The sequence below is a fragment of the Podarcis filfolensis genome (assembly GCF_964270895.1).
Source record: "Podarcis filfolensis genome assembly, chromosome: 8".
Taxonomy (NCBI): domain Eukaryota; kingdom Metazoa; phylum Chordata; class Lepidosauria; order Squamata; family Lacertidae; genus Podarcis; species Podarcis filfolensis.
In genome coordinates this window covers 21,894,712-22,037,939 of record NC_139611.1, presented here as the reverse complement: position 1 = coordinate 22,037,939, position 143,228 = coordinate 21,894,712, and the positions used below count along the sequence as shown (strand labels likewise).

The 143,228-nt window shown below is 45.4% G+C and overlaps 4 protein-coding genes across 11 annotated transcripts in view; 2 read left to right on the top strand and 2 right to left on the bottom strand.

Moving 5' to 3' along the window:
* Window positions 1–29,119: 29,119 nt before the first annotated feature.
* Window positions 29,120–51,850, top strand: TTC34 (tetratricopeptide repeat domain 34). Of its 3 annotated transcripts, XR_014551617.1 has the most exons (10): window positions 29,132–29,299; window positions 30,640–32,265; window positions 33,444–33,669; window positions 36,950–37,142; window positions 39,223–39,389; window positions 41,379–41,649; window positions 42,781–42,992; window positions 46,170–46,329; window positions 50,802–51,401; window positions 51,590–51,850. XR_014551617.1 is itself a non-coding variant. In XM_083628547.1 (9 exons), exons 2-9 carry the CDS (start codon window positions 30,466–30,468, stop codon window positions 51,321–51,323), a joined length of 3,234 nt encoding a protein of 1,077 aa, XP_083484673.1. In that variant the 5' UTR covers window positions 29,132–29,299; window positions 30,368–30,465; the 3' UTR covers window positions 51,324–51,403. The 3 variants fall into 3 exon arrangements, 1 of the variants encoding a protein (XP_083484673.1); XR_014551616.1 differs by lacking the exon at window positions 46,170–46,329 and having other exon boundaries at window positions 29,120–29,299; XM_083628547.1 differs by lacking the exons at window positions 46,170–46,329; window positions 51,590–51,850 and adding an exon at window positions 30,368–30,482 and having other exon boundaries at window positions 50,802–51,403.
* A 13,835-nt stretch (window positions 51,851–65,685) lies between these two features.
* On the top strand, window positions 65,686–109,006 carry MMEL1 (membrane metalloendopeptidase like 1). Of its 4 annotated transcripts, none has more exons than XM_083628645.1 (23): window positions 65,686–65,879; window positions 71,952–72,115; window positions 81,542–81,601; window positions 83,362–83,523; window positions 84,491–84,571; window positions 85,902–85,997; window positions 87,439–87,557; window positions 88,770–88,835; window positions 89,598–89,732; window positions 90,187–90,276; window positions 91,657–91,793; window positions 93,366–93,459; window positions 95,248–95,376; window positions 96,533–96,631; window positions 97,982–98,065; window positions 98,927–99,030; window positions 100,189–100,247; window positions 100,871–100,990; window positions 102,803–102,936; window positions 103,483–103,548; window positions 105,244–105,339; window positions 105,830–105,906; window positions 107,265–109,006. In XM_083628645.1, exons 2-23 carry the CDS (start codon window positions 71,962–71,964, stop codon window positions 107,362–107,364), a joined length of 2,262 nt encoding a protein of 753 aa, XP_083484771.1. In that variant the 5' UTR covers window positions 65,686–65,879; window positions 71,952–71,961; the 3' UTR covers window positions 107,365–109,006. The 4 variants fall into 4 exon arrangements, with proteins under 4 accessions (XP_083484771.1, XP_083484772.1, XP_083484770.1 ...); XM_083628646.1 differs by lacking the exon at window positions 65,686–65,879 and adding an exon at window positions 70,751–70,889; XM_083628644.1 differs by lacking the exon at window positions 65,686–65,879 and adding an exon at window positions 71,272–71,741.
* A 1,559-nt stretch (window positions 109,007–110,565) lies between these two features.
* Window positions 110,566–126,602, bottom strand: PRXL2B (peroxiredoxin like 2B). Its single transcript, XM_083629012.1, has 7 exons — window positions 126,451–126,602; window positions 121,775–121,979; window positions 119,916–119,967; window positions 116,871–116,934; window positions 116,137–116,212; window positions 113,522–113,640; window positions 110,566–110,763 (listed from the first exon to the last, which is right to left on the bottom strand). The coding sequence occupies exons 1-7, from the start codon at window positions 126,508–126,510 to the stop codon at window positions 110,737–110,739; spliced, it is 603 nt and encodes a 200-aa protein (XP_083485138.1). The 5' UTR covers window positions 126,511–126,602; the 3' UTR covers window positions 110,566–110,736.
* Window positions 126,603–140,112: 13,510 nt separating this feature from the next.
* The window catches only part of TNFRSF14 (TNF receptor superfamily member 14), a 19,064-nt gene continuing 15,948 nt past the window's right edge, over window positions 140,113–143,228 (bottom strand). The window contains exons 7-8 of one of the 3 annotated variants that reach the window (XR_014551666.1): window positions 141,916–142,453; window positions 140,113–141,869 (exon numbers count right to left, since the gene is read on the bottom strand). Coding sequence is in view for 1 of the 3 variants with exons in the window: in XM_083628962.1 (XP_083485088.1) it covers window positions 140,641–140,751; window positions 142,437–142,453 (128 nt within the window). In the remaining 2 variants the exon portion in view is untranslated. The remainder of the gene's footprint in view (window positions 141,870–141,915; window positions 142,454–143,228) is intronic. The other 2 variants (XR_014551667.1, XM_083628962.1) reach the window with 2 other exon arrangements.

Below are 143,228 nucleotides of genomic sequence, written 5' to 3'. Positions count from 1 at the left end.
CCTACCCCTGCTAAATGTACACTTACTTGGGAGTGAGACCCACTGAACTAAACAAGAGTGTCTTCTGAATAGACATGTTTAAGACTGAGGCAAGAGATTGAGTCCAGCAACATCTGGAGGGCCATAGACCCCCATCCCTGCTGTAGGGCATAAGGGCATTTTGCAGTCTCTTCTACTTTTCTCCTCCTGGATGCAAATACCTCAGATAAGCAGATCACCTTGACTGCCTCTGTAGGTAGCTGGGAAGAGGTCTGAATCTCCTAGCATGGCGTTACTTCCCCGGGCAAGCTGAGCTGAGGCCTTCCCTTGATTTATGTGAACTTGGTGAATGATTAACTGACAGGGATAAGGGAAATGAATCTGTCCAGCGTATGAGAGGTTGGATTCTCCAAACCAAACAAATGGCCCTCATTTCAGATTTATGCTCTTCATGAATTTCCACAATGGTGAGCGATGACCTATCTCTGGGTTATTACGACAACTTATCACCAAAGTAACATAACAAGACCAAGGGTGTGTGGGAGGAGATCTGGAATGAAAAGTGGAGAAACTATCTTTTATTTCTTCAGGAACTTTCCCCAAATCCATTTTTTAAAAAAGTATCTGTATCTTCGGGTTCTCAAGTGGTAGCACTGAGCTACCCATAGTAAAAGGAAATTGATATGTGAGAGAATGAGGAATTGTAAATCCGGGGAAGGGATAATTCAGTGGCAGAACATCTGCTTTGCATACAGAAGGTCCCAGGTTCAATCCCTGGCATCTTCAGGTAAGAGTAGGCTAGGAGGCACTCCTGTCTTCAGAAACCTGGACAGCCACTGCCACTCATTGCAGACAATACTGAGCTAGATGAACTAATGGTCTGACTCAGTATAATGATCTAAACAAAGCAAATCAAGAACGGAGCAATCTGTGTGTTCCTGTGTTTGAGTGCTTCTGCCCATGGAGAGGGAACAGATCAGCACATCCTGACCCGGTGTAAGTCCAACTGTGCCAGAGCAGGGGGAACGTCAACAACAAAACTGTCTTGGGTAGGGACAGAGGTCTGAAACAATACATGAACCTAAACGCGACCATCCTCTGAAATTCACATGTCTCCAAACTTTTGGGTGCAGTTATCCAGCTAAACAGTAGTGCATATAATAGGGGAAAGTGTGCATTTAAAAAGTCCATAGATTAGTGCAGATAACATGCAAGAATGCATTATCTTAAGGAAAATCACTTGCAAAAAAAATGTGTACATTAGGCAAAATTGTTTCCAAGGAGTACACTAAAAGGCAGACCTTTTTTTGTGTGTGAGGTCTTAACAGGCAAGCGAGGCATGGGGCCATCAGTGGGGCAGCAGTGAGTGAGGGTGGCACAGTCCCATTTTGCCTCCAGTGGACAAATGAGACGTGCCACCCCTGCTCAATAGCACTCTTCCTTTCAAGAGGGCTTGCCACCCTTTGAGCTGATTAGGTCTTACACTAACTCAGAATCATAGAACTGCTGAAGAATTGTTGCTTTTGAATTATGGTGCTGGAGGAGACTCTTGAGAGTCCCATGGACTGCAAGAAGATCAAACCTATCCATTCTTAAGGAAATCAGCCCTGAGTGCTCACTGGAAGGACAGATCCTGAAGCTGAGGCTCCAATACTTTGGCCACCTCATGAGAAGAGAAGACTTCCTGGAAAAGACCCTGATGCTGGGAAAGATTGAGGGCACAAGGAGAAGGGGACGACAGAGGACGAGATGGCTGGACAGGCTTCTCAAAGCTATGAACATGAGTTTGACCAAACTGCGGGAGGCAGTAGAAGACAGGAGTGCCTGGCGTGCTCTGGTCCATGGGGTCACAAAGAGTCGGACACGACTAAATTACTAAAGAAAACCAACAAAGAGTTGGAAGGAACCCCAAAGGTAATCTAGTCCACCACCCCTGCAATGCAGGAATCTCAGCTAAAGCATCAATGACAGATAGCCATCCAACCTCTGTTTATAAACCTCCAAGGAGGGGAAATCCACCACCTTCCAAGGGAGTCCATTCCACTGTCAAACAGCTCTTACCATCAGAAAGTTTTTCCTAATGATTAGTTGGAATATCATTTCTTGTAATCTGAATCCCTTGGTTCTATCCTCCATCCATGCAAGCAAGTAGCATTACCGGGGTCCAAGATAGAGAGACCCAGATGATGACATTCAGCCTCCCAAGCATGAGTTTCCCTATCCGTAATATGGGAATGGAGCATGATTGAATGGCATTAGCCCTCCCAATGCTGCTGGACTACATTTCCCATAATCCTTCACCATTGGCCCATGCTGACTGGGGCTGATGGGTGTTGTGTATGGAGAGAGTCAGAACTTACAGGGTTAAGAAGTTCTGAGTGACGTCTCACATTCTGAGGTGTGGTTTAGAACACTGAGGGGAGTGTTCAACTGTGTCTCTCAGAGAGTGTGTGTGTTGCTCCGTACCGGGAGAGGAGCAAGAATGTGTGCTCTGTCACCAGGAAAGTTATGAACTGTTGTTTTTGCTACGAGAATAAAGCTATTTGTAAGATAAGGAAGGCACCGTGCGTCACGCCTGATTTCCTACGCACACACGGCAACAGCTTCTGTTTCTACGCTGCGTATGCACTCTGCTGAAGCTGTGAGGAGCCCTTTGGAGCAGAGCACCGCAGGGGAAGCGTGTGGACTCCGGGGGCAAGCAAAGCTACTAATCAATCATCCCATAGGTTATGGAGTTGTCAGCAACGCTGTGAAGCAAGCTGTGTTCGTGCCGGTGTGTGTGCTGCGGCCAGCTGAAGAGACGCTGGAGAAAAGGCTGAAGCCAGCTAGAGCTGTGCCTAAGTTTGAGGCAGGGAGCTCGCTGGGAAGATCTGCGCTTGAACCGGGTGCGAGAGGAAGCTACTACTGTTCGTAAGTAAGCTGGGCCCCGGGGAAGAAGATGGCAGACAGCCATGAATCGTACTTAGTCCCTTTTGAAAAGGTGGACGGGAAGGAGCCCTGGGTCGCGTGGCAGGCACTGAAGACGGCATGTCAGGCCGCAGTGGGAGCCAGACCAGAGGGGGCTAGAAGCTGCCCAGAGGGAGCACCAAGCCCAGAAGGGGCTGAAGGACGCCCAGAAAGCCCAGTGGGGGCTGGGACTGTGTTTGGAAGCTGTGCACCCGGGAGTGGTGGTGCAGGCCAGATAGGCCATTCCAAGGGTCTTGAGAGTGCCCAGGCTGTTCGGCAGGAGCTGGAGAGGATTTGCAGAGAATCCACAGCGGAAGCCAAAAGCCACGTCCCCAGTTGCAGTAAAGCCTCGAGGAGAGCTGCTGGCAAGGTTGGGGGGGCAGAGAAGACCAAAGGCAAGTTTGCAAAGTTTTCCGTTGGTCGTTGCTTTGTTTGCAATTCCCCTGACCATCTGCGCCGCTGCTGCCCACAGAGAGCAAGGGAGACAGGGCAGGATGTTTCCAAGGTCGCTTCCCATGGGAACCAGCCGGGTTTCCATGGCAACCAGTCCAGCAGAGGAGGCAGGCGTGGGAAGACGCAGAGACGACCAGAGGGGGAAGACGGCGTTTATCAGCTATCTGCTTCGATGGCAGTTTTAGAGAACACCTGCAAAGGCCCCAAGGACGGGGGCAGCGAGAAGTCTGTTGCTAAGGCAACATCGAAGGACAGCGCCAGTGAGGACAGAGTGCTGCGTTGGGTTGTAGACTCTGCTGCAAATAAACATCTCGTGACTGAGACACCTGGTGTCAAGATAAGGAACTGCAGGGCTGTTTCAGCTGGGAAATCAGTGTGTTTTGCTGATGGGTCACAGAGACGTGTAACCAATGTGGGAAATGTGTTTGTTTCTGTTTTACAGGCGCAGCTGGAAGTCTACGTGTCGCCAGGGATAAAACATTGTCTTTTATCTGTACCTTGTCTCTTACAGGAGGGGTATATGGTTTGCTTTGAGAAGAATGTCTGTACAATTTCCAGAGGGGGGAAGCAGCTAGTACGTGTTGAGAGAAATCAGAACAACCTCTTTGTTCTGGAAACATCTCTGGAGGGTGAGGGGAATGCTGGCAAGGCCACCATTCACACTCATGTTTCATGTGCTTGCGTGTGGCACAAGAGAATGTCACGTGGCCCCTGTGAAGACATTCAGATGTTATCAGAGTGCACCAAAGGGTGCAAGGTAAGAGAATGTGGTGAACTTCTAAATTGCAGGGCTTGCAGGAAAGCCAAGAATAAGGGATACAGTTATCCCAGGGTGGAGAGAGTAACCACAAAGCCTTTTGAGCTTGTGCACGCAGACCTTTTTGGTCCTATGCCACAGCCAAGTCTGGGCAAGGCCAGGTTTCTGCTGACGCTGACAGATGATTTTACGCAGAACTCATGGGCGTTCACGCTGAGAACGAAGGAGGACGCAACGCAACTGATTAAGGATTGGGTTGCAGAGGTGGAACTAAGGTTCAAGTGTGACCGAGGTTCAGAGGTCACTGGGTCTGCTCTAAAGAGGTTCTTTCGCCAGAGAGGGATACGTCACAAGGTGACTTCTCCTCAGGAGAGTGGCGTGGCAGAGCTGAGAAGTAAAGCTCTGGTTCAAGCATCAGAGATTCTACTGTGTGACTCTGGTTTGCCTCAAAGTTTTTGGGGGGAGGCGGTAAAGACGGCCAATTTCACGATGAACAGGTGCTACAATTCAGTGGTAGGTGACACCCCGTATTTCTTGCTCAACGAACAGAGACCGCAGGTGCATTTCTTCCGTTCGTTTGGTTGCAGAGCCTTGATGCCTGTACCAAAGTTTCAGCAGCAAGAGGGTGGCCCAAGGTACCAGGAAATGATCTTCTGTGGGTATGAGCCTGCGACAAAGGGGTGGAGATTTGCATGGCCAGAAGGTGATCAGACCAAGCTTCTGATCAGTAAACATGCTGAATTCTATGAGCAGCAGGATAGTAGGGCAAGGCGCAAAGCGAGCCCAGACGTTCACTCAGATTGTCTGTCTGAATCTGAGGAGGAGGGAGAGCCAGGTGATGGAGACCAGATCTACGATCAGGGTTAGCACCAGGGTAGGGCATCTCCACAGGTTGTTAAAAGAGTGTCTAAGAGTGAGCCCTCATCTCCTGTTAGCATAAAGGAGAAAGCTCACAGACGGTTCAAGTCAGAGGGGGAGTCGTCTGATGAAGAAGACGCACTTGCTGGCCCCAGTGGGTCAGAAAAAGCATCCCAGTTTGTGCCCAGGCGGTCATCTCAGGCAACAAAGGGAATTCCACCTGAGAGGTTTCAGGTCACAAATGCGTGGGTTGGTCTCGCACAGTGCGAACCTGAGATTTGTGAGGAGGTTCAACAGGTGCCTGACAATGCTGCCAGGAAGGAGCGAAAGGCAGTGGAGAAGGTGTTGAACACTCAGAAGTCCTCTCAGAATATGATACGAGAGGGGGTATGGAGAGAGTCAGAACTTACAGGGTTAAGAAGTTCTGAGTGACGTCTCACATTCTGAGGCGTGGTTTAGAACACTGAGGGGAGTGTTCAACTGTGTCTCTCAGAGAGTGTGTGTGTTGCTCCGTACCGGGAGAGGAGCAAGAATGTGTGCTCTGTCACCAGGAAAGTTATGAACTGTTGTTTTTGCTACGAGAATAAAGCTATTTGTAAGATAAGGAAGGCACCGTACGTCACGCCTGATTTCCTACGCACACGGCAACAGCTTCTGTTTCTACGCTGCGTATGCACTCTGCTGAAGCTGTGAGGAGCCCTTTGGAGCAGAGCACCGCAGGGGAAGCGTGTGGACTCCGGGGGCAAGCAAAGCTACTAATCAATCATATTGTGTCCTCTCCAACTTCTGGAGGGTCACAGGTTCCCCATCCCTCTCTTGGTTCAACACATCAGGATTTTGGAGCACTGTCAGCACTGATCACAACTCCAGGGTGTTGTTTGATGTTTTCAACATAGTACTTTAGACAGTCACTTTTCTCAGGACAAGATGTAATTTCCCCCCTAATAAACGTATCTAAGAAAAGTAGCACTTCTGGACATTTTTTTTCTTCTTTCCAGCATTCAAAAGGGTTTTGGCTACAGGGGTTAAATTATGGACTACAAAATCCCCTGCTCTTCTGTTGCTCTTGCTCAGGGGTCAGCAAACTTTTTCAGCAGGGGGCCGGTCCACTGTCCCTTAGACTTTGGGGGGGGGGGCTGGACTATATTTTGGAGGGGGGGAATGAACGAATTCCTATGCCCCATAAATAACCCAGAGATGCATTTTAAATAAAAGGACACATCCTACCCATGTAAAAACACGCTGATTCCCGGACCGTACGCAGGCCGGATTTGGAAGGCAATTGGGCCTTAGTTTGCCTACCCATGCTCTAGCTCCATGCTTTCAAGAGTTCCCCCCCCTTGCTAAACCAAGGACAGTACTGTATTCAAATGCGAGCCCCAGCTTTTGTTCACTGCTCAAAGAGCAGGCAGGAAAAAGAAGTCGGGTGACTGTAACTTCTTCAGCTTGCTGCTGGAACCTCTGCATCTTGCTGAGAGCAGCTGCACTTAGGAGCTGGGCTGGCTCTGGCGTTGACTAATGAGAAGGCATCTTAAAAGGAATTTGAAAAGGGTCAGGGGTATATCAGAAAGTGCACATCCCTTGAGGGCTCTGCATAGCCCATGGGGGCGGATGGAGTTTCCCAAAAGTTGGACTCTGCAACCTGCATAACGTATGCAAACTAGTGAGCTGAATTTGCATCATTATGTTTGCATTTGTAAAGGAAAACAGTTAAGAATTAAAGCCACCTCTTTTCCCAATCCTTCTGTTGCTCCACTATGCAGTGTCCACAGATTTTTAAGTAAGAAGAGCCCTGCTGGGTCAAGCCAGAGGCCCATCTAGTCCAGCACCTAGTTCTCATAGTGGCCAAGCAAATGTAGGAAGCTGACTGACATGACATCCATCTAGCTCAGTATTAGGAGCAGGCAGTGGTTCTCCTGGCTCTCCCTACCTGGAGATGTTTGAGACTGAACCTGGGACCTTCTGCATACAAAGGAGAAGCTCTACCACTGTGCTTTCCATACCTGCTATTCCCAGTATTATTGCCTCCAGCTGTCAGGGTACAGCATAGCCGCGGTGGCTAGCAGCCATTGATGGACTTCTCCCCCATGAATTTGCCCAATCCTCTTGTAAAGCCACCCTAGTCAGTGGCCATCACTACATGGAGGGAACTTGACAGAAAGTTACTCTGCAGAAAATGCTCTGCAACAAAGCTTCGTGGAGTTTTTACATCAAGAAACCAATTAAGAAAGTAAGATGGGCTTGGCTGCTGGATTAGGCCAGTGGCCCACCGGGTCCAGCACACCCTCTTCTCATAGTGGCCAAGCCACTGAGAAGCCCACCAGCAAGAACTGAGTGCAATAGCCCTCTTCTCTTTTCTCTCTTCTCTCTTCTTTTATATAATTTTTATTAAATTTTCTCTTTCACAATTTAAAATATTCATTTAAACAACCTTAAAATATCAATGACTTCCCTTCTTCTCTTTCCATGGTTCATTTTGCACAGCATAAATCCCTGCATATTTTATATAAACTAAACCATTCCATATTCCATTATTACTTCCTTCAAAACTTATTTACACTGTTGAATTTATCTTAATGCTGCCAACATTTTCAAGTGTACACAATCCCCCCCATATATTCAATAAACATTTTCCAATCTTCTTTAAACAAATGTTCTTCTTGTTCTCTTATTCTATAAATTAGATCCGCAAGCTGCACATATTCTATCGGCTTAAGTTGCCATTCTTCTTTGGTTGGGACCTTGCTCGTTTTCCATTTTTGGGCTAAAAAAACACAGGCCGCCGTCGTGGCATACATAAATAACCTTTTTTTTTTTGACACCTGGGAATTTCCATCTGAATTATTCCCAACAAAAAGGACTCTGTTTTGGAGTTGCTGTTTTTTTAATAGAAAAGTGCTTTTAAATATATATTTTTTTCAATTCATTATAAATTATTTCCCAATACTCTTTTACCCTTTTACAGATCCACCACATATGAAAGAATATACCCTTGACCTCATTGCATCTCCAGCACTTATCTGATTCAGTCTTATACATCTTCGCAAGCCTACTCAAACAGCCCTCTTCTCTCTTGCAGTTTCCAGCAAGTGGTATCGTTCCTTGGCTTGCTCCAGCAGGGCTCTTCTTACATTCAGAGGCATTCTTGGGAAATTAAGGTGGCAAAGACTGCAGCTACCTCACCCTGTGTTTTCAGAGGTCTGGGCTGCTTGCTGCTGCTTGACCCCACTGGTGCTGAATCACTCTGGTGCCAGCCACTGCCCACCCAGCTGTCCTGCCCTCTAGCAAGCACAGCCCTAACCCTTCCAATCAAACACCAGCTCTGCTCTCCCCGAACAAGCTCTTTCTGCTGCAAAGGAAGCTACTCTACTTCTGAGCTGCAGACCCCCCCTCTAGGATAAAGTAAATTTCCAGTCCTCGTGGTTCTAAATGAACAGCTGTTTAAATGGGCTCCATTCATGAGACACAAACACAGCCATAAGAGCATAAGAAGGGTCCTCCTCGATCAGGCTTATAGGTCCAGTGTCCCCCAAACTTAGGTCTCCAGCCATCTTTGGACTATAATTCCCATCATCTCTGACCACTGGCTTTGCTAGCTAGGGATGATCGGAGTTGTAGTCTAAAAACAACTGGGGACCCAAGTTTGGGAAACACTGATCTGGTCCAATCAAAGTTGGAGCAAATCCTATAGTTATATCTATACACTATGTAAAGATGTACTTCCCATGGTCTGTTCTAAACCTTCCAACGTGCAACCATATCTGTCTCTATAAGGACTAGAAACTTGTGAAGGAAATCAACAGCTGAAAGCTGAGATTCTCAAGAGAATATATTGGGTTCTGTGTCTGAATTACTTTTGATAATGGGACTTGACCGTTGCATCTATCAGCTGATAACAGGAAATGACAGTTATTATCTATATATTCAAGGGCACGGCATGAAACTGCAGGGGGGTGCGGGAGTCATAGGAGATGAGCAAATACTGGAGATGGAAAGTGGGGATTTTGCAGATGCCCAGATGCCCTCCCTCAAACCTGGGCTGGGCATCCTTTATGAAAACGTTTTGGCAATGTAGCATCAACAATGCATCTCATTGTCCTTTTTTTAAAAAAAAAAAACCCCTCCTGCCCTGCCCAGACAATAGGTTTGTTGTAGTGCTGATAAACCTGAGCATATCTCCTCCATGTTGTGCAGGGGATGAATAAGGTTAGGCTAAGGGTAAAAATAATTTGGCCTTCCCTGGTGCTGAAAGCCCTTTCACTGGGGCCTAATTTAAGGAGGGGTGTGTGTGTGTGTGTGTGTGTGTGTGTGTGATCCATCACCTGGTTGGCAATGGAGATATAGTTACACCATTGTGGTGTATGCATGCTTGTGTCATTGGACCCACATCTCTGCAAGGGAGCTTGATGCATGCAGCTGACTGCAGGAGGAGTTAAAGGAAGCCTTTCCAAAGAGAGGTGAGATTATCCTTGATCTGCAGCTACAATCAGCAGCACAGAGGGGGCCCAAGACAGCCATCCATGGTGGCCCTGTGCCAGGCAGCCTGCTCTTCCGCACGCACAGAGAGCGCCTCAGGTGGAGAGCACCGTAGCGGCTTGGCAGTGACCCTCCGTTCACCTTGGCCACTGGGACAGGAACACAGGGTTGGTTTTGTTCTGGCCTAAGAGTGGAGACGGGCTCTGACAGCCAACGTTTGCTGAGGGCAGAAAGAGCCTTTGAAGCAAATTCTTGGGGAAAGAACTGGAAATTTGCTTAACTTACCATGTCTCCTGCTCTCCCCCCCCCCACCCCAATCCTCCTATAAACTTCTTCCTTCTCTCTCTCTCTCTCTCCTCTGCCAAAATTGGGCTTTCTCTCCTTTCTGTCTCTCCTGCTCAAAATGTGATCCCTCCACGTTCTATGAGGTGATTCATGGCGAACAGTCTTCTTCAACCTGGTGCCCACCAGCTGTCTTCGACTACAACTCCCATTAGTCCCTTCTGATGTGTGCCCAAGAATCCTCTATGTTGGTGTGGGTGTAAACATGCCCATGTTGAAAAGTACTTCCTAAAGATAGGGAGTTTGCAGAACGTGGATTGGATGGTAGGCATGTGCCAGCCTTCCCCAATCTAATGCCTTCCAGAGGTTTTAAACAATAAGCAGACAAGACTGATCTAGATTGGCTCAAACCTCTCACTCTGTAGATGGTAGTTTCCTCTGTTCCTAGAGCAGCAGACCCTCCAAGTGTCCCTGTTTTTCATGGACAGTCCCAGATACACAGACTCCATCTCAGTTTCTGATTTGATCCCAGAATGTCTCACTTTTCCTTAGGCTGTCCCTATTTTCATTGGAGAAATGTTGGAAGGTATGGTAGGACATTTCTATTTTCATTGGGTGGAATGATGTGACCCCCCACCCAAGCCAAGGAGATAAGTAACTACACAGTGGTACCTCGGGTTAAGAACTTAATTCGTTCCAGAGGTCTGTTCTTAACCTGAAACGGTTCTTAACCTGAGGTGTGCTTTCGCTCATAGGGCCTCCTGCTGCCGCTGCACCGCTGGCGCACGATTTTCGTTCTTATCCTAGGACAAAGTTCTTAACCTGGAGCAACCACTTCCTGGTTAACGGAGTTTGTAACCCGAAGCGTCTGTAACCCGAAGCATCTGTAACCCAAGGTACCACTGTACAACCTTTGGAAGACAATTGAAAGCACCCTTGTATAGGGAAGTTGTGTTTTAATATATAATCATTTTTTATATATGTTAGAAGCCACCCAGAGTGGCTGCCGCAACACAGTCCGGTGTGCAGGGTATAAATATTATTATTATTATTATTGAATAAGATGTCTCTATTTTCATTGGAGGAATGTTGCAGCAGGAATGGGGAACCTTCAACCCATCAATTCCCATCTATCTGCAGATGACTTCCATCAGCCCCATCTGGAGGGCACAAACAGCATCTTGATCAGTGGTTCTCAACCTGTGGGTCCCCAGATGTTGTTGGACTACAACTCCCATAATCCCTGAGCTCTGGTCTTGCTAGCTAGGGGTGATAGGAGTTGTAGTTCAACAACATCTGGGGACCCACAGGTTGAGAAAGGCTGATCTAGATGGACTAGTTAATGCTTAGTGCCCCTTCCAACTCTACAATTCTGTGATTCAATCAGAGGCAGAGGAAGTGGGGTGTGGTGGGGGTGGAATGCCCCGAGTGTATTCACTGAAGGGAGTGACATTTGGCGCACCGCCTGCCCACGACTCCCAAGCCTACCCCAAGCCGTCAGGGGAAGGGGGAGCTGCGCCTCTTTGCCGGCGGCATTCACCCCTTCCCCCTTTGTTTTGACAGCTTGGGGGAGGCTTGGGAGTTGCAGGCGGACGGAGTGCCAAATGTTCGCCATTGGTGGCCCGCTCCACCCCTGTGGGTGGGTTGCTCTGCCCCAGCACCCTCCACATCCTGCACCCCCCCGGAGCACCCCCCGCCTGGAAAGCGTGGGCATATACTCAGCCACTGCATACAATGATACTTTAAATGCTCTGGAAAACATTGTTTGTCAGTACAGATCAGTAGGCTCCCTCTGATGGCCACCATTTTGCAGCCGCCGTTCCCAGAATCCCCTGGAGCAGCATTGCAGTTAAAGTCCCACCACACTGCAAAGTGTTTGCTCCCCAATAACTCTCACTGGGGTACACCCCCATTGTCCCTTTTCACCTAGCACCCCAAGATTGCAGCTGAAAGTATTCTTCAGAGAATGCCGAGTTCTACCTTAGACAAAGCATACCTGCATCCTAATACTGCTTGCCTCTGTACACTATTTTCTGATTTCTATTTATTGATGTTTGGTTCAACTTTGACTCCGAAGCTCACTCTGGGCAAAATCTTAGTAGCAGCTAGAGATGGACAGATCCATTTATTCCAATTGTGTACATGTTTGTCCATAAATCCATTTCAACATTGACCTGAATTTTTTTAAAAAGAGAAATCTGCACACAAAAAACTTCATTCTGTATTGATTTTATCACAAAATATTTGCCTTGATTTTTCATAGCATCTTTTTTTCCTAATGTATGGAGGCTCCAACCCATTTTGATCCTCCTTTTTGAGCTGCAGACTATATCTAACAGTTCGGAGACGTGCGAAATCTGAACAACCATTACCTTCCAATCTGCTCATTGGCCTGGGAAGAACAGATTGTGTCTGTGTGCTTTGGAATTCGCAGATATTAAATTCCTCAGACATCCCTAGTAACATGTCAGTGATCTGCAGATGATCCCCCAGAAATGTCACCGGTCATTTAGTGGAGGGCGGAGCCCACATTTAAAGACAAATCTACCTATTTTTGCACTTCCTGAAATTGTACGTGAACTGAAAGCACAGCTACCCTTCAAAATCTGCACTTCTCCAAATTTTGTGATGTGGTTCTCCAACCAAATAGTGTGTAAAGAAATGTAAACATCAGGCTAAAGTATTATTGAAAATAACATACAAAAGATGCAATGCGAAATATGTATATTAGGCAAAATTGCATACAGAAATGTGTGTACTATGCACTAAATTTCTGACAAATATTCATAAGGACTTAAATAAATAAAACTGAAGCTGATGTAGAAATGTGGAGACCTAAAGTCAAAATGGGGGGGGGGGAAGGAAAATTGAAATTGACAGATTCCGCCATCTATTCCGGTCATAATATAATCTTGATTTTGTTTCTTACTTAAGAATTGCTTTGGGTTGCAGCCAATGCATGTTCTACTCAGAATAGACTCACTGGAGTTAATGAACTTGGGTTTATTGATTCCAATGGGTCTACTCTGAGTAAGAATAGAGGAGAATTTCAGTATGCATTTAAAACTGAATCTATCATTATCTTCAATTTCTGAAACAATCTATGAACCAAAAAACAGCTACCATTAAAATTATGCACTTATCAAAACATTTCAGTGATCTGCAGATGTTCAACCTATGTTTACAAAGAAATGCACACATGAAGATATTAGTGAAAATAACATATAAAAATGCATCATACTAAGGGAAATTGATTGCACAGATGGGTACATTTGTCAAAACTGTGTAAAAAAAATGAGTTTATTAGGAAAAAAATCACACCAAAATGCTAATGAATCTTCATGCGGAGTTTTTAAAAAAATCAAAGCATTGCAAATGGCTGCGAATTCTGGAGAACAGAATTTAAGATCGGAGAAATGAGAAACTGAGAGAATGGAAATTAGCAGATCCTTCCGTCCCTTGCTCTGAGAAAGGACTTAGCCACATGCAGCCCTGCCATGCCATACATTTGAAGCAGGATCATGCCACTTCAAACAGTCATGGCTCCCTCCTGAAGAATCCTGAAAGCTGTCATTTGTGAAGGGTGCTGAGAGTGGTTAGGTAACCCCTCTTCCCTTCTCCCACACCTACAATTCCCAGAGGAGTTTAGCAGGTAACTTGGGAAATTGTAACCCTGGGAGCAGTGGGGACAGGGATCTTCTAACATCGTCGGACACCCTTAACTACATTTTGCAAAATTATTTGTGGGGGATTCATGACTGCTTAAAGCAGCACCCTAGCTCTTTAAAGACATGGTTTACATGTGGCCCTGTTCTCCTCCGGTTTCGCTACTGGCGAAATACTGGCGTGAATCCTGGGAAGAGAGGCGAGGTTGGAGTTGGCCAAGGGAGGTCGGGTCCTCTGCCCCCCCCACCCCAATCTGGCGTTTTAACGACATCTTGTTAAAGTGAAAAGGGAATGTGCATCACCTCCTGCCTTGCTCCACCTGTGCCTGCCTGTCATTATGTCAAACTTTTCTGGAGCTGCGCCGTGTTTCTTTTTATTATTATTATTTAATTTTCCAGCCAGCACGCTCTTTTATCATCCGGAACCGTGAAAGTAAATTAAGAAGAAATGGTTTTCTTTCAATTAGGCCTGCAGTTGCTTTGAGTAACTGCCTATAATTCTATTTAATGAAAAAATAAAATCATTATTTCAGTCTCGCTTCCCGCGACTCCTTTCCACCCAGCGCAACACCCGCGTGCACCCCCCCTCACCCGGTTGCAGGCTCACAAGGCTGGCTGCTGCTAATGTGGGTACCATACATTTATTTAATTAGAAAAATATTTTGTGCTCTCTCCTCTCTCTCTCTCAGAGTTAGTGGTGGGGCAGGGAGAAAGAGCAGGGTGTGCGTGTGAAGCAGGTGAAGAGAAAAACCTCCAGGCATGAAATTGATCAGTCTGTTACCTGGTGATGAATAACTTATCAGCTGCCAACATACATCACTCCAATGGTGTGGTTTCCCCTTGAACTATATACATGTCAGCGTTGTGATTCTGTCAACGGACTCTTGTCTTTAACATTCTAATTTTCCTCCACGGTTCTAACCGGTGGCTTTTCTGGTGGTGGGAGAAGCAGCAGTTGCTGAAGTTCTCTCTTCTGGCTCCTGCAGGAGGAGGAACTCAAAACCAGGTTGCAATTTCTACAGAAATCTTTAACATTCGAATCAGCTCAGCCGGCTGTCAACATTGTAACAACAACCCAGGGTTTCCCACCTAAATTAACTGACATATGAATGAATGAATTTATTAATACGGTCACAGACCAGCGTCAACAGACTGACATAGACCTGAGTGAAAACTATACAGTGGTACCTCGGGTCAAGAACTTAATTCGTTCTGGAGGACCGTTCTAAACCTGAAACTGTTCTTAACCTGAGGTACCACTTTAGCTAATGGGGCCTCCCACTGCCACCATGCGATTTCTGTTCTCATCCTGAAGCAAAGTTCTTAACCCAAGGTACTATTTCTGGGTTAGCAGAGTCTGTAACCTGAAGAGTCTGTAACCCGAGGTACCACTGCACATAACAGAAATGTATCACTTTGGGGTGCCTCATGGGAAGTGACGCATAAATCAAATCAATAACTATACGACCATCAGAGGAAATATCCCTATGAATGCCAGCAACTGGCATTCAGAAGTGGCGAGAGATGCTGTTGCACCCGGGTCCTGCTTGTAGGCTTCCCTAGGGGCTTCTGGTTGGCCACTGTGAAAACAGGATGCTGGACTTGATAGGTCTTTCCCCTTCTCCAGTAGGACAACTTCTTATGTTCTTAAACTTGAGGGAATTGTAGGGCAGGCTGGGCTTGCAAGGGGGTTGAGTCTTGCAAACTGTTGCCTGATGAGAGGGTCGAAAGTGCAGTTTAGCATTTCTTACACTCTGCATATGCTCTCATTAGGATTCTATACCTGGAATTTCTACAGTGCCGGGGGTTGGACTAGATGATCCTTTCAAGTCTACAGTTCTATGATTCTATTTTTTTAAAAAGCCCCACAAGAATAATCTGGGGAGAAAGAAGGACTTCTTAGAGCAGAATCCTATTGTGTGTTTACTTTGAAGCAAGCATCACTTTGCTCCATGGGGTTTACTCCCAGGTAATTGTGCAGAGGACCCATACCCTTAAGATGGCTGAGATCTGTAGTGAAAATACTAATGCCCTCTGTTAACACTTCAAGGTTTTCCATCCTTTTTCCTTCTTCCTACAGACAAGGGGTTTCTTGAAATGATGCACTGAATGGTCTCCCTCTTCTCTCCCTTCCCCATCACAATCCACCCGTTCCTCCCCTCCCCTCCCCTTGCTTTCTGCTTCTGGTTTCTGTTCAGCCCGAAAGAAGAGGAAGTTTAAATTAGGATGCTGAAATCCTGGGCTGTAATTTCTACGGCTTTACATTAACATATAGCAACTTGCTCCAGGTACTGTAACAAAGTCAATGTTCAGCAAGTCTGTCTCAGATTACCCAGGCTGATAAGAGATCTACTGACTATAGAGCAAAGGAAGTCTGCTTTCTCCTGTTCTCCCAATTTAAAATTGGATGCTGGACTAGAGGGCAGGCTGAGACTGTGAGAAAGCGTTTGGAGCCACTGAAATGGGAAGGGGTGGATGTATTTTCGTTTAAAACGAAAACTGCTCGTATTGCATTGAACAAGCGCACCGTTAATTTTACAGGCTAAGGCAAGAATAACCAACACAATGCCCTCCAGCTGTTTCTGGACTGCAGCTCCCATCAGTCCTAGCAGCATGGACAATGGTCAGAGGATGATGGGAGTTGTAGTACAGCAACATGTGGAAGCCACTGCATGGCTTAGCCTTGGGCTAAGAGCCATGGGGAGCAGGTTCAAGCCACGGAAGATTTGTAGCAGTTTCAAAGCTTCCAGTGGGTTGTGGCCAGAGTTAGCCCTACTCAGAGTAGACCCGTTGGAATTGATGGAGTAGACCCGTTGGAATTGATGTTAATGGCTAACTCAGAGCCAATCATTTCAATGGGCCTCCTCTGTGTAGAGCTTAGCTGCAGACAAGCTGCCACTTCTAGAGCCCTGCTTGCCGGCTTAGCCAAACAAGTGCAAAAGTGTTCCTCATAGACCTGAAGCTGGTTCACGCACTCCTTCATCACATGATAGCTTCAATGTCAAGTGATGGCTTTGATTTAATTCTATGTGTTGGAATATATACACCCCAACAAAAATCAGTATTTAGAAAACACAGTGCAAATTTCACAGTTGATACCGTTGCAGCTGATGATGGTAATTATTGCCACAACAATAGATTCTGCATTTTTAAGTAACACAACTAAGCAACAATCGATATTTCCAGACAATATGCCTAGGTACACAAATAAGTAAAATAGATAATAATAATAAAATTATAGACAGAACATCAGCATGTAAAATAATTGCAGCATATATCTAGAAAATCTAATAAATATTACCCAACAATTGCTACTACTACAAATAAAAATAATACTTGAATTTTTATCCTTCCCTTCCTTCCCAAGGAGCCCAGGGCAGCAACCAGATACATAATTTAAAAATGAATGCAGAGAAAAAATTTTTTGAAAGAGTTAAAGCATTCTAAAAACTGTTACAGTTAAAAAAAAAAAAAAAAAACCTTTGTCCATCCAGGATCTCAGGATTGTCAGAAACAGTATTCTCCAGTCATCAAGTGCCTGGGTAAACAGGAATGTTTTCAAATCCCTCCTGAAAGTTATGAATGATGGAGACAGGCATGCCTCATGGGCAGGGCATCCCACAACTGGGGAACCACCACAGAAAAGGCCCTTACGTGTAATACAATCAGTGTGGTGTCAAAATTCTTTTCTGATATGTGTTTGATTCAGCTCTGTGGTGAAGGAGCCAAATGTAAGACCACAAATGCAATATTCATCTCCCCTTAAATGCATACTGTTCAGTCAGCAATTCACACATTGGCTTGGTTTCATGCAGTTTCATGTGGGCCTCTGGGTGTTGCTGAATTACACCCACCACCATCCCCAGCCATTGTTTGTGCTGACTGTGGTTGGTGGGAGGAGGATTTCAAGAACATCTAAGGGGCCATGGGTTCCCTATCTTCAGTTTAGTGGGATGTGAATTCAACACTCCCTTCTGCCTTTGCCTGGCAGACCCACAATGAAAGCTTCCACTTCCTAGTTTAAACTAACCACAGTTTGTTGTTATTTCGAAATCAGAAACCATGGCTAGTTTAAACGCTTTCTGAAACATTGGAAAGCACAGCTTCCATCTTGGCTTGTTTTAATAAACCATACTTTAATCAGTTTTCAGTTTGAACGTAACAACAAACTGTTGTTCGGATTACAGTGGGAAGAGCATGCTAGAAAGCTCCTCTACATAGTTTTGTGGAGGGAGGAAGAGGAGAAGAGAGAAGGAAGTGTTTAAACTTGAGGCCTGTTGCTTCTTGTTCCCATTGTGCTAAACTACAGGCCGCTGAGTTGCTAGTCTTCAAGGTCATTGTGGAATAGTAGATTAAGTAAACAAATTAACCCCTGGAGAAGGCATTTGGGATGACATTGCTAGCTCAACCCTTGACCTTTGCAGCTGGTCAATAGCTTTTTTTCCAGCGCAAAGGGTCCAGAGTTAGTTTCTTGGGGAGAAGCCACACCACTGCCTCTCTCAAGGTAGCAGGCAGCATTAACCACATGTTAGACCCAACCAATCAAACCCCACTCTACTAGATTTAATAAGACAGGGGGGACAAGGGTCAAGAGGGCATATAGTCACTGTATAGCTGCAAGCACCTTGTCCACATCAGCTGACTACATCAGCTGAAACTGATCCCACAACACACCACCAACTCTGGCATTGGATACATCACCTGGAACTACAATAACTGAAGAGTCAAGGTCACTCCAAAGTCAAGTGACTTTATCCTCAAAATGTGTGTGTGGGTGGTTGCAGCAAGTTCCTCCCCTTCAGTTGGAGTCAGTAACGTCCGGACTGTCTGAGATAACACAGCTGGCCAGCTACTAGAGGAGGTAATGCAAGCTGTGGAATGGGCCTTCTTTGTAGCCTGCACTGCCACACGGAAGGCATGATTAGGTGCACTAACCAGTCGTCTGAGCGGAACTTGCACCACTTGCAGTCTAGTCTTCATCCGGCTTGCTATGTAGACCAAAGCTTCCCAGAATACCAAGGACCCACTTGGGCCAAAGAGGACACTTGGGAGCAATTGTTTCAACAACCCCTTTCATATTGTCATTCCATAGCGAAACCAGGACTTTGACAGGATTCTCCACTGGAAAATCCCACCTACCATTCAGGAACCCTATCACCCTCTGGTGTGGTCCTTCCATATGGGCCCACCAGCCTTACAGGAGCAAATTGTCCATTCCTCATATTGCTTGGTTTAAGGCTACATCAAGGGTGTACCCTTTCCCGATGCATTGGACTGATGACTGTTTGAGACAGCCCCATGGTTGTCATGGTGGCCATGAAAAATGCGAAGAAGGAAGGAAGGAAGGAAGGAAGGAAGGAAGGAAGGAATGTTCCAGTGCCAGCACAGAGGCAGCCTCCATGTGGATACTGAAGTCTTCTAACACAACACCAGAGACCCAAGTTTGGTCAGAGATGGTACTGGGCTACAGGGTCCCCTGCATTCCCCTCAGCCCATCAAAACCCAGTATTTTGTGCCCCACTGATCTCTTTAAGCTATTCCCACCCTAGCTTTTTTCTAAAGCTGTTTAACACTTAAGCAAACCTTAGAGTCCTCACGATCCCACCACCAAGCATACAGGAGACAAGTTCTCAGCCTATGTAAATAGGAGTCTTTATGTTGGTTTAATTTTTTGAACACTTTAGATTATTGTTCTTAATTGTTTTGTCAATCATTTTATTGTTTTACCTTTTTTTATAAATTGCTTTGAGGGCTTTCCCCCCCACAATCAAGCAGTGTATACATTTTATGAAATAATAACAATAATAAGGGAGAAATGATCAGAACCATAAATACGAATGAATATTTCAATAACAAGGTTGATGAATTTGATTGCTGTTGTAGTTCTTAAACTATTTTTTGTTTTCTTCCCTATAAACTAGCCTAAAACAGGTGAATAAGTGCAAAGGTGAGTGGAGACCCTGAGGCTGAAGTGACATTTTAGAAAAGGATGGATATGCTTTGCTTCAAACAGTTCTTTTTGAGACCGGTCCAAGGAGCCCCTTAGATTTTTTCTTCTTGCTCTAAGCCACCCATTCAATGCAGATTTCTGGTTGCAGAAAAAGTAGCCAAGATCCCCTCCATCACACTTTCCTCTCATTAATTCTGCTTTTTCCAGCTCAAACAGGCTTCCTATGTTTGTTTGGAACGTTTAAGAACTACATACAGAATGCTGGCACCCTCTAATGGCTTTTCTTGAAATGACAAGGGGGGGAATGATTTTGCATCTACAGTTTGCCCAGCTAAAAAACCAGTGTTTCTCCCAAAGGCCAATGGTCAGAAGTAAGCATGGTGGAGAAACTTGATTCAGTTCACTTTCTGAAACAACGTGCAAAGCGAAACACAGCCACCCTTTGAAATTTGAAGACAAATGCATATATTACTGAAAATAGCATACAAACGTAGAATCATGGAATCATGGGACTGTGGAGCTGGAATGAACTTCCAAAGGTCACCTAGTGCAGGAACCTCAGCTAGAGTCCCTGACAGATGGCCACCCAACTCTGTTTGAAAACCTCCAATGCATTCTGTTAGGCAAGATTACATATAAATTTCACTAAATTTTCACTAAATTGATAGTGAATTTTCACGAGGACTTAAAAGAAACAACAACCATGAACTGATGTGTAAAGTGGAAAGCTGAGCTTCAGATTGGGAAAATCAGGTTGCATTCTATCCAGCTAAACCCTACTTACCATAGATCCATTGGAATCAATGAACCCAAGTTAGTGATGTCCATTAATTTCAATGGATCTACTCTGAGTCAGACTATCATTGTATGCAAGTCATTATCTTTGTTTTAAAATATATATGTATTATGGGTGGGTGGATTCTCAATCAGATCAGATCCACAGTGAACAGAGAAGGGGAGGTTAACACTTCCAAAACCACCCTTGCCAAGAAAAATCCCCTCTGAACCAGATGTTTGCCATAGAAGAGTCTTCCTTCTGCAGAAAATCACTGAATCATGGAGACATAGACTTGCAGAGTTAGAAAGGACCCCGAGGGTCATCTAGTCCAACCCCCGGCAATGCAGGAATTGCAACTCCATGGATTTTCAGCAAGTGAGCCACTTGTGATGCAAGAGATCTGATTGCAGAACTCCTGGGTGCAAGGGGATCCAATATCCATTGCAACAACAAGGCAAGGACAAGGACAAGGAGTGTTAAGCCATTTCTCCCTGTGCTGTTTTCTGGATATAAATCTCACCTACCACAGCTTGCTACCAGCTCTTCAGGAGAGGGCCTTATAAACACCTGTCTCAAATGCTGCCGCCACAGCCACCAACCCAGCCAGGTAAAAAGGAGTGAAAGGAAAGCAGGAGGGGATTCGGTGGATGTGATGGGGTGGGTGAATGTGAAATCGTTCAGGGGGTGATGCCCTTTGGGGTTGGTAGGGCAGAAGGCAGGGAACCCAACAGCAGGTGGAGCCAGAGCCAATGACAAAGTTGTTCCAACTAAGTTTTGTCCCCATCTTCTTCCTTGCTGAGCTCTACAAGGGCAGCACAAAGACGAATGAGGAGGAATCTTCACAGCCGATGCTGCTCCCCTTTAGAGTGGGGGTAAGGAAGAAGGCAGGCAGGTGAGGTTCAGCAAAGGTTGGATGGATTTCTGTCATGGATGCTTTAGCTGAGATTCCTGCATTGAGTGGGGTTGGACTGGATGACCCTGTTAGAATATTCCGTTCCACCTTAAAAGGAACAGGCATGATTGTTGTGTGTCACATGCCTGTTTACACTCCAGCACAGCACAGCTTGCTAGGAACTTCCGTTTGTGTATAGCTTTTGCTTATTGCTGTTTGCTTGGTCATGAAGGGGAGAAGACATGTTTTTCCCTTTGGCCTGATGCTAAATAACATGCCTGTAAATACATATTACACAGCCTCTCTCTGCCCTTCTGTTGCAAAAAGTTATTTTCTCTGCTGGCTTGCGTGCTCAGCCTCTGAAGGTTTCTGAGGCTTGAGTCGCAGATTACTTGCTGATCCAAGGATCGGAGATTGCCCGGCTGCCAGCTGGTGGGCTGGAGCCAGCTGGGGGCCTGCCAATTGCCCCTGTTCCCTTGGACACATCCCAACAGACCCTGGGGTCCCTTCCAGCTCTATGATTCAATGAGCACTGAGAGGGGGGAAGTGGAAGCTGACATTCTCATTACCCATTTACCTGCATGGACCAGCTTCCACAGGGCTTGAAGGATGAAAGGGCTACCAAATTTGGCTGCGTTCTATAATAAACCAGACTATTTTCTGATTCTGGGTGGGTGGGTGAGGGAGGGAGACTGGGAAAGTGATGCCACCAAGTGTCTGGGATTGTTTCCTTAAAGCAAGGCTGAGGGACCTGTTGCTGGACTACAGCTTCCATCCTCTCTGACTATTGACCATGCTGACCAGGGCTGATAGGCATTGAAGAACAGCAATACCTTAATCAGTTGAGGAACAACAACACCTTAACCAGTTGAAGAACAGTTGAAGAACCTTATCCAGCATAGGATGAGAAGATGTTCTCAAGACGTACATGATGAAGGAGACTATGGTTCTTTGTCTCCAGCATCTGGTTCCCCACCTCCGAACATGGATGCTCCGAATGTGGATGCTCAGTTCTTATTACAGTAGATAACATATTTATGTATTTAACAAAATTTATATGCCTCTTGATTGTAGCAAAACCTCTAAGCATCCTACAAAAAATTATAAAACTATCAAGTTAATGTGTGGAGGGGAGAATGAAGCAAGCTCTTCTGTTACAGATGTGAATTTGGTGGGGTTCTGGCTATTTCCAAATATTTCATAGTATTGTGGGGGGGCAGCTTATAAGATGTCTATGATAATAGTTCACAGATGGGGTTGGACCCAACTTGGATGGCTTTAAAAGAGGATTAGTCAAATCATAGATGATAAAGCTAAGAATGGCTATGAGCCCCAATGACTATGTTCATCCCGCTCTGTTGAAGACAGTAGGTTGTCTCCAGCTCAATCCTACTCAGAGAAGACACATTTTAATCAATGGATCAAAATGAGTTATGTCCACCAGCGTCTGAGCAGGAGTAGCAATGGATACAGCCCAATGTTCTGAGCCTCCACATTCAGAAACAATACACTTCTTATTACTGAGCATTGCGGAATAACTGTCTGGATTTATCATGCTTCTAAAGGTACTGGCGTCATCAATTCCATGCCTGTGAGTGCAGTGGTGCCCTTGGGGTCTTTTCCTGGTGCCAATGAAGTCTCTGAAACCCACCCACACTGGTCACAAGGTGGAAAGTGAACAGTGAGCTGGAGGAGGAACTTGGAAGAGTAATACTCTTCCGCACTTCATCCTCCAGCTCCATGTCCTTCTCAAGGTTCAGATTACTGGACGTGACCAGAGCAGGGGTGGCTGGCACCCATGGCATTCACTCAAAGATCCATATGTGGTGATGGGCCCAGAAAGGTTGGTGACTTAGCAAATGTTGCAGACTGAATGCTGGAATGGATTAAACATTTGTCTCAATCAGCCAGGTGGTTCTTATATGCACCAGAGCTGCTGGATTGAACTTCTACCCCTTTCTGTGATGGCCTGGGATTTGGACTCGGAGGCTGAACCTGAGGAATCCCAGCCTGCACAGGATTCCCTGCCTCCAGAACCAGCTGAGCCGGGGCTGGGGCTTGAGCCTGAAGGGTCCTCACCTGTGCTGGATCCTCAGGTGCAGGCACCAGCTGAGTCTGCTCTGGCTCCTGAGATGATGGAGGACCCATTGCCTGCAGGTGCTCCACTCTCAGCCCCGTCAGGGGAAGCTGAGGTTACCTCTGGGTCCGGTAACCCTCCAGCCTCTCCTGAGCTGCAGAGGCTCAGGGCAGAGAGGCGGAGGGAACTAAGTTCCTGCAGGAGGAGTGCTCGCCTCCAGGCCAGGAGAGGCGAGTCACCTGTGGACCGGGGCTGCCCTATGCCTTGGGGCAGATAAAAGCCAGCCAGCCCCAGCCCCAAGTTGTAGGAGCAACATTGTTGGTAGCCAGTTCCTGTCTGCACCCTGTCCTGCCGGATCTCCTGAACTCACCTGACTCCCTGCCTTGGACCCAGCTTCAGTTTTGATGGACGTCTTCAATACAGCACCCTCGACCTCAGACTGGACTCTGACCTCACCTCTTGGTTAGCCCCTGGAACCAGCACACTTTCCCTTTAGCAATGAACTCAGGTGGTGTGTGCCAAAAGTATTGGAGCAAAATGAGGGCCTTGAGGAAGGAGAGAGTGAGATCAGCATGCCTGGAGAAATTCTGCCAATTTTCAGAAATACCTATATATATATTTAATAACCTATACCTCCCAAAGCCTAATGATGGCTGGCTAAGCATGCATAGTAGCCATAGAATACTGGGTGCCATGGTTTTTTTGGGGGGTGGGGTGGAAAATGGAGATTGTAGAACGGAGTGTCCTGGATGAGGACATGGAGAGCAGGAACCATGAAATGGAGCATTCCTGGTATGAGGAAGGATAGATTGCAGCATTTTGATTCAGGTCTCACCTGCTCGTTACTGCAATTGGGCTGCCAATTTTCCCTGCAAGTTCCTCTCCTCCCTACTTTTAAATCAAGAACAGAGAAAGCAGCATATTATTGTTAAACGATAAGTTATTTGGTTACACTAGCGTACCCAACTTATATTGGTTTTTGAACTAAGTTTATCAGCCAAGCATAAAGACATTAATCACCTGGGGTTGGGGCTGGGGGGGGGGGAGAGAAACACAGAGCGAAAATGACTTTTCAAAATGTCGCTGGCATAATTATCAGCTTGCCCATTACATTAAATGCCACCATTTATAACTGTAATGTTTAAGTATGCAAACAGTAATTAACTTCGTAATGAACTGAGGACCCCTGCGCCTCTCTTCCCTCAGCTAATTTGCATGTTAATTATCATTAGCAACCAGGGAAACAAGTTATAAACAGCTTAATTAGCAGCTTAATCATTTTTACAAGGAAATGCGCTACACTTTGATATATGAGCAAGAATTAGATTAATGAAGTCAGAAGGGAATGGAGGGTGTTTTTCCCTCCTAAGCACTCCTAAGTATTAAGAAATGGAAAACTTGTTTTTTCACACTTATGTTTGTGCCCCCTATTTCACAAAAAAAGACATTTTCTCCAACAGTTTTCTTCCAAATTCAGACGAGCTGACATTTAGCTTTAAGTAAAATGAAGTGAAAAACGTAAGTCAGTGGTGGCCATACTCAGCCCTGTAGCTGTTTTGGGACTACATTTCCCATCATCCCTGACCACTGGTTCTGTTAGCTAGGGATGGTGAGAGTTGTAGTCCCAAAACAGCTGGAGGGCCAAGATTGGCCACCACTGACATAAGCCAGTCTTTCTAAACTTGGTTCCTTCTAGCTGCTCTGGACTACAACCTTCATGAGCCCCAACCAGCATGGCTATCCAGGCAGGGACTGATGGGAATTGTAGTCCAAAACAGCTGGATGAACCCAGGTTGCGGAAAGGCTGGCTTAAGTGCCAGCACTGTTTGATTAGAAAGTTTTCCCTCTTTCCAGAATATTGCTTCTAATGACAGCCAAGCATATACCTTTGGGAGCTTGGTATCAATAGATGTTGATGATTGCCCACCCCTGTTCATTCCCCTTAGTGTCTCATATTTAGTGCTATACTGCTGCAGTGCATGCAGGTTCTATTTAGTTCAAAAGTAATAGTAGTTAATAAGTCTGTCCTCCATACATCCCCCCCCCCCGATATCTTTTGTTAAGAGCTATAAAAGCTACAGGATGGAGGAGAATTTCATCCAGGAAGCATTTTTAAGCGAATTGGCCTGATTTTCAGCTCTCAGAATAATGCATGGGTTGGAACCCAGTGACCATTTAGACTCTGTACTTCCCCAATATTTTTGATGCAGTTTTGTTTCAAAAACGAAGATTACCAGATATTTTTCAATGAATGCGGGGACACCTTTCAACTTCAATGGGTTTTGTATGGGGACTGATTTGTAAATCCGGGGACTGTCCCCAGGAAACGGGGACGTCTCGTAACCTTATGCAAAACATGAGTATTTTTTATGGAGATGTGTACATTTTTGCATATTTTAGCAGGGTGAAAGCATACAAAAATGTGTGTATTTGAGGGTGTGGGAGGGGTGCCATAATTGCTCCAGACCAGGAATCCTTGAAGCTAGAGTCCTCTGGCAGTCCCGAAGTAGAGATGAACCCACTTCCTGGTTCATCCCATATGGAGTCATGGTCACTGGAACTGCATCTCCTTCCTTGAACCCTGAAGAAGCATCTCTGCTACCAGACTCCAATGACTGGTCCACAGATTCCCTTGGAGGATCAGGAGAGCCCAGAAGAAACAGCCATATGAAAGGGGCTGAAAGAAGTCATTGGCTGCAGAAGAAGGCAGCGGCCCTTTAATTGGCCAGATGCGGCATTCAGAGGGGTGGGGGCTCTAGTTCAGTTGATATTTGCCATACCCTGTAAAAATCTGCCAGTTTCACCAGGTCACTGCTGAAACAACTTGCATGTTCTGGCTCAGCAGCAGGAACACAAAAAGTGGTCCTGAAACCTGCATCCAAGTCCCTCTCCAAGGTGCTGATCCTACTTGACTTGCCTTCCTGAAACTACTGACCTTCCCTTTCCTTGGATTGTCATCTACCTGCAGTGGTGGGCATCTCTATATAGTAAGACACATACAAAAATATGCTATTGTAGAGGAAAATGCACAAGACCATATACAAATGTGTGTCTTAGGGGCAAAGTCACACCCAATTCTAAGGTCCAGGTAGGTAGCAGTGTTGGTCTGATGCAGTCAAAATAAATAAAATAAATAAAAAATTGTCCAGTAGTGTGCATGCACACGAAAGCTTATACCCAGAACAAACTTAGTTGGTCTCTAAGGTGCTACTGGACAATTTTTTTAATTTATTTCAAATTCTAAGGGGAAATGTATACAAAGATCTGTATTTTATGTGAAAATGCACTCGGTTTCATCCTAAATATAATATATATTTAAATCCACAGAGAATGTGTTGAAACAAATTTATGTTAGAACACAAGCAAAACTGGCCTTGGGGCAACTGGTTTACCACTTTGAGCACAGGATGCTAGATTAGATGAGCTAGTGGTCTGATTCAGCAAGGATGTTATTATGTTCTTTATGTATTTAATGGGAAGAAGAAGAAGAGTAGTTTGGATTTGATATCCCACTTTATCACTACCCTAAGGAGTCTCAAAGCAGCTAACAATCTCCTTTCCCTTCCTCCCCCACAACAAACACTCTGTGAGGTGAGTGGGGCTGAGAGACTTCAGGGAAGTGTGACTAGCTCAAGGTCACCCAGCAGCTGCACGTGGAGGAGTGGAGACGTGAACCCGGTTCCCCAAATTACGAGTCTACTGCTCTTAACCACTACACCATGCTGGGTAGGGAAAGATTAGGAAGTTCCATTTCTACTTTCTGACTGTTCAGTGCCCCCAGAGGAAGGCTTCCTTAAAAAAGGACATTTGAGTGGTCAGGTGCCAGATACTGCTATGATGAAAGAGGAAGGTGTCACAGGCATGTGCAGAAATGAATTGAGATGGAACAGCTTATTTGGTCCTTGATCTCTGATTGTGTTTCTTTCTTGCCCAGATGGAGGACAGAGAGGGATGAGCACACATGAATTGCTGTACTTGTGCCCACTGTACGCAAGGTAAAATTCACATGCCTTGCCCTGTCCACTTTTGCTTCTGGCCATGCCTACCACTTGCAGGTAGCCCTGGCAGATAACCTGGAAGTCCACCCCTAGGATACACCACTTCTGCTTCCATTGAAGGGCGAAAGCTCTCTTTCCTCTGCGGGACAATGATCATACCACCTGGGTGCCTCCTCCTTTTAAAAAATTCATGGTCTGCGCAGTGACAAAAGAATACCTTGTAGCATGCTTTAATATTTAACCAGGGTTCTGGAGAACTGTATTCTCTTCCTCTCCCTCCCTCTCTCATTCTATTTCTGATACAGTTTTGGAGATATTCTGAATGCAAGAATCTCAAGCCATGTGGGAGAAGCACCTCACCACAATTATCTGACCATGGAGGATCGTGTAGGAAATTCTGGTAAGTTGCATGCCTGATGTTGCTGTCGTTCCTCTGTCTCCATACAGTAGACCCACCGAAAGTAACTTACATCATTTATTTGAATGGGTCTGCTCATTTCCACGCTATCTGCTTCCATTTGCAAATAATACAGAAATGATTGCCAAAACTTGAACTATATTCCGCTATAGTTCAGAACCGGCTGCTGCATCGCATGAAAGAGCAAATATAACTTGGAACTTAACAGTTGGAGAAACATTAGGAAAATAGAATAAACTGCCACATGAATCCAGCTTTAGCTGTAGACAACCTTTCACTTTCTGTATTTAATAATAATAATAATAATAATAATAATCCCAGCCACTCTGGGTGGTTTACATCATGATTTAATCCTCTTTTAGGCCTCAGCGCTCTCATCAGGCTCAGGTCAATGGGGATGTTTTCAAGATGGGAAGAAGTCAGCAACTTGACCCTTCACCCACCCACCATTTTTCCCCGACCTAGAAAATGAACCCCTCTTAAGTCGTTTGAAATTAACTCTCCCCCTACCCCACCACTCCCAGTCAAGTGGGAAAACCAGACACAAACTCAGCTAAGTGGGAGTAGTCGTTTGGGGCAGGAATTATAAGAAAATTGTCATGTTGGCTCTGCCACTAAGTGCTCCCCATTCTGCATTCACATTCAAGGCAAGCACAGTTTTTGGAACATACCATTTGCCAAGAGAACATGTTGGTAATTTGTTTGAATTGTACACTGAGCTCACATATATGGATGGACATAACTGTTAGGCATGGTTTTTCTGTTTGTTTGCTTTTTATCTGAAGCATAGGTGCTAACTCCCTGGGGCCCTTGGTGCCCAAGCACCCACAAAATTCCCCATGAAGAGGCTGGGCACCCACAAATTTCAATGCCAGGGGCATGCATGCTGCATGGCATCCACGGCCCTGGGCATCCACAGTTGTGGAGCTAAGCTGGCACTCCTGATCTGAAGTGCAGTTTTCTGCATTTCTGCCATAATTTGGGGGGGGGTATTTAAATTCTCATGAAACTTTATCAGTGTCTCTGTGCAGATTTCTAATATACACCTTTTTGTATGCAGCCTTGATTAATTTGGGGCATTTTCTGTGTGTTGTTTTAACTAAAATACACACTTTCCTCTGATGTATTTTTGTACAAATTGCTTGAAGAACGAAATTGCAAAATTCAAAGAATAATTGTGTCCTGGTTTGTATATTGATTCATCAGAATTAATGGACCAGAGGCAGCATGTCCATTAGTGTTGAGGGGTCCATTCTGAGTAGCACCAACATTAGATACAACCCATTATCTGTGTACATGGATCAGCATAGGAAGGCTGTCTTATACCAAATCAGACTATTGAATCCATGTAGCTCAGTACTGTCTACACTGACTGGGCTTTCAGACAAGGGGACATTTCCAGCCCTAAGTGGAGATGCTGGGGATTGAACCAGGTACCTTCTGCATGCAAAACATGTTCTCTGCCACTCAGCTACCGCCCACAGACACAAATTGCTTCTCTGGCTGAAGTCCCAGGGCCTTTCATGCTCTCTCTCTCTCTCCCCACTGGGTCTGAGGCAGTGTTTACTGTCTCCTGGGAAACAGCTGAGCATGTGGTTGCCTGAGCTGCTCCTGCTTCGTTCCCCCCCCCCCCATGCCTTCCTGCTTATGGGAGACAAGTTCTACGGTGGAGACACAGCCTGAAACAGGTATCCATTCTCTCCAGTGAAAGCAAGATGGGGGCCACCAGGAACCCCCAGCCAAGAATTCACGCAACCGCTTTTCTTAAATGTGAGTCCCCACCCCTTTGACAGACTCTTGCTTTCTCTGTTCTGATTTTTTTCCACTGCCATCAGCAGATGGGGAAGGTGCCAGATAAATGGGAAGAGGATTCCCCCTCCCATTATAAAAACCCACACTTGCCCATTAGGGCTCAGAGAATATACGAGTCCCTGCTTACAACCCCCACCCCAAAGTAGAAAATTAGGGGAGGTGCATGGGTGCATTATTCTAGCATAATATCATGGAACTGGGTGCTCTTCCTCATAAACAAAAGCAGGAGAGAGAGTTGTGCGTCCCTCTACCAATATTATCTTTAGATCTGTTGGCAACTGGGCCCTCAAAACTCTCCCATTTGTGGTAGAGGAATTGAATTTCTCCAAGGGAGGGACAAATTATCCAAAGATTCCTCAGAGCTGAAGCTCCGGCAAGAGCACAGCTTATGTCTTCTTCTTTTCTCATGTGGTGCAATGGGTTGGAGTGCCTGGCTGCTAACCAGAAGGTTGGTGGTTTGAGCCCACCCAGCGATGACTGTGGGCAGGATCCTGCTTTGCAGGGTTTGGACTAGATGGCTGTTGAGGTCCTTTCCAACTTTACAATTCTATGCTTCTAGACAGTGCTTTTTTCTGGGGGGATGCAGGGGTACGCATAACCCTAAACATATTGTGAATCTAACGGAAGAAGAAACTTTTTAAAAAATTATATTTTTTGTTTCTTCTCTAGCACTGTGAATCATCAGTTCCGTTGCTACCCCCAATGGCCGCCTCATTTCCTGTCATGTTTCCTAAGTCTCAGACAGAAGCAAGAGTTTAATGTGTGGGGTAGGAGTTGGAATCTAGCTCGGTGATTGGCCAGTTTCGTTGTTGCCACCTCCGATGGCAGCTTCTAAACCTTATTTTTAAGAAAAAAAAACACACTTCTTCTAGGAACCTCCAGCCTGTGGGTCAAATGTGACTCTCCAGACCTATCTGTGAACTGCCCTCAGACTTTTCTGTGAACTGCCCTGAGACCTCTGGGTATAGGGCAGTATATAAATTCTAATAATAATAATATCTGTCTGCCCCTTGGAATTCTCCTCAGGCCACACCCTTCACCAACCTTGCTTCACACCCTCTTTGAGTATTTTTGCCTGGCTGGGATGTGTCCCTGAACTCTGATAATGCCTTTTGCTTGCTGGGATGGAGGATGGAAACAGGTGAGAGAGAGTGTTGTAGAAAAAAGCCAGCAGTGCTTTTCTTATGACCCCTTGAGAGCCCTTCAGAAGTATTTTGATGGATTGCAGCCACGTAAACAAGGTAAGTCTTGACATTTTTCTATCTGTTTTTCTAAAAACATATATATTTAAAAACCAGGCCTGGAAGTGGAGTAAACATGGTTGCTGACAACAGAGAGGGCACCATGTCCTCTAAGGACAAGGCGTTGCAGCTCTGTGATGTGGCGGAGCAACAATTGGCTGCAGATGACCCTTCACTTGCCACTGCCTTCTACACAGCTGCATTCAGCTGCAGCGTCCCAACAGCTGTCGAAAAAGTGGCTTCCCTGGGAGAAGAGTCACGTGCCAAAGTGACGGTCACTTTATCAAAGTGGTGTCGGGATGGCGGCCCCATACCAAAGATTCAGTATGGTGGCCTGAATTACACGTCTCTCAGCGTCGAAATGGCAGCCATTTTTCTCTCGACCCTCAACCCCAACAACATGGCCGCCTCTCTCTGCAAGATGGAGGCCCTGCTCAAACTGGGCCGCTACGAGGAAGTGCTGCGGCGATGCGACTCTCTGCTGGACACCCAGCCTTGTGTGGAGCTGGCCCTCACCAGGGCATTGGCCCAGGTGCTGTCACGGACCCACTTCCAAAATGGCGTCACAGGTTATCTGCATGCTTTTGCAGAATGCCGGGATGAGACGGTGAAGTTTGTGCGCAGTCGGCAAAAGGAGCATCTTCAGCAGATAATCCAGGCGTTTTTTGACTTCGTCTCACTTCAGGAGAAGACTCGCTGCGGGAAAGGGGGCTTGGAAAACTGGCAGAGCGACTGCTATGACTTCCTGGTTGCCATTTCACCAGAAGACATCCACACCTGCAAGCCCCAGGCAGCCCACCTCTTGGAGAAGCACAAAGGCAAGGAAGGCGTCTCTGTCTACAGTGAGGCAGCCAGTGGTGCATTGTGGGACAAAAGAGCATCTGGACTCCTTATGGACAGGGCTGCTGCGTACTTCTCTCAGGGCGGGAGGGTGGCAGAGATGATGCAGGACATGACAGCTGCCTTTGAGGCAAACCCCAGCCTGGCAGCGAGGCGCTTTGAGGCCCTTTTCACCACCGGGGATGCTGAGAGGATAGAAAAACATGCCAGAGCAGCTCTAGATCTGGAGTTTGCTGCTTACAGAGAAGCTGTGCGTGCTAGACCTGAAGTCCGGAGTGACAGTGGCAAGGAGCTTCTCTCCCCAGTGATCCGAACCCTTCGCTTCCTCATTCAGATTTCTCCGGGCGCCCGGCGCGAACTAAATGTCCGCTTGGCAGACTGCTCCCTCCTGGAGGGCAGTGTCCAGAGTGCCTTGGAAATCTGCAACCACCTTCTAGATTCTGAGCAGGAGACCTATTACAACACCCTTCTTGCCCTCCGGGGGTTCTGCTACCTCCATGACAAACGCTGTGCAGAAGCCCTTCAGGATTTCCAGAAGATCATAGAGTACAGCTCTCCACACCCCAGCAGTTGCATCAAGGCTCTCTGTGGCCGTGGCTTAATCCGAGCTTGGGGCAGTAGTCCTTACCTGACTGCCCTGGATTATATCACTGCCTGTAGGTTTAGATTTGAGGAGACCAGCTTTGTCATCAAGTCCTACATACCGTGGAACCAGAGGGGCTTCCTGTTGATCATTCTACAAGAGGAAGCAAGGAAGATACTGGAAAGGAACCGAGACCCCAGGGGCACAGCTCCCCATCAGAACAAACCAAGAGGGCTGGATCGATTCCAGGTGAAAGAAGGGTAAGCAAATCTCACTGGGCAAATGCTTTAAAAGACAGATGAGTGCAGGGCTGGGGAACCTCTGCCCTGTGGGCCAAATTAGACTCAGCAGGCCTCCCCAAATTGGAAACGGAGGCCATTTCTGCTCTGCCACACTCAACCAGATACCCATCTGGCACCATTATACCTGTAGGGCAGGTTAAGATGCGGCTAGGCCTGGAAAAGTGTTTCAGGCACCTTTCAACAGATTGGTGGCACCTGCAATGTCCTGTGTTGGGGTGGGGAAGCTTTTTGGCCCATTGGGTCAAATCTTTATCTCCCCACCCACCCACCCACCAGCCGACTTTGACAGGTGGGTGGGGCCAATCACCTCTCATGAGCACTTCTCCATTGCACGTGTGAAGCTCTCCTTGACTTTTTTTAATTAAAAAAATATTTTATTTTAACAAAGTAATAACCATAAATAAATAAGAATAAAATGTGCACCCCACCACCGAGATCATTCCATTGTAACTATCCAACCTCTCAAAATTTCAACACCTCTTGAGATGGTTTGACCCCTTTCCGTTTATTATTATTTCTACCCCGCCTAACAGTACAAATTCTACAAACACCTTCCATATCTCCTCAAAATCACCTCTCCTGCATATTCCCCGTCTTACCTTAATGGCACATGTTAATTTATCATTAATAGCTATATCCCACACCTGTTTATACCATTCTTCCATTTTACATTCTGCTTGCCCCTTCCACTTTCATGCAGCTATCAATAAATTTGTGAGCAAGTCCTTCATAGCCTGCGAACCTTCCACCCCATCATAAATTGATAATAATACTACCTCTGGACCTTCGGTCAGCTTTAACTCAGTGATTTCTGTTATCTCCTTAAACACCCTTTGCCGGAAAAATAGTACATATTTACACCCCCACCACATGTGAATATAATTCCCTGTTTCCTGGCATCCCCTCCAACATAACATTGAATATCCCTTGTTTTCCTTGACTTTTAAGCCTCTCCATGGGCTGAGCTTTGCACACCCTGCAGAGACCTAAATAACGCTGTCCATCTTTCTTGGGCTGCCTTCAGGGCTACTGTAGACATGTTGCTTGGATACTGGAAAGACCTAATATACAAGTGTTAGAGAACAAGAGAGAGATAACCTGTGGGAACACCCCTACTTCCCCCCTCTTTTTTTCAGCGATGCATCTGGAGCTCACCAGCTGGCTTCTCTCCTGTTGGACCTGGATGCTTCAGATGAGACATCTCAGCTCCTCAGTGCTGATGCTCTGTACCAAATGGATCGATTAGATGAAGCTCACAAGGTCCTGTTGGTGGCTCTCTCCAAAACCTCCCAGAGATCTGCCTTCTTGGCCAGGCTGGCTCTGCTTCAGTTGAAGAAAGGCTTTCTATACGATTGCAACCAGGTAAGAGCAGCCAAAAGAAGGGAAAATCATCACTAAGGAAGCAACAAGGTAAAATGATAAAGGGTAACAAAGTGAAATGAATTTTTTCAGTCACTATATATATAGAGAAAACCTAATGACTTTGATACCCATAGATATGTTAACAACATTTATTACATGAAAATGAGGTTGAATCTTAGAGTAAAACACACACACACACACACACACACACACACACACGAAGAGACAAACGTCCAGAAAACAAAAGCCAGTGGGCAATCTTTCACTGGAGGTTTTTAAACAGAGGCTGGATGGCTGCAAGTTAGGGATTCTTTAGCTGTAATTATCAGGGATTGTACTAGATGACACTTGGGATTCCTTCGAATTCTATGATTTTATGAGAATACCGCAACTGAAATAGATAAACATGTATGTCAAAATAAGATATACATAGTGTGTGAACAACCATGGAATAATCTAAGTGAAAAAGAAACCCTCTAAGCTGTGTATGATATGTTCTTGTAGTTCCTCAGTCATATTCTTTAGATATGCTGAAATGCCACCAGAATATGTTCTTGGTCAGGTTTTCCAGTCCAGCCCACAACTGCTTCTTACCCTAGAGAGACGCGTTCACTATTTGAGTGACTGTACTCCAAACGATGCTGCGCTATAATAACTAGCTTTTAACACACAACCATTGCATGGTAGCTGAAATAATCCACAATGGTAGTTCTACTCTGCATAGGCCCATTGAAGTTAATGAGTGTGACCAACTTAGCCCCATTCATTTCAATGGGTCTACTCTGTGCAAGACTCAGTTGAATACAACCCATTGCCTTTACGCTATCAGTTAAGACCATGGGAGAGTGGGGCAGAACATCTGCATTGCATTCAGTGGGTCCCTGTTCAGTCCCTGACTTTGCCACGTAAACGGGTCAAGTAGCAGGCAAGGAAAAAGTCTTCATCCTGAGACCTTGGAGAGGGGCTGCCAGTCAGAGCAGACCAGAAGTAGCCAGTGTGATACCCTACAGATGCTATGAACTCCAATTCCCCATTCCTGCTGTGTCCTAAATCCCCATTCTGAAATCCAGGTGTGCCGTGAACCATTGGCAGGGCAGGAATTTTTGCAAGGGTCACCCACGAATTGCTTGTAGGCATAGTAAGCATTTTTATGTTTAAACAAAATCAAAAATCAAATGCACGTCCTTTGGCCATGAATTAAGATTGTTGACTTTTGGAAAGCTAGTTCAGAACAACCTATAACTTAACAGCAGAGGGCACTCTTATCTTTGCTTAGGATCCACAGAAACTCACAGTGTCCGCATAGGAACCTATTTTAGCTGCTTTTTTTACTTACTTACTTATTTACTTATTTATTTACTTATTTTACTTCCTTTTTTAAAGATGCTCAAGACATATAGCCCTGGCTTACATGCAAGGGCATGGCTGTCTAGGCTTTGGAGAGCTAACAAAAACATCTTAATCCTGTGCTATTTTAACACATCACAACTCTGAAAAAAGATCCTGTAATCTGTAAGGAATTTGCTTGATTGGATCTGCTTCTTCCAGGCATATTGGGAAAGGGAAAGGAGTTAGATGGGGCAATGAAATCTCTGCCCCCAGCTGCTGGAAATCTTACTCTATCTACCCCGCTTCCCAGAAACTATCTGCGTGAACCCGATTTGCTCTTTCCAAAACAATACCTGAACTGAAACACAGCCATCCTTCAGAATTCACCCTTGTCCACATTTTGCAATGCCTTTCTCCAATCCAGAAATGTGTATATTGGGGGAAAGTGTGAATAATAAATGTAGTGCATCTAAATATGTGATGTTGGGAGAAATTGCTTGCAAAAGTTGTAGTTAGGAGAAATTTGCACTAAAATGCTGACACATTTTGATGGAATTTTTTTTTAATTGCAAACTGACAGGCAAATGTGGAGAACCAAACCTAAGACAGGAGGCGAGGGGAGGGGGGCCACTAGGGGGCGCATCGGAAGATGACTGACAATAACATCTCTCCGACCCACATGAGGTAACTTGGAGGCTATGATGGGAGTAATTAGCCTCCGTAACCCCCCCAGGATGGTGGGGGGGACTGCCCTTGCCTGCTGTGCCCTATACCACCCCCAAATTTGTGGGGATGGGGGCACTAGGCACAAAGCCCTCCTGTGGGATTTCGGCACTCCTGGACGCCGTCCCTGATTCGCGCCACTAGCTGCAAGAACTTCAAAAGAAACAATTTGGATGAAGGAATGCACATATTTCAAGGAAGGAGGGGAGTAAAGACTGCTAACAGAAGAGATCTCTGATAAAACAAGACAAGAATAAAACATGAGAAGATACGCCAAGACACGGTATGGCAAATGACTGATGGGGGAGGGGGGGAAACTTTCCTTTCTTTCCTTATGTGATTAAATAAGAATCCCCTCCCCTCACGAGTTAGAAATGTCGTTTTAAGGACTTAAGCTGTGGATTTAAGGCTGTGTGGAGATAAACTTTCGAACCATAGCATGTTTTAAGAAGAGCGTGAAATGTATAAGAGCTTTAGAATGACGCAGTTAAAAATGCCGTCGCCATATTGGGAAGTTCTGTCGGAGGTCTTGAGTCTGGGAGGAGAAAGAGAGAAATAGAGCTGTTTATATATTGTGGGTTAAACTCCTCAGAGGGACTTAAGAGCGACAGTTTTGTGAGATTATGATGGAAAGAGCGATGTTATCTATGAAGGAGATGATATATGGAAACCATCTCGATTTGAGGATTGGAAGAACGGAAAATTCACACAGGATTATTATTATTATTGGTGTTTATCGGCTTAAGGAGACTATCAGAAGAGATCATAAAGAAAAAAGAGAAAATATATGAACAAGATGTGATGTGGAAACAGCAAGATAAGATTGGATAGAATTATGAACTCTGTTTGGACTGATTTGGACTGATTTGGACATTAACGCAGCAGCAAGAAGATGATCAGAATCCCCCTTTGGATCTTGAAATATGGGTTCCCCCAACAAAATTTAAAATTTGGCTTTGTAATTCGGAATTTATGTGATGTGATTTAATTTGATGTGATTGGCCGGTTAATAAAAATTATTTTTTTAAAAAAAAAAAGACAGGAGGCGAGGGAATGAAAAATGTCCGAAACCCAAAATGGACAGATCCACCCATCTGCCCGGGTTTCTTTAGTTGTGATTGCTGCACTATAGATGGCCCTTGGGGTTCCCTTCCTACTCGACAGTTCTATGAGTCATCCCTAAATCTTGGTGCTGATTCCTCGTTTCTCTGTGTTTCCTTTACTGAAGCTGCTCAAGAAAATGACCCAAACTGGGGAAAGCTCCTGCCTCCTGACGGTCGTGAAGATTTTAAAAGAGGAAGATAGAGCATTGTTGCAAAGCCACTGTCACTCCAGGGCCATGACGATCCTAAAGAACAAGCAAGGGGGAGGTTATATCAAAGAAGCCATCATCTACCTCTCCTTTGCCATCACCGCAGCAGGTGAGACACCCCACTGTAGTCAACTTTGCGCAAAACCAGGCACACAGGTCAATACTAATGGGCAAAACCTATCCCTCCTCCTTTATTTCTACAGGTTTTTTTTTAATTCCCCACACTCTTGAATATATATGGGGACTGGACTACTTCAATGCACTCTTTGTGGGGCTGCCCTTGAAGATAATAATAATAATAATAAAATAATAATAAAAAAATTATATCCCCCCTCCCCAGCCGAAGCCGGCCTCAGAGCGGCTAACAACAGTAAAATAATACAGCATACTAAAATCAATTCAAGATGGCAAGGGAACTTCAATGGCTTCCAGATCATAGCAGCCACATTACTGCCTGGGGTTGCATTCAGATCTCATATATGTCAGTTTGCATTTCTTAGTACAGAAAGCATTGATCTGATAGCGTAGCGATGTTTCCTATTCTACTTAATTCAAGAGGGTTCTGGGAGCTTCTCTACATGAAAGAAACAAGCAGAAGGTTCATGATGTTTGGGTTATTCCTTCAGAGAAGCTGAGTTCAGCTGGTTTAAACTGGTTGTGTTATCTCTTTCTGTCAAGGTCATGCTGACTATAATAGTGAGGCCAGAATTAGCTTGGGTTTCATTCTCTCTCTCTCTTTCCCTTTTGGTGTGGTGTTCCATTTATAGTGTTAAGGTTTAGTCTTCTTATAAGTACAGTATTGTAAGTTTAAAGTTAAGTCTGCTGCCACTGGATTTTTTACGGACAGTGCCAATCCTGAATGTATTGGATTTGTGACTATTATGCTCATTTGCCTTCAGTAGCAATAAAGCTCTACTGGATGGAATGCCTCTGGCCAATTTGGGGGGAAATCCTGCAATGTGTTTAAGTTGTTACTCTGCTAACCATACATTGGAATCTACTCAGGATCAATACTGAGTAGGATTTAAATGTCAATGTAACCCCCCACCCCTACCCCCATTTTAAAACAGTTGCATTTGTCAGTTTTTTCTGGGCCCAGTTCAAGATACTCACATTAGTGCTTAAAGTCCTAAATGACTTGGGCCCCAAATATCTGAAAGATCTGCCTGCTATCTTTGCATATTTGAAAAGTCTGCCTGTTATTTCTCCAGATGCCAGGTTCAGAATTGGTTGTTTTCTGGGCCCTGGGCACATGGCACGAGTTCCTGCAAAAGAATAAAGCTCCATTTTGTTCAGGGAGATAAAAGGCACCCCTGTCTACCCGTATTGCTTGCAGCTAGAGCATATCATGGAAGAGACTTGTTGTACCTCGCAGGGAGGATTGCTGAGGCAACAAGTCTTTTCAAACTGGGTCGTGTGATAGTCAGTTGACAGTCACTGAGAAGCAGTCAAGAGCCCAGCGGAGGAACCAATGGGTGTTAGGTCTAGTTTCTACCAAACTGGTGAACCTGTGCCTAAGTTGGGGCTCAGCAGAGCCAGGACACCTCTAATAATAATAATAATAATAATAATAATAATAATAATAATAATAATCCTGTCCATGCAGCAGTTAAAGCCTTGGGACTAGAACCTAGGAGACCAGGGTTGCAAATCCCCACTCAGCCAAGAAGCTCACTGGGTGACCTTGGGCCAGTCACTGCTTCTCTCAGCCTCATCTCCCTCACAGGGTTGTTGTGAAGATATAATGGAGAAAGGGAGAGAAGCCATGCACACCACCTTGAACTGCTTGGAGGAACGGTGGGACCAAAATGCAAAATTAATAACACTAACAGAAAAAAGCAGCTATTAAATACTAATCTTAGATAGATCCTAACAAGTACTAATCAAAATTAATTAGGATGATGGAAAAGGTTCTATCTCAAATTAGGCATGTAAGGCTCTGTCAAATTCACTTCTCCAATCACTAATTTCCCCAATCTTAAATTCACTTCTACACATTTAGCAGCAATTTGCAAAAAGCAAAAACAAAACAAAAAAACCTACGATCCTCATGAAAATTCATAAGGATTTTGGTGCAAATTTCTCCTAATATGCAGCATTTTGACTGATGTAACATTTGTGCAAGCAATTTTCATTAATGTTTCACTGATAATGTTTCATTTTCATGCACGCTTTCTGTTTTGCTCCAGGAGGTTATGCTGTCGATTCGCTTCTTAGCCGGGCCCGCTGTTACGGGCATCTTGGGCTGAAGAAAACTGCCATATTTGATTTCAATGCCATCCTAAAAGAAGACCCCACAAATGCCCAGGCACTGAGTGGGAAAGGATTTGTTCATCTAGCTCTGAACCAGAAAAAGGTAACAACGGGGTGGTTTTATTTTTCTGTTTACTTACTTACTTACTAAACAAGACTTTGAGCCAGAGGAAGAATCATAGCTCAGTTGGTTAGAGCATGGTGCTGATATTGCAAGGTTGCAAGTTGGACCTCCGCATATTCCTGCAGAGGCTTGGATTAGATGATCTTCACCTGAAGTTAGGGGAAAGTGGGTGGAGCAAGGAGTGTAAATCAGCATTCAATGACATAGTCCAGCCAGGCAAAAACATTCAAGGAGGGTGCAGAACAAGGCTAGTGAGGCACATGGCTCAGAGGGGTGTGTGACCTAGGGAAAGTATGAAGGGCAAAACAGAGAGGCAAAAAGGGCTGTGTTTGGTCCATGGGCCTGAGGTTTTCCCCATCCTGGCCTAGTGGATACAAGGACAGTCCAAGACGAACCATAGGGACCCCAAGGGTTATCAATCCCAACCCCTGCTATTGCTGGCTGAGGCAAAGGACAAGACAATGCTCTCAGTCAGAGTCTGGGAGTCAGCTGGGCTGGTGGGGCTGACAGATCTCTGCCCTCCAACAGGATCCCAACCTCCGTTGCCCAATTATCCCAATTGGTGGTGCCAACTCTAATTTTTTTGGGGGGGAGGGGGAGTTGTGCAGGGCTGCTCTAACCACTGCACCACTTGCTGGCTCTCAGGTCATGTCAGGATAATGATGTGAAGAAAGAGGAGGGGAAGAATGAGAGGCCCCAGGGACAGCAAGAGAGGGAAGATCTGACTGAGCTATAAAGGTTTTCCTTTCTCTCTCTGCTAAATCCTGTAAAGGCCTGGAAGGGGACAAAAAGGGATATTTTGATAAAGGTTAAACAGGATTAACATTTTGAAAACCCTCCCCCCCCCACTTCTCTCCCCCCCCCCTCAACCATTAAATGCAAACTGTGTCTGTATCAGCAGCCCCCAAGTGGCCTGTCTTAATGGGGAAGGTTGTGATGGCTAGCTTATCTGCCTTCCGAGATAGCAGGCGCATGACAGTGAAGAGGCTTTAATGTTCCCTGTTGCATGCATCTTGCATGCATCTTTAATACCTCGGGATTGAAAAGAAAGCCCTTTGTTTACCAAACTAATAGAAAAGGCAGATAATTAAATGTCATTTTGGCTTTGAGCAGGGCAGGCGGGCAGGGGAAGCATAGAAATTAGCTCACAATACTTTTGCTCCGGCTAATTAAACTCTTTTAGCGCCTCCTTTGATTTTGAAGGGCACACAGGAGTGTCTTATAACACCTGGTACAGGGCAGAAGCCAATCTAGGGGAGAGTGACTGGTCTGTGTGCTGAGCCAAGAGGGTGTTGCAACAATGACTTAGAACGGAAGGCAAGAGGTGACCTTGAGCGAGTCGCTGACTCTCAGCCTGACGTACCTCACAGAGTCGTTGTGAGGTCCTTGAAGAAAATGGTGGAATATAAATGCAAATAATGCTGTTGTTGATAATGATCATCAGGGCTTTTTTCCCCAGCCAGAGTGTTCTGGAGCACAGTTCCAGCACCTTTTTTCTGGAGCCTCCAAACAACAACTCATGGTGCTGAGCCCTGGCATAAACCAATGACTCTTCCTCCTTCCCCCTCACACACACAACCAATGCTGACACGACTGTGCTATTGCTCCTCCCCACAGGCAGAGGCCGCTGTGAGGCCTACCCGCAGGCTACCGAGCCATCCCTTCTTCCTCCTCACTCTGGCTGCTCTAGCAGGAGGCAGCGGGGAAGCCCATGGTGCTGGAGGAAGCAAGCGAGGAGAGAGAGGGGAGGGGAAGCCAGGCTGTGGTGTGAGCGGATCACTGCAAGGAGGAGGAGGAGGAAGAAGAAGAGGCAGCCTCCCCATTGTCCTGGCCCAGGTGCCCAGGGATTACCACAAGCCTGTGGATGGGAGACAACTGATAATCATCACAACAGATGATATAAACCAACCAGAGCTGTGCAAACAATTAGCAGGCTTTTCAAAAACTACTCTTGTTTTATCCACATAGGAGGCTGTGCATGATCTGACCTCAGCCCTAAGAGCCAACACAGCTGTAGCAGTTCAAGAAATTATTTCATTAAAGGAGGAGGCCCAGTTGTTGATCCATCAGTGGTTGTATGACCACTGCAGGACTAGGCTGTCGGAGTTCATTGCTACCAAAGAGCCACACGTAGGAGATACACTGAAGGACCTCACTGTAGCTGGGGCATTGCTTGTGAAAATAAAGAGCAAGGACACAGAGAGTCACATGCTTTATGTGGACCTTTTAGCCGCTGATGGTAAGAGAACTTTCAAATATCTTGGAGTACCGTCTCATTATTTGGCATTACTGTCACCCACTGTTTCTTAGCAACAAATGGAACCTGGTTAGTCTTGCCAAGGTGTGATGATTATCAGCTTATGATAGGGCAGAAGCCCCGGTGTTGCAGGATGCGCTCCCTGCTGAAACATGGAAGAGGCCCCATCAGCAATGGCATTCTGCTGGCTTTCGATAATGCAGCTGTTTACCCAGGTGTTCCCTTGATCTCTTCACCTGAGTCTCCTGTTTGAACTGCTGTGTCATTATTGTGCATTTTAATTGTGGTTGTTTAGATTGTAATGTTTCTGTAGCTTGTTTTTATACTTCGTAAATAGCTTAGAAGTCTATTCTGACATTAAGCAGAATGATGATGATGATGATCTAGGGTTGCCATATTTCAAAAAGTAGAAACCAGGACACACCAACATTTTAACAAAAACGCACACACAAAAAAGTGATTTTTCGATTGACTTGCCTAAAATCCAGGACAAAGCGCCACATGGAACACCATCAAAATAAGCTCCAGGTGAGCTTCCCTGATGGGCAGGGAGAGACTGAGGAAATAACTTTCCCATTTTGCTTCTTCTTGTTGTTCTGATCACGAAGGGGTTCCAAAAGCTTCCTTATTTTATCAACAGCAGTTATGAACTGGTTTTCTAATGGAAAAATCCCTTGTGTCAGTGCATGGAATATTAAAATCACAGTTTGAAATGCCGGCACACATTTCAATTTACTATGTTCAGAGTATGTTGCATGTGGATGTCTCATGTCAGTCACCTTTACAACAGTTTTGTAAGGTAGGCTGATACCAATATTCCCTTGGAGCCCTTCAGAGATCCATTGGGCAGGCAGCTGCCATTTACTGCATCAACAGAAGCATAGTGACCAGATCAAGGAAAGTAATAACACCACTCTGTTCTGCTTTGGTTGTACAAAAATGTCCATGTTAGGAGAAAGTCATGCTAAGATTCTGATGAATATTCGTGAGAATGTCATCTTCTTCCTTTTAAGTTCAAATTGATGTGGAAATTTAAGAAGGAAACATTAGAAACTGAGAGAAGCAAGAACTATATTAGCCTATAGTAACCAGTTTATTGATGTTCATTGGCAGGGAGAGACAATGAGGCTCTGGCGCACCTCCAGGGAGAGTTTGGTCACTCTGCACCCAATGATTCCATCAATGCTCGCTTTGGAATGCTCCAAGCCAAGAAGAGCCACATGAATGTCGCAGCCCATATTTTGGCCAGTTTGGCCACAAATTACAAAGATATAGGATACCTGATGAGCTTCCTGGACACCAAGCAACGGCAAAACCTTGCTCAGGTAAAGCTGCCTGCTTGATGCAAATGATGTCTGTTTTTCAGCTGAAGTTATCCCTGCTTCTCCACCAGTGAACATACCAACTCGTCTAATTGAACACTAACATATTGGGAGATATGCTGGAGAAACAAGAGAGCAGTTGAACAGATAGATCTGGGATGGAGAGCCTGTGGCCTTCCAGATCTTGTTGGGCTGCAGCTCCCATCATCCTTGACCATTGTCCAAGCTGGCTGGGGCTGATGGGACTTGGAGTTCCTATCATGCATGGAGGACCACAAGTTCCTTATCTCCAGATGTTGCTGGACTCCAATTCCTATTGTGTCTGACTCTGTTCCTACATTCTGTGTTCCTCAGCAGGGTTGATGGGACTTGGAGCCCAGAAACACCTGGAGGGTCACAGGTTCACAATCTTTTCTACAATGCAAGCTGGAGAACCTGTGGACCTCAATATAGTGCTGAACTGCAGATCCCATCATCCTTGACCATGGCATCCCAGCTGTTTTGGACTACAACTCCCATCATCCCTAGTTAGCAGAATCAGTGGTCAGGGATGATGGGCATTGTAGTCCAAAAACAGATGGAGACCCAAGTTTGGAAAACCCTGTCCTTGACCATTGCCCAGAGCAGCTGGGGCCAATGGAAAAGTCCCAACAATGTATAGAGTAGCCACAGGTTCCTCATCACCATATTTTTGGACTACAACTCCTATCATGCCTGTTCCTACATTCTGAATTCACCATGCTGTTCACCATGCTGGCTGGGGTAGAAGGGAGTTGGGACCTCATCTGCGTTCATTCTCTCTCTCTCTCTCTCTCTCTCTCTCTCTCTCTCTCTCTCTCTCACTGCTCAGGATTGCACCAATATCAGTTTGGAGGTGAAAGAGAGATCCCGCATCCTGGTTCTCCCAGATGATACCTGTTCAGGTTACCCAGGATGTTGGCTTTGTTCCCCTGATCCTGTTCTCTCCCATTGCAAGTGACACCCAGCCTTTTTCAAAAACAAACAAGCTGTTTGTGGATTCTGTGAATCAGGCTGGCCTGAACAAACACAAAACAGCTCCTCCCTATTAAAAAAAAAAAAAACAGCCACAAAAAACACCACCCTGTGTTGTGTGCTGATATGCTTAATAAATAAAGGGCCTGGAGAGGACTGTTTTGTATGCACCCCTCGCAAGCCAGCAGGAGGGTGTTAAGTAAGCAAGTATTAATTTTTCAATCCCTGAGGCAAAGAACCTCTCTTCTCTAAATCAGGCAGGCAGTCGGAGGGGGCATATCTCTTCTGGGAGAAAGAAGCTGGGAGATTTTAAGAACTAATTGCCAATCACCGACTTAATGTGGGAGTTAAAAGGACGACCAAGAACATTACTCCAGGGGGGCAAAGTGACTCCTTACTTAGAAGCGAAATGTTTCTTAGCTACATGCATTTAGCTGCCTTTTCCCTAAGAGGTTTGCATTTCTAGCAAACTAGATTTGCAAGCCTTCCCCCTCCCGAGGTGTTAGGGAGCAACCCTAGCCTATTCCAAATAAGCCATTTTTTTTTGCCTATTCCAAATAAACAAATGCACCGGGGGGGCGCACAAATGAGGGACACTTCCAAATTGACATGCATAAGTGGACTTGTATATATTCATAGAATCACAGAATTGTAGAGATGGAGGGGACCCTAAAGATCTTCTAGTCCAACCCCCTGCAATGCAGGAATATGCAGTTGTCCCATACATTCCTTCCATGTTGAGATACATCAGCAGCTTCAGCATCAGTTACACTCAGGGCAATGTTCCCTTCTTGGGGGCTGCATGCCGGTGGTGGGTGAAGCCAGAGAAAAACATGGGAGGAGCAAGGAATGCAATATTATTATTTTTTAATTTTTGTGACGGTAGGCAAGTTTCTAAACACCCCCACCCACCCTTCTCTGTCCTCCTCCAAGGCAGGTAAGAAGCATTCTCAGAATTCAAAGACACATTCCACACTCAAGGAGGATTCAAAGCAGGGTTGGAGAGGCGAGTGGCTCAGAGACATGTGTGGCTTTGGGAGAGTCCCAGACAGTAAATTCAGGGACACCCCAAGACATTTTCTTGCCTGATGTCAGGGATTGGCTGGACGAAGTAGAGTGGTGGCAGGCACCAGCCAGAAACCCAAGGGAAACTCTGGAGGAGGAAGGCTCGAAGCCTGGGGATTGGTGGTAGGACACTGAGGAAAGGTCAAAAGGAGAAGATTGGGAGGAGAGGCTGGGTGCTGAAGGGGCAGCAGGGGTTAGTGAGCAGGAGGAAACTGTGACAGGGAGCAGTTCAGGCTCTGAGGCTGCAGCAGAGGAGGGGGGTCAAGGGACGGCTGAAGAATCCCTCTCCTGCTGTGACAAGCTCCCCTCCACCCTGGTCTGCAAGAACACAGAGAATAATGAGAGCAGAACAGAGGCCAGAGGTGGGCAGATGCAGTTTGAGACTGCCTGGGAAACAGCTGGAAGAGGAGGAGCCTTAGAAGGGGTGGAAGGCAGGGACCTTCAGTCCTGGAAACAGTTCCATAGGGGCAAGACCTACTGGGAAGTGTTAACTTCACTAGCATGGCACTCTGCCTTGTTTGTGGTGACCTGCATCTGACTCCAGCCCTGACACCTGTGCAGAAGTCCATTTTACTGACGAGCCCTGCACACCTCCGTCCACCAACAGCTGCCCTGTTTTGTCTAGTGGTGGTGCCAACCCTGATATTCCCAGGTCACACAGGACTGTTCTAAGCACTGTCACTCTCAATGATTCTCAGGTCATGCCAGGAGGCATGAGCCAGGCTTAAGGACACATTGCAGCCAGGGAAAAACTATTGGGGAAGGGGTGAAGCACAGTGAGTGAGGAGGTGTGCCCTAGGGAGCAGATAGAGAGGACTGGAGGGCTGCCTGCAGTTTTCAGGCCTGCAGTTCCCCACCCCTGGCCTGTGACATTATGGGAAATTTGAACAGTGGGTCTGTTTCCCAGTCCCAGCCGTTGCCCCATGGAAAAAGGTGTGAGACCTTCAACCCCAGAACCCCCTGCCTTGATCCCCTACAGTCATCAATCAGCAACCAACCAAAAAATCAGTATAACTATACAAGTTATTTTGGCATCCCTCCAGTTGCCCTGATATTTTGGGAGCTAAATTAGGCTGCCGTGTGCATTAGCAGTAATTTTAACAGAAGCAATTTTCTTTCCAGCTCGCGTTGCCAGCTGTAAGATGTGAGATGCAATAAAGGAACTTACTGGCAGCTGGTTTAAACATGAAGCATTTCCCTGGCCTTGGTCAAAGTCTTCAGCGATAGCTCTTTTCAAAATTCAGAGCTGCTGTTCCAGTGTGGAATGAAAAGAATGAGGCAGGTGGGTATGTTTAGTCTGGAAAAGAGAAGACTGAGAGGTGAGATAATAGCTGTCTTCAAATATCTGAAGGGCTGCCAAATGGAAGATGGAGCAAGCTTGTTTTCTCCTGCAGGACCTGAACCAGTGGATTCAAAGGACAAGAAAGTAGATTCCTTCTAAACATTAGGAAGAACTTTCTGATGGTAAGAGCTGTTCGACAGTTTAATAGAATCCCTCTGAAGGTGGTGGACTCCTTCATTTGAGGGGTTTTTTTAACAGATGTTGGATGGCCACCTGTAAGGGACTCCTTAGCTGTGATTCCTGCATCGCAGGCGGTTGGGTTAGATGACCCTGAGGGTCCTTTCCAACTCTGCAGTTCTATGATTCTGTTAATATAGCCAGTGATATAGTCACTTTAACCACAATGCCACACTCCTTCAAGAACACAAGGCATGGATGAGCTCCTTTTAGTAAAGAGTAGAATAAGGCAAGAAGATCAAACCGATCCATTCTTAAGGAAATCAGCCCTGAGTGCTCACTGGAAGGACAAATCCTGAAGCTGAGGCTCCAATACTTTGGCCACCTCATGAGAAGAGAAGACTCCCTGGAAAAGACCCTGATGTTGGGAAAGATTGAGGGCACAAGGAGAAGGGGACGACAGAGGACGAGATGGTTGGACAGTGTTCTCAAAGCTACGAACATGAGTTTGACCAAACTGCAGGAGGCAGTGGAAGACAGGAGTGCGTGGCGTGCTCTGGTCCATGGGGTCACGAAGAGTCGGACACAACTAAACAACAACAACAACAAAACAAGGATTGTCAACTAAGCCCCCCTTTTTTTTACTAAGAGGAGACCCACTGAAATTAATAGATCTAATCTAAGTCATGTCCATTAATTTCAATGGGTCCGTTATTTACTTCAGGATGGATACATTCAGAGTAGACCCATTGGAGTTAATGGTCTTAAGCTAGAGGCAGAGCCACTCTAGTTGCATCCCCGTCCTTCTCCCTGTTGAGTTCTACTGGGACAAAGAAGGAAGAGGATGGGCAATACCACCCTCTAGACTGGTTGTAAGTAAAAATGACCAGCTGAGAGAAGATTCAGATTGGTGGGGCAATGCCCTATTTGCCCTGATAAAGCAGCCCTCTGCACCGCTTGCCGGTGGCATTGTTTATTACTTAAACATTTGCTCTGCAGCAGTGTGGTGAAAGCGCTGTTTTCGTTTCTGAGCACTAAAGGAGCAGTAATGAGAAATCCATTAGAGCCACGGTGTCCTAATGAAGGTCTCCTGATTGTCCTTCATGAATTGAAATGGAAGGAAAGAGCTAACTCCTAGGGGCTGTGGGGGCTTCGGCCCCCATAATAAAATATTTGAGATATTTTCTCCACGTGATGTTATCTGAGTTATCAATATTCTTCCTTGTTCATCTTTAAATAGTTTTTTGGGGGATCCAACTCTGGTTTTATATACATTACAACTCCTCTCTTTTTTGTTAAATCAGAGGTTGCAAAGTCCTTTCCCAGACTTCGATTTATCAAAATTCTTCTATGTTTCTTTGCAATGTGTGTTTCTTGGAGGCATATCACACCCAAATTTATAGCTTCTTTACAACATGTTCAATTTTATTCCTTTTAGTCTTATTATTCAGTCTGTTTACATGCCAAGTTAGAATTTTCAAATCCATCTTGTTCCATATTTATTTCTCTTTCGCCTCCATTTCTGTTGAATCTTCCTCTTCCTGTCCAACTTCCAGCCCCCTGTCTGGAATCCTAGAGATGTCCAACACTCAGTGGTAGAGCATCTGAGTGCCTTGCATCAGTTCCCAGCATCTACAAATAGAGCTGGAAAAGTCCATCTGAAACCCTGGAGAGCCAGTCTAGACCAGAGTTTCCCAAGCTTGGGTCTCCAGGTGTATTTGGACTACAACTCACATCATCCCTAGCTGGCAGGACCAGTGGTCAGGAAATTGTAGCCCCAAAATAACTGGAGACCCAAGTTTGGGAAACAGTGGTCTAGACATTACAGAGTTAGATGGACCAATGTTCTCACATGATAGAAGACAGTGTCTTGTGTTTCTATGGCACTACAATGAGTCTTAAGGATGATGAGAGTTCTTAGGAGACTCTCTACTCCCCCCCCCCCAAAGAGCTACAATTCCCAGAGCTCCCTGAGAAGAGGGATTGTCTGTCAAACCGCTCTGGGAATTGTAGCTGCGTGTGAAGAATAGGGGTCTTCTAGCAACTCTCAACATATGTTGAGTGTTAAAGTGGTATGATACTGCTTTAAAATGTATAGTGCAGTTGGGGTCTTAGTATGGTGCAACTGGATTTTCTGTATTCTTTGCATGTTGTGATAGATCAGCTACGATGTGATCCTTCCTCCATTTCCTCAGAATATTACTCAAAGCTTCTAGTTTGCACTATGAGAGCATGATGTTAGATCAGATGCGCCTTCGGCCAGATCCAGTAGGCACTTTAGCTTCACCCACTTCACAGAGAGCTTAATTCATCAGCCCCAGGATTCCTAAAAAGACATCCAAAACTGGTGAGAAGGAGAAAAAACAACCAAATTACTGCCTTAATTTGCGCTGGTACATGCTGACCTCCCCGCCCACCACCCCTGGCAGAAATGTCGCTACGGCTACTTAAACCTCATCTTGCATAGCTCACAAGTGTTTGGCATGGAAAATCCAGATTGGTTTCAAATTGTCACTTCAGGCTGAATTCTGTGTTCCCTTTAGTAGATGACATAGAGCATACTATCCGAGAGCAACAGTGGTGTCGTGCAAGCAACTTTAAAAGGACACGGTCCTCATTTATGTATTTTTCTTCAAATGAAAGCATCATGAGTTATTGGATCCTAAGCATGTGTGCTTAGGAAGTAAAGTCATGGTGAATTTACAGGAACATAGGATGCTATCTTAGGTCAAGTCAAACCATTGGTTCATCTAGCTCAGTATTGTCAACACCCACTGGCAGTGCCTCTCTGAGGTTTCAGATGGGGGTATTCCCAGTCCCACTTGAAAATGCCAGGGATTCATCCTGGCATTCCCAGTGTTATCCAGAAATTCCAGAAATTCAAGAGTTTAAAATTATAGAATCATAGAATTGTAGAATGGGAATGGATGTCCAAGTTCATCTACTCCAGGGGTGGCCAACTCCCAAGAGACTGCGATCTACTCACAGAGTTAAAAACTGATATTGACCTACTCCCTTTTTGGGGGTTCAGGTAAAAATTGTTGAGCTTTTCTTAGGAAGAAGGAAAGCCCTGGTTTTGGGGGGTTCAGGTCAAAGTTGTTAGCTGTTTTTAAGGAGAAGGAAAGCCCCGTTTTGGGGGAGCCAGTGATCTACCACAGACGTGCAGTGATCTACCTGTAGGTCACAATCTACCTGTTTTTTAAAAAAAATAATATTTATTCAGAATTTTGAAGATTACAAAGAGAAAAAAGAAAAAAAGAAAAAAAGACAGAAAAAGTACAATCATTTTTTAAAAAAAGAAAAAAGCAAAAGACAAAAAAAAAAAGATTAAACCTTTACATAACTTTCTTCCTTTACTTATTTCCTTGCCCTCCTCACACCTCCCATTTTTGTATTCTAATTCAAATTGTTATTTCAGCAAATCCTTCCAACCCTGTTTTTATCTTAATAATTTGATTTAATATATTGTAGTTTTACGTTCACTCTTTCATCAATTCATTTTTACTTAATCCTTATATATCATTTCTACCAAAGCCATATAATTTTCTTTTTCCAACATCTTTCTAACAATCCTTAATTTTACAATATTTTTGAAGATATACTTTAAATTTTTTCCACTCTTCTTCCACCGACTCTTCTCCTTGGTCCCGGATTCTGCCAGTCATCTCAGCCAATTCCATGTATTCCATCACTTTCGTCTGCCATTCTTCCCGGGTGGGTAGATCTTGTGTCTTCCCATACTTTGCGATGAGTATTCTTGCTGCTGTTGTGGCGTACTCTGGTTTCTCTTCAGTTCGTATAAATCTTTCGCCTTTCACAATGTACCTGTTGGACATGCCTGATCTAGTCCAATGCAGGAATCACAGCTAAAGAATCCCTGACAGATGGCCATCCAACCTCTGGTTACAAACTTCCAATGCAGAAAAGTCCACCATCTTCCAAGTGAGTCCATTCCACTATCGAACAGCTCCTACTGAGAGAAAGTTCTTCCTAATGGTTAGTCACAGTCTCCTTCCTTGTCTTTTGAATCAATGGGTTCGGGTCCTACCCTCTGGAGCAGCAGAGGACAAACTTGCTCCATCCTCCATGTGACAGCCCTTCATATATTTGAAGATGGTTCTCATATCACAGTCTCCAGGCTAAACATACCCAAACCATTCATAGCCAACTTCTTGGGACTTTCGGCATGCAAAGCAAAGACTCCACCACTGAGCTACAGCTCTTTAGTCAGACTTACTTCTGAGAAAAGAACCTAATTTAGGACTGGGGGTAACCAGTATTCTTCCTGTCTCTAGGTTGCTTCCAAAGAAGGAAATGTACTGGTGAAGGAGCAATTCTACACAAAGGCTGTTGGCTACTACTCACTGGCCGTCTTGGCAAGTAATGGCAATCCACGATATCTCCGCCAACGTGCTGCTTGCCTAGCCCACCTGAAGGACTACAATAAGGCTTTGCCGGACATGGACAAGGTGATCTCCAACCACGGGAAAAACAGCCTGAAGACTCAGATTGAGGACTACTGCTTGCAGGGACATCTGCTCTTGTCCACCTCCAAGGAGGAACTGGCGGTCAAGCGGTACATCCAAGCTCTTCAGCTGGAACAGTCTTTGGCTCTGACCATCATTGCTGCTGATCACGATGGGGATGCACTGTCCAAAGCATTCCTGCAAACTGCTCAGTCCTCCTTTGCAGCAAAACGTTATGAAGAATCCTGGAAGACTGCAGAGTATGGGCTAATGATCAACCAAAACAACGCTGAGCTTAAGAGACTTAAAATAAGACTTAAACGGGAGGCATCTGGATGCAGAGTACAATAATTTATTCAGTCTGGGTCACAGGAGGTTTTCTCATGACCTGCATTTTTAAATCAACCATCTCGATTTGCATTTCCCAAAGTAACATACAGTAGTACCTCGGGTTACAGACGCTTCAGGTTACAGACTCTACTAACCCAGAAATGGTACCTCGGGTTAAGAACTTTGCTTTAGGATGAGAACAGAAATTGTGTGGCGGCGTGTTTCAGGTTAAGAATAGTTTCAGGTTAAGAACGGACCTCCAGAACAAATTAAGTTCTTAACCCGAGGTACCACTGTATTTACTAGAACGTAGTTACTCATCAGTTTTCGCACATCACCCAATGTTGTGATAATATAGCTCCCCAAAAATGTACCAGAGCACATATTTTAGAGACGAGACATGCAAGTGTGTATTTTATGAAACTGTGTGTTGAAAATTAATGTGATTTTTGGTGCATTTTTTAAAATTGCAGAGTAGTGCAGAAATGGACTTAGGAATGAGCACATTCAAAGCAGACACAGACAGACAAATGAATGGATTCATCCTTCCTTATTATTCAGTGCTTTAGTTCAGCAAACCTCCACAAGCACACACTTTCTTCTTTCTTTTCTCTCTCTTTTGCTTGTAAAGACCAGAGAACATATATGGAGGTGCCTCTTATTCTGTAGAACCCTGTTTCCTGAGTGCTCTCCATATAACAAAATCATACTGTCCAAGTTGTGAATTATTATTTTTTAATCAAACAAATATTTGAAAGGCAGGAAGAAGGTAAGTTTTTTCAGCCAACTAGTGAACACAGTATTTTTCAGAATCATTTACAGCTGCTGTTCGTGTATGTATTTACTGGGGAGTAAGACTGATCTAACTCAATGGGGTTTACTTTTGAGCAATAGGATCAGTTGACATCATTATTTATCATCCTTGCTTTCCTCAGCCAAGGATTTTTGCTGGTCCCAGTTCTTCTCATAGAAAAAGCTGCTCCATACTACTTCGCAGATGGCAGGAGGGTGGGCATTTAGCAAAATGGAGAATCTCAGTGAAATGGTCTCTCCAATTTCTCTGCCTGCACATGGAGTGAAGGATTTCAAGAGGCCATGTCCTAGTACAAGGCAGCTTTTATGTTAGCATGTATCAGCGATAGAGAACCTAATGTCCAGAGGTCAAAATGTGGCCTGTGGCTTCTCTATATGGCCTCTGGAACTCTCCCCAGACCACACCCCTCAGTGGTTCTGCTTAATATCCTCCTTGAGTGTTTTTGCCCGGCTCAAATGTGTCGTTGAATTCTGGTAATGCCTCTTGCTTGCCCAAATGGTAGAGGTATGTTTGTAAACTATGTGAAGGATGAAGTTAATATTCGTTGCTATGACCACCTTTGCCCCGTCCTCATCTGCTACTTGCATGTGGCACCTGGAAAGTTGTCCAGGTGGAAATGTGGCCTTCATATTGAAAAAGGTCCCCTTATAGAATCACAGGGTTGTAGAGTTGGAAGAGACCCAAAGGGTCCTCTAGCCCATGGGTAGGCAAACTAAGACCCAGGGGGCAGATCCGGCCCAATTGCCTTCTAAAGCCAGCCCGTGGGTGGTCCTGGAATCAGTGTGTTTTTACATGAGTAGAATGTGTGCTTTTATTTAAAATGCATCTCTGGGTTATTTGTGGGGCATAGGAAGTCGTTCATCTTTTTTCCCCAAAATATAGTCTGGCCCCCCACAAGGTCTGAGGGTCAGTGGACCGGCCCCCTGCTGAAAAAGTTTGCTGGCCCCTGTCTAGCAGTGATCACACCCCTCATCCCTTTTGTGTATCATGCAACTGTCTTGCACTGTCTGTAGGAGTCAGCCATACTCAGCCCGGTAGGGATTGCCCCTGTGTAGGAATGAGCTGTGTAGCTTGAGTATCACTTCACCACCTCCCCACACCACCCCAGTTGCACCAGGTTCCCTGGCTGGTTGTACCAAATTCTCCTTCCAAAGCCAAGCAACCTTTGTGCAAAGACCTCATGGCAGGGGGGGGGGGGTCACTGGTGCATAATTGTTTCTCCTGATCAAAAAGAGGGGAGGGGGGAAATCCGCAGAACACTTTCTTCCCAGGCACATGTTCTGACTTCCATTCCACCACGCCCACACGCTTCAAGTGGCAGACATTCAATGAAAGAGTTTTACTGTTGAAGTTTTGGGGAAGGAAATGTGATTGACTCGTGTAATGAGACCCATCATATCCCCCCTCCCCGAAAAATGTCAGTGATTCCGCCATATCATTGCCTCCCTTTTAATTGCTTCTTCTGTTCCGAACAATTGGTGTCAAAAGGAACAGCTGACAGCCTTTTCTCCTTAGCAAACGCGCCTCCCTTTTCATCCGTTGGAAGATGGATATGATATCCTCATTCCCACTTTGCCGGCGCTTTTGTTGTCGTACGGAGCCACTTCTGCGCTCTGACAGACAAATTGGAGGGCGTCTGGTTGCAATCAAGTCTTCCCAGGTATTTTGCAAGCAGAGTCTCCAGCTTACTGTGGCCTGGGGTGGCTGCAATTGACAGGCCTTTAATTTGGGAAACAGAAGCCCCCAGATTTCTGCAGCTGAAGCAAATGATCGTAATTAGGTTACTTTCCAAGTTTCTGCAAGAACCCATGTTTGTAATCGCTAATGTGATTTTCAGCCGTGTTAAAAGAGCTGTTGTTGCCAAGCAATGGGACATAATGGTTCTGCTTCATTCCGCGCTGGTTTAACCTCTTCTAGAGAACCGTGTCTAGTTCTGGGATGTCACGCTTTAAGGAGGGATAGAGAGAAACTGGGACAAGAGTCAGTGTGGTGTTGTGGCAAGAGTACAAGACTGAGACCTGGCAGGCCAGGGTTCAAATCCCCACTCAGCCAGGAAGCTTGCTGTATGACCTTGGGCCCAGGCACCATCTCTCAGCTTAACCTGCCTCTCACAGGGCAGTGGCATAGCATGGGGGGGTGCCCTTGGCACAAAATTGTTAGGGGACACAAAATTTCAAAACCCGGAGCTACATCAATACAGCTGAATGCTTCCGTCACTGGGCTCTGTTGAAAGTGGCTTCTCCCTGCAAACCAGGAAATGACCTCTCTAGAAAACGGAACAACCCTTCTTTTCTTTCTTCTTTCTTTTTTAAAATAAAGTTTATTCTAGAAAATATATGCACAATCAATATACCATCCTTTACAAAAACATAAAATAAAAATTCCACCGCTATGACTTCCCTCCACCTCAACTTGACATCTTTTGATAGTCTATGTTCTTATTTACATTGTGTTTTTTATATTATTCGATATTCAACTATTATTAATTTTGTCATGATCCAGTTCAGCTTTATATACTTAATCCATGCATATCAACAGATTTTCTTTGAAACAGTGTTTTTTCATATAATCCTCAAAACACTTCCATTCCTTCCTTAATTTCTGGTTTGACTGGTGCCTTATGGCTGCCGTTAATTTAGCCAGTTCTATAAATTCACATAGTTTACCTAACCAATCTTCTTTGGTGGGGATGATGTCCACTTTCCAGTTTTTAGAAAGTAATAATCTGGCTGTGGCATATAAAAATAGCTTTTTCTTATCCTGTGGAATGTCCTTTCCTAAAATGCCCAGTAAGTATGCCTCTGGATTTTTTTCTAAAGAGGCTTTGAGCAATGCTTCTTTTCTTATCTTTGTGGCTGTGACCTCTTGGGTGACACAGACTCCATTAGGCAGTTGAATGTACATGTGTACTCTGTCCGTGTTCTTTCCCTCCCACCCCTGCTCTGTGCAGCCCTGGGCACTAGTAATCCCCGCTACGCCACTGTCACAGAGTCATTGTAAAGACAACATGGGGAGGGAGAGGATGCCACCTCAACTTCTCAGAAGAGAAAGGTGGGATATAAATGTAATTTATACAATAAAACAGGTCCAGAGGAGGCATTCCACAGGAGGAAAGAAAGTAATCTGTGGGAAAGGTTGAAGGAACTGGGTGTGTGTAGCCTAGAGAAGAAGAGAACTGAGTAAGAACATGAGAGCACTCTTCAAAAGTTGTGAAGAGTCGTCATATAAATGAAGGCAAATCGTAAAATTGCAGAGTTGGAAGGGATCCCAAGGGTCATCTAGTCCAACCCCCGCAGTACAGGAATCACAGCTAATCACAGGAATGATTGTCATCCTTTCTGTGCATGCTGCCTTTTCAGAGTTAAAACTGCTTGTGGCATCAAAGATTTACATAATTAAATGCAAACTAACAAAATTCAATTAGTCATAAAGAGTAAATGAAAACATATCAGTAAATACACAACAAAATTAAGCAATCCTCACATAATTCATAATAAGATCTAACAATAAAGATGCAAAACCATAATACGAAGAGCAGCAAAGTTAAATATTGACATCCCCCACCAACAGTAACTCCTAAACAACACCCCATCCCTAGAGTCTCTAGGCATCCTGAGCAGCAGGTCCTGCAGGCTCACAGGTAGGATGATCATGGATCCCTGCAGAAGTAGCAGCAGACCATCTCCAGGCTAAATTAACAAAATTTGGGTCCCACGGACCCACTAAGCATGGTTAACTTAAGCTCCATTCATTTCAATGGGAACTAAGTGCAAATAAGTGGTAAGTAAGAGGAGGGAGATCACAGTCCCTCCAAGTGTCCCTATTTTCCAGGGATGTCCCTGGTTTAGAGAAGCTGTCCCAGTTTCTGATATGACCCCGGAATGCCCCACTTTTCCTTAGAATGTCCCTATTTTCATTGAAGAAATGTTGGTCTGTATGGAGTTATCTGACCCCTGAGCTATCTGAAGGCAATCCTGTAGAGGGAAGGTTAAAAATAAAATTTATTATGTTTTTTTATATATGTTGGAAGCTGCCCAGAGTGCCTGGGGCAACCCAGTAAAATGTGTGGGTTATAAATATTAAAATGATCATTATGGAATGGGACATCCCTATTTTCATTAGAGAAATGTTGGAGGGTATGAGCTCAAGAGGCAGAGATGAGTCAGGCTGGTGAAGAGTCATGAGTGTCACCACCTCCTGCTGTGACAAGCTCCCCTCCCCTTGTCTCCCAGAACCAGGGGAGGCATGAAACAGGCAGAGAAAAGATTGACTGCATGAAGGTGCAGTCTCCAATTGCATGGGGGGAAGCCCTGGAAAGGAGGACATAGGAAGCTGTAGAGAGGCAGGAACCTTTAGACTTGGCAACTGGTTTCATGGAGTAAGACCCACAGGGAGTGAGCTGTTGTGCTCAACAGGCCTGACACTCAGCCAAGTCTGTGGAGATCGTGCTTTTGCTAATAAAGAGTTAACTCAGGCTTGAACTGTATACAGTGGTACCTCGGGTTAAGTACTTAATTCGTTCCGGAGGCCCGTTCTTAACCTGAAACTGTTCTTAACCTGAAGCACCACTTTAGCTAATGGGGCCTCCTGCTGCCGCGCCACCGGAGCACGATTTCTGTTCTCATCCTGAAGCAAAGTTCTTAACCCAAGGTACTATTTCTGGGTTAGCGGAATCTGTAACCTGAACCTGAAACTGTACTCTGTGACACTCTGCTTGTCATTGACTCTGGTACCACTTCCCATTGGCTTTCTGTCTTCTGTCCCACTAGTCCCAAAGGGTGCCAGCCACCACCGTGTCTATTTTGCCTTGCCAGACTTAGCTCTAAGCATGACTTCCAAACTCAGCCTTTTCCTCGCAGGGCAAAGATGTCCAGGGCTCTTGCCTTGCCCCACAGCCACCTATACCTTCCTTTTGATTTCTATTTCCCTGGGAGTATATAAGGACACCGTTCTGAAGCCGGGAGGCAGATGTTTCTGTTTTAATGACAGCTCATCTAAAAACCATTTTGTTTTACTACCATCGCCCCAGGCAAGATTGGAAGCTGCATTATCGTTTGCATTGTCTGAGCCTTGAGCAATTTCCAATTTGCCGAGGTTCTGGGGAGCCTGCATCCTCATTAATTTAATGTGCTATGCAAAATTACCGTTGGCATCCCAGCCCTGCCTTTGGAGACATGGTTCCTTAATCACATTTTGACTCAACCGGTCTGCATCAGAACCTGCCGGCCCGCAAAGCCATTTGTCAATGCCATCTCAAATAAAGGAGCTTGTTGTTTTCGGAAAGCTCACCTCCCAGGGGTCCAAAGAAACCTCATCAGCCCACGAGCACCATAAAGAGAGAAGAGACCCTCGTTGCATCCTAAGCTTACAGAAAAGCTTCTGCATGCAAAGAGAACCACCCTCTAAAATGCCAGCAACTTAGGAGATTTCTGAGACATTTCTTTTTTCTCATTGCACTAGAAGAAGAAGAAATTTGCACAATTTTCTCGGAACGTTCACCACCATTTCTTTGCTTTGTCTCTCATTAGCTGTGATTCCAGCAATGCAGAAGGTTGAACTTGAACCTTTGGGCCCCTTCCAGCTCTAAAGTTCTACGATTACCAAACAAATGTGCATGCACACTCACACAAAGAAACAAGCAGAGCCCCAGGAGTGGGAAATTATAGAGTTGAAAGGGACCCTGAAAACCATCTAGTCCAGCCCCCTGCAACGCAGGACTATGCAGGTGTCTCATATGGGGATTGAACCTGCAACCAATGTCGGATTTACGTATAAGCTGAACAAGCTATAGCTTAGGGCCCCACTCTCCTGGGGGCCCCCAAAAAAAATTAAAGGAAAAAACTGTATGCACATTTCCAAAATATAAGATAAAAAACAAATAAAATAAAACCTACATACAGCAACAGTGTTTTGTGTTGTATAAGCTCCTATGATGTAAGTAATGCTTGCTTGCTCCCTAAAATATCACTGGTTCTCTCATTTCTATATATAGGGTGCCTACATTCTGCATGGACTAGGTGCATTGCAACATGTGCAAATGGCTTTAGATACCTATTAGGTCCATAAATTACCATACAGTGGTACCTAGGGTTATATACGCTTCAGGTTACATATGCTTCAGGTTACAGACTCCGCTAACCCAGAAATAGTATCTTGGATTAAGAACTTTGCTTCAGGATGAGAACAAAAATCGTGCTCTGGTGGCACAGCAGCAGGAGGAGGCCCCATTAGCTAAAGTGGTGCTTCAGGTTAAGAACAGACCTCCGGAACGAATCAAGTACTTAACCTGAGGTACCACTGTATAGCATATATTCAACACAAAAAACAGTGACAATTTGTTGTTGACAAAGGACAGCTGAACATATAAAGGGCCCCATTACCTTCAGTAGCTTAGGGCCCCATCAAAGCTAAATCCGGCCCTCCCTGCAACCTTGGTGTTATCAGCACCATACTTTAACCAGCTGAGCTATCCAGGCTGAACCTCTGGCCCAGGGCCTCACTAATCTGGGCCTTGGGATTCTCCCAAGCTTCATTGGTTCCCCACACCCCTCACTGGCCCTGCTTCACACCCTCCTTGAGTGTTTTTTTTGTTTGTTTGTTTTTGCCTAGCTGGGAATGCACCATTGAACTCTGATCATGCCCCTTAGTTGCCTGGATGGAGTTTAGAGATCAGGAGACGGGTGAGCATAGAAACAAGCCTACAGTAAACTTTGTACCTCTCATAATACTAGAACTTATGGACAGACAAATGAAGCTGAATGTTGCAAAATTCAAGAGAGATTAAAGAAAATATTTCCTCACACAGCATATAGTTGAACTATGGACCTCTCTCCCATGGGTGGCAGTGATGGCGCACCAACCTAGAATGGCTTTAAAAGAGTATTAGACAAATACATGGAGGAAAGGGGCTATTAGCCCTGATGGCTATTCTTTGTCCACACAGTCAGAGGCAGATCACTTCTGAATGCCAGTTGCTGGAAGCTGGAGGGGAGAGCCCTCCTGTACTCAAGTCTACAAAGTTCCCAGAATAACAATAAAATACAGAGACATGAAGTATTTGGGTTTATGGGTTCAAATGGGCCACAACTTTATTGGTTACAGATGTGAGCGGTTTGGCGTGGGCATTGGGGTGAAGCTGGCTATATCTTGACTCCTGCCTGTCTGCAAGGAGTCCACTTAAGAGTAAACCCCCTGATAGGGGGTGTCCTATAACTTACATAAAATAAGGGCACCCCAAGCGGACCCTGTAGGAGTTGTGACATGGCCCTGGCCCACATCCAGGCTTTGGACAGAATTCACACCCCGGATCCCTTTAACAGGATACCTGCACTGAGGAGGGGCAGGTGAAGGCAACAACCTCCCCTCCAACCAAACAAAGGCTTAAAGGTAAAGGTAAAGGGAGCCCTGACCATTAGGTCCAGTCGTGACCGACTCTGGGGTTGCGGTGCTCATTTCGCTTTACTGGCCGAGGGAGCTGGCGTACAGCTTCTGGGTCACGTGGCCAGCATGACTAAGCCGCTTCTGGCGAACCAGAGCAGCGCACGGAAACGCCGTTTACCTTCCTGCTAGAGTGGTACCTATTTATCTATTTGCACTTTGACGTGCTTTCGAACTGCTAGGTTGGCAGGAGCAGGGACTGAGCAACGGGAGCTCACCCCGTCACAGGGATTCGAACCGCCGATCTTCTGATCGGCAAGTCCTAGGCTCTGTGGTTTAACCCACAGCGCCACCCACACCCCAAAAACAAAGGCTTACCCAATGCCTAACCTCACAAAAGTTGTAACGATTGTTACTAGGTAGGCAAAAACCCAATGGCCAGTGCCAATTTGCCAAGCAGAAAAAATTCCTACCCGGCCCCAACAAAATGGTGACCGACAATTGTCCATAGCAAGGTCATATCTGAGCAAAGCATGAAAAGAGGGTGGGTGGGGCGATCTGGTGATCTGGTTCTTAAGTTATTATCAGAGTCTGCCCCACCTCATTGAAATGAGCTGGGCTGTTTTAACCGAAGAGACATCTGCCACGTAAGGCATAGCTTGCAGTTGAGACCAGAATGGCTGCTCCTATATGAGGCTCAGTTGCTGAAGCAACATTAGAGTTTTGCCCTCTATACAGGCAGCCTGACCACTTGCCTTGCATGAGGTCAGTGATTGCATCATAAAAGGATGCTCCTTAAATCCTGACCCAGCCAAAAGGTGAGTTGGCAGTGTTTTGTGCCAGTGGGAGCTTCTGTGCTGTGTTATAAAAGGAAGCCCCAGCCAGAATACATTCAATAACCAAGGGCTGCTTGAGGGGGTATTTAGCAAAGCACATCCTGATGCATGCCCTCGTTTGTCAGTGGCTTTTGATATGCTTCCTTGTAATAATTCTCCATGGTGCCCCAGGGTGGTGTCAATTTAGGACATTGTGGGAAATGTAAATGGATGAGCACCTAGAGCTCATTGGAGGAAAGGCCAGGTATAAGCATATAATTCAGTAAGCAAGGGCCACTATCAAAGTTCAAAGACACATTCCAACCAGGCAAAAGTACTCAGGATACAAAGCAGAACCCAAGAGGTGTGTGGCCTGGGTAGAACTCCAAAGACCAAATGGAGAAGCTTGGAGGGCCACATTTGGTCCCCTAGGCCTGTGGTTCACCACTCTTGATCTTAGAAAAAGGCCATAGCTCAGTGGTAAGTGTTATTAAAATCATGGGGTTGTATCCAGTGGTAGAGGAACCCTCTCCGGCACCAGGGGCAGCGCAGCCTGTATGGACTGTTCATGTGCAGCATCCCATGTGTGCGCGCTCCATACGGACTGCCACACATGCGCAGTCTGTACGGGCTGCCACTTTCATGGCATCCATATGGGCTGCCGCTTGCATCGCGGCCTTACAGACTGCCATGCGAGCGGCATCCCATACGGACAGTGTTTGAGCGGCTCCCATACGGACTGCGCGTGCCCTTGACTGCTCTACAGCTGGGGGGAGGCAGGGACCATCTTGTCACCCCTCCCAGAGTGGCACCTGGGGTAGCCTGCCCCCTCCGCCCCCCTTCCTACACCCCTGGTTGTATCCAATGAAGTTCTAATCAAAATAGACCCATTGAAATGAATGGACTCAAGTTAGTCATGTCCATTAACATTAGATGTAACATTAGCATTAGATGTAACTCTTGATGTCCACCAACAGGAGCTATGTAAAAAGTTGTGGCAGTGAGGCAAAATGGTGGCTGTGGAATTTGGAGATAGAGTGCACACTTGTGCTCATGCACTGCTTTGTGGGCTCCCAATTGGGGCATCTGGTTGTCCACAGTGGAGATAAGATGTTGGGCTAGATGGGCCATGGACCTGATCCAGCAGGCTCTTCTTGTGCCCTTTCTGGTGCTAGCATTGGTTCAGTCAAAAAACATAGCTATGGGGTAGACCCTGCAAGTGAGGAGGCACAGGGGCAAAGCACAGGCAGCAGCAAAGCCAACCTGAGAGAAGTTCGCTGGTGGGTTCCAGACCACTCCTTGAGAAATGCTCTTCTGCAGCCTTCACAGGTGCTAAATGCTTGCAATGAAATGTGATTGATTTTTTTTCCTGGGCAATTTCAGCACAAGGACGGAATGGGTAATTAGCATTTTGCAAATGTTGCACACAGCCTGGGCCCTTAATGGACTTGGAGTATGATTATTATTGTTATCTTAATTGACCGCCTCCTCCACTGCCTGAGACTGACCTAAATGCCTGCTAATGCAATCCAATTTAGTTCCTCTTAATCAACCTTTTCTGGCAAACTGCAGTATAAAGCAACAGTTACTATGGAGGCATGCAGCTGGTGTGCTGCCCCCCAGCGGCGAAAGAGGGGCAATGCTGTGATTCTCTAAGCTAAAATGCCCAGCTATGGGTTCGTGCAGTGCTCATTGGGAATCTTTCTGATAGTCTGGAAACTGAGACTTACCTGCTCACGAACAGACCTAGTGGAATCCCATCCAAAATGTATATAGCAAGGAGGGAGTTGAATAAGGATTTAACTCCAGTTCCCACCAGCCCAAGCCAGCATAGTCAATTATGGAAGTTGAAGCCCAATATCTGGAGGGCTAGAGGATTAGATGCCCCAGATGTGAACTCTCAGTTGCTGCTTGCAAGATCCCTGTCTAGTTACCTTATGGACAGCTCCCCTCCTGCTGGACAGCTCCCCAGCCTTGCTTGGAAGGCTGAAATGGTGTGGCCAGCATGAGGTTTAGTGTCACCTTCCAGCTCCCATCAGTCAAGGGACCAGGGCTTGGGTCATGTACCCAAACCATGGGTTGTATTCAATGTTACTTCTTCTCAGAGTAGACTCGTTGATATGAATGGATATAACTAAGTTAAATGCATTTAATTTGAATGGGCTTACTCTGGTAGAACTTAGTTGGAGACAACTATCTGTCTTTTGCTCCATGGTTAACCAGCATATCAAATCAATGGGACTGATTGGAGAATTGGAGGTTTTTTTCTCCTTCTTTGGAGGTTTGTAGACAGAGGTTGAATGGCCATCTGTCAGAGGTTATTCAGCTGTGATTCCTGCAGTGCAAGCAGTGGACAAGAGGACACTTGTGCTTCCTTCTGACTCTATAGTTCTATGGTTCTGTGACTGATACCTTGTGTTTTTGCTATTTTATTTTGTTGTGGTTCACTTATTGAGCTTTGAAGCTACATTACTTTTGAATCAGGAAGTGTTTTTATTTGTTAATGATGTGCCATGGTTGCGAACTACTTTGAACTCAGTTGGTGGGGGAAGCAGCATACAAAAATAAAATAAAATCTTCCAGAATGGTGTTTGACGGGACTGCAAGCATAGTTAGTGAGGTTCAGGCAGTGGCTGACCCTAGGCCACCAATGAGCTTTGCAGTTTATCAGGCAATATTTGTGGATATAGAAAAGTTCTTCTCCCTCTCTCAAAACATGAGAACTCGTGGACACCTAAAGGCTCTAAATATCAGAAGACTCAGTAGAGACAAAAGAATGTACTTCTTCACAAAGCGAATTGTTAAACTATGGAATTTGCTCGCACAAGAGCCAGTGATGGCCGCCAATTTGGGTAGCTGTAAAGGGGGATCAGAACACTGATGGAGGATAAAGCTATCAGTAACTACCAACCCTGAAGGCTCTGTTCTACCTCCATTGCTGAAGAGAGTATGTCCCTGAATACCACATTCTGGAAGTGGACGGAGGAGAAAGTGGAAGCTGGACTAGATGGGTCACTGGCCAGATCCAGCCGATCTCTTTATATGTCCAACCCACAGCTGCCTACACTTGTATTTTAATTTCTGCACTGCCTTTTTGCCAAATGATCCTCCTGTTTCTCACAAAGGTTAACAAATAAACAAGTTTCAATCAATAAAATACAGTAAGGCAAAATAATCCCAACAAAAGAACCTAATACCCAAATTGGGGACAGGCAAATCAATCGATTTCAGTTTCTCCTTTTCCCCTGTCTGAAGTTTGGATCTCCACATTTCTGAATCACTTTTATTAGGTTTAGTCCTCTTAAAAACCCATCAGCATTTTTGCTCAATGTTAACATTATTGCAAAGCAATTTCCCCTTAGATGGTGCATTTTTAATGTTACTTTCACCAATGTGTGAGTTTATATGGACACTTCTGACCCCATTACATGCATTTCTATGTGCATAACTTAATAATAATAATAGTAATAATAACTTGACAGGAGAACCACACTACAAAATCCAGAGAAGTGTGGCTTTCAAAAGATAGCAATGTTGTAGTTCATATATTGTTTCAGTAAGTGCAGATTAGGGAGGTTCGCCTTTCAATGCAATCTGAATCAAATTTCTCCCCCTTCCCTAAAACACATACAGTCAGCCACTCACCTACCTAAATGCTAGAACCATGACTCCAAAAAAATACCTGGGAAAAACCACCTCCCATGCAGTAGCTCTTCCTTATAAAGACCCCAGGCTAGGGGTGGGTGGGGCAGAACAGATAGGAAAGCTTGACCTTTGGTGGTCCATCATGGTCTCCCCATTGCAGGCATTTTTTGATTCTCCTTAGGGGTGTAGCTCTGGGCATTGTGGGCATTGCAGGAGGTTGGGCAAGATGACCCTTTGGGTCCTTCCATTTCTACGATTCTATGTTTCTATGAGCCCTTGCACTTCAAAATTAAGCCTTGATTCACTTTCTGGATACAAGTCTCCATGAGAGCCAGTGTGATGTAGTGGTTAGGAGCGGTAGACTCGTAATCTGGTGAACCGGGTTCGCGTCTCCACTCCTCCACATGCAGCTGCTGGGTGACCTTGGGCTAGTCACACTTCTCTGAAGTCTCTCAGCCTCACTCACCTCACTGGGTGTCTGTTGTGGGGAAGGAAGGGAAAAGGAGATTGTTAGCTGCCTTGAGACTCCTTAGGGTAGTGATTGAAGTGAAGGCCCAAGACAGGTGTTGATCATGATGTGAGCTGCGCACAGGTGGTCTGAAGCGAGCGAGCGAGCTACCACCATTCCTGTGGAGCCTCCTTTTATTGAGACATACATGCAAGCTAGACAAATACATTTTTGGGCTGTGACCTTTACATCTTCCGTCCCGAAATCGTGGGGTAGTACAAAGTTATTTTGGCACCTGTTCCACAGCGTCATTTTCCCCTTGCCCAGTGTATGACGAATGGAGACAAACGTCTCATGGAAAAGGGTTACAGACAGGACACCGCAAACTGCTGAGACCGCAAAAGGTCAGACATAGGGGACGATGTTCTAGACAGCCATGACTTGTCTGAGGGTCACGCGTGCAGGCAGATTGTGGCTGCCTGCTGGTGGGGAAGTGTGCTCCCTCCGGACCCCACTCCCCACTCCGCGATATCCCTACAAGTGATAAAGCGGGATATCAAATCCAAACTCTTCTTCTTCTTCTACATCTGAAGTCCTACATGCCAGGGATTCTAATGGGTGATGGAATAGCCATTTTGTTGTAAACCCTGCTGATCTTCATAATCAGAAGCTACCTTATACCAAGTCAGACAAATGGCCTATCAAACTCACTGACTAGCAGTGGTGCTATCTGGAATGATGGGGATTGAACTTGGGCCTTCCCACATGAAAACCAGCTACGCTATAGTTCTTCCCTGAAGACGTAGGAAGCTGTCTTATGTTGATCCAGATCATTGGTCCATGTAGCTCAGTATTGTCTACTGACAGCAGCTCCCCAGAGTTTCAGACAAGGAGTCTCTCCCAGACCAACCTGCAGGTGCTGGGGATTGAACCTGGAACTCTTTGCATGCAAAGCAGATTCTCTGACACTGAGCTATTCTATGGGGGGGGGGAATCTTCATATGGAAACATTTGAGGCGTAGATGGTCAGTTTAGTGTTTAGGTTGGCCAGGAAACATCCATGTACTGCTTTCCTGTAAGAAAGGCAAGAGAAGTCAAGAGAGTGCCAGGGAAATGTTACCTAATTTAAATAACACTTTGGTTCTTTTTGTACTGAATAAATAAACAAACCTGCTGAGGAATTGTGCTAGCAATGCAAATGGCCACACCCACTACATCTGATTGGGTGGCCTGTGGTGGGAAGCAGTCAGCTTTTTATTCCATCTCTTTGCAGTGGACTTTCATTCCCTGGACATCCCAGGGCACCTGTGATCAGACGTGGAAGAACACCACAAGCCCGATGTAGCCTGCATGCATGCTTTCGACACCCAATGGGCAAATCTACAAAATAAATACACTTCCTACCAGAGGACATTAGGAGCAAGCCAATATCCCAGTTATGTTGCTCGTTATCGTTCCTGAAAAGAAAAGGAAAGCAGGTAAGAATGCTCCACATTTTAAATATGTTTGTGCTTGCATGAATCCTTGCGCATGGACAGCTGGCCACCTACAATTTGGAAAGCTAAGAAGAGAGCTTTGAAAAATCATGCTCCTGAATGTCAGTTGCTGGGCATCACAAGTGGGGATTGTGATTGCGGTTTCGCCAATGTTCTGCTTCAGAACTTCCAACAGGGGCATCTGATTAGCCACTGTGAAGACGTGATGCTCAAGTAGATGCAGGGTTTTTTTTCCCAATGGGCTGCATCCAGTTAAGTCCTGCTGAGAGTAACCCCACTGAAATAAGTGGACATAAATTAGTCATGCCCATTAATTTCACTGGGTGTACTCTGAGAAGGACTAGGACTGCATACAACACGTTTGGCAGGATTCCACTAGGTTTTTGCCTGTGTAGAAGGAGGGCTGCTTCTGAAACTAAACTCTCCACCCTTCCCCTCTTCCTGCAGCCCTCTAAATCCATTCTGGAGTGTTGGAGCAAAATCCAGAACAGTCTTAGGAGGCCGTGGAGAGGAAGGAGAGTGGGAGTAAGTCCCATTGCACAAGTGGTCCTCAATTCCCTGCACATCTATCCACTTAGTGCCATGTTAAATTCTGCACTGTGTTCTTAAAAACCTTTTGAGATTTATTTATTTATTTATTTATTTCTGCTTCATTGGAAAATTTTACCTTTGAGGATTGCATATCCCTATCTGATATACAGGCTGGGAGCCTTGAGTGTGACTCCTTATGCATCACACACAAGAGGGAGATATCTACAGGCTTAGAGAAAAACTGAAGTCTGCAGAAGTAAATATACAGATCTATCTATCTGAGGGCGGGGGACCTAAAAAGGCAAGGTCCCCGAAAATCAATCAATTGAAGCTGAACACACTATTAAGGCGCTGTGGGTTAAACCACAGAGCCTAGGACTTGCCAATCAGAAGGTGGGCAGTTCGAATTCCCGTGATGGGGTGAGCTCCCATTGTTCGGTCCCTGCTCCTGCCAACCTAGCAGTTTGAAAGCATGTCAAAGTGCAAGTAGATAAATAGGTACCGCTCTGGCAGGAAGGTAAACAGCGTTTCCATGCGCTGCTCTGGTTCACCAGAAGCGGCTTAGTCATCCTGGCCACATGACCCGGAAGCTGTACGCCAGCTCCCTCGGCCAATGATGAGCGCTGCAACCCCAGAGTCAGCCACGACTGGACCTAATGATCAGGGGTCCCTTTACCTATTAAGACACAGAAGGCTGGCTGGCTGTTTTTGTGGGTGAAGAGGACAGAAAACAAGAGTGACAGGATACAGAATGGGGTGACCTAGGGAAAGGCCATGGCTGACTGGAAGCCTGAACTGGAGCACTCCAGGCCCCACTTACAAGGAAGAACGAATTTGTCAATGTGTCAATGTGTCATGAACTGGCAGGGCAATGGAGAGGATCCCAGTGAGGGGTGTAGCTGGGACTGGGACACACCAGGGCAAGCTGGGAAAGGGGAAGGAGAGGTTGGTGTGGGAAGTACTCATGGGGTGATGGAGGATGACAAGAGGATGGGGGTCAGTGCATAGGAACCAGAGCAGCAGGACCCATCACCGGAGTCAGAGGGGCACCTGTCTCCATGAATACAGCAGTGTCTGAGGAGTGGGGATCAGTGGGAGGGGTGCTCCAGTAGGCTGAGGCAGGCAAGGGCCCACAGCCCAGCTCTCTAGCTGGCCAGGTGGGGCTCGCTAGCTGTGGGAGGTAGTATGTGGTGCCTCAGATGGAGTGTGCTGGGGACAGGTGAGGGTCGCTTGCCTCATCAAGCCCAGATGCTGCAATAAGCATACAAAATATAAAAGGGCAGCAGAGCTGAGGTGCTGTTTTCTCAACTGACCATGTTGATGGTGCCTCAACTTGGATGTGAGGCTTTGCTTCACTTTGGACACGTGGATTGACCCTGGACTGGGGACTTGACAAATGGACTTGCCGCCAGGTAGGCCAGGGGTTCAGGGAACAATGTTGGCTTGTCCCTCGGCTTCTGACAAAGTTGAAGGACACATTCTAACCAGGCAAAATAACTCAAGGAGGGTATGCAGTAGTAGGGCTAGTGAGGGATGTGAGCCTGTGGAGAGTTCAAAGAGCTGAATAGCGAGGCCTAGCAAACTGCATTTTGCCCTCAGGCTTCAGGCTCCCCATGCCTACCAGTTGAGGAGCCCATTCCATTTGTTCACAAAGGTGTTTATCCATTCCTCTGCATTTCTAGGGAACCCATTTCCAACCAACAGCAAATTTGCTCCCCTGAAACCCTTGAGTCTTCATCTGCAAACCATTTTTCCATTTCCAAGTGTTCCTCCGAATGAAATATCTGTGGCAGTAAACTGCATTTGCTCCCAAGTCATGTGGACTCCCCATTAATCTGAGGCAGAAAAGTTCCCACCAGAAAATTGGTGAGAATGTGACGTCGTGGACATCTTCTGAGTCTGAGGGCATCACATGAAGCCTGGAGAGGGACGGAACTGTCTTTATAGCTGACGCTTATCTTGGTCCGTTTGAAAGGCAGACTGGCCTTAGGCCCCTGTTCCTGAAGGCTGTAGTGAAAACCGTCACATTGATCCGGGGACATTTGGTGCTGTGGTTAGCATTTGTCTGATGATCAGGGTGGAGAGAAGAAAATGTCTTTAAGAGAACCTGAGGCAGTTTTCCTCTTTCATGTTGGCCAGATGTCAAGAAGACCATGCGCAGGAGTGGGGAAGGACGGTGAGCATCTCAACACCACAGACTTGAACTGGCTTGAAGGAACTGTTCCTTCTCCTCAGAGCTCTCTGAAGACTGTAGGTCTGGGGGGACATAAGGCGCTTCCGGTCAGAGGCCCATCTACTCCAGCAACATATTCTCATCATAACCAATGAGGTGCCCATTATTGGAAACCCTCAACCAGTTGCCTATTATGCTTCTCTCACATGATTCCCAGCAACTGAGATTCAAAGCCATACCATATGACAGTGGAGGGAGACATAGGTGTTGTGGCTAGTAACCACTGATAGCCTTCATGAGGGCAGAGGCAGGATACTAGGGAATACTTGTGGGAGACAGACAGGCCTAGTCTCAGCTGGCACCGCTGCTCTGAGGTCCCTTTTCTGCTGCTTCACTGGGTGCCCTTATCATCACTCTGAGTATTTGTGAGCAAATACTCTGGGAGCCTCCTGACACCTATAAGAGCAGGAGTCACCAGTGTGCTTGCCAATAATAATAATAATAGTAATAATAATTTATTATTTATACCCCACCCATCTGGCTGGGCTTCCCCAGCCACTCTGGGCAGCTTCCAACGACGTATTGAAATACACTAATGCATTAAAAATTAAAAGCTTCCCTAAACAGGGCTGCCTTCAGATGTCTTCTAAAAGTCTGGTAGTTGTTCTCTTTGACATCTGGTGGGAGGGCGTTCAACAGCGTGGGTGCCACTACCGAGAAGGCCCTCTGCCTGGTTCCCTGTAACTTAGCTTCTCACAGTGAGGGAATTGCCAGAAGGCCTTCAGTGCTGGACCTCAGTGTCCGGGTAGAACGATGGGGGTAGAGACACTCCTTCAGATGTACTAGACCAAGGCCGTTTACTTCCTACGAAACCCACAAAAGGTAAATATCCCCTCAGAAATTCACTCTAATTCAGGAACCCCCAAGGGCCACATATTACCTAAGAGGAGGAGGAGTTTGGACTTGATATCCCTCCTTTCACTCCCCTTAAGGAGTCTCAAAGTGGCTAACAATCTCCTTTCCTTTCCTCCCCCACAACAAACACTCTGTGAGGTGAGTGAAGCTGAGAGATTTCAGAGAAGTGTGACTAGCCCAAGGTCACCCAGCAGCTGCATGTGGAGGAGCAGAGACACGAACCCGGTTCGCCAGATTATGAGTCCACTGCTCTTAACCACCACACCATGCTAGCTAGAGAAAACTTAGAGAAAACTTCCTGCAGCCACATACCAGTTGTGGGTGGGGCAAAGGTGGGCAAAGCAAGGAATGTAAATATTACCTCTCGTCGTACAGTACACTAGAGGGACGCGGGTGGTGCTGTGGTCTAAACCACTGAGCCTAAGGCTTGTCAATCAGAAGGTCTGCAGTTTGAATCCCCACGACGGGGTGAGCCCACATTGCTCGGTCCCAGCTCCTGCCAACCTAGCAGTTCAAAATCACATCAAAGTGCAAGTAGATAAATAGGTACTGCTCCGGCGGGAAGGGAAACAGCTTTTCCACGCACTGCTCTGGTTTTGCCAGAAGTGGCTTAGTCATGCTGGCCACATGACCTGGAAAAACTGTCTGCGGACAAACGTCGACTCCCTCAGCCAGTAAAGTGAGATGAGCACTGCAACCCCAGAGTCGTTTGTGGCTGGACTTAACTGTCAGGGGTCCTTTACCTTTACCTTTTACAGTACGCTAATACACACACTCCCACACCCATCTCTATCCTTCAGGAAGATCAGAGTTCAGGGACACATCCCAGACAGCCAAGGAGGGTGTGAATCAGGGCCAGTGAGGGGCATGGCCTGCAGAGAGTCCCAAGGGCTAGACAGAAAGGCCTAGTGCAGGGGCGGAGGAAGGGGGTATAGTGGGTGTGGGCCACCCCACGTGTCAACACTGAGGGGGGTGACAAAATGCTGGGCGGCACTCACCATAGGGACTGCAGCCACACGTCTCTCCTGGGAGAGACGCGGTAGCTTGGCCGCACGCAGGCTCTGCGCTGCCCAAACTGTCTGCCCGTTGCCTCCGCCCAGCTCTAGGGCAGCTGAGTGGGAGGAGGCGGGCAGACTCAGGAGGCCCCGTGGTGCACCCCACCCCTATTGGCGGCTCTCCCCGCCCCTGGGCACGCCACCCAAGTGGCTTCCTCCACCGCTGGCCTCATGGCCACCAGGTGTGAGGTTCCCCCATCCCAGCTGTTATCCTCCATTCCAAATGCCATTGCAGCCAGTTCGTCACTGCTGCCCACATTAAGTCCTGAGCATCCCTCCTAAAATGGTGTTCCAAGGGAGGAGGAATAAACATGGCTGGTAATTTCAGCACTTGAAAGTGAAGGGAAGATAGAGGATTTTTTTTCCGTGGTGGTGGTGTTTTTCAATCCAAGGAGCATTTGCTGCTGCTCTCCTTTTGCAGCTGACAAAAGGACAAAAGACCAAGGGAAATGATGTTCCTCCGCTTGCTAGCTTGCTCCCCAGCCCCCAGGTCTCTGTAGCATTGTAGCACACTCCTGCCATCAGCTGTCTGATTGACAGAACAGTCTGATCACCTGGAGAAGAGCAAAAGTGCATCCATTAGCTAGCGAGAGAGGGCTAGGTAGAATCTTATCTTCTGCTGCTGGCTGCTTATGAGCTGTGTGGTTGCAAAAAGGCAAGCCTCCTCCTCCCTTCTCTTCTCGCTCTCCTCCTCCTCCTCCTCCGGCTCATTTGCTGGAAGAAGGCAGCAGCAGCAGCAGGGCTGAGCCGAGAAGTTTTTGGCATGGACTTGAGAAGGCAGAGGGACTTAAGCTCACCAGCTCCAGCACCCCAGCAGCCAGACTGCTCATCCATAGCCTGGACAGGTTTCCAAGCTGCTCTGCTTTCTGCTAGGGAGAAACCAAGCACAGGCGTGTTTCTGGGACTTGGTTTGGAATCACAGCGTTTTAGCCAAAGTTGACGGGACTGTCTGAGGTTGTGGTTTTTTCCTCCCTACTCCTTGTGGTGAGAAGATCCCAAGAAGTGTCAGTGGAAAAGTGGGGGGTGTCTTTGAATCCACCCCTTTTGGTGGGGTCAAGGAGGTTCTCCTTCCAAAGTACCAAAGAGGTCTCTGTTTGGATGTAAGCAAGATCACCAAGACATCCCCGCTGATCAAAGCTTGTTCTGCAGGAACTGGAGATGGAGAATGAGGTTGGGAAATCTGTGGATAAGCAAATGGATAAATACATGTAATTATCCTGGTCTTTTTTATAAAAGCTCACTTTCTTTCTCTGTTTTCTGCTTTTGCACCATTGCCCTCTCCATTCTCCCATCTTCTGTTCTTCTGGGGTGTGTGTGTGTATCCATCCCTTTAGAACATGTGGGACATGTGGTTAATCATTTTGTGCTCTTCTTCCATAGAGTGACCATAATGGGGAAATCAGAAAGCCAAATGGATATTGTGGAGAAAACGACCAGATCTGGGCAGAGGTCCTGGAGCTTGGTTGCTCTCAGCTTGTCTGTTCTGCTAGTCCTCATGAGCTGTGCTGTGGTTTCCTTAGTAATCCTCTACTCGAAAAGCAGAGGTAAGAGAACAACTGTTACTTATGTGGTTTCCTTCTCTCGTTAACTGCATATTTGGGTAAATTGTATACAGTGCTAAAAAAAACCTATATTGGAAAGAATTTGCTACCATTGCTTGGGGGGGGGATTGGGGGGATAATTTGTGAGATCTCTTCTCCTAATGTGGTGTGTGTGTGAATATGAATAAGCTCACCACAATCCCATCTGCAGTTTTCAAGTTAAATCTCAACTTGACAAGAATGAAAATCAAGAAAGGAGTCGCTGTATAATCAAGGGCATTCTCCACATACCTTACAGGGGGTGAATAGTAATCCCAGATCCATGGAGTCTACTAACTGAGAAGCTCTGGGATTTGAGCAAATGAGAATAAACAGTGTGTGTGTGTGTGTGTGTGTGTGTGTGTGTGTGTGTGTACACACACACACAGAGAAAGAGCACCAATTTAAGTGGAGAGAGAAAATTTAAGAGAGAGAAAAGCTGTATAAATGAAATAGAGGGGGGAAATTGAGATATTATCCTCAGTTAACAATACTGAAAAGCTTGGTTGAGTTAACAAGAGCCCAGATTCTCAACATTCAGCTGATGGACATAAGAATGTGTGTTTGCATCTGTCTCCTTGAGACAGTGTGCAGTGGAGAAAACGACTCCTTGTGCAGTGTGGATTTTAGACAGAATGAGGAGAGGGGCTTATTTAGATGTAGACAATTTGGGATCTGCTACGCTTATCACGCTAGAGCAGGAGATGCAGTAAGCTTGTAAGTACTGAATAATTTTGTACCTTCTGCAGAAGCCCCAATGCAGTCTGTTGCTAGAAGAGTGAGTTTTAAAAGAACTCCCACACAGAACTGGGAAGGAGGAGGAGAGCGACATGCTGTATTTATTCTGCCTTTAAAAGCCTTTTTTCTTTTTTTTTTTTAAGGTTCTGATGGCAGCACTGATTTCCTCCTCACTGGCTTTCTCGCCACTGAAGTGTTGCCTGAATATTTTGTCCCCGGGTTCATAAAAATATACATGTTGTTGTGGAGGATAGAGTGGATACAGAGAAGCTTTCCCAGCTCCATTCGTAGAACTAGAAATCAATCGCTCAGCAGAACCAGCTCCCCGTAGATTTAGGGAAGAGGAAAGGATTGTATTTCATTGATATCTCATTTTTAGCCTAAGAATCTTTAGAAGTAGTCTCTAAGAAGCCCGTGGGGGACACATTCTCTTCTGGGCAGCATTCAGGTGAGAAGCATGCCAGTGGTAGGCAGGGCAAGAGGCAAAAGTAAGCAGAGAAATGAATGCCTTTGTATGGCAGGTGAGTTTCTGAACACACACAAACAGCCTTATCCCCCAACCAGGCAAACATGGGGCATTATCAGACGGTTTTTAAAAAAACTGTTTTTATTAAAAGATTTTCATCGGTAATAAAATAATTAATAATAATAATAATAATAATAATAATAATTAATAATAATAATTTAATATTAATGCCCCACCCATCTGTCTGGGTTTCCCCAGCCACCCTGGGCAGCTTCCAACAAAAAATTAAAAATACATTAAAACATCAGTCATTAAAAACTTCCCTAAACAGGGCTGCCTTCAGATGTCCTCTAAACATGAAATAGTTGTTTATTTCTTTGACATCGGATGGGACGGCGTTCCACAAGGCGGGTGCCACTACCAGGAAAGTACATAAACGTCTCTGTTTTCAGTTCATAGATTCTTTTCTGCATGTCAGTTATGTTCAATGTGAGACATTGCTGTCATGTGCATTCTGAGGTTGCGGGGAGAAAGAAGTAGGTCCAAGGAAATATTCCAGCCAGATCAAAACACTCAGGAAGGGAGCAAAGAAGAGCTGGTCATGGGGTGTAAGAAAAGCCCTGCTGGAATCAGGCAAAAGGCCCATTTGCTCCAGCACCCTGTTCTCACAGTGGCCAACCAGACAGTGATGTAGCATGGGTTGCTAGTGCCCAGGGCAGAGTCAGTGTTGCACCCCCACAGACACAGTGGGCTGGGCGCACCACAGCCCCAAAGGTTCAGCTTGGGTGCGGCTTGCCTCCCCATGGCTGCGGAAGGCAGCAGGAGCTCACCCATATGGCCTTGGTGAGGGAACCTGTTGTGCGAGCGCCTGGTTGTGCCCCTCTCAGAATTTTGGGGCCCAGGGCCACTGTCAAAATTCCTGCTCCATGATTACAGTCATGGGATTGTTGTCTATCACATGACGGTGTATGTTTTGACTCCACAGAGTGGGAAGTGACGGAGACAGGATGTTTGTGTTACTGTGTTCCATGAAGTGGGACTATTGTCCTTTGTTCTTTCTCTTTGCTGTCTGATGCTAGAGAGAGAGGTAGCCATGTTGCAGTGCTCCGTGTGTGTTTATATGTAAATAAAGTAGATTAGCCAAAATGCTGAGATGCTGAGATCTGTTAAGCAAGCTGCGAAGACTCTGCGGATCCCTAAGTGTGCCGATGTCTGTTGGCATCAGTCGCTGTGATGTTTGGGCTGAAGAAAGCTTTTGAAGCTCCCAAACGATCAACCAGGAGGGAGAGAACATGCCAGTTGGGCATGTCTCTGCCAGGGTCCTACTTGAGTGTAGGACAGCCACTACCCCCTCCACCCCCCATGCTATGCCACTGCAAACAGATGCCTGCAAGCAGGACCTGAGAGCAACAACCCTCTGTCCAGTGATTCGCAGCAATGGTTATTCAGAGCCATATGGCCACTGACAGTGGAGGCAGAACACAGCCGCCATGGGCTTTCTTTCCAGGAATTTGTCCAATCCTCTTTTATAGCCACTGGAGCCAACTTCAGGGGGCTATGGGCAGTGGTGAAGGAAGCTGCTTGGGCACCTGGGGCGGGGCGCCCAGGGGCAGGGCGAGCTGCTCAAAGGGGCTGGACGCACCGCGGGGCCTCCAGAGTCTGCCTGCCTCCTCCCACTCAGCCGCCCTACAGCTGGGGGGGGGAGGCGGCAGGCAGACCATTTGGGCAGCATAGAGCCTGCCTGTGCCCAAGCCACCACGTCTCTCCCAGGAGGCCCCGCAGTGAGTGCCGCCCGGCATTTTGTCACCCCCCTCAGTGGTGACACCTGGGGTGACCTGCACCCATTGCACCCCTCTTCCTCCACCCCTGGCTATGGGTGCTTTGGCACCCACAATAATGTATTTGTGGGCTGGGCCCCCAAAAAGTCAATGGGCAAAGTTGAAGGCCTTCATTGCAGGTGCCCACAATCTACGGTGCAAGATAGCACCAATTTACAGCCTTCCAAGTAGGTGGCCATCTTATGTCAAATAAATCTTGGCTTTGTCCCTGTCTTAGAAAGGTATTCGGGGTGACAGGAGGGTTAGGTCAGGATAAATCCCTGTGAAATAGGCTCTGAGAAGGGGTGCTTTTTTTTTTTAATGATATTTATTGGAATTTTCAAAATGTTACAAAATAAAGACAAAAAAAATACAGATTCAAACAAAAAAGAAAAAAGAGAAAAAATACAACAATACATCGCAAACAATTAAAAACCTTTAAAAAACAAATTCATTATTTCCAAATCCTCAACTGTCATTACCTTCTTTCTTAGACCTCCTCCTCCTCCCTTTCTTTGTATCCTAGTTATTAATTATCCCAGCAAATCCTTTCCATGTTTCATAATATTCTGTCATTACATTACCCTAAACTGTTTTAGTCTTATCTTTCTATAATAAGATAAATCTTAAAGCTTAAAACTTAAATCTTGTCCTTACCAGCTTCTCATAACCATAACATTCTTTCATAATTCTTTAAACAATTTTGCTAAAGCCAAGTAATTTCATTCCAACATTTTTCTAATGTTCATCAATTTTATAAAACAGTTCTAATGGTAGAAAAAAGAAATACAAACAAGTCCAATCTTCATCCAACGTCCCTTCCTCCTGGTTCCAGGTTTTGTCAGTCCTTATTATCACGTCAATCTAGCTCATTAACCTGGCAACCTTATATCCGAGGCCCTCAGGTCTCTTCCATGTCCCTTCCGCAGCTCTTCTTCATATTTGTAACTGTATTTTCCTTTGTCTCCTGCTCGTAATAGCTCCAGCTTGACAATATTTTTAGCCCTTCTCGACAGATCAGCCCCTTTTCCATATTCAACACTAAATTCCATATGGTATTTAACAGCATGTTTCAAAAACCCTCCAAGATTAGGAGCCCCCACAATCCCAAACATCTCACGGCCCATTGCCATATTTGAAAAGTCCATGCATCTCAACATAGGGGGGTCAATCCAGCCCCCCATTTCCAAGCCAAACCAAACTTTTTCTTTCCAGATGTGGCTTTTTCCAAGTTCATTTGTCAAGTCCAAAAACTCATATTCCTGTTGGGCCTGTTCTGTCAAGACACACTCCTGATTTAATTCCTTTTTTTTAAATAAATTTTTATTGATTTTCCAACATGAATTAAGACACTTTACAACTAACAATACATAGACAAACAAACATATAAACACGTATAATTTCATAACCTTTTTTTCTTAAGCCTTATTTCAACGACTTCCCCATACCTCCCTTTTCTGCATCCCTGTTTTAAACTTTTTCAGCAACCCCTAATTTCAATTACTTATGATTCAATTTCTTTGATCCTTTTTCTCTTACCCAATCATTTATCACTGCAATTCTGTTTTACGTTACCCATGACATTTTAGCACTCATTAATTTTACAACAGTTCTTAAGATAAACTTTAAATTTCTTCCAATCTTCTTCCACCGTCTCTTTTCCTTGGTCACGGATTCTGCCAGTCATCTCAGCCAGTCCCATATAATCTATCACCTTCGTCTGCCACTCTTCCAGCGTGGGTAGTTCTTGTGTCTTCCAATACTTTGCTAAAAGAACTCTTGCTGCTGTTGTAGCATACATAAAGAACGTCCTATCTTTCCTTGACACCAATTGGCCTACCATGCCCAGGAGAAAGGCCTCTGGTTTCTTATGAAAGGTACACTTGAGGACCTTCTTAATTTCATTATAGATCATTTCCCAGAAGACCTTGATCCTTGGGCACGTCCACCAAAGGTGGTAGAAAGTACCTTCAGTTTCATTACATTTCCAGCATTTATTATTGGGCATATGATAGATTTTTGCAAGCTTGACTGGGGTCATGTACCACCTATAAATCATTTTCATAATATTCTCTCTTAAGGCATTACATGCCGTAAACTTTATACTGGTGGTCCATAACTGTTCCCAGTCAGCAAACATGATATCATGACCAATGTCTTGTGCCCATTTAATCATAGCTGATTTAACTGTCTCATCCTGTGTATTCCATTTCAACAGCAAGTTATACATTCTTGACAAATTCTTAGTATTGGGTTCCAACAATTCTGTTTCTAATTTTGATCTCTCCACCTGAAAGCCAATTTTCCTGTCCTGTTTGAATACTTCATTTATCTGGTAATAATGAAGCCAGTCTCTTACTTTAGACTTCAATTTCTCATAGCTCTGCAATTTCACTTTTCCCTCCTCTAGTTCTATAATTTCCCAGTATTTTGGCCATTTAGATTCCATATTAAGTTTTTTCACTTCCTTAGCTTCCATTGGTGACAGCCACCTAGGGGTTTTGTTTTCCAACAGATCTTTATACCGAATCCAAACACTCCTGATTTAATTCCTGAGTGGGCTCCACATATTTTCCCACTGCCTTTTCAAAGTTTCCCACTGCCTGTTCCAAATTTCTAGCCGAGGTCGCCATCCAATTCACCTTTTCGTGTAATTGTTCCAGTAGGGCATTTGTTTTATAAAAGACACACAACAAGGTTTCTGAGTACATTGTCCTGCAAGGTCAAATGTCTGTTCCCACGATTGTAATCTATAACAGCTGCCGACTCCCTGGAGCTGGTTACAGTTTCACAGTCTCCCTCTACGGGGAAAACTTCTATTTGTTCTTGCAACAGAGTTTCCCCTTTTAAGATACTTTGTCAATATTTATTCCTTTCAAATGCGAAAAGGAACAGTGGAATCACTATGTTTCTCTTCTTTTCACTATCTGTCAAAATCACTTATTTCTGGTCAGTGAACTTCAAACGTCGGTCCTGACACCCCCGCTCCAGTATCAGGACGGAGGAAAGTTACTTTACTTTAAACTCACTTTAAACAGTCTAAAAATGATCCTCCCCCTTCTCCTGCTGTCAAAGGGGGGTTCCACAATTATAAATGATGGAATCCAGTCCTTTAGAGATGATTTTCTTAGCTCTAGTTTATGTTGTCTTTGCTTTATTCTGTTTACAAAAGAACGGAAGGCTGACTTCCTGTTTAGACCTTCCCGTTCCGTACCAAATTAAAATAGGTATTTTAAGATCCAATTCTTTTCTGCTTGCTAGTCCTTATTTGATGTCCAATTGTTCAAAATCTAAGTACTCACGGGTGCTTATTTTAAAGTCCAAATTGTCCCAGGAAAGAGGCAGCGCTCTCCGGCAACGGCTATGCGGCTTCGCTCCACGGAAATAGCCGTTGACTCTCAGCACCGCGCCACTTCCCCCTCTTCACTTCGGAGCCCGTTAGTGGGTTCCTTAGCGAGTTGGGGGGGCGCTAAAGGTGCCCGCCGAGTCCCATGTTCACAGGCTTCATCCGCCTGTGATTTTTGAAAGGGTCCCCGCTTCGCCGTAGCATAGAAGACCCGTTTCCCGCAGAGCTTTCCCCTCCAGTTCAGAGGGAGTCCGCCATTGCCGGTGGCGCCACCCCGGAAGTCCAGAAGGGGTGCTTTTTTGACACATTCAGTAAAAGTAGTAGGGCACACACACACACACACACACACACACAAGCATGCACAAAAACGTATAGACACACTCACAGAAGAAAAGCCCTGCTGGGTCAGGCAAATGACCTATCTAGCCCAGCATCCTGTTCTCACAGTGCCCAGTCACATGCCCATGGGAAACCTGCAAGCAGGATTTAAGCACAGAAGCCCTCTCCTCTTCTGTGGCTCCAGAAACTGGTACAGTGGTAGCTCGGGTTAAGTACTTAATTTGTTCCGGAGGTCCGTTCTTAACCAGAAACTGTTCTTAACCTGAAGCACCACTTTAGCTAATGGGGCATCCTTCTGCCACCACACCGCCAGAGCACGATTTCTGTTCTCATCCTGAAACAAAGATCTTAACCCGAGGTACTATTTCTGGGTTAGCAGAGTCTGTAACCTGAAGCGTATGTAACCTGAAGCGTATGTAACCTGAGGTACCACTGTATTTGGAAGCATTGCCCTCCAAGTGTGAAGGCAGAGCATAGCCATCCTGGCTAGTAGCTATTGATAGCCCTCTCCTCGACGAATTTGTCTAATCTTCTTGTAAAGCCATCCAAGCTGGCCATCCCTGCCTCCTGGGGGAGTGAGTTCCATACTTTAACTGTGTGAAGAAATGCTTTCTTTTCATCTGTCCAGAATCCTCAAACATTCAGCTTCCTTGGATGCCCATGTGTTCTAGTGTCATGAGGGAGGGAGGAAACTGTTCCTCTATCCGCTTTCTCCATGCCAGGCATAATTTTATAAACTTCTATCATGTCACTTTTTACTCTTTTCTCTAAGCCGGTGTTTCCCAAACTTGGCTCTCCAGCTATTTTTTGGACTACAACTCCCATCGCCCCCAGTAGTCAGGAATGATGGGAACTGTAGTCCGAAAACAGCTGGAGAGCCACGTTTGGGAAACACTGTTCTAAACCAAATGCTGCAGCCTTTTCTCATAGGGGAGTCCCTCCATCCCTTTGATAGTTTTGGTGCTCCTTTTCTGAGCCTTCTCCAAGTCAACTCTCTCTCTCTCTCTCTATATATATATATATTCTAACTATAAGAGAGAAAAAAACTTCACACATTGGCATTTGTGTTATCGGTGTCACCCAAATCCTCCAAGTTCAGGAACACTCTGCAGAAAGTTTGCACATTTATATCCATTCCCCATGGTGATGCAAATAAAAATATCCTGCTGGTTCTGGGTCTCGGTGATTTTCACACCTACATAAAAAACAAGGGCTACTGAAACCAAAGATGCCCATCAAGCTGGATTGGATTTCAGGAGTTCTTGGTGAGGAGAGCAGGAGGGTGGGAATCCTAAGGAGTTGTGTTATGTTTGCTGGGGAAAGAACGTGGTTGAGCTGGCTTGACAGGAGGCATTGCAAGATGGCCAGGCGTGTCACATATTTCTCAAGGTCTGAAGATACAAAGATGCCCACAAACTTGGCTCTAAAGGAGGGGAACCTCAGACCTGTGGCCCAAATGCTGCCCTCCAACTCCTCTATTTGAACTGCAGGGCATTTCCCCAGGCTTCATTCCCTCTCAGAGGCAACATCATCCTTGAGTGCTTTTTCATGGTTGGAATGTGCCCTGAATCTGTGACGATGTCTCCTGGTTACCTGCAAGGAAGATGGAGAGATTGGGGGTAGGGGTGGGTGTCTTACTCCACATAGGTAAGAGTCACATCCATTGCCCATAGGCGCCAACTCCTAGGGACTGAGGTCCCTTTGCCCCCCCCCCCATAAAATATTTGAGGAGACTGCTACCCCCAAAGTTGATGGGCATTGCCATTCAAATGGTGTGTGTGTGCATCTCGTGATAGATTATGCAGCGCTTACCTGCCCCTCCCCAATGTTTTATTCAAGTTGGCACCCTGATCTGGCCTCACCCAGCAGCTATATATGGCACCTGGAAGGGCACCCACAAAAGAAGAAAGAGTAGAGATGAATGGGATTCTGAACATCTTGGTTCCATTGGCAATATCATGAGCACACTGCCTCTGAACCTAAAGGCTGGATATCTATTCATCCTTACTAGGTTAAGAGGTCCTGCTGACAATGTCCTGTCCAAACCCTGGAGCCATCAGTGATGAAGCTCCTGGAATACACCATTGACACAATGCCAGAATAATCTATGGAGATGTCAATAACCTTTTGGTGGAATTCTGAAGAGCAGATGCTGGGAATCACAAGTGGGGAGAGTGCTGTTGTGCTCAAGTCCTGCTTGTGGGTTTTCCATCATGGGCAACTGGTTGGACACTGTGAGAGCAGGGTAGTGTGCCTGATCCAGAAGGGCTCTTCTCATGTAGAACAGGAGACATGATAGAGGTGTATATAATTATGCATGGTGTTGAGCAGGTGGACAGAGGATAGTTTTTCCTCCCTCATAACACTAGAACTCAGGGCCATGCAATGAAGCTGAATGTTCAAAGATTCAGGACGAAAGAAAATACTTCTTCATGCAGCACATATTCGATCCCATGGGATGTAGTGATGACCACTAACCTGGAGAACTAGCCTCTTCCTCCAGGAATTTCTGTCAATGGTAGCTAGCCACAATGGCTATGTCCTGCCTCCACTGTCAGAGGCAGTATGTCTCTGAATACGAGTTGCTGGGAATTTCAGGTAGGGAGAGGTTTGTTGGCATGTGGGTTTTTTTGTACAATCCTTGTGAATGGTCTGTGTTTTATGTGTTTTTCTTATATCCACAGATTTACAGAATGGTGCCAGTCCACAGAATGTATGTACCACCCGTGGGTGTGTAACAGCAGGTAAAAATGATATTATTTCCTGAACCATTCTTTTTTTTTTCCTGCTGGGGTCCACTACAGGAAATGTGCTGGCACAGCAGACCAATGAAGTCAGCAGGATTGAACCCTCCACTCATCAGCTATGGGTAGTGCTCCACTATTGTGTTCTCTGCAGGGAATGTACTGAAAAAGCAGGTGTCTCCCAACTCCACCCACCAACCAACTTTGACAGTACCTCCCACTTTTGAGCCACTAGCTGCCAAAATGTCAAATGATTGTTGGCCCCGCTTGGAATCCCTAAGACAGTTGGATGGTGCCTTGTACGCCTCCTTCCGGCAACTCCTGCAGCCAAGCTGGTGCCAAAAGTATTGCTTTGCTTTGCTTTGGACCACACTGACAAGACCAAGAGGGGTGGGGTCTTGTCATCTGGGCAGCCCAAGACCTCCTTACACACTGCCAAGGTTTGTGCCCTGGGGAGGTTACATTGGTACTGCTAATGCAGCCGTCTGATTTTTCCCCCAGAGGTGCACTTTGTATCTCAAAACAGACAGATGCCAACAAGACTGACTCCACCCACTTGTCAAAGTTGTGCCATGGTGGTGGGAGAGATAATGATCTGTCCCCCTGGGCCAAAAATGTTCCCCATAGCCCTGGGTTAGGGGGAGCCCAAAAAAGGCAAATGATCAGGTAACTTAATCAGAATATTCTTCTGAATGAATTTTGGCTCTGTCCTCATTTTGATGTTTATCAGATACAATAGGAGTGGTGGACTTTTTCAGTCTGAGGGCCACATGACCTTCTGGGCAATCTTCAGGGGGCCACAAGCTAATGGTGGGTAGGGCCAGAGGCAAAACTGGGAAGAACCACTAATGTAAAGCAACTAATGTTATGTTTATACAGTAGGCTAGGTTCTAGACACACCCCTCTATATCCCATGTTCTAAAACAAACTGGTTGCCATTTTGTTTCCAGTCCCAGTTCAAGGGGCTTGCATTAGCATGGGGGGAGCTATTTAATTACAAGCATTATTGGGGGGTTTTTTGCAAACAGTTACCAAGCGTGTAGTGTTGTCTGCCAGAACAATCCCAGCTCTAGGTGAATTCTTTCTTCTTCTTTCTTTTTTGCCAATTAATTTTTATTGCTTTTCATTTTTTTAATGAATTAACATCAAATTAATTCCAATTTAATACAAATTTAAAAGTTGACTTCCCATCCCGCTCCCTTGATGTTTCACTTCCCACCCTTAATTGCTGCTCAATATTACATACATTTACAAATTTCATTTCAAAATATTTTGGCCTTTTAGGCTTAATTTTTTTCTATTTTCTTATTTACTTCCCATCAGCTGCTCTTCTTCGATCCCTGCCAGACTTTTACTAAGCTATAACATATTCGCAAATGTCAAGAAGAATTGCTCCTCACTTTGTCAGCTCACATGCATCCTTCATTTTAAAATCAACAAACCACAAACACAAAAAAGCTCTAGGGGAAATTCAAGCTCTAGGGCAGTGATGGCCAAACTTGGCCCTCCAGCTGTTCGGGGACTACAATTCCCATCACCCCTGACCACTGGTCCTGTTAGCTAGGAATGATGGGAGTTGTAGTCCCAAAACAGCTGGAGGGCCAAGTTTGGCCACCACTGCTCTAGGGGGATGTGCCGTCTCTAGGTACAAACTGGCACACAACAGCTGGGAATGGGCTCAATTATTGGACACCATGAAGGTACTTGCAAGCATTCTGCTTCCCCAATAATGGACACTTTTATGTTTTCATGACGTGCAGCTGCCAGAATAATTCAGAACATGGACCCCACAGCAGAACCTTGCCAGAATTTTTACCAGTATGCCTGTGGAGGCTGGCTCAGTCGTCATGTCATCCCAGAGACCAGTTCCAGATACAACATCTTTGACACACTGAGGGATGAACTGGAGATTATTCTCAAAGGTGAGGGTCTCTTTTCTGTACTTTCCCATTACCTGCCTACTTCCCCACTCAGTGCTAGATCTGTGCATAAGCCAAGTATGCTGCAGTTCATGGACTCAGATTATGATGTTCTAAATATCTCCCCCCCCCAAAAAAAGAGAAAATACCGGTTAGATTGTTAGCCACCTCCATCCAAGGTCTGGATATGCCAAGGGAAAGTCCCCTTTCTCATGGTTAATTCAACAATACTGTCAAAGAGGTGATGTCCTCTGCAAGTTGTGCAAAGATGCAAAACTTTGGAGAGCGTTGCAACAGAAAATGCTCCAGCAGATGGCGGTAGAGAACTTGAGTGCCTTGCTCGCTATTAAGTTGTATTTCAACCAACAGGTGGCTGTAAACAGCTTCCAGTATAGCTTGTTTTGGTCCCTGCAACTTCAGCCCATAGAAAGCACAAGCAAGAACCCAGCAACTGGTGATTTCGGCCAGGAAGAATAGGCCCAATTGTCAGTGATTTCAGCCAACAGATTAGCAAATCCCTGTTTCCAGCATTAAGAGCATAAGAAGAACTTGCTGGATCAGACCAAACGTCCTTCTAATCCAGTGGTTCCCAACCTTTTTTTGGCCATGCCCCACCTAAGCATCTCTAAAATCCTGATTCCCCACCCCCCGCCCCCGTGACATATAATTATTATTATTATTCAAAAAGTGAACTCCTATTCACATGGAGGAAGCCTAAAAAGTCATACATTGTTAATAACTCATTCTCAAATTGCCCCCCTTAAAAATCAAATTGCCCCACACTGGGAACCATGGTTCTAATCCAACATTCTCTTCTCACAGTAGCCCAACCAGCAATTGCTATTCAGAGACAGTGGAGGCCGAAACCACAAGTGCTTTATCAGCTATTGAAGCCATGACCTCACCTGCACCCAAACAGAGAGAACAGATTGCAGGTCATTATGCTATCATGATTCTTTTCTTCCTCCAGGTGTGCTAGAGACACCAGAGCAGGAAGATCGGGAAGCCTTTCAGAAGGCGAAAATGCTTTATAGATCCTGTATGAATGAAAGTGAGTCTCCTCCTCCTCTTTATTCACCCATTTGCCCTATTTATCAAGCTGTTTTCCCTAGCGGCCACTTTTAGTGAATGGAGTAGGGTGGCGCTGTGGTCTAAACCACAGCGCCTAGGGCTTGCAGATCAGAAGGCCAGCAGTTCAAATCCCCGCGGCGGGGTGCGCTCCCGTTGCTCAGTCCCTGCTCCTGCCAACCTAGCAGTTCGAAAGCACATCAAAGTGCAAGTAGATAAATAGGTACCACTCTGGCAGGAAGGTAAACGGTGTTTCCGTGCGCTGCTCTGGTTCACCAGAAGTGGCTTAGTCATGCTGGCCACATGACCCGGAAGCAGTATGCTGGCTCCCTCAGCCAATAAAGCAAGATGAGCGCCGCAACCCCGGAGTCGGCCACAACTGGACCTAATGGTCAGGGCTCCCTTTACCTTTACCTATATATGGTTTACAATGTAGCTAAAGAAATAATGCATTGCATATTTTATTGGTTAGGGGAAGGGAAGCTCAGTGACAAAGCATCTGCTTTGCATGCAGAAGGACCCAGGTTTGGACCCAATAGTCAGACAATGTATGGTAGCTTCCTATAGTCATTTCTTCTTTCAGATACCTGTTTTAGATGCACTTATTTCTATTGTCTCCAATGTTGTTTGGTGACATGCTACATGTTGCAAGTGTTGGGATGCAGCTTGCACTGGAGGCTGGTGTGCCTGCATGGGAAAGAGGAGAGAGAGAAACCTCCAGGCATATTCAGCCAGGTTTGGGAGGGAGCTGTCTGAGGTCCTGGACAGCCACTGCAAACCTAAGGAGATAATACTGAGCTCTGAGTCAGTATGACGTAGCTTCCTTTATCTTCAGGGATCCGCGATAGCTCTGTGGCTGGAGCTCTGCATATAGACACTCCCAGGTTCAAACCACAGCATTTCCAGCTGCACCTGTGAGTCTCCCTTGTCCAAAACCCTGTAGTACCTCTGCCAATCAGTGTAGGCAACACCGAGCATGATCTTCCAGTTCCTTGGTACAGTGGATGCTTGGGTTGCAAACGTGGTCCGTGCAGGAGGCATATTCACAAGCCACAGTGTTCGCAACCCGCAGCACTGCGTCTGTGCAGGTTGTGATTCGGCGCTTCTGTCCTCGCACAAAGCACAATTTAGCACTTCCAAGCATGTGTGACTGCCGAAACCCGTTTCGGTACTTTGAGGTTTCGGCGCGTCCGGAACCCCAAAAAAATGCAACCTCAAGCGTCTGTAACCCGATGTATGACTGTGCTAGGATCCCTATTCTCATTCATTTTTTTTTTCTTTCCTGCTGCTTTCCTTTCCTTTCCCATTCATAGGCATCATAGAGCAACGCGACTCATTGCCTCTGCTCGAGGTCTTGCACACGGTTGGAGGCTGGCCAGTGGCTTCTGCAGACTGGAATATTACAAATGGTAACAAGGAGGCCAGGGGAACTTTGAGGATGTTGTTGTTGTTGTTGTTGTTGTTGTTGGCAACCAAGCAGTGTATACATTTTATTAAATAAATAATAGTAAATAAAGGAGGGTGCCCATCTTTGAACAGGGATGAGGCAAATCTAAAAAAAAAGAAAAACACTGGCAACTGGGAAACACTGGCCTGTGAGCGCTCCAGTAGGAGAACAGCCTTTACCAAAGGTGTCATGGGCTTTGAAGACACTAGAACTCAGGACGCAAGGGAGAAATATGCTAAGAGGAAGGCACACTTGGCAAACCCTCACCATGATCAGCTCCCACCTGGAAAACTATGTCCCCACTGTGGAAGGACGTGTGGGTCCAGAATTGGCCTCCACAGTCACTTACAGACTCATTGTTAAAACCGTGTTTATGGAAGACAATCTTACTCGGCTACTAGTGATCGCCAAAGAAGAAGAAGCTATAACACTTCGAATCCCAAACTCTGGCACTTGGGTGAGGACTGAGGGTGATGCCCTAATGGGGTGAAGCCCTGCCCTTCCAACTCTTATCATTCTATGTGGGTTATATGGTTGGCCAGTTGGGGACAGCAGATTCAACCTGCAGGGGCAGCATGCCCCATATCTCCGCTTGAGATGAAATGGGGAAGTGCTGCCCCACACTGCTGTGCCACCCACCGCAACACCACCTGCACCACTGCCACGTCACCCACCTCCATTGGCACCACACCACCTCTGCTGCTGGAAGGGAAGCAGCACCGCCAGCAGTATACAGCGAGATCTTGCCAAGATCTCACGAGATCTTCCATGCTCCCTGAGATCTCATGAGTTTTCCACAAGATCTCACCGGGCATTGACGCCAATGCCAGCTGGCTTTCAGTGGCACAGCGGTGGACCCTAATTCCCAATGTATCTGTTGACTGGTGTAGGTCTATGGAACCTATGCAGCTGAAGCTACCGTCCAACATTGGGCCTAGGGCGTTGAAGCTTCCATGCCATGTTAGTAGGGCCGGCCCACCCATGAGGCAGAGTGAAGCAGCCACCTCAGGTGGCGGAAGCCCCCAAGGCAGCACCCCACCCACCCTGCTGCCTCCAACCCTGGCATTGGCTTGGATTAACACATGAGAAGAATTCAGGGGCCCTAATCAACATATCCATCTTCCTCAGTGAGTGGAAGAACTCAAAGTATTATACAAATGAACACTGCAAACATATGTTACTCATTTATTTGCTGCCTAATCCTGTGACCTTGGAATGGCTGTAGGAATTTATGCTGGTAGCAACTTATACATTTGATTTCAATTGGGTTTAGTCATAAGTTATGGCTTAGAGATAATTGTGATACATAAGTAGTTGAAATAGGAACATTATTATTATTATTATTATTATTATTATTATTAATTATTAAACTCATTTTCTTTTCTTTAATCCTTTTGTCACAGAGCCAAACTGGAAAATAGAAGACAAGCTTGCCTTATTGAATTTCCAATATAACGCACGGGTCCTCATTGATATGTTTGTGTGGCATGACGACCGGGATTCCAGCAGAAATATAATTTATGTAAGAAAGCATCAAATCAGGGAATTGTGGTACTTTAGGTTGGTGGGCTGCTCTTCTTTGCCCATTACATGCATTTGTACATTTCACTCCCCCATACCCAATATTTTATGGATATTGTCTTCTGCTAGTCCTCTTCCATCTGTTTAAGATTTCATCATCATCATCTTCACCACTTTTAATTTGTATACCGTCTTTCTATCTTACAATACCCAAGGTGGTTTACAAGCTGAAGAAACAAAGAATGTACACCTTATAACAATCTAATGCAATACAAAAATGTGATAATAAAACATAACTTTAAAATAAGCAACCTACATCAAATAAAGTTACATTCAACAATCATTAGAATAGTACAGGATAATATTAAATATCAGCATATAAAATTAAACAGAAATCTACTCATAACAACTAATTATAACAATTTCTAAACTATTTCAGTTTCATTGAAACACATATATATAGCATGTGGCACAGTCCTTCTAGGCAGGTGGAAATTGCATGTAGTCCTTGAAATAAACAGCATTTCCAAATAAAGAACTAGAACAGTAAGAAGGAAACTGGTATGCTGTGCTTCATGTGCTGTTTCCCCAAACAGAAAGGACTGGGTTGTAACCCATGCTCCTTATACTCCCAAGTATACCCATTGAAATTAATGGACCTGGCTAACTTAGATATAACCCACTGTATTGCAAGCTGTTTCTGCTCAGTAGTGAAGGACGAGTCAACCATCAGCTCTAGCAAAAGACAGGTGATCTTTTTGTGCAAGTGGAAGACAGATCATGGTGCCTTCCTGATGTTGTTGAACTATAGCTCCCATCATCTCAGACAATTGACCATGCTGTCTGGAGCTGATGGGAGTTGTAGTCCAACAGTATCTGGAGGGTGCCTATCCTTGCTATATGTGGTGTGCCACTTGAGATCCTAAGGATGCTGTGGATTAAACCTTCACTTGGTTCCCTAAAGCTATTGTATGCTGAGTCACACGATTGGTCCATTAGCTCGGTATTGTATCTTCCAATTGGTAACAGCTCCTGTGCATTTTAATAAGAAACGTCCCAGAGTTGGACATTCTTTGAATTAGAAATGTCAGCAATTGAATCTGGGGCCTTCCATATGCAAATCATTTGGTCATCTTCTAAGCAATGGGTTTTTGATACTGAGATCTTCTGTTGAATCCTTTCCTACACAATAAGAGAGATTCTTTTCCTCCAGATTGACCAGCCTGGGTTGGGAATGCCCTCAAGAGATTACTACTTTAGTGATGGCAACTACCAAAGAGTAAGTATTTTAACAGTTTCCAAACTTCACTTTCACCTTTTGAACATCACAATATTGAAAGATTCCAGGGATCCCACACATCCTGTCAACAATCTACTAAAATAGCTTCTGTTCTATTCTCTGCTCCATTCATGGTTTATGTGCTGGTCTGAGGGAGATCTCCTAAAACATTGATGGGGATTATGACAATCTCTACACACCCCAGAACTTTTACTACTCTTGGCAAATGCTTTCAACTCTTATTTCAATCTGAGACAGAGAAGAGTTTGGGTGCTCATAGGAGATCATCTCCTCTTCTTAGTTACAAGACCCCAAAGTTCATTTTCTGGCCTGAGCCTACTAAGCTTTTCTTGCATCTCTGCTGATTAAAATATCAACAGCCAAGCTCAACCCTAAGGTGGTCCTTCAGAGACACCAGTCCCAGATAATTTAGAATACTTTTTTTGGGGGGGGGGCTATGTTCTTTCAGATGTTGTTGGCCATCAACTCCCATCAGCTGCAGCCAGCACTGTTGATGGTCAGGCACGGTGGGAGTTGTAGTCCAACATCAACTGAAGGACCACAGGCTCCCCATCTCTGGTTTAGATATTTATACTTCAGATGTAAGACTATCAAACAAATTGGAAGCCACTGAACTATCCAGTGGTAATCTCTACCTTCAGTGTTTCTGACTGTTAACAACTTTGCCTGGTGAATTTATTGCCTCTGGACTGTGCTTAAATGCAAATTTCTAACATCTTCTCTTTGTCTTCCTCTGTTTAGGTGAGGGAAGCTTACTTCCAGTACATGGTCCTCATTGCCAAGATGATTAGAGAAGATATGAATATGTCCAAAGATGACAACTTTGTCCAGGAAGAAATGAGAAAGGTTATGGAATTTGAAACAGATGTAGCAAACGTGAGTACAGCATTTTTTTTTATTTTTTTTTGAAAGCTGAAGAGTAAATTCAAAAGGGAATGAGGACAGCAGTATATATAGGGCTATAGCCAATGTTAGTATACTCAAATGTAGACCCATTGGGTTGTATCAAACGTAGCACTAATTTAAACTCACATAGTGGTGTACTTGTTCTAGTGGTGAAATGCTTTGTGCCAGTGGAACATTGTGGTGCATGAGAATACATAAGCACATTGCTGGTGACTTTGTTGTGCAATGGCCAGAGCAATGAGTTTTTGTCAGCATAACTGTTCCATTGGATTCCTCCACTACACAATGTGATAACTCGCAAAGAGCCCTTGAGCCAATGGACAGAGAACTTTCTGGGTGTCCCATCCAAGGAGTAACTTCCGAATTGTCCTTGAAATTTCTGTTTTGGCACAACATGAGGGCAACTCTGATCTTTGCTTTCTAGGCTACAGTGCCCATAGAGGAAAGGCATGATGTGACTTTGCTATACAACAAAATGACTGTTGCTGAACTCCAGGAAAAGTTTGAACTAAACGTAAGTGTTTGAAGACCTGCTCCCTAATGTGTTCTTGGAATGACAATCTCAGATTCCAAAACATAAAATGTTGTTTAGTAATAGCAGTTGGGTTGGGTGAATCTGACAATGTTGGTTTCTGTCCGTTTTGGGGTTTCACACTCTTAAGTTCAGTTCTCCACATTTCTACACCAGTTTGCAATTTTTGTGTGTCTGGAGATCTGCTCTGCAAAATTCAGAGATGTGCGAATTTCAAAGGGTGATTGTGCTTCTGTTTGCAATTTGTTTAGGAAAGTACTAATTAGGTCTGTTCATCTTTACATGTGAAATGAATCAAAACCTCCCCCGCCCCTAGTTAGCTGTAGAGGAGGCCATGACTATGTTCGGAAGGAAGTCTCAGAACCTAGTCCTGCTCTGTCCAATCGAGGCACAGACAAAATGAAGCGTACCAGTAGTAGCTGGTGAGGCAAATGGAGTTGTATTGCTCTCCTGGCTTTCTAATGCCACATATCATTACCACTTCCTGAGAAGAGGAGGAGGGGCAAGGCAGTGGGGATCATGCTGTGGCTGCAATGGTGGAGCTAATCTGATCCTCCCAGGTGTGTCTGTACCTTGCTGAGCTCCCTGCTGCCTTGCTCCCCTCCCCCCGGTAAGCAACAGTGATGTGCAGCATTAGGAAGGCAGGAGAGCAACACAGCCCCACTTGCCCCACTAACTACTACTGGTAAGCTTCATTTGGCCTGTGCCTCGATTGGACCCAGAGGGCAGGACTAGCACCGATGGGTGGACATTATAGGGAAGCAGATTTCAGCTATACATTAAGTGACTTCAGAATGGCTAGAGCTGATCAGCGATGGAACAGACTGCCTCAGGAAATGGCATGGAGATGCTCAGGCAGGGGCTGAGTGGCCACCTGTCAAGGATGCTTCAATTGCATCCTACATCACAGGTTGTGCATGGAGCGTGGATGATTCAGGGTAGATGTGAGCTGTGCCCCAACAGCATCTGGGCAAGATTGAAGAGCACTGGACCAGGGTTCCTTAGAGCACTCTGAATCCTTTTCTGCATGATGATAAATACCTTTGAATGGGACGTGCATGAGGAATGCGTTATCTAGGGATGCTTAAGGAATCCAGTCTTTGTGATTTGATATAAACCAAACTGGATTTCCTGAACTAGTGTGTCCACCAGCTTTTGCACTTCCTAATCAATTCCCCCACACTTTTTTTTTATACTGTGCATATATCGGGAATTAAATTCATTGAGCAAATCCCTTTGCTATGTCAATTTCGAGGAAAAACAATTTCAACAGGACCACGGAGGGATGAAAATGGAATTTCCCAATATCTTTTTAAAGCACTTGTTTTCATTTTTCCCCTTCCCCCACTCTCTCTCATCTAGGGGTTCAATTGGACACTCTTCATCCAAAATGTAATGTCTTCGGTTAACATTGAGATCAGTCCCAATGAGGAGGTGGTCGTGCACGGAATGCCATATCTTCGGGAACTAAAAGCTGTCATCGCCAGTTATTCAGCCAGGTAGGGATGCCAGATTTCTTGGACTGAGGTGGGAGAAGGGAGGGAGAAGAAGGGAGCATATATAAAAACATAAAGAGAGAGAAAATGAAACAGTAAAAGAGAAGCAAAAAGTAAAACAGAGAAACAAACAAGGAGAAGAGGAGTTGGGGAGAAATACAATTCAGTCCACATTTAGAGGCGAATTTACTTAATCTGCATTTCCCCAAGCAACACACAGATCAAAACACAGACATCTTTCAAAAATTCACACTTTTCTGAATTTTTCTTTCCAGTTTTCCAGCCAGGTAATATGAACAAAAATGCATATGCTAGAGTAGAGTGTGCCTATAAATGCACGTATTAGTGAAACTAACGTACAAAAGTGCATTATTTTAGAGAAATCGTCTTGCAAAAAAAACCAACACGGTTATTATTGGTGAAACAAACAAGCAAAAATGCATTGTATTTATTAAGTTACATGGCTTTGTAAAAAATGTGTATATTAGGCAAAACATTATCATCATCATCATCATCATTATTTATCTGCAAACTGATGTTGAAATGTGAAGACGTGAACTTAAAGCTGAAAAAAGAGAAACTGAGTTAAACTAAAACCGACAGAGCATGACTGAGTAAAAGAGAAACACAGAAAGAGGGAGAGAAAATGAATAGAAAGAGACACTGTGAGTGAGTGAGTGAGTATGAGAGAGAGAGAGAGCGACTCATCTGCACTATACATTTAAAGCAGTATCATGGTGCTTCACAGTCATGGCTTCCCCCAAATAATTCTGGGAGCTATAGTTCAAGTGCGATGAGAGTTGTTGGGAGATCGGTATTCTTTGAGGGAAGCCATGACTGCTTAAATTGGCATCATAGTGCTTTCAGTGTATGGGTTGAAAGTGATCTCAGTGTCACTCTTTAAATGATGACATTGGACTTATTATGGCTGCAGCGCTATGTGCACAGCTCCATTAAACATTGTTGTTGTTGTTGTTGTTTAGTTGTTTAGTCGTGTCCGACTGTTCATGACCCCATGGACCAGAGCACGCCAGGCACTCTTGTCTTCCACTGCCTCCCGCAGTTTGGTCAAACTCATGCTGGTAGCTTCGAGAACACTGACCAACCATCTCATCCTCTGTCGTCCCCTTCTCCTTGTGCCCTCCATCTTTCCCAACATCAGGGTCTTTTCCAGGGAGTCTTCTCTTCTCATGAGGTGGCCAAAGTATTGGAGTCTCAGCTTCAGGATCTGTCCTTCCAGTGAGCACTCAGGGCTGAGTACTCATTAAACATAGCATTAAACATAGCAGGACTTAATGGCTGAGTAAATAGGCTGAGGACTGCATTGCAAGTTCTAGCAGAGCTTATGTATTCCATATGCTTCAGAGTGTCTTTTACTGAATGATGCAGTAATGGGGGCAGTGGGGAGGAAAGAGACAATCTAACCCCTTCCTTCCTAGATGTTTATCAGTTCAAAATCACCCTGAGGGGTTTTAAATTTCAAGAGGGTTTTAGTAATTGTAGCGAGCAACCCGTTTAACAATTCCTCACTTCTGCTCTTCCTGTGCCCCCCCCCATGTATGCATACACCCCCAGCACAATCCAGAACTATCTGGTGTGGCGCCTGGTACTCGACAGAGTCAGCGGTTTGAGCCGGCGTTTCAAGGAGGCCAGGGCAAACTACCGAAAGGTAACACTCTCCCACTTTTTACTCACAGGTTTTACTGATATTATTTTGGGTGGAGCCATTTACTAGTGTTATGTGTACTTTTCACTTTCTTCGGGAGGGGGGAATTTCTAGATGTATGTTGCAATTGGATTATCAAGATGGCCGCCAACCTCTGAGGCAAGGTGAGGCAGCTGCTCTCACCGTTTTATTGTTTCATTGCCCTATTTTATTGTTTTCTTGTTTACTTCCTTGTTATTTCACTGGTAAGACTCTGATGGGATTTCTGCTGAGATACTAAAAAAAATATACAGATTGGTGAGCATCACCACTTGCTAACCTTTTCACTCTTATAGACCAAAATGGAATTTTAACAAAATCATGGTTAACCTTTGTAATTATCCCAATTTATATATATATAAAAGGCTATCCTGAGCAGCCATGTAACTATTGCCTTATTAGTCTCCTGTTCACTATAAGCAGTGGTTTTTTTCTAAAAAAAATGTTTAGGGGTACAGTGGTACCTCGGGTTACATACGCTTCAGGTTACATACTCTTCAGGTTACAGACTCCGCTAACCCAGAAATAGTACCTGAACTCATCCTGAAGCTGAGAACAGAAATCGTGCTCCGGCAGCGCGGCAGCAGCGGGAGGCCCCATTAGCTAAAGTGGTGCTTCAGGTTAAGAACAGTTTCAGGTTAAGAATGGACCTCCAGAACGAATTAAGTACTTAACCCGAGGTATCACTGTATTCTCATTTTGACTCAAGAAAATCACCATTTTTATAGCTCAAATCAGGAAAAATAAATACAGGAAATGGACAAAAGTACAAAGATTCACAAAATGTTTAGGGGTATGTGTACCCCCGCGTCTCCCCCCACCCCCAAAAAGCACTGACTATAAGTAAACTCTAAACATTTAGAGCACTATCTATTGGATTGGATTAAAATGAATAGAATTACTGGCCCTGAACAGATCACATTTACAAAACAGAAATCAAATGCCAGAGATTGAACTGGGAACCATCTGCTTGTAAGGCACATGTTCTGCTACTGAGCTACAGCCTCTTAGTTCTGTATCTTGATGTCTTACATATTTCCTTTTGTGGCTTGTATTTATTTCACTTGTGTACATTTATTTACCTAATAGCATTGTTTTGAGATATGCCGAGAGCATAGCGCTTCACAGTACTCAGCAATCAGCTGATAGTCAGGTATTATGCAGCCCCAATCCAAGCACTCCACAAGCTCCAAGGATATGCTGATGAAGGCTGCATCTTTGCCAGGCTGGTTTGCTTTCAAACTATGCAGGCAAAAAAAAAAGGGGGGGTAATCTGACATCACTGCAATGGTAGGTGGTTGATGGGTGGATGACCTGTCAAACTTGGCAGGTGGAAGTGATAAACATTCTGGCTCCCCAGCCAGATCTAATTCTCCCCATCACCACCACCCTGCAGGAGGGCATTAAGATAATCTAGACCAGGGGTTGTCAACCTGGTTCCTATCACCCACTAGTGGGCATTTCAAGATTCTAGGTGGATGGTAGGGGGTTCTATGGCACAAGCTGAATCCTCCTTCCATTGAGCACTGGTGGAAAGTAAGGAAATTTTACCATCAAGAAAGATGCATTAGTGGGTGGTAGGTATAAAAAAGTTGACTACCCCTGGGTCTAGACTGTGGTCAACCTTAGAGCAAAGAACAAGGAGCTTGTGCTGGGCAGATAAGGGGTTCGGAAGCCAGCTGAAGGGATGTTGGGAGCAGGCCTTATGTGGTCTGGATGATGAGAGAAGTGTTGGGACTTCTTTTCTCCAAGGCACTTTATGGCATGATGCTAGAAGAAGCTCGATGGCGGGAATGCGTGAGCTACGTCAACACCAACATGGAGAATGCAGTAGGAGCTCTCTATGTTAGAGAGACTTTTGCTGGCAAGAGCAAAAGTATGGTATGTTGTTGTCTCTTGATATTCTAATTTTTCCATGTTCCTACCCCCCTCACCATCCCAGCCACTGTGAATCATGCCTCCACCTAGGTGCACAGTCCTATCCATAAAGCTGGTTCCAGTGTAATGTTAACTCTAGTTTCACATTACAATAATGAGAGAAGATGAGTCTTGGACCCTCACATAGGCCTCAAGCTTGGAAGGTTTCACTGCAGTTTCTCACAGCATCCAAACCCCAAAACCTAAAGCTTGATCCTGACTTGTTTGGTGAAGGAAGCCCACTTCAAACCACAGTTTATAAAGTTGTTGCTTTCCCCAATAAACTGTTGCTAGCTATAACCTCAGTTTAGAGTTTGGGGGCAATGCTAAACTGTGGTTAATGTGAAACTGGAAGTGAAAATGACTGACCTCGTTACAGCCATGTGAAAGTGTGAATTGCAGTGATGTCCAAACAAGCCCATGGTTCTGTCTTTTAATTATGCTGTGATATAGGATGGGAACTGACACAGATACCTTTCTGCTAGCAAAGAAACAACCTTATGTGCCCAGCTTAGCCCACACCAACGGCACTGACTTGGGCCCCACACTGTAGGTGCCCGGCGTGCCCCACCCACACCGTAATATCATGACACCCACACCGTGACATCATGACACACGCCGTAGTGTCATGATGTCATAGGGCAGCGGTTCTCAACGTGTGGGTCCCCAGATGTTGTTGGAGTACAACTCCCATCACCCCTAGCTAGCAAGGCCAGAGCTCAGGGATGATGGGAGTTGTAGTCCAACAACATTGGGGACCCACAGGTTGAGAACCTCTGTCATAGGGTGCAGCACAAGCCCCAGTGGCACAGCAGCAATTGCACCCTTCCCGTCCAAATGTCACACTTTCTCTCTCCCCCAACTCTGTGTTCTCTTCCACCTCCCCAAATCCATGCTCTTTCTTCCCCTCCTGCCAGATATCTGCACTCTTTGCACACCTGCCCCCACTTTTTGTAGGTGAACAGCCCCTATATGGGTAATTTTTGGGGGGCTCAGGCACCCAGAGCCCCGGGGAGATGGGGCCTATGGCCCACGCCTGATTGATCTTCACTTGGAGCTCTACATTCTGTTATTGTAAATGGCATGAGAATTATACCTCCCCCATCTATTTTTGCCTCAGGTCCGAGACCTCATTGAGAAAATTCGTGAAGTGTTTATCGAGACACTGGATGAATTGCAGTGGATGGATGAAGCATCGAAAGGGAAAGCTCGGGAGAAGGTCAGAAGAAATGTGTGTCTAAGAATAGTTTTCACTGATGAAATTTGACATGATTTTTTTTCATATTTAAAAAGATAACAAATATATCAGGGAGATGAATGCGGCCCTCCATACACCTCCATCTGGCCCCCCAAACTCTCCACAGATAGCATCCCCTCCCCAACCACACACCCCTTTCCAGGTCACACCCCTCACCATCGCTTATTGCATCCTCCTTGAGTGCTTTTGCCTTGCTGGGATACATCCTTGAACTCTGATGATGCTTCTACAGAGGATAGAGTGGTGTGAGTTCACTTAGAAACTAGTTTACAGCACAAAGGGGGGAAATTGTACATGTTGCTCTGCTCACTTTGCCTCTGGAGCTGCCCACCACTGACATGTTGTCTCCAAAGGGTTCCCCAAGGCCATGTGCCCCTCTGGTTGAAAAAGAGGGGAAAGCGGGTATACAGTAAGTTGCATTTCAGCTATGCAAAAACCAGAGGTTTCTATACATGTTTGTTCCAGAGGATTATCTCAGTTCAAAGACAGGCAAAAGCACTTGAGAAGGATGGGGAACAGGACCAGTGCGAAGCCTGTTCTGAACAGGGGGAATGGCCTAGGGTGATGTCCAAGGGCCAGATGGAGAGGCCTGGAGGGCCAGATTTGAACCCCCAGTCCTGAGGTTATCCCCCACCCCCAGTTTGCACCTTCATTGAGAAATAAATACTGGTGCGCTTTGGATTTTCTGAAGTGTTGTAACCTGCCTCGCCCATGGCAAACAGTAATGTAAAATTATTAATAATAATAATAATAATAATAATAATAATACCCCGCCCATCTGGCTGGGCTTCCCCAGCCACTCTGGGCGGCTTCCAAAAAAATATTAAAATACTGTAATACATCAAACATTAAAAGCTTCCCTAAACAGGGCTGCCTTCAGATGTCTTCTAAAAGTCTGGTAGTTGTTCTTCTCTTTGACATCTGGTGGGAGGGTGTTCCACAGGCCGGGTGCCACCACTGAGAAGGCCCTCTGCCTGGTTCCCTGTAACTTGGCTTCTCACACTGAGGGAACCGCCAGAAGGCCCTCGTTGCTGGACCTCAGTGTCCGGATAGAACGATGGGGGTGGAGACGCTCCTTCAGATATACTGGACCAAAGCTGTTTAGGGCTTTAAAGGTCAGCACCAACACTTTGAATTGTGCTCGGAAACATATTGTGGTGTTTTTTAAAAAATAAATGAATGAGAAAGGTTGGAAAAATTGTATACAGACACTGTAAAATAAAATAAACAAACCCAGTAGATAGGTATGATACTGCCTGGACCTGGAGAAAGGCAGGAAGTGAGGGTTTGGTTTCTGCTGTCTTCTTCTAGGTGACTGCAATTAGAGAGCAGATAGGTTACCCAGACTACATTCTCGAAGGTCAGAATGAAAAGCTAGATCGGGAATACACAAACGTAAGTGTGAAGGCGGTACCTGGACATTTCCATTAAGGACAGTTTTGGGATTATAGCCAATTGCTAGTCCTACTCACAGTAGACCCAATGACTTTAAGGGATATGACTAAATTGGGTTTATTAATTTTGTTGGGTCTTCCCTGAGTAGAACTTAGAATCATTAAATTGTAGCGTTGGAATTGACCACAAGTCATCTAGTCTAACCCCATGCAGTACAGCAACCTTTTGCCCAACATGGGATTTGAACCCACAACACTGAGATTAAAAGTCTCATGCTCTACTGACTGAGCTATCCCTTCTTCATTGGATGCAACCTTTTGTATATAATTACTGGTAAAGGTAAAGGTAAAGGGACCCCTGACCATTAGGTCCACTTGTGGCAGACTCTGGGGTTGCGGCGTTCATCTCGCTTTATTGGCCGAGGGAGCCGGTGTACAGCTTCCGGGTCATGTGGCCAGCATGACTAAGCCGCTTCTGGCAAACCAGAGCAGCGCACGGAAACGCCATTTACCTTCCCGCCAGAGCGGTACCTATTTATCTACTTGCACTTCATGCTTTTGAACTGCTGGGTTGGCAGGAGCAGGGACCGAGCAATGGGAGCTCACCCTCCGACCATCTGATCGGCAAGTCCTAGGCTCTGTGGTTTAACCCACAGTGCCACCCGCGATAATTACTGGTAGACATGCTTTGTAAGACAATGATTTTTACACAATCATACTCCCTTTGGTTTTTCTATGTAACTGGGCATTGATGTCTACTGGGTAATAGGGGCAACAACTCAGCCAAAGGACTTTCAAGACAAATGCTTGTATTATTATTATTATTATTATTATTATTATTATTATTATTATTATTTTACAGCTGAACTTCAGTGAGCATGAGTACTTTCAAAACATCCTGCAAAACCTCCAACATGGAGCTCAGAAAAGCCTGAGGAAGCTCCGGGAGAAGGTTGACCAAGACCTGTGCGTATCTCTATGGATTGCATGATGTCTTGCAACAGGACAGGGGAAGCACTTTCAGCCTGGGGGGCCACATGCCTTGCTGGGCAACAATCCAGGGGCCACATGCTAGTGTGGGGAGAGAAGAAAAAGTGGGCAGAACAACAAATGTAAATTCTACCTTCATAGAGTAGGCTGGGTTCTGCACACTCTCTCTGTCCTGCCTTCAGCCCAAGCAAAAAGCATTTTCAGAGACCCAGGTCACATTCCAACCAGACAAAAACATTCAAAAGAGGGTGAAGATCAGGGAGAGTAAAGGGGGGAGCCCCAGGGGTCAGACAGAAAGCCCTCGAGGGCCACATTTATTCATTTTGCCAAGATAATATGAGTATTCAGGGAGCAGAAGGCATCTTTAGGAGAGACTCAGCAGCTCTTAAACTTTCAGTGCCTGCTGATTTTCCCCTACAAACCAGACTTTGGGGCAGACATCCAGGGCCTCACTCAGCAGAATGAAGAGAGAACCCCAAAATGAGTGAGGCAATTCACATTTCCATCAAATGAGAGGGTGTGTCTAAGATCATGAAGTCCAAAATCTGAAACTAGGCCATAGAGCATCAACTTTGTGATCAGAAGGTCCAGGGTTCCATTCTTACCATCCCCAGGTAGGGATGGGAAAGACTCCCTGTCTAAAACTCTGGAGAGCTACTGCCAGTCAGTGTAGACAATACTGAGTTAGATAGACCAATGGTCTAACTCTGTATGAGTTTCCTGTGAACCTAACTGCACCACTGCTGTGGGGTGGGACATGATTTGCTTAACATGGAGGGGAATCAGAGGCGGGTAGGCCCTCTCAAACTTTTTGCCCCAAATCCAAACATTGTTTCAGAATCTTGGTGAAAAAGAAATGATGGGGGAAGCTTGCAGAGAAGAAATATTAAATAATTCCCTGCCCTCTAACTCTCCCCTACAAATGCTTCTATGACATTTATCTAATGAGGGTCAGCACAGAGTTCAGAAGTTCAACCTTCCAATAATAGGAAATTTCTACTGCTTTATGTTAGCAAATGTCCCATTGTTGTGCTGGAGCCACTCCTCTGTTTGTGTGGGTGTTTTCCTCCTTGCATCATGCTGCACGAGTTGGAACTGATCCTGACAACGGCTTTCACTGGTGATCTCTTTCAGATGGTTAATTGGTGCTGCTGTGGTCAATGCCTTCTACTCCCCTAACCGGAATCAAATTGGTAAGTCCCAAAATATTCCAACAGATTTAGGTGGCAACCCTGAACATGCCTACTCAAAGTAAACCAGTGGGACTTACTCCAAGGTACGTTAACAGTGAAAAATGCATGTTTTAGTGATGAATCAAAAGAAAAAATGCATTGCAATAGCTTTGCATGAAAGTTGATATTAGGCAAAATGGCATGCAAAGAAGAAATTCACACTGAAATGGTGCTGGATTTTCCTGAGAACTTTTTTTGGGTGGTGGTGGGGAACCCCACAAACGTGCGTGGAAATGTGGAGAAACCGAACTTTCAAGTGGGACAATAAGAAACTGAAAGTAAGATTCACCCCTCCCTGGTGCACGCCTATAGACCATGTGATACTCTTGGCAATGGAACACACTTGCTGGGCAGGGATATGGGGGGCTAGGAAGACCCTTAGGTAGCCAAGTTGCTCAGGGCTTTAAATGCTGAGAGAAGAACCTTGAACTGCACCCAGTAGCATGCCAGCAGCCAATGTAGCTTCCACAGCAGAGGCTTAGCATCCAGGAAATCCATGCAGTTCCTCAGTCACCCTCAAAATCTATCACACTGGATGATCTTACACTGCCATCATAATTTCCTTTTTCATCTATTTTCTGTAGTATTCCCAGCCGGGATCCTGCAGCCTCCCTTTTTCAGCAAGCACCAGCCGCAAGCCCTCAACTTTGGAGGTATTGGGATGGTAATCGGACATGAAATCACACATGGGTTTGATGACAATGGTAAGGCAAGTCAGCAGAGCAGCTTGATCTGCCCCTTCCCTGGTAGCTCGCTGGGTTGGGAAGAAAGGCCGGGGAGAAAGAGGGTTCAGAAACAGAGAGAGAAGTGGGTGTCAACAAAACAGAGGGGAGAAAGTCGTAGGGATGTTTGGAGAAAGAGAGAGCTGTTAGCAGTGCTATTTTTCTAGAAAAAGAGGTGCCATAGCTCAAAACAAACCCTTGTTGTGTGGCGAGTCCCCCCCCCCCCAGTGGAAATAATGACACATGACACAATTATTAAGGTTAATGGGCTAAATAAGGCCACAACTTTATTGGTTACAGGTGATGAGCGGTATTGGCTTAGGCATTGGTCCTATCTGACTTCAGCCCGTCCACTTGAAGTCCAGGAAGGGTTAACCACCAGTAGGGGGAGTCCTGCTGATGCACATCAACTAGGAACTCCTCCAGGGTCACCGATTGGGGGTGTGCCTTAGGCCCTCACCTCCATAGGCTTCGGACAGGGCCACGCCCCCCCCCCCCAGAATCCTTTATCGGACTACCCTTCAGTATACGGGGCAGGTGGTGGCATTACCTCCCCTCTTCCATCTACAGAGCAATACCAATGCCTAACCGCCAAAACCAAGAAAATTGTGGCGATTTGTAAGCGAAAACCAAGTGGCTGGTGCCAATTTGCCAAGTGGAAAAATTCCTACCAGGCCCCTCAACAGTGACCAACCGAGGTCCATAGCAAGGTCAAAGAACGAAAACCTTATAGGGCGGGAGAAGCAGGAACAGCTGGCAAGCAGCAAAGAGGGAGATCCCCGGCCGCGTCCTGTTTTAAATAGGGCAGGTGACACGGCCGGGAATCCTCCCAATCATGCGGTGGGACCGTGAAACCCGCAACTCCACCTCCTCCAAAGGGCAGAACTGGCTTTCTCTTAGAACGGCAATGGCGCCCACCTGAGAGGTGCCAGAGCTGAGCTCTGGCTGCAAAAAAAAGCCCTGGGAGTTAGAAAGAGTGAGGGAGAAACATGGGAGTGTAGGAGAAAGAGAGAGAGAGAAAAAAAAACAACATGGTGGGTTGGAGGAAGAGAGAGAGAAATAAAACCATAGGAGTGTCAGAGAGAGGAGTGTCATAGCAAACCTATCCAGTCAAACAGCTTAGTTCTCTTTCTCAAATTTGGCAGATTTTGATACGTGTTTTGTTGGAGATATATATTTATATATACAGTGGTACCTCAGGTTACATACGCTTCAGGTTACATACGCTTCAGGTTAAAGACTCCACTAAGCCAGAAATAGTGCTTCAGGTTAAGAACTTTGCTTCAGGATGAGAACAGAAATCAGGCTCTGGCAGTGTAGCAGCAGCAGGAGGCCCCATTAGCTAAAGTGGTGCTTCAGGTTAAGAACAGTTTCAGGTTAAGTACGGACCTCCGGAACGAATTAAGTACCGTATTTTTTGCACCATAACACTCACTTTTTTCCTCCTAAAAAGTAAGGGGAAATGTCTGTGCGTGTTATGGAGGGAATGCCTACGGGTGGCATGCCTACGGATTTTCCTCCTCTAAAAACTACGTGTGTGTTATGGTCGGGTGCATGTTATAGAGCGAAAAATCCGGTACTTAACCTGAGGTACCACTGTATGCAGTGGATTTTAGCTGTGTTTCATATATAATTTTAGAACTTAGAACTTTTTTTGCAAGTGGTCTCCAAATACTGTGTTTCCACATAAATAAAAAGGAGGCGGCCCTGCCTACCATCTCTGGCCTAGGGCCCCTGTGTTGTGATGTGGGTCGCTACCAGGTTGCTCATTTCTTTCTCCTCCTCTCCAAACAGGCAGGAATTTCGACAAAGAGGGCAACATGTTTGACTGGTGGAGCAACTTCTCTGCCACCCACTTCAAGGAGCAGTCGCGCTGCATGATCTACCAGTATGGCAACTACACCTGGGAGCTGGCAGGGGGACAAAATGTGAGTTGGGGCCACGGAGGCCCTGCCCCACCAACCTCAGTATGCTCTCAATCAGCCCCCACCTTCATACCTTCTTACTTATGATGAGTCTAGTGCCCATGCCTGTTTCCTTCCTTCTTCTCAGTCTCCGTGTTGCCCCTGCAGAACTCGGCAGAGGAGGAGGATGGGGGCAAAACTAGAATTAGCTGGCTCTGACTCTGGCGCCACCTGCTGGTGGGCTCCCTGCTTTCTGCCCTTCCAGTTCCAGTGGGCAGCCACCAAAGGCTCCGCTTCCTAGCCCATCGTTCATTAAGACCAGATTGATGAGTATCTGGGAGAGGCCCTTTTTTGTGGGTGGTGTCACGTATTCTCTCCACAGGGAAATCCACTAAGCTAAGAATTGCCCTGCGGGGGGGGGGGGCAGTGAGCACCTCTGAAATTCTGAGGAAGTGCCATGGTCACCCGTCACAAAATGGCTGCTCTGTAGTGCAATGATTTCAAAAGTTCAAAATTATTTTGAGCTATAATACAACCGTATGTGGAACTGAGGAGCATTTGTTGTCATAGGTCAGTGGAATCAACACACTGGGAGAAAACATTGCCGATAATGGAGGCGTCCGTCAGGCCTACAAGGTGATTTCAAATTGTGTGTGTTTTCACGGAAAGGTTCTGCAAGATTACTTATTCACGACTGGAAACTGGGGGTTGAATTTTCTGCTTTTGGGTTGTATATTATTATAGATGTTGATGGTGAGAATAGTGGGTGAGATTCTCCTAAGACGTCCCATCAGCACAATGATTTCTGCATGTGCAATGGGGCTTTTGCTCCCTCTCTTCCCCCTTCACACACCTCACACCTCCCAAAATTCACTTGGGGGGGCAGGAGAACGCCCAGAACAGCACACAGGGAGGAAGAGAGCAGATTGTTCTGCCTGACAAGCTGAAATGCTTGAACAGATGAAACTTTGTCAGAGTGTGACATTGGCTTCCACCCAATGTACTGTAGCCAACTGAGTTTGCTCAGAGTAGAACCCTAGTAGTATTTTATTAATTGCCTTCTACACCAAGATTTCCCAGACTTGGGTCTCCAAGCTGTTTTTGGACTGCAGTTCCCATCATCCCCAGACACTGGTCCTTCTAGCTAGGGATGATGGGAGTTGTTCTACATACACCATCGTCTCAAGATGACATCCAATAAAAACAGCCAAAGAAGCATTTAAACAAAAGGGTGGGGGTGAGAGGAAGCCAATTCATGTCAAGCAAAACTAAAACAATACACAATACTCATAGCAAAAGTCCATTTATCTCACCGGGAAAACTTGTCGGGACAAAAATGTCCTCACTTGTTTCTGGAAAGTGCAAATAGTGGATGCTGTTTTACAGAACTGAAAGCCCTGCTCTGAGTTACTATGGAGTGGGCTTCTGAGATCTTCAGAATTTGTAGGAGAAACTCCACTGACAGCCCTACAACAGGTGGATTTCGTATTTAGCAATTAGGGCATCTTGAGGCGGCAATCTGTTTTGTGAGAATAACAGGGGTGGGATAAGAGTTCATTTTTACTATTAGCCAGAGGTGGTGTAGTGGTAAGAGTATCAGGTCCAGGGCCCAGATGACCAGGGTTCAAATCCCCACTTGGCCATGAAGCTCTCTGAGTGACCTTGGGCCAGTCGCAGTATCCAGCCCAACCTCCCTCGCAGGGTTGGTTGTTGTGAGGATAAAAATAGGAGTGGGGTAGAGGCCCATGTGCCTCACCATAACCTCCTTGGAATAATTTTGTTGTTTAGTCATGTCCGACTCTTTGTGACCCCATGGACCAGAGCACGCCAGGCACTCCTGTCTTCCACTGCCTCCTGCAGTTCGGTCAAACTCGTGCTGGTAGCTTTGAGAACACTGTCCAACCATCTCATCCTCTGTCGTCCCCTTCTCCTTGTGCCCTCCATCTTTCCCAACATCAGGGTCTTTTCCAGGGAGTCTTCTCTTCTCATGAGGTGGCCAAAGTACTGGAGCCTCAGCTTCACGATTTGTCCTTCCAGTGAGCACTCAGGGCCGATTTCCTTCAGAATGGATAGAGTCCATGGGACTCTCAAGAGTCTCCTCCAGCACCATAATTCAAAAGCATCAATTCTTCGGCGATCAGCCTTCTTTATGGTCCAGCTCTCACTTCCATACATCACTACTGGGAAAACCATAGCTTTAACCCTTGGAGTAACAGTGGGATAGAAATGTAACAAGTGGAATGGTGGAGGATATTGTGTTTTTCAAGCTACTCATTTAGGTGTTATCATAATTATTATTAATTATTATTATTACTATTATTATTATTACAGGCCTATTTGAAATGGGTGGCAAAAGAAGGACAGGAACCAAGATTGCCTGGGCTTGATCTAACCCACAACCAGCTCTTCTTCCTCAACTTTGCACAGGTGTTTTTGGTCACGGGAAAGGAGAATATTTATTTGGAAGCAGGGAAGAGGACTTATTTAATGTAATGTTACGCATTTGTCTGGCTTGTACGCTTTCTTCTTCTGAACCACATCAGCTCCCTTAATGTGGGAGAGGTATTGGTCAGAAGTTCAAAAAGTGAATGAGATTTAATACCCTGAGGTTGGTGTGCCTGGCCCCTTCTTCCTCCGAGGAATCCCTCTAAATATGCTGCAAGGGGTGGGAGCGAAATCCACAGCAAATATGCCTTCCAAAAAAATTGTGGCATTTGTAGCTACCGTGCTCACCTCATGTCTATTTGTATCAATTATCCTGCTGCTTTGCAGTCCCAGAGCTGTAGTTGCACCCAAACCATGGGTTGTAATATTCATTGTTCAGCTGTCTCAAGCTTTGGGATTTTGAATGGTTTTATCTGGGTATTCCGAGGCTTTCTAGACTCAGTTACAATCAAATTCATTGTCCATCTCCCAGGTATGGTGCGGTTCCTACAGGCCAGAATACGCCAGCCAGTCTATTAAGACTGATGTCCACAGTCCACTGAAATACAGGTAAAGCCCCCATGAAGCCTTCTCCTACCTTCTGCTCACTCACAGACTGCCGCTAATCCAGTGGACCAGTTCACTACCTTTGCAACACTGCCAGCTTTCCATTTCTCTGCACCCGTTCTCACCAACAGCTCTCTCTTTCCCTGCTTCACCAGGATTCTCAGCGGGGGAAATGAACAATTGGAATGTTCATAAGCATTCCGTAGCAGCGTAGCAGCTGCACCAGTGTCATTCCTCTGGAGCCGAGCACACTCAGCCAAAAAAGCAAGAATGATTGCCAAAACTCTTGTTTACTTTCTATTGCGAGGTGTCATTTTGCCAGGTTTATTACATCCATTGCTTGTCAGATTGCAGCCACAGAGTTACAATTCCCAGCATAGTTTTGCAATTGATCCCTCTTCCCGGGGAATTTTGGGTGGGGAATAGGGATCTCCAAGCAACTCAGCACCCTTAGCAAACTGTAGCCCACAGGATTATTTGTGGAAAGCCATGACCGTAGGAAGTGAGAAAAGAGTGCCTTCAGTGTCTGATATGGCTGATCAGACACATTGTGGGGGTGATTGTGCTCAGGCACACAGTGTATGGAGAGGGGGAGTTTAAGGCTTCCTTCCCTAGAAGCAGTTTTAGTGAAAATCCTCCATCCCCAGGCAGCAATTAGCATCCTGATAATGTTTGCCAAAGGGGACGCAGGTGGCGCTGTGGGTTAAACCACAGAGCCTAGGACTTGCCGATCAGAAGGTCGGCGGTTCGAATCCCCGCGACGGGGTGAGCTCCCGTTGCTCAGTCCCTGCTCCTGCCAGCCTAGCAGTTCAAAAGCACATCAAAGTGCAAATACCGCTCTGGCGGGAAGGTAAACGGTGTTTCCGTGCGCTGCTCTGGTTCGCCAGAAGCGGCTTAGTCATGCTGGCCACATGACCCGGAAGCTGTACACCAGCTCCCTCGGCCAATAAAGCGAGATGAGCACTGCAACCCCAGAGTCTGCCACAACTGGACCTAATGGTCAGGGGCCCCTTTACCTTTAATGTTTGCCAAGGGGAGCATTATTACCTTCACCAAGGGGGCAGGGGAAAGAATTATATCACTATTGCGATCCTTCACATGTTTGCTCTGGCGTACATGACAATCGCCCCCAACCACTCTTTAATTTTAGAAAAACTCACCACGTAATTAATGTCATGTGCAATTAAAGCCGTAAGTGGCAGGTCAATTAGTGGTGAAGCTGCCATAAGGAAAGATCACTTTCAACCACTCCAAGTTCTATGCATTTTGTAAAAGAAAAGGCCCTCCTGTGGTTCTCACCTAATCCCACACATTCCTTTCCAACCCTCAGCTTCTTTCCCTCTTCTATTCTTCCCTCCTAGGGTGATGGGCTCCTTGCAAAACTTTGAAGCCTTTTCTGAAGTGTTTCACTGCAAAAAGGGTACGGCCATGCACCCCGCTGAGAAATGCAGGATCTGGTAGCCAAAGGACTTGGCCTCTACAGTCAGACCTCCATTGTCCGAATTTGTTCGGGTTTCGCCAATGACGTGCCTGGTGGTCTATTTTGTCTCTTCCCCTTGCCTGCTCCAGTTCAATCACAGCCACGGTTTACGGTGCAACTATCGCAGCAATGGTGGGTCAAGCTACAGTTGTGAGTGCGGTGACTCAAAGTGGACTAAGCACTAGTGTTTTGACATGCCACCTGTGTTGCTTCAGGAAAGAAAGAAGAAAAAAGACTCTCTCAAGACATTGACTGTTATTAAGATACATCAGGGTTCAAAAGATTAGCTACTTCAGAACAAAAGACAGTTCTATTTTTCAGCAAGGAGTATTACTTTTAATATGTCTTATGCCTTTTGGAAGTTTGGCAGAGTATCATTGAGGCTCCCTCACCCCATGCTGCTACTGTGTTCATCTTTGTCTGAGGATGGGATCGATCCACCAGCCCCTCCTAGCTGCACAATCTCATTTAATTCCCAATTAATGCTGCTTTTTGCACACAGCCTTGCTCTCATTCAGACAAGTATGCATATAAGTCATAGAATTATGGGGATGTATCCCTGAGACCATCAAGTCCAACCTCCTTACTCAACATAGAATCTGCTGTGCAGAATGCGATTCCAGCATCCCTGACAGATTCCCTGCTTTAGTACCTCCAGTAAAAAATAATCGTAGCATTGTAGGGGGTTGGACCGGATGACCCTCAGGGCTCACTCCAACTGTACGATCCTGTGATTTTCTGCAGCAGTCACTTCCACTGTTGATAGCCTGTTAAACCTGAGACCATCTGCCTATAAAGCAGATGATCTACCACTGCGCTGCAGCTCATTAACTTCATGGTGCTAGCCAGCCATGTCCTCTTCCAGGTACTCCATTCCATCCCCCTTATCAATTTCTTTTCCTTTCTTCCTATTTTCCTCTATGATCCCCAAACCTGCTCAGCCCTCATTGGGCTGGGAGTTTTTTTTGCAGCATGTGTGTGGGAGGGTTGCATCCATTAGGTTCCCCTACACACACACACACACACACACACACACACACATGCTCTATTTCTGCAAACCATGAGTTTCAAGCATGCCAAGACCTCCTCCTCAGTGCCCCCATTTTGGTTTTTTGGTTTTTTATATACATTTTTATTAATTTTTTAACATATCAGTTCCAACAGTCATACAACATATCTTCACGTCTTATACAATATTTTTGACTTCCATCAACACCTCTGATGATTTTCCGTTCTCAGTGGCCCCATTTTGAGCTGCAATCCTGCTGGCACTCAGCAACGGAGTTTGCCGATAGGGGGACTGCTTGCACAACAAGCCTGCCTGGCAATTCTGCATGCCTTTTTTTCCAGCCAGGAGGGGTGGTGGGGGTTAGGGTGTGCTACCCATGCAAGTCCAACCAAAAGAGCTGGAGGGACTGCACAGCAGCAGGGGGGGGGCGTGTTAGGGAACGTCCATACCCTCTACCCAACAGTAGATCGAATGGCTCGGTACGCTGCCATGAAATTCCCCGCAGCTTGCATTGTGATGACCTCTTGTGAAAGGTAGCAACGTGTCTTGGCTTTCATATGGTGAACTGTCTCTTCAGCCTGTCAGCTTTTGCTGTAAAGTGATGCTAAAATCCATTGGTTCCCTGGCACATCTTTTCTTTTAAATGCTTTCCACTGGCTTATTGGAATACAGAAACTCCACGTCGTCCAGAGGGCTGGGTCAGATAGAAGGCCCAGCAGCACAAATGCAGCACGCCATATCTTTCTAGAGCATGGTCTGCACCAATTTGCAGTAGCCCTCTGAGGTTAGATGAGGGAATAGGGTGGTCTTTCCAAGCCCTACCTAGAGAAGCTAGGGATTGAACCTGGGACTTTTTACAGGCAGAGTAGGTCCTCTACATGCTGCATGCGGCCCCCAACCCAAACAAATGCCTAAGCAATGAATGCTTGAAAACCCCATTTTCACAAATCCAGTTGTAACTCTTACAGAACCATAGAATTCTTGAATTGGAAGGGCCCCTAGTCCAAAGCCCTGTAACTTAGTTTTTAAAACCTCCAATGAAGGCGAGTCATCCACCACCATCCAAGGCAGTCCATTCCACTGTCAAAGAGCTCTTACCACCTGAAAGTTCTTCCTAATGTTTAGTCGGGATCTCCTTCCTTGTAATTTTAATCCATTGTTTTGTGTCCTATCCTCTGGAGCAGGAGAGGAGAAAACAAGCTTGCTCCATCTTCCACATGGCAACCCTTCAGATACTTGTATATGTTCATTATATCACATCTCCTCTTCTCTAGGTGAAACATACCCATCTGAAGCATACACAGCCTTAGTGAAGACATGGAGGCGGATTTCCCAACACTCACTGCATTCCTCTTCCCCTGTAGCTTGTACCTACAGAGGAAGCTGCCTTATCCTGTGTCAGACCATTGGTTCCATCAAGCTCAGCACTATCCCTACTGATGGCCAGCAGATCTCCAGGGTTTGGGACATTCCCAGCCCTATCTCAAGATGGTGCGGATTGAACCTAGGACCTTTCTGCACACAAAGCATACCACTGAGCTGTGGCCCTCTCCCACAGAAGCACTCCACACATTCTAATTTGCAGTCCGCAGAGAAGATTGCAATGTCTGACAAGACTGGCCAACTTCTCCTTCAAACCTCCGCAGGGGAAACCCCTTGCAAGATTGCTGGCCCATTTGTAGTATACAAGCAAGAGATCAAATCAGGGGTGGGGCAGCTGTGGACCCTCTGCATGTTGCTAGACTACAGCATCCATCATCCCTGCCCATCCTCTGGCTGGGGCTGATGGGAATGCGAGTCCAACAACATACAGTAGAGACAACCAAAGACTCCATATCCCAGTGTTATGGAGACTCAGATTATTATTTTTAACAACAAAAGGGCTGCTCTTGTTTCTTTTCTCAATTCTAATGCACAGAAAATGAGGGGCAGGTGTGAGAAGAGAGAGGGGACAAAGAGAACCAGGAATGGATTTGCATGTGTGTTCCCTTAGAGAAGCAAGATCTCTCAGGAGCAGTGGCGGGGTGCCATGTCACAGAAGTCCACCAATTGTCCCCAAAAACGACAGTCAAATTGGAAGCTCCACATCAAGTGCACATCAAGTGTTGAGGAGATGGACACCACAGGACATTGTGCTTCCCTGCACCCAAAAGCAGCTGATTAACACCAGTAGCATGGTAACCAATTGGCAACAAGTTTATTCATTCTTCGTCAGGCAGATTTACAAAACGGGACAGAACATCATCACCCTACTATGACAAACAGCTTGGTCTTCATTTGAAATGTGAAAAGGGGAGACGGGGAGGAGAACAAGAGGCTGTTAGCAGTTTGGTCGCTTTCTTCTTCATCTGCTACAGGCCTCGCTGGTGCACTGCAGAACAGAGAAAGGGACTTGGTCCAATTGTTTATTGCAAAAGAAATACTCAGCCCCTTCCTCCCCCCATCCCTGCACAATGCCTGGTATATTTAGCATCTTCAGATTTAAAACGCCATCTGTTTTTCTGTCTCAGCTTCGCTAAAAATTGCTCTGTGACCTGCATTAAGTTGACACAAGGTTTCACCACCTAATTTTGAAGAGCCTAGTTTCCAACTGCACATTTGCTAAAGTCGTCATCAGATTCAAGAAGCCCTCCGTTTACAGAGGAGTATAGGAAGTTGCCTTAGGGATGCGGGTGGTGCTGTGGGTTAAACCACAGAGCCTAGGACTTGCCGATCAGAAGGTTGGCAGTTCGAATCCCTGCCATGGGGTGAGCTCCCGTTGTTCGGTCCCTGCTCCTGCCAACCTAGCAGTTTGAAAGCACCTCAAAGTGCAAGTAGATAAATAGGTACCGCTCCAGCGGGAAGGTAAACGGCGTTTCCATGCGCTGCTCTGGTTCTCCAGAAGCAGCTTAGTCATGCTGGCCACATGACCCGGAAGCTGTACGCCGGCTCCCTCGGCCAATAAAGCGAGATGAGCGCCGCAACCCCAGAGTCGGTCATGACTGGACCTAATGGTCAGGGGTCCCTTTACCTTTACTATAAGAAGTTGCCTTAGGCTTATACCAAGTTGGGACCATGGGCCTACATAGCTCAGGACTGTCTGCAGCAGGGATGGGGTACGAATGTAAGAACCTTGCAGCTGGAACAGGCCAATGGCTCATCCAGTCCAGCATCCAGTGGGAAGGGAAGCCTGCCAGGAGAACCCAAGGATAACAGCACTCTCCTCTTCTGTGCTTCATAGCAAGTGGTATTAAGAGCTTTACTGCCTCTGACAGAGGAGATAGCATGTAGTCATTGTGGCTAGTGGCCTCATTCTCCAACTATTTGTCCCCTTCTTAAAGCTGTCCAAGTCAGCAATCATCACTACACCTTGTGGGAGTGAGTTCCATAGTTTAACCAGGCACTGTGTGAAGAAGTATTTTCTTTTGTCTGAACCTTCCAACTTCATTGAACCTTCCAACCTTCCAACTTCTAGCGTTATGGGAGAGGGAGGGGAAAACTGTTTTGCACTTACTCTACACAATGCATCATTTTATTTATTATTTTTTCCATTAAGGTTTTATTAAAGCTTTTACATGATATTAATTATTATTATTATTATTATTATTATTATTATTATTATTATTATTATTATTATTTCTACCCCGCCCATCTGGCTGGATTTCCCCAGCCACTCTGGGTGGTTTTCAACAGAACTTTAAAAACAGAATAAAACATCACCCATTAAAAACTTCCCTAAACAGGGCTGCCTTCAGATGTTTTCTAAAAGTCGGATAGTTATTTCCTTGACATCTGATGGGAGGGCCATACAATAAAATAAACCCATCTAAATAAAAACAAAACCAGAGAAAGAAAAAGCAAATGCAGAGCCCTCTCTCAAAGGTAGCTCTTAACCCTTGTCTCTCACAGAAAATGGTGGACCCTCCCAGCTCTCACCTGGGAGCTTTCCTTTCTTCTCAATCTCTCACCCTGGGAAGTCTTCCCTGCCTACACCTTGCATCATTTTAAACACCTTTAAAACACACCTGGGCAGCTCAAGTCAGCAGAGCATAGGACTCTTAATCTTAGGGCTGTGGGTTCGAGTCCCACGTTGGACAAAATATTCCTGCATTGCAGGGGGTTGGACTAGATGACCCTCGTGGTCCCTTCCAACTCTACAGTAGTATGATTTCATGATCACATTGCCTCAGATTTGCCTTTTCCCTAACCTAAGAAGCCTATACTGTTCAACATTTTCCTCACAGGGGATTTACCCCATCCCCTTGATCAGCTTGGTGGCCCTTTTTTGAACATTTCCCAGCTCTACAGCAGGCTTCCTCAAACTCGGCCCTCCAGATGTTTTTGGCCTACAACTCCCATGATCCCTAGCTAGCAGGCCAGTGGTCAGGGATGGTGGGAATTGTAGTCTCAAAACATCTGGAGGGCCAAGTTTGAGGAAGCCTGATCTACAGTATCCTTTCTGAGGTAAGGCAACCAGAACTGTACACAGTATTCCAAATACGTCAGTCCTGTAAATTTGTATGATGAAGTGCCAGTTCAGGACAAATGGATGTACTTCCTTCACACAGCACGTCGTTAAACTATGGAACTCCCTGCCACAAGATACATAGGGTTACCTTTTCCCAGTCCAAGGGGCACAATCCTGTGTGGGCAACCTTTCCAGGTCAACAAGCTCATGGTGGATGGGACCAGAGGCATGAGCATAGTTTGAGAAACCTTTCTGCCAGGCATATACAGTGGTACCTCGGGTTACATACACTTCAGGTTACATAAGCTTCAGATTACAGACTCCGCTAACCCAGAAATAGTTCCTCAGGTTAAGAACTTTGCTTCAGGATGAGAACAAAAATTGTGCAGCAGTGGTGTGGCAGCAGTGGGAGGCCCCATTAGCTAAAGTGGTGCTTCAGGTTAAGAACAGTTTCAGGTTAAGAACGGACGTCCAGAATGAATTAAGTTCTTAACCCAAGGTACCACTGTACACTCTCAAGGAGAGTGTGTGGCAAGGCTGGTAATGGGTCAAGGGCCAAGGAATAGGTGCAGAGGGCCTCATGTGGCTCCACCCCTGGACTACTGGTTTCATATGCTGTCCCCAAAGTCCTTGGAGGAAGGGTAGGAGCCAAGGGTGATCTCCAAGACAGAGAGCTGCTCACCTGAGGCTTTGCTCCTTCTTCTACATTTGCAGAGATGCCAAGGGCAGTGACAATAGACTCCAAGGGAAGGTAGTCACCGGGGGACTCCTGAGCAGAATACAAAAGCAGATTCTCCCCTCCTGGAATGACAGGGGAAAGAGAGAGAAGAGGTAAACAGGTACTAGCTGTGGAACGCTAGTCTTAGCCCCTGCTTTGCATGTAGAAGGTCGCAGGTTCAATGCCTGGCATCTACAAGTAGGCCTGGGAGAACATCCTATTTCTGAAGAGCCAGTCAGTATGGGCCAGGCTTCCTCAAACTCATCCCTCCAGATGTTTTGAGACTACAGTTCCCATCATTCCTGACCACTGGTCCTGCTAGCAAGGGACCATGGGAGTTGTAGGCCAAAAAATCTGAAGGGCCGAGTTTGAGGAAGCCTGGCTGTAGGCAATGCAAGGCTGGATGGATCATCAGGTCTCCCCTCCCTTTAAATGTCATCTGGAGGCACCAGGCTTCCTCAGCAGGAGAGATAGGAAGCAAAAGGCTTGTTGCATTTGAACCACCTCCATCAGGCACCTCCTGCCCCTGAACTATGCCAACTGTTCAATAGAGGAACAACTGTCTAGAAACTGGTGTGTTTTGAGTTTTGTTTTCCTCTTCCCTCCTTGTCCCTTTTCCCTTGTGTGTCGTTTGTTTGTTTGTTTGAGGAAGTGTCTTGTTTTGATTTCGTGTATGCCACCCTGGGAGCCTTTTTGGCAAAAGAGCGGGGTACAAACGCTCTAAATAAATATACAAAAATAAGGCAGATTCCTGTGTTCCTGTGAAATGTTTTCTGCCCTCATCTTGCTCCTGGAAGAGAGAAATGGACATCTATTAAGAACCCTGCTGGGTCTGTCTGTGGTAGCATCTTCTATTACACAGCAGCCAGCCAGTAGCCCTCCCATCAGATGTCAAGGAAATAAACAACTATCTGACTTTTAGAAGACATCTGAAGGCAGCCCTGTTTAGGGAAATTTTTAATATTTGATGGATTATTGTATTTTAATCTTTTGTTGTAAGCTGCCCAGAGTGGCTGGGGAAACCCAGCCAGATGGGCGGGGTATAAGTAATAAATTTATTATTGTATTATTATTTTATTAAAGAAGCTAAGAATTGTCTAGTATGGGTAGCAGTAGCTTTCCCACCCATAAATTTTTATCGATTTTCATACAATTAAAAAAATTCTATTCAGTTTCAGTACAATATTCCCTTCACATTTTGACCTCCCATCCTTATTTCCATGTTTCTGTTCAAATCCTTTATCTACTGCCTCAAATGTAATACTTATTTCTATAAGTATTACATCACATTCCTTTATCATTCTCATTCCTTTGCTTATATTTCCAGTCCTGCCTACAATTTTGTTTGACTATAATATTTTCTCAGATCGTCTGAAAAGGGTCTCAGCTCTTCCACAAATATTTCGTCTTTTTTGGTCTCTTATTTTTGCCATCCATTTTACCATCTCCATATAGTACAACAGTTTTAGAGTCCCACTCTTTCATTGGAACTTCTTTCATTTCTGCGCATATGGACTTCTGGCTGCGGCAGCAGCATACATAAACAACTTTTGACCAACTTTTTTGAGGCCTACCCCATTATTCCCAAAAGAAATGCTTCAGGCTTTTTTGGGGGGGGTGACTATTTTAACCATCTTTTTCAATTCATTATGTATCACTTCCCAAAAGCCTGTTGCTTTTTTTACAAGTCCACCACATATGAAAAAACGGCCCTTCAGACTTCTGCATTTCCAACATTTACTTTGATAGTGTCTTGTACATCTTGGCCAGTTTATTAGTTGTTAAATACCATCTGTATATCATTTTCCAATAGTTTTCCTTTAACATGTAACAGGCTAGACTGGTGACTGGGAGCAGCTGCCGAGACCACATAACACCGGTCTTGAAAGACTTACATTGGCTACCAATATGTTTCTGAGCACTATTCAAAGTGTTGGTGCTGACCTTTAAAGCCCTAAACGGCCTCAGTCCAGTATACCTGAAGAAGCGTCTCCACCCCCATCATTCTGCCCGGACGCTGAGGTCCAGCGCCGAGGGCCTTCTGGCGGTTCCCTCACTGCGAGAAGTGAAGCTACAGGGAACCAGGCAGAGGGCCTTCTCAGTAGTGGATTCCACCCTGTGGAATCCCTCCCATCAGATGTCAAAGGAATAAACAACTATCTGACGTTTAGAAGATATCTGAAGTTTTTTAATGACTGATGTTTTAATGCATTTTTAATCTCCTGTTGGAAGCTGCCCACAGTGGCTGGGGAAACCTAGCCAGATGGGCGGGGTATAAGAAGTTGTTGTTGTTGTTGTTGTTGTTATATTTCATATCTACTCTCCACAACTTTTCCCTAGCAGCAGCTCTCCAGAGTTTCACGCAAAATTATTCTCCCAGCCCTACCTGCAGGCACTGAAGATTGAACCTGAAACCTTTTGCATGCAAATCAGATGCTCTACCACTGAGCTACATCCTTTCCCCAAAACAAGCTAATGTTATATATTTTCTAAGCCATTTATGTTGTCTTTGCAATGTGCAAAAAACCAATCCCCATTAACAGAAACTGAGCCAGGGCAGTGGAAGGTTGCCCCCTTACCTCGGCCAACTATCAGCGTCCCACCGCTCTGCAGAAGATCTCCAGAAAAGTTGCCTTGAATACCGGCAGCGTTTGCCTGCAGGGGGGGTGAGGAGGAAAAGAAGATCAAAGCCTAGGCCCCAATCCCCATCCGTTAAAGAGGCTCTTTCAGAAGTTACCCAGCATCCTCAAAGTCCCACTGGAGGCCAAGTCTAAGGACAAACCTTCAGATTTCTGGATGGTCCCTTGCTCAACGGTGAGGCCAAATGGTTGGCCAGAAGTTTCAGCTGGGACATTTTCCAGTGCTTTTGGAGACCATTTAAATGCAATGTTTGAGGGGGCTCACAGTGGAAATAGGAGCTGCTTGTTCCCCACCCCGAAATCTTTAAACATACTTTTTGCCAGCACAGCAAATCAGAAAAGTGACAAGCACACTTGGACTTGGTGGTTTCGGAATTGCCAATAAGGCGTTGAACAGGGATGCCAAGCCTCAAGCCCAGGAATCAAATCTGGCCCTCCTGGCCTTTCCATCAGGCCCCTGGAGCTCTCCCAAGCTACACCCTTCACCCATCCTGCTTTGTATCCTCCTTGAGAGCTGTTTGGAGGGGACCACAAATTCACCACAGCTAGTGCAAACAGCACAGGCTAGGTGGACCACGGTCCTTCAATTTCATGCAGGGCATCATCCATTGTAACTAACAACCCCCAGGGATGTCAAACTGTTCCTCTGCTGGCAACAGTTTTCACCAACTGACCTTTGTGATGACCTGTCGGACAGGCTTCCCCAGAGCTGCAGGGACTATACTTAAGGCATTGTACCTAAAAGGAGGAAGGCAAGTTACAGTCAAAACATTAGGGACACAGGTGGAACATTATTTTCAAGAGTGGTGGCTTTGCAGGCAGAAGGTCCCAGCCAGGTTCAATCCTAAGAATCTCTAGGTAGGGCTGGGAATGTCTGCAGTGCTGTAGAGCCACTGCCAGTCAGTGTAGACCAGTGTTTCTCAAGCTTGGGTCTCCAGCTGTTCTTGGACTACAACACCCATCATCCCTAGCTAGCAGGACCAGCGGTCAGGGATGATGGAAGTTGTAGTCTGGCAACAGCTAGAGACCCAAGTTTGAGAAACACTAGCATAGACCAGCAGTTCTCAACCTGTGGGTCCCCAGACGTTGTTGGACTACAACTCCCATCATCCCTGAACTCTGGCCTTGCTAGCTAGGGGTGATGAGTTGAGAAAGGCTAGCATAGACAGTTTTGAGCTAGATGGACCGATGGTCTGACTCTGTCTAAGGTCACTTCCTGTGTTCTTAAGACTACATGCCCCAGCTTTTGGTATGGAGGTTTGTGCGAATGGCACCCTGAAATTCTCTAACTGATTCAGCGGCTAGAGAAATTGAGAGGGGGGTGGCATTTTGCCAAATGTCTCCAGGAGGAGGAGATGATATCTAGGTTTCTCAGGGTGGGGTTCACCATTAGAAGTGGCAAGAACAGTTTTATTTTCTGGTACTGTTGCAAGTGCAGAAACCGTGTTGAGAGCATGGCTATTATTTTGCAACCTCCACAATGCTCTGGACCTAGCATCATTTCAATATTCCTTGAGGAAGAGAGGAGAACTAGCCCCGCTGTACATCGGGAAGGGCTGTGTGGAGAGAGTCTCTTCCTTTAAATTCCTAGGAGTTCATCTCAGTGAAGACCTTAGTTGGAAAATAAATACAACCCAGGTGGTTAAGAAAGCCCAACAGAGACTCCATCTCCTCAGAGTATTGCAGAAGAATGATGTCAATCAACATTTGGTGATCTCCTTCTACAAGAGAAAGTGTCCTTTCATACTGCATCATGGTGTGGTACACTGGTTTGACATCAACTGATAGGAAGAGCCTACAGAGGGTAGTGAATACAGCACAAGATATTATGGGCTGTCCTGTGAATCCGCTGGATGAAATAGCGGAAGAACGTTGCCTCAGGAGAGTGAGAAAATTCTCAGGGATGATTCATACCCTGGCCGGCACTTTCTTGATCTCCTGCCCTCAGGCAGAAGATATAGAAGCATGATTAGTCGCACCAACAGGGTAAAGAACAGCTTCTATCTGCGGGCTATTAGGCTGCTGAATGAAAAGATAACAACAGGGCAACTGACTTTCGGGTTTGGTGGGTGTACGTCAGTAAACAAGGGGAATTAAGACTAAGAGAGCTGAGTGGGGAGTGCTAGTGTAATCTCACTGTATACAAGTTGTACAAATGCCAATAAAGTATTTCAATTTCAATATGCTTATGGGGAGAGAGGAGGTAGCCACCACCATAAAAGAAGAAAGAAAAAAGTGCAGAATATTCTTGCGTGGGTGCAGCACTGAGTATGCAGTGTAAGTCTACACAGAGACTAGCCTACTGTGCAAAGGTAAGCTTTGTATTAGTAGCTCCACCCACTTTGGCCTCTGGCCCCTCCCACTACCGCTGCACGGTCCCTGGAAGGTTGCCCAGAAGGAATTGTGGCCCTCATTCTGAAAAAAGCTGCCTTACGTCATCAAGAAGAAAAGAGCCAGACACCTTTTTAAAACCCCCAAGCTCACATTTCAGAGAAATGGCCTGAGTTATCTGAGGGGCAAGGGGAAGAGCCACAGACTTTTGCCTAGGTTAAACTGTGCAGAATCTCTCACCAAGGTCACAGGTTCGATCCCCGTGTGGGACAGCTGCATATTCCTGCATTACAGCGGGTTGGCCTAGATGATCCTCAGGGTCCCTTCAAACTCTACAATTCTATGATTCTATGGCACTATGGCCATGATCCAAAGCATACTTAATATATGGTTACCAGATTCCCCGTTTCCTGGGGACAGTCCCCAGATTTACAAATCTGTCCCCGGACAAAATCCGTCCCCGGAATGTCCCTAGATTTCATTTAATGTCCCTGGATTTATATTTGAAGTGTTGCAGATTTATAAGCAGGGAATGAATGTTGCGTGATTGGCTCAACGGCACAAGACACAACATATGGGGACTTCCGGTGAGGCCAAATGGCAGGCGGGACGGAAGCAAGCAGCTCCTGAAGTCTGCCAGAGCCAACTGTTCTACTAAGCTGGCTCCGGGCTGCTGAGACTGCAGCTGCCACTGCCAAGGGGGAACCAGGGACACCCGGCACATCAACTGGGGGAACCGCTGACCCTCCTGTAACCCAAATTGAGCCGGGAGTGAGAGCGCCTGGCCATCCGGCCGACTGCCCAGCGATGCTCCGGGACCAGGAAAAACCCCAGAGCTGATGCAGGGAGACGGAGGAGAGGAGAAGGAGATGGGAGGGAGAGAAAAAGGAAGGAGAAAAAGAGGGAAGCCCCAACTTTGCCGCGCTGCTGCCACTGCTGAGGACGAGAGATAGGAGAGCACCGGGAGGGCAAGGACACATGGCCGAGCCCAGGCCCGACCTGAGCCTACTCCATGGCGGCTAGCGCTCCTAGAGAGCAGGCTGGGGCCCAGAGGAAGGCTGTGCAACAGAGGAGACCACAGAAGAGAAGATATTTGAAAATAATAATTAAGAAGTAATAACTTTTAAAAAATAATTTTCTTTTCTTTTCAAAAAAAAAAGTGTCCCCGGATTCTTTGAAAAAAATCTGGTAACCTTAACTTAATAGGGAGACAAATGCTCTTATGACCCACCTGATTTTAGTTATTGTAAGATGTTTCAAACTGTTTTCAATGTTGTGTTTTAACGTCGTAACCTGCCCCGGGACTTTAGGGTGGGTAACTAACAAGAACAATAATGCTCAGTGGGACTTTTCAAGTCCACAACACACATGCTAAAAATTCAACAAACCTTTTGAACCCGAGATCTTGGTAGCACTGTTTGGTTTCATCCAAATAGAGTTCTGAAAGTAAACCAGAAGTTACTCAATGCAAAGACTAACATTTCCTGCCACCTAAAAGCCTGAAGGAGCATCCAATGTTACTCCTACTCAGAGTAGACCCATGGGAATTAATGATGACTAACTGCTGCCAGGCTGCCTCAGTGGGAAAGAGATAATAAACAGGTCCATTCTATCTGCTTTCCTGAAAGTCCAGTTCCATCAGTCATCTCCTATCCCCTGAACTGTTTCTGTGTCAGCCGCTTATGACAAGAGCTACTATTTAAGAACTGGTACCTGGGTTTGCTTGGTTTCCTCTTCCCTCCCTGTCCCTTTTTCCTTTTCTGTCATTTTTTTTCCCTTTCAGATTCCAAACCTGTGGGCAAGGGCTGTTTTGTTTTACTGGCAGTACATAAGCCCCCCTGGCAGTCTTTTTCAGCTGAAGAATGAGGCATAAACAAATAAAAAATAAAAATAAACAACTTAAGTCTATTAATTTCAAGGGGCCTACTCGGAGATGAGCTTAGCTGGATGCAAACCACTGCATTTGTTGGGCTCAATTTATACCCTAGACTTCTTTGTCTCAAAAGACAGGAGAGAGTCACAAAGGCATCCACCTTTCAAGAAACACAAAGCCAACACAATTTCACACAAAATGGGAAACCTGTGACCTTCCCAGATATTGTTGGACTCCCACTCCCACCATCCCCAGTTCACAGAGGCTGTTGGGAGCTGGAGTTTCAACAAGATCCGAAGGACACCATTCTTACACATAAGTTAGGACTAAAAACAAACAAAACTGTTCCATACAATTTTAATGTGGGGTGGAGGTTTCCAGCATCCTTGCACAGGTCTAGCAAGGCAGATACTGCTCACATGCCAGGCACAGAGGATGACTGGCTGGACAGTCAAACTTCTGCATTCTTGCTTTGAGCCGAGGTGGGCAGGGGCAGCCAGCAGTTAGCTTGGTGGGTTGCAAGCCAAGTCTTCCCTATACGAGTGGCATGTCAGTAGAGGCATATCTAATCGAGCTGGAAAGGATATCTGCTGCCACAGCATCCCTGACTGGCTAGCCAGCCAACCTCTGCTGACAACATCCCCAATTGGCTAGCCATCCAACCTTTGCTTGCGGCATTCCAACGTCTGCTTCAACACAAAGGAGAGACCATGTGCTCGGCTATCAAACAGCAGGTTCCATGCAGGTTTGGCATGGCCAAACTTGGCCCTCCAGCTGTTTTTTTTTTTCCTTTTGTTCAGTTTTATTTATTTTGTTTAAATAAGTAGTTCAGAAAAACAACAACCAAAAAGAAAGAAAAACAGATTGAAGACACTCCAAAAATATTGAAAGCAAATATTACATACTTATCACATAATATTCCCCCCAGCTTCCATCCGCCACAATTCTACTTCTTTGAATCTCTATTTCCACCTTTATCTTTGCATTCTCCAAATCTATCATTCTTTGTATTTATTTTATCTCTTCTCTTTTCCAATTCATAGATATACTTTACATTTTTATTCTAGGCATATTAGCAAATCATTCTTAGAACAATATTTTAACATATAATCTTCAAAACATTTCCATTCCTTTTTAAATTTTTGATTTGACTGATATCTTATGATTGATATCAGTCATAAGATATCAGCCCTCCAGCTGTTTTGGGACAACAACTCCCATCATCCCTAGCTAACAGGGACCAGTGGTCAGGGATGATGGGAACTGTAGTCCCAAAACAGCTGGAGGGCCAAGTTTGGCCATGCCTGCCTTAAGCACTCCACAAAAGGTCTCTTTCCCGCTTCCTTCATGGGGCTCCTACGATCCAAGACCTACCTCCCGCAAAGTAATTTCCCTCCAGAAACTCCTGCAGGCCTAGGCTTTCTGGCGCAACACCTATTAAGCGGACACCGTTACTCTCCAGCACCTCTCTCAGCTTGCTGGTTTCCTTGGCAATCCAGCGGCACACCTGGCACCCGAGGCGGCGCAAGAACAGCACCACGCACGGACAGTCCCTCCAAATGCTCCTCAGCTCCACCACCTGGAAAAACCAGACAAGATCATAAAAGTGGCAGCCCGTACAAGATTCCTTCTTGTGGAACATGATGAGGCTTGAATGCCCAGCGAGAGAGCTCTTCGATAATAAAGTGGGCATAACAGGGGCTTGATCCTTAATTCTTGCAGAGCCAGATTTCTCAGACACCTGAGAAATGCAGGAGGATGTCTTCCACCAAGTCCATCTAACATAGAATTGTTTGTTCTGGCTCCCTCCAGAAGTTTTTGGACTACAAATCCCATCATCCTGGCTCTCTAGTAGTTTCTGAACTACAACTCCCATCATCCTGGCCATTGGCCATTCAAGCCGAGGATGATGAGAGTTGGAGCCCAGTAACTGAGGAGATTTCACCCCTCCCATATCCAAGAATCTCCTGATGAGTCTGGTGATTCTCCAGAGAGGAGGGGGCGGTGTTCTGCTCTCTACTTATTCTGCTCCAGCACCACATCAAAGAGTCAGTCAGTCAGTCAGTGTGTCGGAGAGAGGCTGAGTGTTAGAGATCGTGTGTATAGATAAGGTTGCTGCTAAGAGCAGCTGCAGACACTCGGTGCAGTTCAGCTTCTCCATTTAGCTCTGTATATAGTTGTATTATAGTTGTAGATAGAATAAAGAAGATATTCTACAGAGCTGCTCTCCGAGTCGTTTATGCTCTGCTGTACTCTGCTGTGCAACGACTGTCTTCTTGTTGGAGTGAATCCGGTGCTCACAACTCCGGTCCACAGCACTTTGACCTGTTCCTGTGCAGAAGGTGGTCTCTGGAAGTGCTACCCAGCTCGCCTAGCCCAGTCGGGGCTGAAGTGGATGAGTCCAGTTGGTGACACTGGCTCAAGGGCGATGCTGACAGTAACATCTGAAGAACATCATGATTGGCCTACGTTGACTAGCTGTGGCACTTCAGAGCTTCAGTCTATCCCAGCCCTACCTGGAGCTGCCCGGCACTGAACCATACATGCAAAGCAGATATTCTTTCCCTTGAACCCTTGGCCTGAAGGTGCATAGGAAGCTCCATGTTGCTCCATGTTGTCTACTCACTGAAAAGACAGTGAGATTCCAGGGACTGAACCTGGTACCTTCTGCATCCAAAGCATGTACTAAGCTGTTGAGCCTCAGCCTCACAATTAAGGAGGAAAAAAACCAGAGGCTTCATGTGGAAAGTGCCGCTTAAACCAAGGTTTATATGCAGAACCTTTGGCTCTCCAAATATTCTTGGACTACAGCTCCCATCAGCCCAAGCAAGCATGGCCAATGGTCAAGGATGATGGCAAGTGTAGTCCGACATTTGGAAGGGAAAGGGTTCCCCACTTTGACATCACCTGTGACATAGGTAGTGTTACAGCATGGAAACAAGGACTTTGACAGGTGGGCAGGACAAACCACCTGTCCATCATCACCTGGGGTCCTCACAACATCAGGTGGGTGACGTGTGGGTTCTCCCTGCCGCCTGCCAACGTTGGCCCACAGTGGTCAGGACAGAGAAGAAACAGGCTTGCAGAGCCAAAGAGATTCCCCAGTCCTGCTCTGCAGTATCCTCCTTTTGAAAGGGAGCCCAAGCTTTAGACTGAAAGAGTGGGAAGGTAATTGCTGGGATGCGGTGTTGACGAACTGTGAAATCCTGACAAGGGCAGCTCAAGCAACAGCCTGGCAGATGGTCAAAGCACGACTCACAAGACTAGTCCTACAAAACTCTGACGTAACAGGCAGGAGTGTCCCCAGATGGATTTCACATGCAATGTTTTATTTAGTGGTGACCAAGGAAGGCCAGGCTGAGGAATGCACAGGTCTTGGCACATGCAGGGCTATGCCCAGGCACCAATCAGCAGATAGATGGTGCCTGCACGTCCCTTTCAGTCGAGCCCATTCATCAGCTCCGCAGCTGGCATGTCAGGTATAAAGGTAAAGGGACCCCTGACCATTAGGTCCAGTCGTGGCCGACTCTGGGGTTGCGGTGCTTATCTCGCTTTATTGACCGAGGGAGCCGGCGTACAGCTTCCGGGTCATGTGGCCAGCATGACTAAGCCGCTTCTGGCGAAACAGAGCAGCGCACGGAAACGGCGTTTACCTTCCTGCCAGAGTGGTACCTATTTATCTACTTGCACTTTGACATGCTTTCGAACTGCTAGGTTGGCAGGAGCAGGGACCGAGCAACGGGAGCTCACCCCGTCACGGGGATTCAAACTGCCGACCTTCTGATCAGCAAGTCCTAGGTTCTGTGGTTTAACCCACAGCACCACCCGTATCCCAGGTATGTCAGGTATAGGGCAGGCATAATGGCTTGGCAAAACAACAACAACAACAACAACCAGCCAGGTGGACCAACTCAAGAGGCCTAGTGGGTCTAATTAAGCCAACAAGCCAGATGTTCTGCACCACTGGTTTATTGCATGATTGTGCCCTACAGATCTTGTTTTTCCAAATAGTATGTACCAAACAAGGTAAATACCATGTGTTCTATGTAAGTTGAAACTAGGAGCGGTGCTAATTAAGGCAGCTGCTTTCTCTCTATTGGGAAAGGGCATCTTTGCAAATCATGATTTAAGAAATCCGACCTTGGTAGTTTCACACCACCTGGGACTGTATTTGGCCTCTGTGCATGCAAGCAGGGTGTGAAAAGTATAGCCCTCTTCCAATGTCCATCTCCAAGACCTGAGGCTCAGGAGGAATGGGGATCATTAGAACAAGTGTTGAAAATAAAACTGCCAGGATCATAGATAGCTCTCTTGGATGACCAGGGATAGCTCAGTCAGTAGAGCATGAGACTCTGGATCTCAGGGTGGTGGGTTCGAGTCTCACCTTGAGCAAAAGATTCCTGCATTGCAGGGGGTTGGACTAGATGACCCATGGGGGTCTATTCCAACTCCACAATACTATGATTCTTAATGCCTTTGTACAGATATAGGGTACAACTGCACTTGGAACACTGCATGCATATGCTTTAAGAGTCAGAAAAAAGTTTGGAAAGGACAGTAAAAGTGATCGAGGTAACTCTCATTTCAGATATTCCTCAAATGCATCCTTGGACAAATAAGCAATACTCCTAAGAAAATTGCACTTATATTTGTGGCAGCATCTACATGGCACTTGAGAAAACAAGTCTCTGTCCCCAAGGGGATACAATCTAGAAACAGACAGAAAGGGAAACCACAGAAGAAAGGGTAAACCAGGGAATAATGGGCATTAATTTTACAGATTTTATAAATAATTTTAATTTTAATTAAATTATAATTATAATATTTAGACCCCTCTATTTGGTATACATAAAAACTGGACAGAACACAGCCAAAATTGGCAAAGCTATTTAAAAACCACACACAAATATAATTATTAAAATACAGATAAAATCTGTAAAACTTTCACAACAAATATAGGCAGCTAAATCATATGTTTGGGTAGGCTTGCTGAGAGAATGAAGTTTCCAGCAGGGTCAAACTCAGTATAGCATAAGCTTATACCAGCGCGATACTGTGAATTAAGTGATAAAGTTATCTCAGTCTCTATTCCTTCTCTATGGCCCCTAGAGCAGGCAAGAGGCTGCAATCCTACACACGCTTACCTAGAAGCAAACCTCACTTAACTAGCAGGGCATAATCCTGAATCAAGACAGATATGGTTGCATTATTAACCAAGCACAACATGTCGTTTTGGAACTATCATTCACAAAGCCCAGAGTTCAGATCTCACCCATAACAAGGCAAGCTTCTCTCAGCCCTACAACCACTCACCAGAGAAGTTTCTGAAATATGGGAATAAAACTAATTGGCCCTTAGGACTGTTGGTGAGTCAGACCACACAGAGTGGTTTTCAACCCGCCAGAGTGCAGCATAATGAGGATAGCAGGATGCTAGGTTTGCTAAAAATAAAATAAAAGATGTCACGTCGTTCCAGTACAGCTAGCTAACCAGCAGATACAACGCACAGCCTCCTTTCCTCTTCTGGAGGAAAGATCAGACAGCAACCAAATTAAGCCACCCCTGCAGAGTGGACCTGTTTCAAACCCTCTCCCCGATCCGCTTCCATCACTGCTCCCCGCCCCCTTAAAGCAAAGAGCATGTCAGTTCTGCGCTGAAGACGCCCAAAGACAACGCACAACAACCTCTTAGAAATGGGAGACGAATACCTCAGCTGGTTAGCTGGTTAAACCAGAGTTCAGCAGCAGAGCTCATGCCTTTTGCATGCAAAGGTTCTGGGTTCAACCCCCGGGACCTCTCGTTAAAAAGGATCAAGCAGCAGCAGGAGAGGACGACGACAGCGTTTCTCCTAGGACTCTTGAGGGGCGAACAGGCTGGCTGAGCGCAAGGCAAGAGCTCGGAATATCTAGGCAGTTACAAAACCACAACGCTTTTCCATGCAGGTAGCTGAGAATTTCAAGCGACTTGCCGGATCGCACCGTTTGCTATGCAGATGAGGAATTACAAAATCGTAACAAACAAGCCCCGCCGTCTTATGTAAAGGGTCTCACCTCCCCACTGACTGCATGCTTCAGCGTGTTGGCTCCCACTTTGGCTAAATCCACCGCCATCTCTGCTCTTCTTAAACTGCACCCTTCTCCTTGGGTCTCGCGCTCCCTTTCCCTTTATGGGCTCTGCGTCAGCTGATAGAAAAGCCACGCCCCCTGGCTTCTGCAAGTCTCCCTCCTCCGGGACTCCTTATGCATATGCATAACCTGGGCGGAGCCAGCCAGCAGCTCCAGGCAGGGAGGCGATATCTCCTCCCACGAAGAGGAACACAGATATTAAGAAGCATCTGGTGGCGGCAGAAAGTGCTGTTAGCTGCATGTTGAGCTGAGCAGGGGCAGAAGCGGGTTAGCAGGGCAAAGGACAGGATGTGCTGTTCTGAGGTGCTGGGAACTGCAGTCAACTCCCTTGCAAAACTACAATTCCCAGCACCCTTCTCAAACTACAGTTCCCAGGGTTTTCTGGGGAAAGTAATGTAGAAGCATAGAACCATAGACTTGAAAGAGATCCTGGGGGTCATCTAGTTCAACTCCCTGCAATCCAGGAATATCAATCATACACGACAGCAACCTTTGCTTAAAAACCACCCAGGAAGGCAGGTTTTAATGCTTTAATGCAGGCATAGGCAACCTCGGTCCTCCAGATGTTTTGGGACTACTATTCCCATCAACCCTGGCTAACAGGACCAGTGGTCAGGGATGATGGGAATTGTAATCCCAAACGTCTGGCGGGCCGAGGTTGCCTATGCCTGCTTTAATGACATGGGGTGGATGTGCCCAACAACAGTGCCAGTGGTGGCGACTTCAGGGTAGAAGCCCAGAAGCTGGGGTGTGCAGTCATAGAGGAGGTGCAATCCTCTAGATACAGCCCAGTATCTTTCAACATCAAATGGCTGGGTAAAGGGGAATGTCATTAGGGTCACAATTTAGTGCTGTATGTTGAGTTAGACCATTGGCACTGCCTGGCAGCAGAGTTTCAGACAGGGTTCTCTGCCAGCCCAGCTTGTAGATGCTGAAGATGGAGCCACTGGGCTGCTTCTCTTTTCTCTGGGATTGTGTGTGTGTGTGGCAGGCCTGGTTAGTAACTCGGTTCCTCCTGAAAGTTACCGTATTTTTCGCTCCATAAGATGCACCTGACCATAAGATGCACCTAGTTTTTAGAGGAGGAAAACAAGAAAAAAAATATTCTGAACGAAACACTGGATGTATGATTTGTTGTGGTTCATGCTGTGGCCACAGACATATGATTTGACAGTGAGTTTGGGGTGACCCAATGCAAAAATCCTGAGGATCCATGTGGATCCGTGCTTTGTAACCATGTTTTTGCGCCATTGCAGCCCCATGAAACAGTGGGTGCGTGTGGTTTTTGGTGCAGGCTGTAGCCATGGACATGCTATGTGATCTGATGGTGAATTTGGGGTGATCCAATGCAAAGATCCTGAGGATCCATTTGCTTTTACCTCCCCGCCTCCCAGGCAGCCTCATTTATCTCTAGAGTCCCTTATCTCCCTCCTGATCCCATGCCGATCAACTGCTCAGTGGCTTTCTTTCAACACCCCCTTCCCTCTTTCTAAAAAAAAAAAAAAGCACAGTTTGCTTTTTGCAATTTAGCTCCAGGAACCACACATTCGCTCCATAAGATGCACAGACATTTTCCCTTACTTTTTAGGAGGAAAAAAGTGCATCTTATGGAGCGAAAAATACGGTAAAAATGTGGGTGACAGATGCACCTCAGCAGGGAGGGTATTCCTCAAATGGGGAGCCACTACCAAGAAGACCCTGTTGTGGGTCAGTGCTAACCAGCTAGTGCTCACCAGCAGCACCAATAACAGAACACTGTCAATTCCCATGGTGTCTTGGCAGGAACTTTGTATGTGTGTTAGGTCAAGGGAAACAGTGCTGTAATATGCTTGAGGGGGGTTATTTAAAAGGTGCTTTTTCTGGTCTATTTTAGTTTATGGGGAGCAATAAAGCACATTGATCTGCCAGATGCTCAGTAAGAATCTCTGTTGCCTGGCAACAGCTTCGACTTTAGCAGGTACCTATGTATGACAAGCCCCTGGGAGGGAAGAGGTCAGCTACTCGGTTACTTAGCCAGGGTTCTCCCATTTTTCCAATCTTAAATTCAGTTCTCCATATTTCTGCAGCAATTTGTGGTTGATTGGTTTTTAAATCCTCCTGAAAACTCATCAGCATTTCAGTGCAAATTTTTTCTACTCTATTCTGCCTGAGTCAGACTCTGCCTGGACTAGATCACCTTTGACGACTCCTCTGACTTCACAATTACATGATTCTCTTAATAAATGCATTTTTGTACATAGTTTTGACTAAGGCAGATATTTTTGCCAGCAATTGTTCCTAATGTAATGCATTTTAGTATGTTACTTTCACTAATAGGTTTTTGGTTTTTTTTGCACTTTCCTCTGATGTACACATTCTTGTAAACATTGCTTGGCTGGAGAACTGCTTTGCAAAATTCAGATACGTGCAAATTTCAAAGGTTCTCGTGCTGTTTTGGAATGTGAAAATTTGATAGAATTGGCTTTACGTGCAACTGAGTTGAATTTCTCCCCCATCCCTGTCTCCAACTCAGTCTCTTCAGTATTGCCAATGGCTCTACTCTGAGTAGGTCTAACACTGGATACAGCCCAAGTGTTCTCATCCTGGTAGCTAAATAGGAATCTGGGCAATCAGAATGTTCAAGATTACCATTAAAAGAACATGAAGCTGTCTTTCCTGGGATCATCGTAGCCACACAGAAAATATGAATCAAGTTGTTGCAGTTGTTTTCTCATTTTTTTTTAAAAAAAGACTAGTTTACTTCAAATTACAAAATATTATTTACAAAATAAGAAGAAATGGTGTAAAAGCAAAAAAACAGGCAAAAAAAGACACAATACCGTAATGGCAATTTCAATAAGTAAAGACACAGACGGTACACCAACATACATTTAAGCCATATTTAAAACACATCTGCCCCCCCCCCAACAATCCTAGGAACTATAGTTTATCCTCACGGATCTACAATTTCCAGCACCCTTAACCACAGTAGACCCACAACTTACACTGTGATTACATTCCGAGAATAGCTCGTAAAGCCATAATCGTGTATAGTCAAATTGCATTGGGTGCAATGACAGGGGGGAGTGCCAAAGTTATTTTCCCAGGTGCTCACCCCCTGTCCAACCCTATTATATTATATTATTATATTATTATAGTATAGTATATTATATTTATTATATTATATTGTATTGTATTGTATTGTATTGTATTGTATTTGTATTGTATTATATTATATTATATTATATTATATTATATTATATTACCAAGTGCATAAAACTGAATAGGCACAAGTTAAATGTGCGCAAGTTGCAGGTCTACTGTACATTGTCCCAGGAATCTTTGTGCAGGGAGAAAGTGTTTTATATGCATGGCGTGTTTGCAGAGATTGGCACATTTCGAAAACATTCTTAGACTTCAAAAGACAATGCTTTCCCTTACAAAATCTTGCCGACATTATTATTATTATTTTTAAGCTGTCCCCTTGGAGAAGAGGTGCCACCATTCTCAAGGAGCTTTCCTGGCGCCCAGTGAGGGAGGTGCTAATGGAAGGAACCAAACGCTGTACAATTTATGTCATAAAACTTATACCCCTAGGCTCATATGTATCAGCAATAATTCACATTTCAAAAAGTCTTGATTCATCATCCCAACTCATCATGGTTGATCATTAACAAGTGGCAATTGAAGCATTATGGATGGATAGATGGGAAGGACCTTTTAGAAGGCACTTTGATCTGTTGTCAGGATCTTTGCAGCCACTGTTCTTCCAGGAAAGGGCATAGTCCACCCTGAAGTGCTTTGCCTTAGGCCCATCCCAAAGGCATGAGACTTCTTTGAACATAAGAAGAGCCCGGCTGGATCAGACCAAAGGCCACCTAGATTCTGTCCTCAAAGTGATCAACCATACATCTATGGGCTACACCCCATACCTTCAAGATCAGATACAGTAGGCCTCTGAATACCAGTTCCTTGTTAGCAATAGGTAAGCAATAGGCATCCCGTCCTAAGTTTGTGCAGTGCTTACACATCTTCCCATGAATCAGTTGTTCATCCCACACATTTCAATGCATTTCCTTGTGATTTCTTAACCACAAAAGTCTCTCTCCATATTTTTTTAAAAGTGGATTTGTTGCACCCGGGCAACTGAATGCTTGAATCCACTTTAACCGAGCGAGCCTAAATTTCAGGTCTGCACCTGAACTCTTTCTGCAAAATAGTGATCATATGACAGCACCCTGGGGGAAAGTGCCGAGATCTTGCGATCCCCTTAATGCATTAGCTTCTGATCTGTAACTGAGGGCAATTCAAGGTGATGAGTATCTATTCTATAGTTTAGAAAAAGTTGGTTTGCTCTGCATTTGGACATGCCTTAAGATATTGTAACCAAATTTTGCACAAAGGTTCCTGAGTTCCAACAGTAGGTTTTCCTCTACATCTGGATACAACTGGGCTCCGTTTGGATCAAGAAGGTGCACTCAACCTTGCAGAACTGCACTGATTTTTTCTGCTTTCTTAGAATTTCCCAAGGAAATCCCAAGGCACAAGGCTGCTATTTCCCTATACAATGGTATACCTCTGGTTGTGAACAGGATCCGTTCTGGAGCCCCATTTGCAACCTGAAAGGAAGGCAACCTGCGTCTGCACGTCTACGCACACATGGGTTGTGATTTGCTGCTTCTGCGCATGCGCACGACGTCATTTTGTGCATCTGCGCATGCGCAAGTAGCGAAACCCAGAAGTAACCCTTTCTGGTGCTTCCAGGTCACTGGGGGACGCAACCTGAAAAAACGTATCATGAAGCAAACGTAAAAAGAGGTATGACTGTAGTGTCCTAAACGGCTTGGGACCAAATTCCTTGAAGGACCGTCTTCCTCTCTTATGTGAATCTGCTCAGCTTTTCAGAATGGGATTTGTGTCCTTCTTGCATGTGCCATTGGCATGGCAAGACATGAGAGGCCATCCCATGCAGTGGTGCCTCATATGGGGAAGGTCCATGGCTCAGTGGTAGAGCACCTGCTTTGCATGCCGAAGGTCCCAGGTTCAATCCCCAGCATCTCCAGGTAAGGCTAGGAGAGACCCATACCAGAAATCAATGCAGGCAACAGTGAGCTAGATGGACCAACGGTCTGACTCAATCCAAGGCATCTTCCTATATGGAACCCCCTGCCTCAGGAACTTGAGTTCCCTTATTCCTTATTTGTGCTCTACAGTTAGTTGAAAACATGCCTTCTTAAACTTAATTGGGAATGCCATTCTTTCATTTGATGTTTCATTTGTTTTGGCTGCTGTTTTCATAGAATCATATAATTGCAGAGTTGGAAGGGACCCCCAAAGCTCATCTACTCCAACCCCTGCAATGCAGGAATCTCCACTAAATCCTACAAGATAGATAGCTATGCAACCTCTTCTTAAAGACCTCAAGGGGGGAGACGCCACCGCCTCTTGCGAGAGTCTGTTCCACTATTGAACAGCTCTTTGTTTTTAGTTGGGTCATTTCTGTTTTAATAGTTGGGTCACTGTTTTGGCTTTTAATATTTGATTTTCTATTTGTAAGCCACTTTGAGCAACTTGCTTGTGGAGGAAGAAAGCTACACACACACACACACACACACACACACACACACACACACACAAATAAAGAGAAAATTATTTACACACACTCACACCACCATTTAATTTATGTTAATATTAATTCTTAAGCAAAGGATCAAAGCAACAATAGGCTAAGAGAGAGCAAGAACAGAACACCATGTCAGTTATGCATAGGGTTGCAATGACATGTTTCAGATGTACATTTTTATTTATGATTGCATTTATATTTTTTTTTTTTAAATACATATTTATTAAGGTTTTACAAAACAAAGAATTCATCATTTCAAAATGTATCATTTCCATACATAAAGCTCAAGAAAAACAAAAATATATGACAGAAAAAAAGAAAAGAAAAAAAATAGAAAAACAGAAAAAAGAAAAACACTCTTTCTTAAATTTATAAAGTTCCATGCCCCTCTGTCTTGACCTCCTCACATCCCCCTTTTTTGTGTTCCACTTTACTCCAATCAGATTCAGCAAATTCAAAACCTTGTTTCAACCATACTTAATGTTATATTCTAATTATTATGTCCCCATTTTCCATTTTTTTAATCCGTACCTCATCTTATAAAATATGACATAATATTGTTCTGTTCATAACCCCTTATCCTTTTTTTCTTAGATTCTTCTTTTCACACACCTTTGACCAAAGTCACACAAACCCTGTTGCTTTTACTTCCCACATCCTATTGACACTCAAAGATTTTACAGTGTTTTTGTAGATAGTCCTTAAACTTTTTCCAATCCTGTTCCATCGATTCTTCTCCCTGGTCACGGATTCTGCCAGTCATTTCAGCCATCTCCATGTAGTCTATCACTTGCGTCTGCCATTCCTCCACGGTGGGTAGATCCTGTGTCTTCCAATATTTAGCTAAAAGTATTCTTGCTGCTGTTGTTGCATACATAAAGAATGTTCTATCTTTCTTTGGCACCCATTGGCCAACTATGCCCAAGAGAAAGGCCTCTGGTTTCTTAGGGAAGGTACTTTTAAATACTTTCTTAAGTTCATTATATATCATTTCCCAGTAAGCCTTAACTCTTGGGCAAGTCCACCAGAGGTGAAAGAATGTTCCCTCAGCTTCTTTACATTTCCAACATTTATTGTCAGGCAGGTGATAAATTTTAGCAAGCTTGACTGGGGTCATGTACCACCTGTAAATCATTTTCATAATGTTCTCCTTTAAGGCAATACATGCCGTAAATTTCATACCGGTGGTCCACAACTGCTCCCAATCAGCAAACATAATATTATGACCTAGATCCTGCGCCCATTTGATCATTGCTGATTTGACCGTTTCATCCTGCGTGTTCCATTTCAACAGCAAGTTATACATCTTTGACAAAATCTTAGTTCTTGGTTCTAACAGTTCTGTTTCCAATTTCGATTTATCCACCTGGAAGCCAATTTTTCTATCCAAATTATAGGCCTCTCTTATTTGATAGTAATGAAGCCAATCTCGCACTTTGTCTTTTAATTTTTCAAAACTCTGCAGTTTCAATCTGTCACCTTCTTGTTCCAAAATTTCCCAATATTTTGGCCATTTAGCCTCCATATTGAGCTTTTTCTGAGCCTTAGCTTCCATAGGTGACAACCACCTTGGGGTTTTACTTTCCAGCAGGTCTTTATATCTTATCCAGACATTAAACAAAGATTTTCTGACAATATGGTTTTTGAATGCCTTATGAGCTTTAACCTTGTCGTACCAAAGATATGCATGCCACCCAAAAACATTATTAAAACCTTCCAAATCCAAAATGTCTGTATTTTCAAGAAGCAGCCAGTCTTTCAGCCAGCAGAATGCTGCTGATTCATAGTACAATTTAAGATCTGGCAGGGCAAATCCACCTCTTTCTTTTGCATCAGTTAAAATTTTAAACTTAATTCTAGGTTTCTTGCCCTGCCAGACAAATCTAGAGATGTCTCTCTGCCACTTCTTGAAACAATCCATCTTGTCCAAAATTTGCAAGGATTGAAATAAAAATAGCATTTTAGGCAATACATTCATTTTTATAGCTGCAATTCGACCCAACAAGGAAAGCTTCAAGTTAGACCAGATTTCTAAATCTTTTTTAACTTCTGCCCAACATTTCTCATAGTTCTCTTTAAATAAGTTCAAATTTTTCGCCGTCATATTAATCCCTAGGTATTTCACTTTCTTAACCACCATTAAACCTGTTTCATTCTGAAACCTATCCTTTTCCATTGGAGTTAAATTCTTCTCTAATACTTTAGTTTTTACCCTGTTTAGTCTAAATCCCGCCACATGACCAAATTCTTTAATCAATTCCAAAGCTCTTTTCATACTGGATTCCGGCTCCTGTAAAGTTAGAACCAAATCATCTGCAAAGGCTTTCAATTTATATTGTTTGGCTCCGACCTGAATACCTTTTACAAATCGGTCCCCTCTTATCATGTTTAGCAGCACCTCCAGGACCGAGATAAATAATAATGGAGAGATAGGGCAGCCCTGACGTGTTCCTTTTTCTATCCTAAAATCTTCAGTCACCACATTGTTTACAATCAATTTCGCTTTTTGTTCTGAATATATTGCTCCTATACCATTTTCGAACCCCTGACCCACTCCCATCCCTTTCAAATTTTTCTTCATAAAACTCCAAGAGATGTTATCAAAGGCTTTCTCCGCATCAATAAAAACTAAAACAGCTTTCGTGTTGATATTCCTTTGCAACAACTCCAGAATGTCAATTATATTCCTTGTGTTATCAGACAAGTGTCTGCCTGGGAGAAAGCCTGCCTGGTCCTTATGTATTACTTCCATTAATACTTTTTTAAGTCTGCTAGCTAAAATGTCTGCAAAGATTTTGTAATCCACATTCAAAAGGGAGATGGGACGGTAGTTCTTTAGTTGTGTCTTTTCAGCTTCTGTCTTGGGTATCAATGTGATGTATGCTTCTTTCCACGATTCAGGCGCCTTTTTCCCTTCCAAAATCTCATTGCACACCTCCTTTAATGGTTGAATTAAGAGATCTTTCAAAGTTCTGTAATATTTGGAGGTTAGTCCGTCCGGTCCTGGAGATTTGCCCAGTTGCATGTTCTGAATGGCACCTTCAATTTCTTGTTCTGTGATTTGCTGGTTCAATACTAATTTATTTTCTGAAGATATTTTTTGTAATCCATTGGTTCTTAAAAATTGGTCTATCTCAGTTTCTTTCTGCGGCCCTTGCGTATAGAGTTTTCCTTACGATATCTTGGTTTCTTAGTAAGGTGTCATTCATCCTCCATCTGAAGGAACCGATAGGTGTTAGTTTCATTTCCATCTTTACCGCATTATGGTCGGAGCAGGTTTTTGGGCAGATTTCCACCTTTTTTATTTTAGGTGCCAGGCCTCTAGTTGTCCAAATTTGGTCGATCCTTGTCCATGTCATTTTGGCTTCAGAAAAGAATGTTCCCTCTCTACCTAGGGGATTTTTGGTCCTCCAAATATCAATTAAGTCCATATTGTCAGTCAGTTCAAAAAAGGTTTTTGGTAGTCTGCCCTCTTTCGTTATGGTCTGTCTTTGTGCTTTATCCATGTTCGTAGACACCACTCCATTCATGTCTCCCATCATAATAATATTGTTATAGTCAATAAAGTCCATCAACGTCTCATGCAATTTCTTGTAAAACTCTGATTTCCCCTCATTTGGTGCATAAATTCCTAAGATCAAAAATTTCTCTCCTTGTGTTTGGATTTCTATTGCCAATATTCTTCCTTGTTCATCTTTAAAAAGAAGCTTTGGTGATAGGCTTTCTTTTGCATAAATTGCCACACCTCTCTTTTTAACCTTGTCTGATGAGATAAATTCTTGGCCTAATTTTTTATTAATTAACACTTTTCTGTGCAGCCTAATCACATGTGTTTCCTGCAAGCAAATTATGTCCAATTGTTCCTTTTTTAATAAATGAAAAACCTTCTTCCTCTTTTCCGGGGAGTTTAGACCGTTGGTATTCCAACTTAATAGTTGCAGAGACATGTTGAGATGGTGTTATTTTCCTCCTGTTGCTCCCGGAAGTGGCGTGTCTTTAGGATCTTTCAATTCCCCAGGTGCAGGTATTAGACTTGATGATCCCGATCCTGGATCGCTTGGCTCTTCAATCCCTTTCTGAAGGTCTTCTCCGTAGTCGTTCAAAAATTTGTCTTTATCTTCCACCGATTTGATTTTAACTTTTTTCCCTCTGAAGGTAAAGGAAATCCCTTGGGGGAATTCCCATCTGAAGATAATCCTATTGCTTCTCAGAAGTTGCACCAGATCACCGTAATTCACTCTGAGCTCCAACAAATGCTTAGGAATATCCTTATAAATTTCCAACCTTGATTCTTGGATCTCTAATGGCGTCTTGAAGTGCGCACTCAGGATTTTGTCTCTTTCCTCCCTCGTTCTGAGGGAGATTAGACAGTCTCTCGACTTAATCTTCCTCCCTCCCTTTCCCAATCTGAATGCGCTCACAATTTTAAAGTCCTTTTCTTCTTCCAAGGGCCAAAATTGTGTAAATTCCTTCGTGAGGTACTCAGTTAGATTTTCATTATCAATTTCCGGTACAGATCTGATCCTTAAATTGTTTTCCTTATTTTTCAGTTCGATCATAGACAGCAGTGCCTGGTGTTCTCCTATCTGTTTGCGCATAGGTTTGATTTCTCCCTGAACTTCTTCAACTTTCTGCTTTGCCTCTTCAGCAATTTTACGGTTTGCAGTAGTGTCTTCCACCAGCTTTCCAATAGTTTGTGCATTTAAGTTTACTTGTTGAGTCAAGTTATTAATGCTTGCGGTGTTTTGGTCTATCTTATCTGACTGGTCAGAAGCTTGTTTACTTAAACCTTCCAACTTTTCAAATATTTTATTTAACACTGAAGTAAAGTCCCCACCTGAGGCCATTCCTTCCGGCCTAGGTTGTTCTATATCTTCCACTTGTGCCACAGGGATTGTGGGGACAGAGGATCTGCGCAGCTGAGAAGTTAAAGTAGTTTGCAGTGTTTTGGCTTTGGCTGATCTTGTCCTTCCGCTCATAACCCTTCTTATCTATGCGTCAAGGTCGGTCTCACAGTCTGTCTTTCTCATGGAAATCCCCAAATCAACAGATGGAAAGTTTCCCCAGTAGGTTGCCAAACCAAATTATTCCACTAGAGGGATACTGTAGTCAGGAAAGCTCAAAAATGTCGCAGTTCATAAAAGTTAAAAGTTCCCTCTAGACGTTAAACAATATCCAATTTGTAAAAGACCTTCAGACTCCTCTAAAATTCCTTAAATTTCCACAGAGTTACTCTTTGGCAAAGATGAGTTGTCTCAGCAAAGTGCGAGATATAAAGTAACAGTTCCAAAGTAGCCTTCAAATTCCAAACCCTGGCAGCTCAGTAGCCAGGGATTCAATGTTCTACAGTCCCGAAGTTCAAAGGAATCGGCTGGAAAAAGCTGATTTTTCACCCCTCCTCCCCTCAATAAAATTGAGAGGGGGTCTTCAAAGCTTGATGTGAGAGTTTGCAACTTATTTATCCCAAAGTCTGGGGCTTGGGTTTTTAAAGAGTCTTTGCTTTGTTCTTGAAACAAAACCCGGGAGACGGACTTCCTGGTTGCGTCTCCCGCTTGTGTGCCAAATTCTTAAATTTATCTTCATAAATCAAATAAAGTCCTCCACTTACGGGTTGAAGTTTGTAGCCGAATAGTCCCAGGAAAAGGGTCAGCGCTCACCGGCAGCAGCTTAGCGGCATCACTCCGCAAAAAGAGCGATCGACTCACAACGCCGCGCCACCCCCGACACGATCCGGAGCTCCTTACGGGGTCCCTTCACGTCGCGGAGGAGCGCTACAGGCGCCCGCCGAGTCCCACGACCACAGGCTATCCCCACCTGTGGGTTTCTAGCAGGGGTCTCCGCTTTGCCGTAGCGGACGACCCGTTTCTGCGGAGCTTCCCCTTCACGAGTGGAAGGAGACCGCCATTACCGTTCGCGCCGCCCCCGGAAGTCTTATGATTGCATTTATAATCCACTTTCCTCCAAGGAGCTCAAGGTGGCCTATATGGTTCTCCCCCTCTCCATATTATTCTTACAACAATGAAAAAGGTGTGGGATTTGAACTGTGGTTTCCCAGGTTCTAGTCCAGCACTCTAACCACTACACAACACAGCCTACAAAACACATGCAGATATAAATACAGAATCACTATGAAATTTTGTTAACTGCAGGTGGTGGCTGCAAGCCTGAGAGTTCTCATCCCATCCCTTGGCACATTTAGTTGTTCTTTTTAATGCAAATCTCTCCCATAATATATATGTAGCTAGTCAACGGAAATTACTCTCTGCTTTTCCAGGGATCACCTTGTTCTTAGGAACTGAAGGTTTCACATTATTCTGAACTGAACACCTACAAGGCATTTGGGTCTTCAGCTGGGAACTTTGCCAGAGATATGCACACGATTCACCCTCTATGATAGTTTACCAAAGGAAGGAACTGCTGCCTTTCTGTTTCCTGTTCCACACTGCTATTGCTCTGCAGCACCACCGCTGCAGCTGGCCAGAGAGTAGAACTGCAGCTTCTAATTCAGCAGGTGCTCAAATTACTTACAAAGCCAGTTGGGTTCCAACCAATCAAATAATGCAGGAGTAGGAACCTTAGGCCCAGGGAACAAATGCCAGCCTCCCCTGAGTTACCTGAATAGTGGCAACTGCTCATTTCCAGACAACCAGACTCACCTTTCCTCCAAACGATGTTGAAACGTTGAATGAAATCAGTCCCTTCTGGTCTCCATGGTCCAAGTCATCCAAAGAAGGCCAACGTTGGAATGTCTAGCTGCTGTAGTATTCTAAGCCTCTCTGTCTAGACCTCTAAGCTCTGAAATTCTGATAATGGGTCTTGCTGGCTTGCATGAGGATAGAGACGGGTCGTGCATAGAAACTAGCCTGCTGAATGAAGGCAAATGTGATTTTTGTTGCCCACCCTTCCACTCCTGCCTCTGGCCCTCTGGTATGTGGCCCCCAGAAGGTTGCCTGGAATGGAATGTGGCCCTTGGGCTGGAAAATGTTCCCCACCTCTGACTTAAGAGACATGTGGCCCTTGGGCTGAAAGTTTCCCAATTCCTGGTCTGTGGTTATCTTGATATCTACCTGCACTCTGAATCCTGCACTGCTCTCAGCTGCCTCTTGGCCTTGCTGTCTGTGACCTAACCTGGACCCTAGCCAAGCCTTGCCAGTAGCCCAGGATGTTGCAGTGCTCTCCCTTTCCCTATGTCTATCCAGCTTCAGATCCCATCTGGTAGGCCACACATGTCTCTGTCACACCCTAAGGCACCGCAGACTTGGAAAGGCAAAACTCCTACACTGCTGGCCTGGAGAACATAGGAGATGCCCTGTTAGATCAGGTCAAAGGCCTGTCTGGTCCAGCATCCTCTTCCCAGATGCCTCAATGGGAAGCCCACAAGCAGGACCTGAATGCAGCAGGGCTCTTCTCACTTGTGATTCCCTGCAGCTGGTATTCAGTACCATACTGCACTGGGTGCAGCCTGCTCTTTCCTTCTGCCTTGTTGCCTGGACAGATGGTGTTACATTGGGTAGTCACTCAGTGCTCTGCTGGTTGCTCTCCATTTTGTCCATGATCTGTTAGGGTTTAGCCCAAGTCTGTGAGCTGGGATTGGACCCTGGATACTGCCTCTGACAACACTATCGCAAAGCAGAACTCATTGTGTTCAGTATGGAGTAATGTTACACACAGAGACACACAGACACAGACACACACACGGATTTTTCACACTCCTAGAGTATGATTTCATCCCCATCTAAAGAGCAGGTGGAAGTAAATTTGGGTTTTCCTGCCTCCACCATCTGAGAAATATTGAGTGAAGCTTATATCATTTCCTGGGAGAGTTTCCAGGCACAAGGCATCGCCCAACCATTCCCTGCACCATCTGATATTAGTGTCAGAACTCCATAGAAAGAAAGCACCAATCTCTGTGAAGGCCTGACTGGAGGAGGAGCAAAGGGACAGAGCAAAATCCTCCCCCAATTCCGACTTGGTTTCAGACCCTGGGAAATGCATTGTTTTTATTGATGTAGTGAACCTCCTGTGTCAGAAACACTCTACCTTCTTTCAGAATACCAGAATAGCCCTGCTGGGGATCAGACCAAAGTCCAATATGCCCTGCCTTCTGTTCTCGCAATGGCCAACCAGATAGCTACAAGCAGGACCTGAATGTGTCCATACAAATCCATTTCCTTCATGAATTTGTCTTTAAAAGTCATCCAATTTGGTGGCCATCACTATATCTTCTGGTATGAATTTCATAGTTTGATGGTCTTCTCCTTTTCCCCTAGATATGTGCTCTCTTCACCTTGATCTGTCCTTCAGTGAAGATTTCCACATCTTCCACTTTCGTCACTGAAACTTGCCTCTTCAAGATGGATTATGAGAAGCTCAGAGAGGAAAATAGCCACCTCCTGTTTTATATTGCATTTACTAATGTGTTTCCCCCTCTCTAAAAGTTCATCCAGTGCATATGTCCACGGCTGTTGCTTGCAAGGTGCACCAGGGCTTTCCGCACCAAAAATTCTGGTCACTCATGCCATTGTGAATGCTGGTTCTCCAGGGTGTTGACCCGTTTCCTGCATAGGTGCCACCATATTGTCATTCTCTTGAACAGGGTGATAATTTCCATTTCGTTGTTCCTCCTAGAACAAGGCAGATTTGTTTAAAATCAATACAATATATTGATGGATTCAGGCAATGCTGAATAAGTAGAAATGTGACTTTCTTTCAGCCCCAACTCGTGATTCCACTTCTGATCACAACAGCACCACCAAGGGGTAAGGTAAAAAGGTAAAGGTAAAGGGACCCCTGACCATTAGGTCCAGTCGTGGCCGACTCTGGGGTTGTGGCGCTCATCTCGCTTTATTGGCCGAGGGAGCCGGCGTACAGATTCCGGGTCATGTGGCCAGCATGACTAAGCAGCTTCTGGTGAAGCAGAGCAGCGCACGGAAACGCCGTTTACCTTCCCGCTGGAGCGGTACCTATTTATCTACTTGCACTTTGATGTGCTTTCGAACTGCTAGGTTGGCAGGAGCAGGGACCGAGCAATGGGAGCTCACCCCATTGCAGGGATTCGAACCGCCGACCTTCTGATCGGCAAGTCCTAGGCTCTGTGGTTTAACCCACAGCGCCACCCTAGGGGTAAGGTGCTTTACTGAATAAACACTGGATATTTTTCACGCTATGTTGAAATCAATTTTATACCAATGTTACTGTCCTAGTTTTCCCACAAAGGATCTGGGGATTGCAGTTTGGTGGGAGGTGCGGAGAACTGCCCATTAGAGATCCCCAATGTCTCTCACAAATGTACAGGGTTGTATGCAATGTTAGTCCTCTCATCTGTGGGGATCCATTGAAATTAATGGCCATGACTAACTTGGGTTCCTTAACTTTGATGCGTCTACCCTGAGTAGAACTTGGCTGGATATTACCCACAGTTCCCAAGTTTTCCTGCATGGGTGTAGACCCAGGTGGAGAGAGAATCTGGTGCCCCCCTAGATGTTGCATGACTGCACTTCCCATAACTCCTGATCATTGGCCATGCTAGTTGGGACTGACTGAGAGCTGGATTCAGCAACATCTGGAGGGCACCAGGTTCATCATCCCTGGTGTAGACACCAACATTCTCAGTTTCTGGAGACTATTCTTCCCCTGCTATTGAAAAGAGGAGAAAACGAAAACAGGGGGGTTTTTCCTGCTGCTTCCTTGGGGAGGCATGGAATTTCTCTGACACTTTTAGGAGAGGTTGCCCCACAACTTACTGATTCTCACCAGTACTTTATCCATTTGTTACATGTATCAGTCACTTTATGCAAAAGAAAACACCAGAAGGCAACTTAAGAAGATAAAATACAACAAATTAAAGCCTGAGTTTCCCCATCCCCGTGGCAGATAATCCAGGAAGAAGTTGCAGGCAAAGTGGGCAGTGGGTAGCAGAGATGCCACACATGTGACTTTGCATCTTCGTCAGCATCTATAGCCAGGGGCTCCTTCTCTCGTGCGCTCAGAAGGAGCCAGCAACTGAAGCTGTTCCACTCTTGGCTTCACACACGGCCTCCCCTGCCCTCTCAACATTGAGGGGGCCCAGCCCTCCACCAACAGTATTGAGGGGGGAGCATAGGCAGCTCAGCTCCATAGAGTCGGCACCTCTGGTGGGTGGGGGTTAGTGAAAGTCTTTAAGAGAGCAGGAAGCTTAGAGGGGCAACACTGCAAGACGGAGAAAGAGAAAGTGCAATAGCAACCCTTAATATATGCTGAAATTGCATTTTGAAAGGAGTATGGGCAGAAGAAAAGAAGTTGTAAAAGGCATATGTAAAAGAATACTCACCTGTACTCTGGCAGCACCTGTGAAGAAGAAGAGAAGAGCTTTTTTTTATTCAAAAACCCAGTAGAAGACATTTCTAGATGAGATTTTCTAAAATGCCTCCATTTGAGAATAGAAGGAGCAGCATTGACCAGGCAGACGGCCCTCCTTAATGTTTAGCTAAAAAAAGGCAAAACCAAAAAACCCTTTCTCCTAATTTGAACCTGTTGGCTTGAGGTTGCAGCCAACTAAGTTCTACTCAGAGTAGACCCATAGAAATCAATGGATATGACTAACTCAGGTCCACTAACTTCAGTGGGTGTACTCTAATTTAGTTAGATACAACCCATACTAATCCACTGAGGTTAATAAGAGCCTCAGTGGTTCCTTATCCTCTGCACATCACAGGTGTGCCATAAAAGAACCAACTTGCATGTGTTAAGGAGACATCACTGATCAAGCAAGCCAGAGAGAAGTTGAATGACGTCTGTCCATCAAAAGTATTTCACTTCGGACAGGGCTTGGGAAACCCTTTCTTCAGATCAAGGGCCAAATTCCCTTCTGGACAATTTTCCAAGAGTCACATGGCAGTAGTGGATGGAACCAGATAGATAAATGGGCAGAGGAATGAATGTAAAATTTACCTCTGTACACCTGGCAGTTTCTGCACTCTCTCCCCCTGTATCCTCCATCCAGGCATACAAAAAGCATCTTCAGATGTCATGGACATATTCCAGACAATGCAGAGCAGTGCCAATGATGGGCGTGGCCTGGAGAGAGCTCTGAGGGCCACTTAGAGAGGCTTGGAGGGCCACA

Coding starts and splice junctions, on each gene's coding strand:
- TTC34 (XM_083628547.1), top strand. Junction 39,390..41,378: donor TAGCTCTGAACCAGAAAAAG/GTAACAACGGGG, acceptor TTATCCACATAG/GAGGCTGTGCATGATCTGAC. Junction 41,650..42,780: donor GGACCTTTTAGCCGCTGATG/GTAAGAGAACTT, acceptor GTTCATTGGCAG/GGAGAGACAATGAGGCTCTG.
- MMEL1 (XM_083628643.1), top strand. CDS start 71,730: ATGGAGAATGAGGTTGGGAAATCTGTGGATAAGCAAATGGATAAATAC. Junction 83,524..84,490: donor ACTGGAGATTATTCTCAAAG/GTGAGGGTCTCT, acceptor TTCTTCCTCCAG/GTGTGCTAGAGACACCAGAG. Junction 84,572..85,901: donor TAGATCCTGTATGAATGAAA/GTGAGTCTCCTC, acceptor TCCCATTCATAG/GCATCATAGAGCAACGCGAC.
- PRXL2B (XM_083629012.1), bottom strand. CDS start 126,510: ATGGCGGTGGATTTAGCCAAAGTGGGAGCCAACACGCTGAAGCATGCA. Junction 116,935..119,915: donor CAAGATCTCGGGTTCAAAAG/GTTTGTTGAATT, acceptor TCCTCCTTTTAG/GTACAATGCCTTAAGTATAG. Junction 116,213..116,870: donor TCCGACAGGTCATCACAAAG/GTCAGTTGGTGA, acceptor CCCCCCCTGCAG/GCAAACGCTGCCGGTATTCA.